General features: G+C 41.4%; 1 protein-coding gene across 2 annotated transcripts; it reads left to right on the top strand.

Annotated features, from left to right (window-relative positions):
• The first annotated feature begins 24478 nt into the window (after positions 1-24478).
• Positions 24479-95321, top strand: LPAR3 (lysophosphatidic acid receptor 3). Of its 2 annotated transcripts, none has more exons than XM_019710190.3 (3): positions 24479-24743; positions 48531-49287; positions 93500-95321. In XM_019710190.3, the coding sequence occupies exons 2-3, from the start codon at positions 48552-48554 to the stop codon at positions 93832-93834; spliced, it is 1071 nt and encodes a 356-aa protein (XP_019565749.1). In that variant the 5' UTR covers positions 24479-24743; positions 48531-48551; the 3' UTR covers positions 93835-95321. The 2 variants fall into 2 exon arrangements, with proteins under 2 accessions (XP_019565749.1, XP_088647382.1); XM_088791256.1 differs by lacking the exon at positions 24479-24743 and adding an exon at positions 24775-24914.
• The last annotated feature ends 27648 nt before the right edge of the window (positions 95322-122969 follow it).

The raw sequence follows: 122969 nt of genomic DNA, 5'->3' as shown, positions 1-122969 counted from the left end.
CCTCCCCTTTGCTGGAACTAGTTGGACTGCAAGTCCATGTCTGCGGACCACAGATGTCAGAACTGCAAATATTCCGTGTTTTTTGTTTTTTTTTTATCTGACACTGCTACTGTTCTGCTTCTAGCACTGGGCAGGTGGGGGCAGGGCGAGCTCCAGGAGGGTAGTGAGGGGGCGGTAGGCTCAGTACCTAAGGCTTCAGTTCTCTGCTCATCAGTGAGGCTTAAACCACTGTTTTCATACTTCTTCCCTCAGTCTTTGCTCTGAGGTCTCTGCTGTGAGTGTTGGGTTCAGCCATGTTCTATGCTGTCCCCTCAGCCCTGTGGGCCAATAGCAGAGCCCTACTTGACTGAGTTCTTCCCTCCTCCACAGCTGCGGTAGTTCCGGGATGCAGCGAGCTTCTTGGAGCACTGAGCTAGGTCTGTGTCCTGCACCCGTGTGGTCCAGTCTCTGTACTTGTCCCTTCCCTCCTCCCCTGCTTGTTCAATTTGCCCCCCTTTAGATCATTTCAGTAGTGTGCCTCTTAGTCTTGCCTTCTACTGTGCAGGGAGTCCTTTGTGGAGTTATAGTTGTTCAATTTGTTGTAAATTCCAGGGGAGATTTCAAGAGGCTCATCTCACGCCACCATTTTTATGACGTCCACTCTTTCTCAATAAATATTTATGATAATGACTTCAGAGATGAAGATCACATCATGCATGGGTTTATTTCATACCTGAGCTATCTCAGGGGGTCAACTGTCTTAAATTTATTGGTAAAGAGTAGAATTTAAACTAAGCAGGACCCTCGTCCCAGGGCTCTCCCCCTTTTGTTCCTGCCTCTCTCTACCAAGCCCCTACCAGATTTTCCATCTTATGCCCCCCTTCCTTTTTCCTTGTTCCCATACTTTCTTTACATTCCTGCACCAAGCCTCAGCTGGGAAGATTATCCAGTTAATACCGTTAAAGTTTATAAGTGAATGACTCATATCTACACTCACAATACTTTTCTAAAATTATCATTTAAGTTAATTTCTTACAAAAAATATCTAGTTATATTTGACTTTTAAACTAATGACCATTTAACTAGTGGTTCTGGAGTCAGTTGCATGACTCCAGAATCAGGTATGCAATTAGATCGCTTATTCACTTTTGAATATACCCCAATACTTAATTTGTCTCTGAACAGAGTTGCTATTAAAGCCTTCTGCAAAATCTGCAGCTGTGACTGCCATTTGAATAGAAGATTAATGAATCTCTTCCGTGCTCCTGTTTTTCTTTTATTGGCTTTCATGTTTCCTTTTATTTCTTTTCCCTCCAGCTGGACAGAACACTTTCAGGAAGAAAAATCTTTTTCAAGGTTACCCTGTATCTGTGGAAACATTGTTTTCTCTCTTTTTAATAATTTTAAACAATTGTCACTTTACCAACTGTATTATCTGTTCAGATTTTATTGAACAATGTTGTTCTCATAACTCTGTTAATAGACACATCTGGGACAAACCATTTTCTCCTTTACCCTAGGTCTCTACTTGGAAAGTTCACTGTGAAAGTTAGGAGACACGTTGCTTCTGCCTACTGGTTTCATTTTAGGATCTCCAACTTTTGTAGAATGTACCTCCTTGGCTGGCAGTGACACCCATAAAGCCAGATATAACATCCTTAAGATTATTGGTTTGGGATGGTAAAAAAGAACATGGGCATGGGAGCCATCTAGACAGACTTGAGTTAAAATCCCATCTTACCCTGCAGCTTTGTGTCCCAGGGCAAGTCACTTTCTGCTTCTAAGTGGTGACTATAAACCTTAGTCAATGGTGGGATTGTCATTTAAGTCAAATAACTCACGCAAAGCCTGGCATTAAATTGAAAGCTGAGCCATTTTTTCCTTTTGGTTTTCTGTGGTGGTTGTAGATTCCACGGGACCAGGGCATAGTGAAGACTTTAAGACATTTAGTTTGCAACCCATCCACCTGGGCTCCTGACTTCCTTCTACTAGCTGAGTCTCCTTGCCCAGGTCACACTGGGCCTCGATTTCCTTGTCTGTAAAATGGGATTGTGAAGATTAAATGTCAAAACATAAAGTTCATAGACTAGGGCATGAGTCATAAGTGTTCAATGAATATTAGATCTTCAGAAAGCTTTTCTCCCATGGCCTACAAATGTACAGATGGATTCACCTGGGCCAGACAGGAACATCTGTATTTTGTAGTGAGCTCACCACACACTTTTGGTGCTCTTTGTTCCGTGTGGGACTTTTAAGTGTGCAAATGTGCCACTTGCACATTTAAAGTCCTTGCAAATGTCCCACCAGACCTGACCTGGAAGCAATAATCAACCGAGAAGCTTGCACTTGGTTGTGGAGGAGCAGCATGGACATGAGTAGCCTAAGTGCCTGTCACCAGGGGCAAAGCCATCAGTCCTGATGGGAAGGTTAAGGGCCCCAGGTCCAAGCTGTCACAAACCCTAGCCCTTCACCCCAGGCAAAACCTTTCATCCTCTACTAGGAGCCCACTGCCTTAACCAAATTTGTCAGAATGTGCTAAATACAGGTCTGTGCGTTGCTGATCTGAGGTATCAAATACAAAGTGTGACAAGTTCTCAAACTTGTGGCAACGATGTTGCTAGCCTTTTTTTGATATCAGAGGGATTATCCATTATGAATTTGTACCAACTGGACAAACAGTTCTCCAAGTTTACTATTTGGAAGTGCTGAAAAGGCTGCATGAAAAAGTTACACGACCTGAACTTTTTGTCAACAATTCAGGGCTCTTGCATTACGACAATGCACCAGCTCACACAGCGCTGTCTGTGAGGGAGTTTATAGCCAGTAAACAAATAACTGTATTGGAACACCCTCCCTACTCACCTGATCTGGCCCCCAGTGACTCTGTTCTTTACCCAAAGATAAAGGAAATATTGAAAGGAAGACATTTGGATGACATTCAGGACATCAAGGGTAATACGACGACAGCTCTGATGGTTATTCCAGAAAGAATTCCAAATTGCTTTGAAGGGTGGACTAGGCCCTGGCATCAGTGTATAGCTTCCCAAGGGGAGCACTTCGAAGGTGACCATAGTGATACTCGGCAATGAGGTATGTAGCACTTTTTCTAGGATGAGTTCATGAACTTAATTTTCAGACCTCGTACAGAAGGGGAAGAGAGGGTATTCAGGACAATCTCTTCATGAGGTTCCAGTCACCGCTCCCCAACCCTCCTGAGCACCAGGGTCATCACAATGGGGGGAGGGGTGCCTGACTCAGTGGAGGTCTAGGCTCAGAATCTCAGGTTTAGGAAAAGCACAGCAGCTCAGTCTTTTGATCTAGGGGCAAATAGCCAGTCACCTTCTAGTGCTGGGGGCCTCCCTGTAAAAGCTCAGCACTGTCATTGGCATTCAGGGGGGAGTAGAGTCATGGGGAATTGTGTTCAATGAACTACCATGGCCTTGGCCACAGATTGCTTCTGTCAATATAAGGAGCTGTGATGCTTAAAGATATGATTCCAAATGTCTGAACAATCCTCTTGTGGCCTCTACTTACTCCAGTCACATTGGATGATTAGACCCCATTTCACTACTAATCCGTTTCACCTTTATTTTCATGTAACTTGAGCCAATTTGATTTTACGACTCCTGACTTGAAGTTTGGACATCTCAACCACAGTATTCCAATGATGCTGTCTTGTCCTACCAAACATCTGGAATTTCATACTAGTAACACATATACATGAAGTAGCGCTTGTGTGGCAGGGTGATTGAGGACCTCACACATGAAACCCTAAGCACAGCACTCAGATTTTAGTCACGATAGGAAGGACAGTGAGTCATGTGCAAGGGGAATAGGAGACTGGTGACTCAACATGTTGGAGCAAGTGCTGAATGCTTCTGCTTCCCCTTACCCCCACCAGCACCCCCACCGCCTTGTCTTTTCATTTGAGATATTTTGGGCTCTCAATATTGATAATACATAGGGCTGGCTCTGTGGCCTGTGCGTTCCCAAAGGACCCGCACTTGGTTTAATGCTCTGCCATTACAGTCTTGCAATTTTTAATAGTTTTTGAACAGGGGGGCCCACGAGTTATGCAGCAAATTCTGATGATAAGATTTTGTCACTCAGTGATTAAAGCCTGGACTTTAGAAAAAGGCCAGGTAATCGCATTGTACTTTCCCTTTAAAACAACTTAAATGTAGTAAAAGAAAAGAGTGAACCTGAGGAGGAACGGCTTTTTAACAGACATTTGGTTACATCATTTTTCTCAGTGTCGGTTCTCACAAATGAATGGCTGTGGAGCTGCTGCTTATCTCACAAAGATGGAGATTAAACAATTCATGGCTCTTACATCACCACAATGCACCAGCTCACAGGGCACTGTCTGTGAGGGAGTTTTGAGCCAGCAAACAAATAACTGTGTTGGACCATCCTCCCTACTCACCTGATCTGGCCCCCAATGACTTCTTTCTTTACCACAAGATAACGGAAATGTTGAAAGGAAGACATTTTGATGACATTCAGGGCATTAAGGGTAATACGACGACAGCTCTGATGGCCATTCCAGAAAAAGAGTTCCAGAATTGCTTGATGGTGTTGGTCAGTGTTGCTGACATGTCGCACGCACGAGCAGGTCAAGTGCTAGCTGCTCACATCCTCCCCTGTGCCCCTGCCCTCCATGGATGAACAGCTTCATTATCTGGCATTGCATGTAATGTATTTCCCTTGACAGAGAATCAGCCAAGGGTGGTTCATGTGCTAAACTCCAGCATGTTTGCCCAGTTGCCATGTGACCTCCAGCCTTGCTTGACAAAGTCTTTTGGGACCCACTCCACACACTGGGCTTCCCAGCTCCCTCTGCAAGCTCCCTGAAGCCATTTGCTTCTAGCACGAAGGGCCTATCTTTAAATGGGGACCTGTAGACTTGTTAAACATGCTGTGTATTGGAGAAGATAACATAGTAACACTGGGAAGACTTCCAGATGAACCAAATCTCAAAATAGACACTCAAGTTGTTAGGGAAAAAAATGCTATTCGTGGCTGTCGTACCATGGGTTCATTTAGAGCAAATGGCTGCTGCAAACCAGTGGGTAAGAATAATGGCAAATGTTTCTCTTGCCATCTGTCTTTGCCAGAGAATCAGGGAGTGAATGAGAAGCTAAATGAGTTACATATGAACATTTGCTCACCTCCTCACATAACAAGGACAGCAAAACTCTGACTTCTTAAAGACCCTTGGGAGCTATTGGTTGTGGTGAATGGGAGAGACAATTTATTAGCGTGATGTATGTTTCTTCATTTCTAATGATACATAAATTATCCCATGAGCCATGATACATATGGTTTAAGGAGAATTTTAAATGAAAGCAATTCTTTTTTCTAGCAACACTAATTGCCTAGCAGCAGTAAATTACTCATCCCCCACTGACTGTGGGCTGTGGTCATTACTCTCTCCTTGAGGTTGAGCGGATGTCCCCCAAGAGGCATGTTTGCTCTGACAATGTGAATTTACATCCTCCCTTGTAAGCCTGCCATGGTAGGTCTATGGAAGGAGAGGGAGGGAGTTTGCTGTGCCTCCCAGATCTAGCACTGTGTGTTCGTGCCATCCTGCATATGTTATACATGATAACAGGACAGTGAGTTGGTAGCTCCTGCCTACCTGAAGTATAAATTAAGGCCTCTTAGGAGAACTAGACAATGCTAGAAGTGAGACTTGAATAATACGCTGTATTTGACCAGGTGGCCAAGGTGTGAGGTGGAGATAGGGCTTTCTGGATAAAGGGGCTAGTACAGCAAAGCCTTGGACATCTGAGAGAAAACCAGTCAGTTAGCAAAACTATGTTTTGGGATGGCCAGAATACAGGTTATATGTTAGGGAAAATGGTAGAACACTAGAGAAGTGACAGGGAGGGCTGACCACAGGGACTGTGAATCCTATAAGAGGGCTGTAAGACCTGGGTGCTGCATGACCAGAAAAGGCAGAACCGGGAAGGATGGAGTGGGGGTAGTGAGGTAAGCAGGGAAATCAGTTACAAAACTGCTGCAATCACTCAGATTAAAAGAGAGAGAGAGCGAGAGCGAGAGCGAGAGCGAGAGCGAGAGAGAGAGAGAGAGAGAGAGAGATATTATAACCCTGTAATGAAACACAGTAACAAACACTGAGAAATTTGCCTGAAACATGTCTCTAAGGAATATACCAGATCTCATATATATGTTTTATCTGTCTGTACATATATATTTTCCTTTCTCAAGATTTCTCCTAAATACACTGTCATTTTCTTGGGAGTTCAGGCTTTTGGCCTATACATTTAGAAATGAGGGTCTCTTTTAAAAACTTTTATTATTGAGAAATAAATGTAAGAGGATGCCTGGGTTGAGTATGTATTTCTATCACATGAATGTTACTCCTTCCACATATTTAAAACAAGCTTATCGCAGACTTTCTGTTTCCGTATCGTCCCTCCCCACCTACCCTACGTGCACACATACTAAAGTACTCTTACCTTGGCCAGCCACAATTTGTGTCTATAACCGTGGCAAGACTTGTGGGTATAACTGCTAACAAAGCCAGCCTGACATCTGAGGCTTGTAGATTCCACAGAGACTTCAGGAAGATTCCATCCTCCCTGCCCCCAACCCATGACCGCCCTCAAGATTTGGGTATGGGATCACAAAGGTTCAGAACTGAGTGTGGCTGCCTGGGAAAGGAGGGCGTTACAAGTAAGTGCATGGGGTACTGTGTCTTTATGTTTCCCTGAGGCTGGGCAGTGTGTGGGGGGTATGTGTGGGGGGAGGTTGGGGGTTAGGGGACAGGGAGGTGAACGTATTGAGGGACTCTGAGAAAGCCTTGATATGGAGGGTGGTAGTGAAAGTGGTCATGTTAGAGGAATATTTCTGGGCCCAAGTAGACTGAGATGGGGGGACGGGGCAGAGAGGGTAACACATGACCCCTGCCTCACAAATGAAGAAAACATGAAGTTGTACAAGTGCCCGAGTGCACGTGAGCTGATCTGCCTATTTCATTCCAGACCCCTGCAGAGAAGGTCAGCAGCTTGTGCCAGAGACCAACCCCAGTGATGCCTTCTTTCAAGCTGTCTGCCTCCACGGAACTCACCCCTTGAGGATTCGAAATGGTAAATCTAAACACTCCCTTAATGCGGGGAACATATGAGGGGGCAGGAGGGCAGGAAATCTCATCAGGGGTCCGGGGAGTCAGTCTGGGTGTCAGTGGTGAGGCAGAACTCTGGAAGCTCTTCAGGCTGACCATGGAGCAGGGCACCGCTCTGCACCCCAAGGAGCACAGCGGGCAGCCGGGCACAGTCCACTGGGGGTTCGTCCTCTCAGTGTACTCAGAGGGCCAAGCCATGGCCTTAGGGCAAGCTACTCTAGCACCATGACCCTGGACCAGGAAGACACAACGTGGGGAAACTGTCATGTCCGCAGTCATTTCTGGACAGTGAGACCGCCCAGCTTAATCTCTTATCTCCTATCTCCCAGAGTCCTATCGCTGGAGAAAATGCAGGCGAGCTTCCAGCCAGACTAACATGGACACTGCTTCCCGTATCTTTTCTGGAGTAGGTCATGCTCTTGGGACAGGTTTTAGGGAACCACAGTTACGGACTGAAGAAGGTGTGAGTGGATCAGTGATGATTCTTGTACTAGACTTTCATCTCCCTCCCTCGCATACATGGCTTCATAGTCCACCTGGGGAAGATGAGCATAAGGCAGGTGAGGAAGGTTTGGGTATGGGCATGGCTGTGGTTAACAGAGTGATGACCCGACGTCACCTCTCTCACACTGTTCTCTAGGCTTAGGGAGGCCCTGACCTTTGGCCCTTATACAAAATATTCTAAGTTTTCACATTTATATGATTGAGACAAAAGAACTGACATTTATTGTTCTGCATTAAAAATGAAGCAACTCAATAGGACAAAGCCCATAGATACATAGTTCTACTCCATTGGCCTTTGTAAAGAACGGCAATTCATGTTCACAGCAGGCAGCTCTGAGAATAAGTTACTGAGACAGAGCTGGGTACAAGCCAAATGAGCTAATATCATCAACCGGTATCATCAAGAAGGTGTCTTAAAAAGATAACTATTCAGCACCTTACAACAATGTGGCCAAGTAAATTCCAGATGGATTAAAAATGTAAATGTGAGAAACTCAGCCTGTAAAAGAACTAGAAAAACATGTAAGTGAATATTGATATGATCCAAGAAGTAGAGAAGGGCTTTCTGAGTTTATAGCTGCAAATAAACCATAAAAGAAAAAAATCAGATTTACTACATAAAAATGAAAATGAAAAATTTCAAAGAATTAAGAATGTAAACACATTTTTAAATGTGCACTGGGAAAAAATAATTATAACATATATGACTGGCTTAATATCCTTACTATGTATATAAAAAAACAACACTACAAGTTCTTGGAGGGTGAGCCAATGGCAAGGCTAAATTTTCTGTGTCTCTGTATTTCATTCATGTACATAGCCAGGTTCCTGGCAAATAGCAAGCACTCAAAAAATAGTATATATTTTTAAAGCTGTATTTGGTTGAATGCCTACTATGTTATGTGTGTTATTGCTACTCATCTCAACAAACTTACAGCTTATGTATCAGGATTTCCATTTTACCAAAGAGGAAACTGAGCACAGAGTAGGTGGCAGAGCCTGGCTTCAAATCCAGAGCTTGTGACCCCAAAGCCCTCTCCCATCTTCCCTTTCTGCTGCCTGCTTTCTAAATAATGCTTACTGCATTGAATTGAAAGGCAGAAAAAAAGTGTTTAACCTACTTAATGAGAAATGTGACTTCTAATTTCAAACAGCACCTTGTAATGCCACATTCCGTGAACTCACACAATGCTGGTGCTAATGGAAAAGAATCCGTATCTTGGTGGGGGAGTTGAAAGCTCCATAGAAGGTCCCAGCTCTAATAATAAATTGCCAAGTGATTTAGACAAGCTGTTAAGCTGCTCCAAGCCTCAGAATCCTTATCTGTATACAGGGCTAATAAAATTGAGAGTACAGAGGTTAAGTAACTTTTACAAGGTCATACAATAGTAACCACCAGAGCTGGGACTCAGACCGAGGCAGCCCATCTTTACAGCTGGATAGTTCACAACGCTGATGTAATGTCTAGGAGATAATGGGTGTACACAAGCTTTGAAAAGGATAAACTGGACATATTGGTGAATGGAGATAAAACTTAACGTTATAAGCCTGTTTTTGTGTGTATGCAAAATTGTGAAAATCAGAGCTTGATAGGGACAGCTCAGATATCTGGGCATGCCATTCTTGACCTAGTATCTATTTTTAATTTCTGTAGCTTATATGATGGCAGACTGATTATCCCCTCCCTTCCATCCCCTTTAGGTAAACCAGCATGGTAATACTGATTAATGGATCAAAGTCAACAATCCCCCAATTAGAATCTATCCAACTAGCTCCTAAAAAAAAGAAAGAAAAGAAAATGAAACTAAAACAGATAATTGCATCAACTGGGGTGGAGTTCCTGGCATGTGCAATAATGAATCACCAAATAATTGTGACTGAAAAGAGATAGCTACCCCTGAAACCTTGACCCAGCATCTCTTTCATCTCACTGGCGGGAAGCCAGGAGAGTGGGTGTTAATAACGTGTTTTAATATTGCTCATGTACTTTCTGTGCCTCAGTGCAGTATTTGATCATTGGCAAAGTCAGCAGTTGTATATGCATCTCAATTAGTGTACCTTTCTGGAAATGCCCTTTAAATTCTGTGTCTCTCTGATTTATATAATTTATTTTTCTGAACCGTTTGAGAGAAGGTTGACTATATTATGCCCCTTAATGCCTTAATACTTCAGTTTGTATTTCTTAGGATTAAGAATAGTCCCATGAAATCAGGGAATTTAACATTGATACAACGCTTTTATTAGATCTGCAGTTCATAGTTCAATTTCATCAATTGTCTCAATAATTCTCTTCATAACATTCTTTCCTCTCTGGTACAGGATCCAATCCAGGGTCACTGCTGAATTTAGTTGTCATACCTCCTTCAGTTCCTTTCATCTGGAATATTTCCTCAGCCTTTCTTTGTCTTTATGACACTGAGATTTTTGAAAACTACTGGTCATTATTTTACATATAGCCCCTTAATTTGAATTTGTTGATCATTCCTTATGATTAGACTAATTCAGGTTATGCATTTTTGGCTGGAATACCACAGAAACGTTGTGGTGTCCTCCTCTGGGTATCATATCCAGAGGCACATGAAATTGGTCTGCCCCTGATGGGTGATCGCCCAGTCAAGACATTGTCTGTTTTCTCCATCACTGTCGTGGCCATAAACATGCACAGCTCAGATCTCCTGAGAGGAGGAACACAGCTGATGGCTGCCCCAGCTGCCGAGCTCAGAATCCTTCTGTGTGGAGACTTCCCACTGGCTGCTCCCAGCCAATGAGTGAATGCAACAGCAATCCTAAAGCAGACCATTCCTGCCAGACACGGGGACCTCTCTGCTGGCCTCCCCATTAGCCTAGCTGAATCCCTGTTAGTGCTGCATCTAAGACAGGGGGTCCTGATCTCCTGCAGAGCAAGAGCAGACAGCCTGAGCAGTAGACTGAAGACTCTGGTTAGTAGACTTTCTTACCCTTTTTTCAGATGAGAAGATGGAGGCTCAGTGCAATAAAGTAACTTGCCTTTATTCATTCAGCTTTTTGATAGGTCTGCCTACCTTCAAAAGCCTTTATTCCTCTTGCAGTTACATTTGTATGGGTCCATGGATTCGACAGAACAAGGCCAGGGCCTTGGGAAGGAACATTGCTGAATCATGTCCACAGCGTATTCCATCTCATCCCCATTTCACTACAATTTTGACTTTTCTTTTTTTTTTTGCCAGATTCATGTTCTCTACCTCAAGATTTCAGGGTTACCTCAATAAGAGTAATGGCTCAAACTGTAGCAAGGCATGGCAAGACACTCTAATCATGCTTACAAGAGCTACAAAACCCATTACTATGAAAACACGTTTCTTTAAATTAAACACTGAAACGAGTTTTCCTTCTCTTTGGATATACACATAGCTCTAGTTGCGTGTCTCTAGTGAGAGAAAGGTGAATGGTAAGAACTGTTACTGGGCTAGGATTTGCTTATATTTGTGTAAATATATAAATGAGAGTAGTTTTACTCTTAAAGATTAGATAAAGTATGGTAACAGATCATTGAGACTTTATTACAGGCCTGTTCAAGAAATGGTGGGAAAAGCTTTTTAATACTCACAATCCATCTTAGGACCATGGATGCATAATAATCCTTTACATTAGTACTAAAAGGTTGGCAAACAATTTTCCGTGCATTCGTTTTATTCTCACAATAACCCTGCACTAGGTAGAGCAAGTTTTAATATCCCTATTTTACATATGGTATTTTATATTCTTTCAAAAACAAACAAAAATTAAATCAAGAAATTGAATTGAAGTGCCCATGCATTATAAGAGATGTATCTGGCATAAGAGGAACTCAGTTTCTGAAACTACCTACCGGTCTGCCTGGAAACTGTCATTTCTTTTATAATATTTAATATTTAATATAATTGCTAATATACTGGCGTCAGTGCTTCCAGCCTGCAGAGAACCCTCACTTAAATCTGTAATTCCTTTTGCTGCTCTTTGCATTCAGGATTTAATAAATAAAATAACACGAGCACTCAACATGAATCCTTTTCCTTTGATATTGCTAACAATTTTGAGCAGCTTTAAACCCTTTAGCTTGCTATGGGGTTAATTAAAAAGGGGAGAGAAAAGAACCAAACTCACTAATTCTAAATCTGATCTATTTGGGAGGTGGGATAGGAAGGTCTTATTATTTTCCAGTAGGAATGCTTCTCTAAAGGTTGCAATTGAAGTTGTGAGAAAATAATTTTATAGACAAAACTGCTTTTTGACAAAGTAGCTTCTTGCAGTGTTACTTCTTTTATATATGTGGTGGTTCTCTTTATCCCAAATAACACTTTTTGCCTTACAGTCTCTTTTCTTTAATATTAATAGAGTTACACAGGCTATCTTTAGGTAAGTATTTGCCTAGTCTATATTTCTTATCATTATGAGTAAATATATCTCATTCGCCTAGCGTATAGCTGGAGATTTTGGTTCAATTTTAGTACAGTATCCCTATTTGAATTGAATCATTTATTTTGTTTACATTGTTGTGATAACAGATATATTTGGACTTCTTTCTACAATCCTAATTTGTGTTCTCCATATATCATGCTCTTTTTTTCTTATTTACCCCCTTCCTTACTTCTGTTGCATTAATGGAGTTTTTCTTTATTCCCTTCTATTTATTTTTCTTCAGTATATATTCTTAACTTTTTACCTGTGGTAGAAAAACCTAAAGTTAATCAAAATCTCTATGCTACTCTTCAATAATATAAGAATCTTAGATCTTTTGCCTCAGGTCACCCTCATTCTCCATTTACTCTGTCTTACATGTTTTTCTTGTCTAGTATTTTAGATCCTTTTTCCACCTTCCTTCCCTCATTAATTTATTTTTACTTATTGTCTGGTACAGGCAATGTTTATTCAAATTTACTCATGTTTTTACCACTTACCTTAGTAAAAGTGCTTTTTTGCAAACCACTTCTTTCTGTGTTCAAGTTCCTTTTTCCTTTCGTAGTTCTTTTGAGTCTCAGTCTTCATTTGAAAAACGACTTTATTTCACCCTCAGTTTTCAATAATTCTTTAGCTGGAAACTAAATCCTAGGATGTACATTATGTTCCTTCAACACTTTGGTAATGATATTCCATTTTCTACTGTTCTCTACTGTTGTTGAGAAGTGTCATCAGTCTAAGTGATCTGTCTGTCATCACTGGTTGCTTTTAAAATGTATTCATCTTTAACACTTCATTGTGTGTATTTTAAAATTTTAATTGTTTGAGGTCATTGTGGTTCTTGAATCAAAATATATATGTCTTTCTCCACTCTGAAAAATACTGAATCATTTGTTTTTCAAAAATATTATTTCCTTCTGCCATTCTCTCTTGTATTGCTTTCTGAAACTCTGATTAGAAATATACAGGTGTATGTTTAAACAGCCAAATAGGTTTTCAAAATTATTATACCATTTTATACTCCTATTCGCAACCAACTCCTACTTGGTTCACTTTTTGCCAACATTTGGTATTATTAGTCTTTTTAATTTTAGTCATTATAGTGTGTGTGAAGTGGTATCTCATGGCAGTTTTAATTTATATTTCCCCCAAAGACTTCTGATCTTTTCACGTGCTTACTAGTCATTCATTTATATACTTTGGTGAAGTATCTGTTCAAGTATTCTAGTCATTTTTAAATTGGGTTTTCTTTTTATTATTGATACGTAGGAGATCTTTGTATATTCCAGACACAAGTCCTTTATCAAATACATGTGGAACAAACATTTTTTTCCCAGTCTACGGATTGCATTTTAATTTTCTTAATGATATATTTTGAGGAGCAGAAGTTTATAATTTTGAAGTCCAATTTATTAATGTTTTTCTTTACTATTAGTGCTCTTTGTTTCCAGTCTAATAAATTTTTTGCCTATATTGTTATTGTCTCCTATATTTTCTTCTAGAAGCTTTATAATTTTAGCTTTTATTCATAGGTCTATGATTCATTTCAAGACAACTTTTGGCATGAGGTTCATTTTTTTAGGTGTGAAAGTACTTTTTTATTAATTTATTTTTAATTATAATTGATATACAGTATTGTATTAGTTTCAAGTGTACAACATAGCGATTCAAAATTTATATACCTTACAAAGTGATCACCACAATAAGTCTAGTAACCAGCTGTCAGTGTACATAGTTATTATGATGTTATTGACTCTCTTCCTTATACTGTTCATGACATCCCCATGATTTATTTTATAACTGTAAGTTTTTACTTCCTAATTCTCTCCCCTTTTCCCATCCCTCCCCGGAGGTTCATTTTTCTTTTCCATAAAAATATCTAGTTTTTCTGGTGCCATTTGTTGAAAGACTATGCTTTCTCCATTGAATTATCTTGGCTCCTTTGTTGAAAACCAATTGACTATGTATATGGAGGCCTATTTCTGGACTCTGTGCCTTTGATCTATTTATCTAATCCTGCATCAATATCACAATAATATAAAATTATTATTGTAGTTTTATAGCCTTAAAATCAAGTAATATAACTCCTCCAACTTTAATCTTTTTAAAAACTGTTTTGGCAATTTTAGGTCCTTTGCTTTCTCATATAAACTTAGAATCAACTTGTCAATTTCTACAAAAAAGCCTGGTAAGATTTTGATTGGGCTAGCTTGATTATAGAGATTGAATTGGGGTGAATTAAAATCTTAACAGTCTATCAACATGATACATATAGCTCTCCATTTATTTCCAATCCAGATAGCGTTTTATTTTGTTTACTTGCCTTTTTGCACAGCTGAAATTTCCTATAGAATGTCGAGTCGAAGTAATGAAAATGAATATCCTTGCTTTGTTCCTGATCTCAGGGGTAAAATGTTCAATATTTTGCCATTAAGTATGATGTTAGCAGTAGGTTTTTCATAGATGCCCATTATAGTTTAAAGAAATTCTTTTTTATTTCTAGTTTGCTGAGAATTTTGTTAAAGTCATAAATGGGTGTTAACTTTTGTCAAGTACATTTCCTGCATTAACTGAAATGATCACATATTTTTCTTATTTTGGTAATATGAATTACTTTGATTGATTTTTCAAATGTTGAACCAACCTTGCATTCAGGAGATAAATCTCAGTTGGTCATGATTTGTTATTGGTATATGCTGCTAGATTTGATTTGCTAATTTTTTTGAGAATTTCTTTTATATGTTAATGAATGATATTGGACTGTAATTTTTCTTTCTTGTAAACTTTTTGTCAGGTTTCACTATTAAAGCTATTTGGGCTTCATAAAATAAGTAAGGAAGTTTTTCTTCCTTCTCTACTTTCTCAAAATTTTCCTTCTTAAATATTTGATAGAATTCACCAGTGAAATCATCTGGACCTGGAGTCCTCTTTGTGAGAAGGTTTTAAATTATGTATTCATTTTCTTTGATAGGGATAGCGCTAGTCAGACTTACTACTGCTTTTCCTGTCAATTTTGGTAAGTCATTTTTTAAAGGAATTTTGTCCTTTATATCTAAGTTGTCAAATTTATTAGCAGTTGTTCTAATATTATTTTATTATCTTTCTGATGTGTGCTGAATTGATAATGATGACCGTTATTTAGTCTTGATATTGCAATTTGTGTTTTTTTCCTCTTTTCTTGACCAATCTACAAAGGGGTTATCGGTTTTATTAATCTTTTCAACAGATCAGCTTTATTTTCCTTGATTTCTACATTGTTTGTTTTCTATGTTATTGCTTTCCATTATTATTATTTCCTTTTCCTACTTACTTTAGGTTTACTTTGCTTTGCTTTTTCTAGTTTCTTAAGTTAGAAATTAAATCATTGCTTTTTAAACGTTATTTCTTTCTAATATAAGCATTTCAAACTATAAACATCCCTCTAAGTACTGCATAAATTTTGATATGTAGTGTTTTCACTATCATTCAGTTAAAATATTTTCTAAATTCTCTTATGATTTTTTCTTAGACCCACAGGTTATTTTTTATGTATGCTCTTTAATTTCCAAATATTTGGGGGTTCTATGGATACCTTTTTGCTCTTGGCTTCTAACTTATTACCATCTGGCCAGAGAATAGTTTCTGTCCTCTTAGATTTATTGAAACTTGTTTTATGATTCATAATATGGTCTATCTTGGTGATTGCTAATGTGCACTTAAAAATGTATGTGTTTGGTAGTTGATGGATATAATGTTTCATAAATGCCAATTAGGTCAAGTTCATTAATAATGTTCAAATAATCTATAACCTAATTTTTTGTCTATCTATCTTATACATTATGAGAAACAGATGTTAAAATCTCCAACTTTGAGTGTGGATTTGTCTATTTCTCCCTTTAGTTCTGTTAAATTTTATTTAATATATTTGGAAGGACTGTTATTTGATGAGTTGACTCTTCTCGTTGCAAAACAGCCTTAATTATTTTTCTGGTAATAAACTCATTTTAAAAATTACTGTCGTATACTATCTCTAATTTTTACTTCATTGGGAGGTAGGTACCTTTATTCCATTTATAGTTGTAGAGACTGAGTAAAACTGGCCCAGTTTGCACAGCTAGTAAGTGTGGCAGAGCATACTAAAGTTTTTGAACTTGACAGCAAATCTTAGAAGTCATCGGTACTTTAATTAATACAATCTTCTATGATACAGTCTATAACATGTCTTAATTGTATCCTTTTTTTTTTTTATAACTTTTTACTTGTATGCTTATTCTTACACACATGGGCCATATTCTTCTTACTAATACTTACACTTTCCTCCTCGTTGTTTGCCTCCACATTATCTGTTCCCATCACAACAGCATAATCAAAGTAAACCACATCCCAGTAATTAAAAGGAAACGAAGATTTGACCCTCCTAGAAAATCTTCTATTATAGCAAGAGAATTTATCATGACATGCTTTTTGCTTGTAAGTAAAATATGCATTAAAGTTTGCAAAACCAAGTATAAAATTATGTGATGTAATTATTATGATGTGCTTCTTTCATAAAATGATAGAATCCTATTTTACTTTATATACTTTTTTGGTTTCAAACTTGAGTATGTTAAAAAGACAACTGAGAACTTCTTAGCTCTTGATCTTCTATTTTAAATGAATCAACCTTCTGTTTTACATGGATTAAAGGTTAGCAGCTCAGATAGTTTGTATACTGCATTTGTGTCTTAGTCTATTGTGTATATTATTCAAAATACAAAAGACATTAAATATTAATCTAGCCAGTATCCATCAAATCCAATTGGAAAAAAATCAATCCTAGAGATGAGAATGTTAGTGTCGGATGACAGCTTTCTTTTGCAAAACAAGGAAAAAAGTTTAGTGCATAGAATGCAGAAAATTCTAACAAGATTTATTTACAACTATTTTCTTTTTCTTTATCAGGTTTACCAGAATAAATATTTGTGCAGCTGAAAGTGTTGCTAGTAGCAGGTTCTTGGTGATTGCCTCAGGCGAGGTAAATATCTAGTTATAGCTGGAGCACCAGTTTTGGGAGAAGTCAGCGTATTATTATATAAGGTGTTATTATCGTCCACACGTGCTTTCAGCTTTGCCTGAGTAGACCCTCAGCACCCCATGCTGTTGACGATATGCAACCTCCATAATACTCTCTTAAAGTATCTTTTTGTAGTATGTACACATTTCTCAGACTGCAAACTTTGCAGGCAAACATATAACCGTTTTTCTAAAAGTGGACCCAAATGCAATTCAATTTTGAACCTCCTATTTCTATCACTGACAGAGAATTTAATTGTGTTCTTTTCCAAGTAAACTCGGGCAAATGTAGCAGTCTTGATCATTTGATATGCATACTTAGGCTTCTGCCCTCACATTTTCTCCCTGTTGTGAGATCTAAGTTCTGAATGGACTTTATAGTGTTCAAGTGTTGGGGTGGGGTGGGTGGGTAATGCCTCCCTGCTTCACTACATCCTCTTGAGAAGTAGCTCCCCCTCCTAATCATGCTGTTCTCTGTTTCTGTGGCATCCACTGCCGGGATTTCCCGTTAGGGACTTTTCCACCAAGAACTGCCTTGAGTGCTGTTCCCATCACTCTGGAGCTCATAGAAAACAGCACTCAGTTCCTCCTATGTCCAGCTATGTCATGTCACCACTTTAATATTGCCGTTCTCATATCCCCGTGTCGTGGAGCACAGATACATGAGTGTTTTCTATCCGAGTCTCCTATGGACAGCTGGGTATAGTACTTATGGATGGAAAAAAAGGGGTTCTGTGGAAAGTAACCTCACAGGGTGATCTGATCATAAATTCCTAACTGGGCAGGTCATGGTGGACAGTCATGCCCCAGGCACATAACCTCTTTAGTAAAAGGTTTATCTTTGCCTTAAGTAAGCCCTGTCCATTGTTTCTGCCCATCTAGGTTAACGCCTTCAAGCTGTAACCATGCTCAGAGAGCACATAATCTTGTTAACTATGCTGTAATCCAATCCACACCTCGCTTTCTCTCCTTGTAATCTTCCTTACGTTCCCTCCTTAATTTCAAGTGCATAAAAGAAATTTGCTAAGCTGTTATTCTCGGGAGCGAGCATTGAAATCCTGCTCACTGGTGTATGCTGTCAGTTTGGCTCAAATAAACTCTTATAAGAACTAGCTACAGGTTTGGACGTTTCTTACATCCACATGCTCTATTTGTGTAAGTCAGGATAAGCTATGTTACTCTGTGGTGACAAATGCTCCCCAAACTTCAGTGGTTTAGGATGGACAAAGGTTTAATTCTCACTTGCACGTCATTCCTTGGTGTTGCTCCATGACCCCTCTTTACTCCTGGATCCAGGCTGAGGGCTGCCGCTGTCTGGGACATTGCTGATAATCAGGGTGGAGGAGAAGAGAACAGAGTGAACTTTGTGCTAGCTAGTACAGCTCACACTTTATTGGCCAAATGAATAAGCAGAGAAGTATAATTCTTCCCAAGGAAGGGTCAGCTTGTGTTTTTAAATAATACAATCTACCACACTGTTCCTGGGTTTTTAGCTTAAGGGAGGGTCCATGTTTCTCTAGGAACTTAGCCTGAGAGTGGTGAAGGGTCAGAAACCTCTTGCTCATGGCCATTGTTGCTTCTTCTCCAGCTCAAATTCTCCTCTCCAGTTAGGAAAACTTAACCTCCTCTTCAGAGAGGGTGGTCTGGTTCTTTACCTGTTTTCTTCTAGTTGATTGTTTGTGGGAAAATAAAGTTTACATTCAGCTTCTTGCAGTGTTTAGCTCAATGAAGCTCATGAGAACCTACCTTTTGCAAATCAAAAACCTTAGTGTTCAGATAATGTTTTGGTTGTTGTTGTTTCTGTTATGAGTTTAAGAAAATCTATTTAGGAACCCAAGAGCTGAAAACTGATTTCTTTTATTCTTTCAGGCTTATTTCTCTTAAAGATTTGTTGTTTGTTTTGTGTCTTCCTTTATTAAATGCTCCCAGAAACAATGAATGCTGAGGGGTCAGAGGGGGAAAATAAGGAAAGGTAGTAAGAGAAAACTTCAATTACCTCCAAATGAAATTTTATCACAGTTGTAAAGGAAGTGAAATGGTTGCTAAAACAGAGTCTTCCCTGGGAGAGGAGAGATTTAGAACATTGTTATCCTGAGTGGATATCTAAAGGATGCTTTCCTTGGTGGTGGTAGGTTACCATTTCCCATTCCATTATCTCCAAGACTCATTGTAAAGGATATTTGTAAAAAATGTACAATTCTGGCTTCCTAGCTTTTGCTTAGGACCTTCCCTTTGAGAAATACAAATGTTTGCCCAGTGGTAGCTCACTAGCCAAGGCAACAGGTGTGAGAAATCAATATTCAAATGAATTTACATGACAATGAGTTAAGCAGAAAATGAGGAAAACTGGAAGCTAATCCTCTAAACTTGGATTCTGGTTTCATTGGACCGTATAAAATTGAACAAACCCTCAAATCTCAATTTAACTGTATGTGTTTTTCTTTATCTGTAATTATTTATATTTGAAAAGTCATGTGATCCACATGACCATTCACAGGAGTTCACCATTTATTACTTTTAGAAAATTTGGGTTATAAATGTTATACATGTTCACTGAAGAAAATTTTGAAAAATATGGAAAAGTATATGCAAAATAAAAATATGCATAATCTCACCGCATAATAGCTACAGTTAACATTTAGGGGTATTTATTTGTGGAATTTTTCTTTCATACAAATAAATAAAGGTTTATAAAAGGAAAACAGATTTAATTATATAATTTTGTATTCTACTTTTTATAAAAATTTAATATGAAATGATGAATATGTTCCTATGTCATTATATATTCTCCAAAAACATGATAGTTAAGGCTGCATAATATTCTTTGCTATGGATGCAGGATAATTTATTTGATCAATTTCCTATTGGATTTTTAGGTTGGACTTATAGGTTGTTTTTAACATTTCAGTTATATAAATTATACTGAAATGTTGATATTTGTATTAAAATCTATATGTGCCTCTCATGGCACCTTATGGATAACTTTCTACATGTAAATTTACTGGGTCAAATAGTATGAACATTTTTAAGGTTTTTGATATATCACAATACATTATACCCCAGATCCCACAAATTGTAAGGTACACCATTATTTTATGTAACACTAACAAAGGATATGATGCCAACTAGACATAATGCTTCCTTCTTAGCAATTATTGAAAGAGCTTTCTGGGCTTATTTTAACATACAATTATCTTATGTTTTATTCTTGTATATTCATAAAGGAGAAACAAAAACTCTGGCTAAGGTATTCACTCCTATTTTTTGGGGTCACTTTTTGACTATGTGGTCCTTGGCCTGGGTGCCACCAGGAGCATTTTGGATGCAGCATTATTAAAAAAAAAAAAGTGCTGTTTTTTTCTCCAGGATTTTCTTCCAACAGCTGACATCCATTTTTCAAAATTAGGCGCATATGGGCAGGCAATGACAACTAAATCACAACTGTTGCCTGGCTGACAGTGATCATAATGCACATCTCAATTTAGAGATATTAACATGTAAAAACAAATTATTTCTGCGAATGCATGAAATATGCTATATCGCAAATTGTCCACCAGAAAAGTTTTACCAGTGTGTATTCCCATCAGCACCCCATGAAGTTACCCATTTCCCTTAAACTGTAGTCACTTTGGGGAATTTCTAGAATCAAAAACTTTGCCAATTTGATAGGTGACAAATAGTATCTCATTTTAATTTACACTTATTTTACTATTAGATCATTTGACATTTATGTTCATATATTGTTGGTCGTTTATATTTCTTCTTTTGCTAATTTTTCATATACTTGATTTAGTTTTCTATTTTGATGTTAACCTCTTAACTATTAAAAGTTCTCTACACGACTCTCAATAAGTAATGTACAAAGGGTGTTCATCTTTTCTGTATAATACATTGCAAATAGTTTTCTCCCTAAGTTCTAGTTTGATATTTTTCTTTTTTTTAATTTCTTTTTTAATTTAATTAAATTTTTAAATTTTTATTTAAATTTACAGGATTATTTTTATTATGTGCAGAAGTATCTAATTTACATGCAGTCAAATTAGTTAATATTTTCTGTGATTTCTTCCATTGCTCTTATGTTTAAAAATGTTCACCCCAGACTTAACATGAAATATTAATCTTTATTTTCTTTTCATTGTTTTATGGTTCTTACTCCCTTTTAACCAATTAACTCTTTAATGCATATGAAAATTACTTTAGTAAGCATCTAACCTTATTTCTTCCCAAAGGTCAGTGAATTGTATCAGGACCACTGACTCAATAAGCCTTCCCCCTTTCCTGCTGATTTAAGATGCCAATTTCTTAAAACATAGACATTTTTTATACTTACTATGATATGTATATAGGATAGCATTCGTGTTCTAATGTTTTGTCTCTCTAGTTTTGCACCAGTGTCATATTGTTTTAATTCTGAATTAAATTCACAATATAATTTATCAACCAAATTAGGATGCTTTTACAAGTGAATTATGCCTGGATGATAGGCACAAATCTGGGTCCTGGGGCACCCTAGTTATTGTGGTTATATAATGCATTTTCATGTCTGGTAGAACAAGATTCTTACCATGACATTTATTTTCAAAATTGGTCACTTTTCTCAAGCACAAAAATATGCAGAATTAAGAAGTGATGGGATGAATATCCAAGAAGTATTTCTGAATGATTCACGCATATCATATGGGATGGTTTGCTCAATTTAAATGAAATTAAGTTGATTTTGATTTATTTGTTTATTTATTGGTATTTGTTGACTCTTTTTTGTGACTTCCTGTTGCCTTCCACTTGAAGTTACATGCAGTTAAGAGACTCTATAGGGCCATCACTTAGCTTATGCCATCTCTCTTTACCTTTGGTTTCTATAGAGTTACTCTTTTGCTCAGTCTTTTCTTAGAACCGGCTAGCTAATTTACTAACTAACGGGTTATTTCAGGTGCCACTTACATTCTTACTTAATAGCTGCCATTCCTCTTTCTCACACTATTCACCTGCTGCAGGCGTCTTCATTGCTAATTAGCACAGATGAACAAAATGTAACAGAGATTCAGTTCAGATATTTCCCAAAGTTAACGCAAAATCTATGTATTCCTGCCTATAGGATTAGAGGTTCAAGTCAAGCCCGGGATGGAGGAACATGGGCGTCTTTCCATAAACCCAGAAAGGAAGAGGTCTGGCCCAAGTTCTACATTTCTTCTCACTGTGGCAGGAGGTGGGCCTGTTTCAATATAATTTGTTTATTTATTTACTTTGCAGCATTTATTCCCTGCAAAGTAAAATGCTGACTGACACAGGTTCTCCAAGGCCATCACAATTTCTTTCCATCAAGCACTGTGGAAAGCCCCTTTTTTCCCTTTACAGAAACAATGGTATAAATCTCTGTGTCTCCAGGAACACAAAACACATGGCTTTGTATACAGGAAGCTGATCTGCAAATGTTTGTTAAAAAAGTTTTGAATGACTTTCCAGCCAATGATCTTTAAGGCAAAGTGTACCCTTGTGCTTTGTGTTTACCATTTTTATGTTAATTTTAACTTGGTTTTACTAATACAAAACATTTCTTAGAGAAGTGAGACATCACAGATCCTAAAACGACTTGAAGAAGGTTCTGGTGTATAATCCTTGAGCTTCTTTCTAAAAACTAGGATTTGGGGCCCCACCTTTATTTGTGCTTGTCCTTTGCCTCTTGTCCCTTTTTTCCAGTCCCGACCTGTAGGTCTATAAGCTGGATGTTCCCCCTGCCCTCTCCCCTCTGCATCTCTTTCCTAGATTACTTCCTTGCCTTCTGCTCAGATCTGACCCACATTTGTTAAAAACCATCTAGCTAGAATATCTTTTTGTTTTTCAACACAGCTCACCATATCCCCTTTTCCTTTCTCCAATCCCCGCCCCCGCTTTTTTAGGGTTCGTATGTTCACGGTAATCACATCTAGCTTTACAGACACCCTGTTCTGCTTTGCAATGCTCAAGTTCAGGAAGTCCCCAAGTTACAACATAATGTGTTTCCAAAGTGCCTTTGCTAATAAGTTGTTTGGAACTTGGAATACATTTTTCCAGCAAAAGTCAGCTCTAACTGGTGTTTATAGTTCTCAGTGCAGCCTACAACTTACTCACTTGACAAAGTACACATTCGTTGAGTCAAGCATTTGCTAAGTGCTGGTGGGTTGAGAATTTTTGTGTTCACCAAGTTGCCCTTTATCAATGTGCTGTTTGAGTTGAGCTGTTCATTCCCCTGACCTCCTTTTCATGTATCATCTGCAAGGTTTTTGCTCGTTCCAGTAAACACGCTCTTTAATCTTTAGCACTAGTTTTGCAAGTTGTAGCCCTTTCTACACAGTTCATCTGTAAGACACCACAGTCACTTTCTGAACACCCAGGTGAGGCAACAATAATTTGTACATGTTGATCAAAATTTAGCCACATTGCTCTAAATGTTTGAGGCACACCAGGCTGTCACGGCCTATGGGATGAGGTCCATTGCATAAGGAATGAAACATTATTAAAACACGATCTTCAGAAAGAGCAGAATTTCTTTGATGCTAGGGGGCAGGTTATTGTTCAGAGTGTTTCCTGGGATATGGTTCCTAGTTGGCATATAGAAGGGTCCAATATTGACGTTTAATGAACGATGAATGAATGAATCAATGGATGGCAAAGGGAAGCTATCTGTGCATGTGCTCTGAGTGTTTCCCAAGGTTTTCAAGCATGAGTAGGAAGGACCTCACATTGAAGTATTTTCCTCCTGTAGGATCACCAGGAAGGCCCGACTTTTAGCATGTCTGTGACCTCTCTTTGCTTTGCAGAGTTCAGCGAGAACAAAGTCTTCATAACATCGTTTTACTTTTCATCTTTCTTCTTTACCAAAGGTGGGTCAGCTTTATATTTCAGCTTTGAAAAAAACAAAATATCCGGGACTGTTTACCACAGGAGGCCAAGAGGCCTCTCACAAGAACTTTATTTTTTGTTTCCTGTTTCAATGAAAAGGTGCCTGCCTAGCAAAGGCCCCAAGACAGATAACCGTGACCATCCTTGGCATCTGGCAGGCTGCCTGCACCCTTGGGTAGCTTTGGGGTTCAAGTTTTGGAACAAGCTTTTGACTTGGAAGTGAGCCGGCTTTCTACGGGGGTTAGGGATGGGTGGGTGTGGGCTGCTCTTCTCTGCTGCCTCTTCAAATAAATCTGTCCCCACTGAGTGAAGAGAGAGGGACAGAAGGACAGTGCTTTAATACACAGCTCTGAGGTATGGCTCTGTAAAGCCCGGGATGATAGCGGTCTTTTAGTGACCTCCGTCTTCTCCAGACACCGTCCTGGGATCAGTCCCAGGCAGCAGGGCATCTGCAGTAGAGCCCGATCCGTGCCTCGCCGGTGGGGGGCGCTCTCCCGTGGGAACGGCCGGACGCCGGGGCAGGGCGGGGCAGAGCAGGGAAGCGGCCCCTCCGCCCCCCTCGGCGCCACCCCTCGCTCCGCCAAACTTTCCTTGGGCTCCGGGCGCGTCGCAGCTGCAGCTCGGAAGGAGGCGCGCCCCGGCCGCCCGCCCGCCGTGCCCTCCGCTGCTTCTCGCGCCCGGCTGTAGCCCGACACTTGGTCGCCCCGTCGCGCACGGCCCGAGGGCATGCGGCAGCCGCAGGGGATCCCGCTCCCGGGCTCGGCGGCGCGGGCGAGCGTGAGCGGTGAGTGGGGTGCCGGGGGCGGGGACGGTTCCCGGAGCCGCGGCCGGACGGGGCGCGCGTGGGGAGGCCAGCGTGCAAGGGCCTCCGCCGGGCCCAGCTTTTCAGGGTTACCTGACGTCGGGCCCGGGTCCCAAACCCACTCCAAGTATCTGGGACAGGACTCTCCGGGAGGTGTGTGGCACATCTCACCCTTTCCCACTTCTTTTCTAGGAGTAAAAACATGCAATCGGAATGTCAAAGCCGCGTTGCGTCCGCCCCAGCTGTGGGCTGTAGGCTGGGCACAGGGCGCGGAGAGCGCGGCGAGGCTCCGTCCGCTCTGCTTTGGCGCAGGTGCTCCTTTGCCAAACTCGATCTTACCGCGGTGCGTAGGGAGCAGAGGTTCTCCCGCGGAGCCTAGGGATATAACATTTTTCAGCCTCCAGTTGCGCCTGGTACGGTGGTGTGTCGGGGAACAGCTCGAACCTTGCAAGGCATCTAAAAATTCGGGAAATAATTATTATTAACTAGTAACACTGTGGAGGGGTTGTGCTTTGTGAGTGACTGTCCCCGCGGCAAACAAAAGTGCTTTGTTCTGTAGCAGTGTTACTTTATTGCTTTCCCTCAGCAAGTTGAGACTACCCAAAATTGCTTCGAAATTTCTCAAGCATGTAATTTGAGGAGTGACTGTGAATATTGGAAACAATTTAGTCTTATTAAGGTAATCATTAAAACGGCCCTCAAAAGCATTTGTAGGTCAATTTTTAAGTCAGTAATTTCCACAAAATGTTTCCCCGGTAATTTGTTGTCATTGTAACACATTTCCCTCCTCACTCCTTGGATTACCTGGTCTTGGAATGTGACTTTAGAAATTAAGGGCTGCTTAGCTTCTCATGGTTCCTACTTGTTTTTTATAATTTGGAGCCACAAATAGCCACAAACAGACGATACCTTTACATGTAGGTTATTATTCTGTGCACTGTAAGGCATGTTATTAATGCATGGACTTTTGTATTGCTAAGGACAGTTGTTGAGCTTTCCAGTGAATTATCAATAGTTGCTAACTCTATTTCCAATGAGACACTGGATCCACTTTTGTGTGGTCTGAATCCAGTGAGTAGAATTTTCCTTTTTTCCCCAACCAGAAGTGATACAGTTAGAAACACACAACCTTGGCTGTTAACACCATGCTTGTCTAAACAAACTGGGCTATTCTAGAAAGACCAGCAAACAAACCCTGCCAGTGAGAGCTTACGTATTTGAGATAAGCTTCCAGAATCTTTTGTGCCTTGAGACTGTATGGACCCAGTATCAGGACCCAGTTTCTGGACATCTAACCATATGGACATATATTGATTGTCACTACCATATAACTAGGAAAATAGATCATTCGGGCAGTTTTCTTCTTTTCTTTTTTCTTTTTGGTCTTTAGAATTCAAAACTTTGTAGCTTTAACTACAAATGGCGCATCCTCTTTTCTAAATCTGACAAATGCATAAATCAACTACCAGGCTTTTTCTATTAGATTAGATCTATTTTAGATATCTGGGTGTTTTACAAGATGTTGGATAGAACCAGATCCTTACATGTTTTCTATGAATGAAGACTGAAATGAAAACAATAAAATATGTGATTATTTTTCACGTATGTTCATCAGAACCTGTTTGAGAGTATACAACATGTTCATTCTCATTTTTCCAAAACACACACACACACACACACACACACACACACACACACACACAGGAACAACTGCACACACAGCATTGTAGCCAGGCTGCAACTAAGGCATACTCTCAAAGTCAAGCACACATGCCTAAGGCTGGCTGCTTCTCTCCCAGGTTTTCCATCTTCTGCTGAAGAGCAGAAATCCACCATAACTTAGGTCCAACCTCTTATTTCTTTGGGTTGGGGCAGGGGGAATCACTGTAACTCAAATGGGAATTACTATAACTCAAATTACCCATTAGCCTCTCTCCTGGGAGTATACATTAGTTCAAAATGTGTACTGGCCTGTGATTATACCCAGCAGAGTGGTTAAGTCTGATTGCAAGCTTCTAAATGGCAGCGCACAGGCCCAGGGCATTATGAACGTGGTATAAGGAGAAGAGCAAGGCTTTGCAGTCAGACCATCCTTTGTTCCAGGCCAGGCTTTGTGACCTCAGATACACTGCTTCGCCTCTCGAAGCCTTCATTTCCTTGTCTGCAAAAATGAAGATTATACCCACCTCCCAAGATTAAAAGAGAAAAGCACTTAGCAGGGTCTTTGATATACAGGAAGTACTACTTAAATGCCAGTTGCCTTCTCTTCCTTCTAGATAAACATTAAAGTATTGACATTTCTGGAAATGGGGGCGCAAATGTACATTGTTCCAGCAAGAGGGCAAAGATAGAGCCCCAACTGTCGGTGACGTTGGGATGTTCTGCACATGTTCCTTACTTGCCTACCCCCTTCCTGGTCATGGCCTTTGGCTCTTGCCTCCATCATCCATCCTGCAGGACCTCAGCCATCTCCTCTCTGGCCTTGCTGATCCTTTGTCCCTCATCCTAGATTCTCTATGTATATGGAGGCTGAGAACGTAGTCCTGCCATGGATGGGAGAGGTGAGGTGCAGGTGAGGGGTGGGGAGGTGTCTCCAGAAGCCCTGAGAGCTTATAGTTTTATAATGCTGGGTTAGAGAGGCAGTAGGAGTACAGGGGTCTGGGTTGTAATCCCAGCCCCATTTTTGTGAGTTCTTGTATCCTTCAATAAAGCACTTGTCATCCTGGAATCAGTTTTCTCATTTACACAACGGGGATAATAATCCTTTTTTTCCTACCAGCATGATTTATTGTTGGGTCCCATTAAGTCGTATATGTGAAATTTAATTCCACGTATAAACATTGGAATTAAAAAGGTGGGGCCTCAGATCTGGGACACCCAGGCAGGCTCTATGGGGGTGCTCAGATCTCCATGTGGGTGTCGGGTGTGCTAAGTGGATGCTACTGTGGTCCCTCCACATACATCTCTCCTGCTCTCTGATGTCAAATGAGACTTCAAGGAGGAAATCCTGCCAAAGGTTGAGAAACTGCTCTGTGAGGAATATGAAAGGAAGATACATTTCAGGACTGAAATTACCTAACACTGCATGATCAAAGGTACAGGGCAAAGTTCCAAGGAAGCTTTAATTCCCCCGTCGAATTACTTGTACTGCCTGCTCATCTCAGGTCTTAGTGGACAAAAACAAAGAGCTAACCAACCAATGTGTCAGAGGACACTGGTGATGGCGGTCACATGGAAGTGGGGTGCCCTATACCCTCCTCACGGCCCTGTGCCTTCTTGTTAACTTGGCTCTTTAAGGTTCACGCTGCAAAGTACTAAACGAACTCAAAGCATCCCCTGACCCCAAACAGTTAAGCTAATTTTTCCATTCATTCTGAAAGATGTGTGTTGCTGTCTGGCTAACCTTCCTGGTGAGCCAGGTGAGTGGTACCCAGTGAGCGCAAGGTCCTGACTTCCTGGGTTGTACCCACCTGCTCCACTCTCCAGGCTGATGTCCTCCTCCTTATTCCTCTCCATCTCCGGGCCTGGCCTCTGCAGCGCCTGGCCCCTTGCTGCTTGTCCTGTCTCCCTACTGCCTTGAACGCCTCCCTTGCCCGTGACTCTGACACCGTTCTGCCCCCATTGACCAGGCCTCTCCTCAGATGTGAATCGTTCATAAAACTCAGACTGGGCTAGACTGGGTGTCACTCTGGAAAACGACCTGCCCAGTACAGCCTGCCCCACCCTTTCCAAAAGATGTTCGTCAACCCTGCTCATTACTCATCGGTTAGTCCCTGTCTTCATTGTTCCCTGGAACTTTAGTCTGTAGGTTTTACTAGCCCTGGCCTTGACTCAGCCATGTGTGAATTCAGTGGTATCATCACGGGTCGGCTTGGCAGGTGGCAGGGTGGGGTGGGGGGCACTTTAACCCCTCCATAAACACTACCAGTTTGCTTAAAGGCCCTCCAAACCAACATGCCATCTAAATAAAAACAGTGTGCTGCTTTGTAAATGCAGCTTTAAGACAAGATCCCTAGGGTCCCCTTTTACCTAGAATGCCCCAAAGCCCTTCCTTACAGAAATTCTGGAGCTGCCCCAAGATAAACTCAGATCAGGTAAGTCAAAGGTGGGCTGTGGCGTCAGAGAGGCATTCATTCCTCAAGGAAGCTAGAAATCCCAAGTTAAGGCTCAGAGTCATTGGGAATAACTAGTTGTTGAAGACCAAAGCAAGGGATCAGGTACAGAATATCATTGTATCAGTTGCCTCCTGCCCTGGTTCATTTTTTAATAGATTGGTCCTTTGAATGGAGTTTTTTTTCCCCGGACTAAATTGTCATGTAGATCTTGCAAGAGAAAATAAGTATGATCTTATTCTATATCCCCATGGCATTTGGATTAGTCAGGGTTCTAGAACAAATAGGATGGATATATCTATATATCTATATCTATAGCTATAGCTATATCTATATGAGGATATTTATTGTAGGAATTGACTCATGGGATCACAGAGGCCAGGAGGACTCACAGTCTGTCATCTGTAAGCTGGAGAACCTGGAAAGCTGGTGCTATAGTTTAGTCTGAGCCTGATGGCCTGAGAACCAGAAGCACTGATGTCCAAGGGAAGGAGAAAATACATGTCCCAGCTCAAGCAACAGCACAAATTCACCCTTCTGCCTTTTTGTTTTATTCAGGCCCTCAGTATATCACACGATGCTCATCCACACTGGTGAGGGTGGTCTTCTTAGTTTACTGATTCAGATGCTAATCTCTTCCAGAAACATCATCACAGACATACCCAGGTGATGTTTTACCAGCTAACTGGGTATCTTTAACTCAGTCAAGTTGATACATAAAATTAGTTATTGCACCACAGGATCAGTAAATTGGCACTGATACAACACTACCATCCAATCCACAAAACCCATTCACATTTCATCATTTGCCTCCCGGATGTCTTTTTCCCCTGTCTGATCTAGGATCCATTTTACATGTATTTGTCATGTCTCTTCTGGAATGGTTCCTCAGACGTTCCCTGTTCCCTTGCAGTTGTACAGATCTTACATCCTGCAGGATGACTCAACCTGAGTCCAGCGGGCATTTCTTCAGAACCAGACTCAGGTTATGTGTGCTTGGCAGGAATACATACTCTGCTCTTCTTAGCTCATTACTTTAGACTACAAGATGTCAAGCTGTCCCACCACTGGAATGTTGGCCTTGGTCACCTGGCTATGTTGGTATCCATGAGAACGTCCCATCTTGAATTTATCATTTTTCCCTTTGAAATTTATTGCTGTTTGTGGGGAAGTATTCTCAGGTTATGCTAATAGCCTCTTCCTATATTAAACCTCCACCTACAGCCTTATTATTTATCGATGACTTCTGCCTGAATCAGCCACCTCTATGAATGCTGCCAAATGGTGATTCTTTATTTCTATCACTCCTACATTTATTGGTTGGCATTCTATAAGGAAGAACTTTTACTCTCCCTCAAGTATTTGTTAATTTATATTAGGAAGTATTCATGGAGTTCTTTTCTATACAGTATGTTGAAATCTGTTACTATCACTATTTATTTTGATGCTTAAATTGTCCTTGTTTGGCCAGTGGTAATCCCTTTGAGGTGGTTCCTGTGTCCTTTTGACATCATTTCTGGCTCCACATGATATTATTCCAGTCTCTTCTTGTAGTTTCCCTGACTTAGTCCTCCCTGTTGGTAGAGAAAGACATTTAGAAACCAAGATATGGAAGGTTGATGTGCTAATTGTTACAGGGTGTCATTTGCTCTATATCTCTGAGAGTACAGAGCTAGGAAATACATGTATATAAACATATACATTTATAAATTTTTCTACATTAAGCCATGTATTATAAAATCATGCATTCATGCTAATACCTTCAATTCCAATCCAATACCCAGGGATCAGTCTATTCTTTTCCCTTGATTTCTTTGTACATACCGTCTCTTGTAGTTAGAAACTTGACTCCCATTATCTTTAATGTTTTTACTTATTAGCTCAAAATAGCGCAACCCCCTACCACAAAGGCCATCCTCTGTCTTCTGTGCCAACCTCCCGTCCCACTGCCTCCTGTCCTTGGCTGCCTAGCTCCTGTGTCTTTGCAGCTTCATTATTAGCCTCCAGTCCCTTCAACTCACTCCTCTGTGTGGCTTCCCAACCCCAGCCCAAGCCTCTATGCAACACCCAAAACTCTGTTTCATGCGACATTCTCAGCCCAGTGCTTACCCCTTAGTCCTGGGGAGGGAAGAAAAAAAGAAGGCAAAGGAAGAGAGAAGATGGGGATGGAAAGAAAGCAAAGACAGACATAGTATATATACATTTTTAAAGTTTTTTCTGCATATTGCCAAATTGCTTTCCCAAAAAGTTGTACTAATTCATATTCTCACCAGCATGTTGTGAGGGTGCCATTTTCCCTATACTCTTGCCAACACTCAATTTTATCCTTGTGTTTAAATGTTGTCAATCTGATAGCACTCCACTTTTGTCTCTATTACAGCTCATGCCACACTCAACTCTGTTTAGGTCAGGGTTTCCCAACCTTGGCACCGCTGACATTTGGGCTGGATAATTATTTGTTGTGGGGCCGTCCTGTGCATTGTAGCATGTGTAGCAGCGTCCCTGGCCTCTACCCACGACATGCCAGTAGCAGCCCCCTGCTATGTCTACCACAAATACCTCCAGATATTGGGAGATGTCTCCAGGGGAAGTGGAGGACTGGTCCTGGCTAAGCACTTGTCATTCTAGATTATGAGCTTCCTGAGTGCATTTCACATCTTTGCACATGTTTTTGTACATCTGTCTTTCTCCCGAATATGGTGAACAGTGGGGAAATGTTACCTGAACAGGCATGAGAGGATTCAGTGGTTGGGTAGAATCCACTATAAGGGGACCAGTGCAACTTGCCCATGACATGTGTGCAACTTTCCACATATGCAAATTCCATGAACAGCCAACAGAGGAGAAGGAAAAGGAATGTCAGCAAGGTTAAATGTCCATGGATTGCTGCCAGGTCATTACTAGTGTTTCTCAGTTAATCTCCAGTCTGATTCCTTATAGGTACATAATTGAAGTCTGTGGCCTTCTTCAACTGGTTGACTCTTATTTGGTTGATGGAGAAAATAAAATGCTTTAGGAGAAGGTGTTTCTTCAGTTCCATTGTTCATTGTGTTAGAAGTAAACTGGGTTGCTTGCTCTTCTGAGCTTTCTCCGAAATAGGCAAACTGACTAATCATTGCTATTTTCTATCCTGTATTTAGAGTTTTATTTTGTCGTTTTCATTTGATTATATGGACTTTTCTCCCATAAACTCTTGTCCAAAAATTCTAAGTAGTGATGCACTTACAAATTTTTATTGACATTTACCATAATCAAATTATATTTCTTCTAGAATCAGTAAATGTTTGTAAGAGGCATTAATGTCATTATAGAGGACAAATCTGCATATTTCATCTCTCATGGAGAACGACACTTTATCCATTGAAAAAAGGCTCCAATACTCAGTCTGGTGAAAAGAGACCTGGGCCAGAATGACGAGAGCTGATCAGAGTGAATCAGTCTCTCCCAGTTCTAGTTTTCTCCTCTGTAAAATGGAAAATGTTACCCTGCCCATTCATCATGAGAGCAAATGGGGAAAGAGATGTGAACTCACTTTGAAAACTGTTTGGTGGTATATCAGTGAGTATATTTTGATGGATTACTCTAAGATCCAGATAGAGTGAGTGGTCTAGAGGAAGTACGATAATAGAATTAGAAGGTTTTCAACCCAGCTGGCTAAACTTCTTTTACACATATTCATCTGGTACTAAATGTTTCCGGTGGTAGTGAGAAACACCACTGGAGAGGGTGGTAGAGGAGAGAAGGTCTTGGCTTTGGGGTTGTTATGCCAGGACCCCCCCAACCTGAGGCAGGCGTCTCCCCCTGTGGTCTCCTGGTAATCTCTGTTGGGACCCCTTCTCTCCCACCTCGTGGGAACAGGCCTGCCCTGTTGTTTACTGGACTTGTCTGACTCCTCTGGACCTAGAAGTAGGTGGAGCGCTTTACACTGGCTGTGTCATTCACTTTGTCTGAATAACCCAACAAGTTAGAGTTGGTCTCCCTTTTACAACAGAGGTAACTGAATCTCAAAAAGGTTAAGTAACTTTCCTCAGGCCCAACTGATAATAGTCAGAATGAAAGTAACACTGTGCCAGAGGCTATTCTAAGCACCTTATTTAAATCTCCCAACAGATTTAGGGAGAAGGTACTGTTATTCTCCCATTTTATAGATGAGGACGTTAAGGCACAGAGACATTAACTAACTTGATGGCAAGCAAGGCTTCAAACGCAGGCTAGCTATCTCCAGAGGCCATGCTTTTTCACGTGTAAATATCCAGTTTCCCCAACACCATTTGTTGAAGAAACTTTCTTTTCTCTATTGTATATTCTTGGCACCCTTGCTAATGGTCAGTTGACTGTATATGCATGGGTTTTCTTCTGGGCTCGCTATTTTGTTCCATTTGTCTATGTGTCTGTCTTTACGCCTCTACCATACTGTTTTTATTACTGTGGATTTGTAATATGTTTTGAAATCAGGAAGTATGAGACCTCCAAATTTTTGCTCCTTTCTCAAATTTATTTTGGTTATTTGGGATCCTTTGTAGTTCTATATGAATTTTAGATTTTTTTTTTTCCATTTCTGTAAAACAAAAATGCCATTGGGATTTTGATAGGGATGGCTCTGAACGTGTAAATCACTTTGGGGAGTATGGACATTTTAACAATATTAAGTCTTCCAATCTATGAACACAGTATGTCTTTCCATTTATTTGTGTTGCTTAAAATTTCTTTCATCAGTGTTTTGGAGTTTTCAGTGTACAGTTCACCTTCTTGGTTAAGTTTATTCATAGGTTTGTTTGTTTGTTTGTTTTTGATACTGTTGTATATAGGGCTTTCTTAATTTCCTTTTTGAATTGTTTTTGTTCGTATATAGAAATGCAACTAATTTGGGTATGTTAATTTTGTATCCTGAAACTTTTGTATACCGAATTCATTTATTAGTTCTAACAGGGGTTTTTTTTTTTGTTGTTGTTGTTCAGTCTTCAGGGTTTTCTGCATATAAGAGCATGTCATCCGTGAACAGATGTAGTTTTACTTTTTCCTTTCTGATTTGGATGCCTTTGGTATCTTTGTCTTGCCTAATGGTTCTGGCTAGGAGTTCCAGTATTGTGTTGAATAGAAGTAGCCAGACTGTGTATCCTGGCCTTGCTCCCGGTCTTAGAGGAAAAGCTTCCAGTGTTGAGTATGATTTAGTCGTGGGGGGGCATGTTCTTTCACCACTCTGCTCACCTGCTTATCTGCTAATATTTGAACGCAGAACCTGAAGCCTGTGGTCTGCCGCTCCACGTGCCCGTCCTCTCTCTCCTCACTCCTTTCTCCGCTCCTGCCTCCCTGCTCTGTTTCAAGCAGCAGAAGAGGGAAGTGGTGGTACCTTAGCTTAGTCACTGTGGCACTGGGCCCAAACTCAGGCAGGGGGCAATTCATTCCTGGACTGTGGTTATTTTAGTGTAGATATAGGAGGACTTTGTCATTGAGGCGTTAGAACATGAGCCGTGAAACTTCCTGAATGGCAGCTGCATATTCCATTGACTTTTTAAAAAGAAATTTTGAGTTATTTAACTTTCTTGGGAAATACTATCTACCATTTATTGAGTACTTCCTGGGTCCTATGCATCTTGCTAAGTTCTATAAACATAAATTGAGTGTAATCCTTGCAACCATCCTATGTGGTAGTCATAGTTACTGCGCCATTTTTTTGAGAGGAAGGAAAAGGCTCTGGCTGGGTCAGCAATGCGCCAGGTGAGAGCCATTGCTGAAGGCGATGAACTGCCATCTGGCTCAGGTGACTCAGGTGGCTCCTTTCCCTTCACTGTCATGCCCTTCCTGTGCGTCACAGCCCTCCATGCTTTCCTTGAAAGGGTTAGTTTACCAGAACTCCACAGGTCTGGCCTTCCCTTCTCTAACCTCTGTTGGAAATACCCATGCTAAAATGTTCATTTATTTTTTTGTTCTGACCGAGAAACATTCATTATACAAGACAGGAGTACAAACATGAAACACACACGCACGCGCACACACACACACACACACACACACACGCACACACACATTCAGAAGAATGGTAGCTGTGTAGCAGCAGCAGGTCCCTAAAGATGATGAAGCCCCACTGAGTAGGAATGATTCCGACCTCCCTGCCCTGGTGTGGAGTCAGGTCTGTGGTTGGTCCCTGCTTCTGCTCATAGGGGGAGGCCTCCCAGGGGCCCTGACTTTGACTCTCTCCTCCTTGTCTGTTACCCTCTGGGGTCATATCTGAAATGGGTGTTGGAACGTGAGGGCTCTTTGGAGGAAGAATGAACATGGGCCTTTCAGGCTAAGGTGTGGGCGGCTTCCATGGCAATGTAATTCCTTAAAAAGTTCATAGGTTTCTTTCTGGTCTGTTTGCTTCTAGTCCCTTCCACTTGCCAATTACCACATCCAAATGCTGCTCTGGACCAAGTTCCTGAGCCTTATTTCCCAGCTGCTGTGCTTGGCCCACTTCTGTCCCCGTCTTTAGTAGTCTCTGCCTTCAGGTCCTCCAAAGTATGGATTTGGGTGGGAAGTGACACCCTTCCTCTCATCTCGACTATAGGCCGGTCTTTGTTCCACTGCAGCTTCTCACTGAGAGGCCTTTGAGAGGCTGTGAGCCTCTATTTTCTGCTCTCTGTAGTTACAAAAGCACTTAACTTTTCTAATCTTCCAAGGCCCCCAGTTTCTGGTTGCTGTCTGTTCTTTTCCACCCTTGCTTACAGACTTACAAACAATTCTCGCCCGAGCCCATCTCTTTCTTATAAAAGCTGCATGGAGCAACCAGTACACACGCGTATTCTGTTTCTTCCCAGCACCTGCACCTAGAGCTACAGGCTTCTTAGGCAAAGAGGTCTCCAAACACGACTTGAAGAAAACAGAAGTTTATTTTTCTCTTGTTAACAGTCCTGAGATGAGTGCTTCAGGTTTGAAGGGTTTCTTACCTCTTGTTTCTGCACCACCCACAAGGGCAGTGCTTCTCAAACTTTCATTGTTTAAAGACTGGTTTTCTTCATTTCCGGTGTGCCAAAGACCCACGCTTCTGGTTTATACTCTATGGATCAGACACTTGTATTTCACACAATGTCAAATTACCGTAAGCATTTCTAAGTGCTTATTTGCATTTTCTGTACTTATCTCCTCATTGATGGAAACTAGTTTGTGCACTATTTTGACTCATGCTTCTAGGGCTTTGCCTGGTCTGAATGATCAACGCTGGATCACAGGCCTGTTTGTGTTCCAACTTGCAGGAAGACGAAAGAGCACGGAGCAGCACATTCAGTGTTTTAGAGCTAACCCGAAAGTCACAAGCTTCATGTGTGTTCCCATTCCATTGGCAAGGACTCAGTCACGTGGCCACCCTAGCTACAAGGAGGCTGGGCAAAGGAGTTTATTACTCTACAGGAAAAGGAAAACACAATTTAGCAGTCGGTGCCATAGAACAGAAAGCTAAATAATGATACAAACAGTAATCAGAGGAGAAGTCGCAGGACGATGTACCATTTTTAATGCATTACAAGAATGGCTGTGTGTTCAGTGCCACACCACACAGAACAGGACTTTTTCGAAAATGGAGTCTGGGGTCCTGCTGGACCTTTTATTCAATCTGAGATTCAGAGGCTGGTTGTGTGGTGATGTTAACAAGGGGAAGTTCCCATGAATAGAGGCCGAGAACCCTTCTCAAGAGGAAGTCCAGGTACACAAATACCCAGGTTTGGAGCCGAGTTAGAATCCAAAAGGCTATATCCAGAGTACTGGGGCAGCAGCATCTGCAAACGCCCAGGTCTCTGCAGTAGTCAGGACCCAGCGGGGCACCGGGAAAGGGGGCCCCAGTAGTCTACCCTGAGCCCAAGCAAAGCACCAGAGAGAGGGGGAACTAAAGGTCCTGGCCATGTGAGTGGCACACAGCCTCTCCAATTCTAAACCTCTCTGCCAGCTGGTGAATGCTGCGCTACAAACAACTGGGGAGGCCTGAGGCCAGCGTCATCTCAGTCCCCTGCTTTAAAAACCTGATGTTTAAAATTGAAACTTCATTCCTTACTGTGGCCTCTTCATCTCCAACAGCTGACCTGAGGGAGACTGAGAGTTCCAACCTGCATGCATGCTTCCCTCTTGGAGACTTTTTTCTTATTTGTCTTGACTGCAGCTTGGGAGCTTCGCATGAGGGAGAGAGGACGTGAGAGGTGTCAGGGCTTGAGATAATTGTTAGGGAGTCATCCACATAGAGGAAACAATTTTAGCAATAGTAGTGCTAGTGGAAGAGAGTTTAAAGGGAGAAAAAGAGAGGGCTGAGAACTGAGTATGGGAGTGTGTACCTCTCAAGACTGATGGAAGAACAGGGAACAGAAATACTGGGCACCCGCGGGATGAGAACCAGGAGAGGGTAGAGTCACAGAGGCTTGGGAGGGGAGTTTCAAGAAAGGTATAACTATTTGTCAACTTCCACAGTGAAACCAACAAAAAAGAGGACTGGAAACAGGATTGGGAATTATTCAATCAAATTGGGCACATTTTTATAGTGTGCCAATTACAAGTAAGGTTTTGTGTTTATGCTTTAAAGAACAGGGAAGCAGAGGGATACCAGCTCTGCTCTCAACAGGTTTGGAAGTGAGCTTGTGACAAATAAATGTTTAATAAAGTATGTTGAATACCATAGGAGAGGTCCCAAGAGTTTGTCAGCCAAATTTCTTGAAAGAGTAGCCTATACTTTCTTTCTACTTCCATATCACCCAAACATTGTTCAATCCAGTGTGATCAGGTTTCTGTCTCATATTTCCAACCAGCTAACTTCTAACAAGCCAACCAACCCAGGAACCAAATATTGGTTGTACATGGACTACATACATGCCCCTATATTGGGCACCAGGTATATGAACATGAGTAAGAAAGTCTTCTAGCCCTAAGGAAGTTCACGGTCTGGTGGTAAAGGCAGACACTGAGGCAGAGAATGTTTTACCGTGCACAATCAGGGGACCCCCCCATCCTCCAGTGGCTGAAAGAGAGTCTGAATCTAGTAAAGAAAAAGGCACTTTAGGAGAATCCATGTATGCATGTGTGAAAGTTCTAATTGTATAGATTTGTACATAATAGGTGCCAGATCAAGGATTGCTTCTGATCTCCCCAAGCAGGTTTGTACTCGAGTTGGAAGGAGCAGGTGGAAGAGCAGAGGTGAAGAAAGCTAGAATAAAAATTTAAAAAGCTATTGGTGGACTAAGGACGCGCTTATTCCTGAGCCCTCCTCTCAGTGTTCTGAGCCTCCGAGCTTCTTTGTCTACTCAGGGACTTTGTCTACTTAGGGACTATGTCTGGCTTGTGTCCCCATTGTCTAAAGATCGTCTGTGTTTATAATATCTCTACCAGGGCTGCAGGCTACAGAGCTTCTGGGAGAGCAGCACTTATACAGCGTCATCCCCAACAGCTGTCCCTGCCCCTGGAAGTGCCACCGAGGGGGATGGACCAGTGATGCCCACTGAAATGCAGCCCTTGTAGCTCTGTTGGTATTGCTTTTGCCTCACATCAGGCTGCAGTGTCCCCTTGAGTCAGGCTATCAGTTTACCCTTCCCCTCGCCCTCCTCACAGGCATCATAAAGAAAAATCTGCTTCCTTTTCTGCAGTGTCTTGTTTCAAGCCTGGCTAATCCTTGGGCCCAAAGTAACACTTAAATCCATGTCATTTGCTTCCATGGTGCATGAGACTAGGAACACAGAGAGAGTTGGAACTAACTGATCCTGGGTTACACTGGACATCTGAGGTAGACTGTCTGTGCAGGGACCTGCTGGAATCCAGTGCCGTCATCTTTGTTTTGTACAACCATGTCACTGTGGGTAGAGTAATTTCTTAGGGTTCTGGTACGTGTAAGGGGACATTGAGGGCATCAAAAGAATTGTGCTACTGGCCCATGCCCTTGGGAATATGATTTATTCAATTTATTCCTCTTTCCTTCTCTGAGAGTTGTTTTATATATATATAATGTGTTTTCCCCTACCCCCTTCCTGACCCCCACCCCACTCCAAGTCAAGCCATTGTTGTTCTCAGTCTAGTTGTGGAGGGCACAGCTCACAGGCCCCTGTGGGAATAGAACTGGCGACCTTGGTGTTAGGAGCACAGCACTCCAACCACCTGAGCCACCCGGCCACCCCAAGTTGTTATATTTATAACTAGAAAATGTTACGTGTACTAGATCTTAGTAAAAGATTTAAGAAAATCCACAACACAGTAAAACTTTGCAAATAACACTTTTTACTGTATTACAATACATTTTAAATGACATCTGGATTACTCTGAGTTCCATAGGAAGCAGAGAATCCAGTCAAACTGGTAATTGGAGGGAAGATGGTACCTTGGTGACTGGGGAAGGGCAGAGTTCATGGAAACCAACAGCGACTTGGAGTGCCCAGTGCTAGAGACAGCAGAACAGTTAACACCCTTCACTCAACTTGAAAGCTGAGGGGAGGGAGAGGCAAGGCTGCAGTATGGAAATACTGCTTGACAGGAGCTAACCCAGCCAACCCACAGCAATCTGGCAGGGAGGGAGCAGGGGAAATCATTATCTCAGCCTCCTCCCGCCACCAGATCTCCTGCTGCCCCTCCCATTGGCAGGTGTTAGACGGCAAGGAAACCTCCTGATGCCGCCCACAGAGCATGTGGAGAAGGTTGGAGAGGGGAGCTGGTGGGGCCAGCGGATGGGATCGGGCACAGCACTGAAGTGCCTGTTACGTGCACTTCCATGAGTTGACTGTCTTTACACGGATGTGCTATTTTACTACCAGACTGTCCAGGGGTGTGAGAGCGAGGCAGGATGGGGAGGCCTATATGAGCCTCCTGCTTTAGTGATGCACCTGCTTCGTGACCAAAGTGTAGAATCCCTGCCAGGGATCCCTCTGACTTGTTCTTCGTTTAGCCATAGCAGCACTCTCCTTTCAAACTTCTGAAGCCTTAATTAAAACAACTGTTTCCCACTCCAGCTACATGCTTTGAAAATATGATTTTCCTTGCTATGTAGAGTTTCAGGAGTCAGTCAGGCACTAACCTGGGCTGGTGTGGTCTCCAGAAGCATGGCGGAGTCTCTGAAGATCACTACTGACCTTTTGCTGGTAACAGTGGGGGATTATTTGGAACAAACCATGTAGAGCAAGACACTCTTGAATACCGTTCTCAGGACTGGAGGCAGGAGACGGGCTCCTGCAATGGAGTAAACAAGGGAATGCAGTATCATGGTTAAGTCAGGACAAATAGTTTGGACCAAAACTTTGTCTATTGGGAATTTTACAACATAAAGAAATCTAATTTTCTTCTCATGAGAAGTTATTTGCTGTGAGCAGGCACTTTGAAATTTCCCAGGATACGTTTTCACAGAGTGACAATGTCCTTTGTACGAGAATATCTCTTTCAGCTAGGAAGAGCCACACTTTATATTTTAGCATTCTCTTCTGCAAAGCTACTGACATGTGATTACACAATGGTCTCAGGATTATTTGCTATATAATAGAACATGTGGCGTTGCATTATCTATAGATATTATTAATTTTGAGCGTTTTGATTGGCATCTTTACTTGTAAGAGGGTCAAAGGACAAAATGTATCTGTCATCGTTCTAGCCCAATGAATTACATGAGACCAAAACTGTATAACAGAGAAATGAAACACGGTGAAAGATTTACATTTGGATAAACTAAGCCAGGCAATTTCTGATCCACATAAAATCTGTGCGTCACCTCTTTGGTTAGTTCTGTATGTTTTCAAGTTTGCTTTCCTGTTTAACCAATAGGTTTAAGATAGTCTTCAGTCATCATTGACATCTAGGGAACAATAAATTTGATTATAGTTGTTTATTAAACAAGTCCTAGGGTAGAAGCTGCGTGTGTATTCCATGCCTCCTGTAAATCCGCCCACTCAGTGGAAAGAGAAAAAGCACTAGTTGAAGCCGCTGACATACAGCAGACGGTCCTCCCTACCTAACGGGCTCGTTAACGTCCACTGGCACAGTAACCTGTTTATTTTGCTAAGCACAGACTGCATTATTCCTCTGTGTGCCACCAAATCTCTGCTGAAGCTGACGCGAGGCACAAAGTTTCTCATTTCCCAGTCGCCCCCAGTGTGTGCCTGCCCCTCCTCTTTGTGGCTGCTGTCTTGTGACCTTTGCTACCAAGTCGAGGCACTCGATGTATTGTGGAGACCGGCTCCTATGTAGAGAACAGAGGATCTAAATCCTCTGTTTCATGTGCCTGAATCTACGATTTGTTCTTAAAAAACAGAGTAACAAAACTCGAGCAAAGTTGAGTTTAGCTTTCTCTAGAGAAATGCTCTAGTGTATTAAGATAGGGTAGCAGATTTGTAACAGCCTCACACTTAACAGGCACCTCTAAAGTGAACACGTTCGCTTTCCCCAAGATCATCAGAGGCTTCCAATACTCTATTACAGACAATATCCGTTTAAATTGAATCTCAAATTGCTACTCCTCTGTGTGTTTTCCCATAGCAAAGAGTAAAGTAACCACATATGAAACATACAAGCTTTATTTTTTTTTGAAACTACTGCAGTACAGAGTTGGTAACATCTTCTCCCCCCATATTTTTAAAATGAAAAAAAAAAAAAAAGATTTATAGAACAATGTTATAGTTACAGAAAAACTGAGCAAATGGTATAGAGAGTTCCCACAGTGTGCCCCTATCCTTGCACACAATTTTCCCTATTATTAACATTTTACATTAATATGGTACATTCGTTACAATTAATGAACCAATATAGACATGTTGTTATTAACTAACACCCATACTTTATTCAGATTTCCTTAGTTTTTACCTAATGTCCTTTTTTCTGTTCCAAGATCTAGGATGCACATTATATTTAGATGTTATATCTCTTTAGCTTCCTCTTAGCTGTGACATTGCCTCAGATTTTCCTTGTTTTTGATGATCTTGACAATTTTTGAGGAGTCCTGGTCAGGAATTTTGTAGAATATCTCCCAGTTGGGATTTGTTTGAGGTTTTTCTCGTGATCAGATTGGGGTTATGGGTTTTGGGAGGAAGATAGCAGAGTAAAGTACCATTCTTAACATATCCTATTAAGATTACAAACTAGCAACATGACCTATCCCTTTTGTACGGACCTTGAGCACCTTGCTGAAGTCGTGTTTGTCAAGTCTCTCCATTGAAAAATGACTCACCCTTCCCCCACCTTTTCATACTGTCCTCTTTGGGAAGAAGTCACTGCATAGCCCGTACGTAAGGAGTGAGAGTTATATTCCCCTCCTTTAGGGTGCAATAGCTACATAATTTATTTGGAATTCTTCTGCAGGGGAGATTTGCCTCTTCTTTCTTATTTATTGTTTTATTCAGTCACTTATATTAGTATGGACTCATGGATGTTTATTTTATACTTTGGGCGATAATTTGATACTACTATATTTTGTTGCTTGAAATGTTCTAGCTCTGGCCATTGAGTTCCCCTCTCTTTTGAAGTTATGTTCCAAAGAGGAGCCATAGTTTCTGATGTCCACACTGGCAAGAGCGAGGTCTCCGTGTGCCACTGCCCTTCGGACCACCCTGTCTTGACTGCTCTGGTGAAGCCACCCTTCAAACACCGTTCCTCATGCCTCTCAGCCAGCGGGGCTTTGAGCCAAGCAAGACTGTAGAGGGAAATGAAAGAGTTGCGAGACCCAAATTAGAAAATATGCAGAAGAAGACACTAATAATGCTCAGTGTGGGTAAAAGGTTAGGGTGCATGAGGGCATATGTACACAAAGATACACTGCATTTAATTCTCCATTTAACAAGCGTTTACCAAGTGCCTGCTACGTGTTGAGCAGCGTTCCAGGTACAGGGATGCACCATAGCAACGCAAAGTCCCTGATGTCTCAGCCCATGGGGAGATGAACCGTCACCCCGAGGAGATAGCATCAGGCAGTGAGAGATGCTGTGAGGAAAAATAAAACACTAAAGGGCAAAAGTGCAGCAGGGTGGGGCGAGGTGCTCTTTTAAAGAGTGGCAGGGAAGGGCTATCTGATGAAGTGACATTTGAGCAGGAACAAGGTGTAGAAATGAGTCCTGTGGGTGTCTGGGGGAATAGGCTTCTGGGAAGAGGGGACAACAAAGCCAAAGGCCTTGAAACTAATGGCTCAAATAAACCGCAGGGGTCATATGTGGATTTAAATCTCCCATACTATCCTGATTTTTCCATTAACATGAATTATTAAAAAGGAATTTAGTGAGCAAATGTGATTGCTTTTATGCAGGAGTATTCTCTTTTCTGGCTGTTAGCGTATCCACTAACCATAGCTTCCATCTCCCATCTGGCTGGGGTTTCTAGAGGGGAAGAGGACTGTTCCGCATTTGTGGACCACAGGAAAAGAAAATATGCACAGCACCCAGTGATCCTGTTTTGGCTACACCCTGCCTCTCGCTAGGAGGGAGACGACAGTGTTACTGAAAGCCCAGCAGCAGCTTGTCTTCTTGTCGCTAGAAATAAAAGCTGCTTGAGTGGTTTTCAGATGTCTTAATTTTCATAATTGTTTCCACATTATGGTCTGGCTGGGCAGTTTTTTTAGAGACTCAAGTTTGGGAGAGTCTAAATGAAAGCTTTGCTCATAAAGTTTTCATTTGGGTTCCACATATAGACTTTCTAAACCAATATTTTATGAAGTCTTAAATTACTCAAGTTTGAAGTTGTGGTAATAGCTCCAAAGTTTAGCATCCTTTGTTGCTGGCTCAGAACTATTCGAGCCCTCTATACTTTTAGTATAAAAGAAAAAGAAAAGGGAAGAAAAGAAAAGAGGAAAACAGCTTGGGATTTGGCAGAATTAAAGTTTAGCAATGTTAAAGTAGTCTTGAAATTGAGCATATTGTGTGGCCAAGTACTATAAAATTTGAAAACATTAAAGTGCCTTTTCTATGCTTTTCAGGGCTTCAGGGCTATTAAAACAAAAGAAACAATAAAAACCCCCAAAGTCTATTTAGAATGCAACCATCCCTCCGCCCCCCCCCCCCCCGTTTTTGGTTTTCTTAAAATTTTTATTGGGGGGCATTGGGGAACAGTGTGTGTCTCCAGGGCCCATCAGCTCCAAGTCATTGTCCTTCAATCTAGTTGTGGAGGGCGCAGCTCAGCTCCAAGTCCAGTTGCCATTCTCAATCTTTAGTTGCAGGGGGCACAGCCCACCATCACATGCAGGAATTGAATCGGCAACCTTGTTGTTGAGAGCTCACGCTCTAACCAACTGAGCCATCTGGCCGCTCAACCCAACATTTTTTAATGCAAGACAGTCTTTGAGTGTGATTTGATTGGGTCATTCTAAGTTGGTCATTTTCTAATTATTGTAAGCATGCCTCTTGGTCTGTCTGAGGTTTTGTTTGTCTGTAGACAGGTAGTGTAGAGTTGTAGATAAGCATGCGGCCTGTGCGCACAGCTGCCTCAGTGGAACCCAAGGTCACACTCACTAGTGTGTGACCTTGGGCAAGGGAGCTTCAGTGTCCTCATCTGCAAAATGGCGATGGTAATAGCATCCACGTCATTGCTGGGAGGATTCAGTGAAATGACTCACACAAAATGCTTAGTCAAGCACTAAGCACAAAGTCATCACTCAAATATTAGCAATTAAAAATACAGTATTACTACTGTAATAATGAAGTGGAGATAGTAAGTGACTAACTAACCCAAGAACACATCATAGTAAGTGAAGGAGTTCTCTAATTGGCATATTTAGTGGTGATGCCTCAGTCAGCACAGGTATTTAACTGAACCTTTTCATTTTACTGGGGGAAGAGAGAGTGTAGGACAGAAATTCGTTCATTCATTCATTCCATAAATGTGGATTCTAAGATGGGGCATGAAAGGCAAGGTGTCTCCTCATCAGCTGGCGCAGACTGGTCTAGTGGTAGGGGATGGACTACAAATGTGTAAAAACGAAAGAAAATACGTAGCAGGTGACAGGTGCTCTGGTGCAGGTAACACAGGGATCTCTGAATGTGAGAGCTGTGGGATTCCTTTTTTCTTTCTTTTTTTATTCTCATCCTTCCACCCCTTTCCCCTTTGGCCACTATGAGCTTGTTCTTCATATCAGTGGATCTGTTTCTGTTTTGTTTTGTTTATTCATTTGTTTTGCTTTTTTTAGATTCCACATATAAGTGCAATCATATGAAATTAGTCTTTCTCTGTCTGACTTATTTCACTTAGCGCTGTACCCTGTAGGTCCATTCATGTTGTACTGGGGACTGTCAACAAGCTTGGCAGCATATGGCAAAGAAGAGAAAAATCAAAAGTACTAATTCACAAAAACTTCCAGTTATTCATTTTTGGAATTCTGGGGTGATTGCATTAGGAAATGTTTTATAGGAGAGCTGGGGAAAATGGTGTCCTGATTTGGTTAGTTGTCAGCATATAAAATTTTATGGTTACATGAAGTTTTAAGTAGAAAACCATTTCATTTTCATTATCACTGAAAAACTCTAAAGTGTGCATTGCTGGTGAGTGTAGTAACAATGAACATAAGCAAAGCCTTGAGGCTTTTCCTTTGAACACTAATTTTGATTTTTCAGAGCTTTAGATATCAAAGAAAGGTAGAATACATTAAAAGGAATGTGTGCTCCAAATTCCATTTGCATACAAAATTTGTAAACAAAGACAGAATTTGTAAACTAGCATTTAAAAGTCTATTTATTTATTACAGAAAATGTAGAAATAGAAAAAGACTGGAATTTTTAAAAATGACCCATAATTCCACTATTCTTAATTTTACACTTTGAGATTTTTTTCCTTTTTCTTTATCTTTTAAAAATTGTCAAGACATATACATACTTACATGTGTTTGTATATGTATATAAATCTATGTATATGTATACACGCATATAATTGTTTTTAATTAAAATAATGGCATATGCTTTTTCTCATATTACCACAGCTTCATGGTAAATATGATTTTCAATGGGTGCATAATATTCTACCCTGTGGGAATCTCTTTCACCAATTCTCTATATGAACTTTCTTTGCTCTTATTGTCTGTTTCTCTGAAAAAAGAGGATTCAAGACCGAGAGGTAGGGAGCTGCCTGGTGGCTGTTCTGGTTAATCATGGTTTTTCTGTGGTTTCTCAACTTTGTAAGACAAAACTACTTCTCAATCTGAGGACAGTTTTTGTTTAAATATGTCTAAAAATGTGCCATTTTGATTTTGATGGGGGAAAGCTGAGTTTGAAGATTTTTGAAGGAAAGTTCATTGAGGTTTTAGGGTATCATACAATTATAAATTCAACCAAATTGATGAACCAAGACTAAAATGTTAAGAACTCTTCAAAAGGAAATTAGGAAAATTAAAATATTTTTGGTAGTATAATGATTCCAACATCTTTCTGACATATTATCTTGATATTGCTGATGAGTTAATCAAGGATAATATTTTAAATTAGAAATGTGTTTCTCTTAGCTATCTAGAACATATAGCAAAATAAAATACATTATTTTTCATTAGTTAAAGGACACATAATAATTGCATTATTAAAATTTCTCATGTGGTTCTTGGATTGTTTGTCTTGAATTTCTATATACTTTCAACACTATTGAAAGCTGAATTTTCTTCTTAGATATTTAAATTAAATTTCACTAGATTAGTATCTTCTATTCAACTCTCATATGCTACTAGTAGTATTAGAACTACAGTCTGTCCCAAGGGCAGTTTGATAATATGTATCAGAAACCTTTAAGTAAATTTATGTCCTTTACTTCATCAAATTAAAATCTATGGGTTAATCTTAAGGCAATAATTGGCCAAGTATGTAAAGATTAATGTATAAGAATGTAGCCTCTTTATAAAAGCAAAATATTGGAAACAACCTAAATGTCCAGCATTTAGGGATTAATTAAGTAAAGTGGTCCATTTATTCTTATGCTGGAATATTATGGAGATATTAAAATGATTACATATATCTATATGTTTAATTTGGGAAAATTATCATGGTATAGTATAGATATATTGGCCTATTGCATGGAGCTATCTGATATTAGTAATTCAATATTGGTGAATGTCTTCGAAAGATAGTAGTTTTTATTTTGTCATTATTAAAATTGAGTCCCTCTTCCTTGTAATTGAAAGGCACTAGAACCATTTGTCTCTTGAGACCACTCCCTGTTTATTTGTTTTAAGCATGTAGAGTGATATTCTTATGCTTCTATTTGCTATGGCAGAGAAGCATGTGTCTAATGCATTTAAAAGTATTATCATACCATTAAAATATGAATTAAAAAGAGGACTCTCTGAGATATATTTCTCTTTTGTACTACTTCAAATTGATATCTGATCTGTTTAATCTGATTCTGGATGTGGTATTGGATTGCAGAATTTATAACAACCTCAAACCTGGGGATTTCCTTTAAGCTTTCACTGTTAGAACCACCTCATTTCCACCAGTGGACTGCTCAGTGACGGCCTACTGGATCTCCAGCAGATAAATTGCAGCCTTGTGAGGGAGCCCATGGTTATCCTCCCTAGAAGCCTGATTTCCTCGCCTTCAACCACAGTCTCCTTTGATTGGACCTTTCCTGGCTGTGGCCAGACCTGTGAGGCAGAACCCCTTACCTTCCCACCAAGCATATATGGATGGGCACTGTTAGAGCCCCTGCATAGCCCCTCCTTGGCCAGAATCCCTCATCTCTTGGATCTTTTGGGGGTCCAAGAGATCTTGTCCTGAGATTAGTGTCTTCTCTGTCTGCTTGATTCCCCACTTTGGGGTTTACTTTCAGACATGTGTGGTGAGGACTTGCCCTCACTTGGCAGGTATGTTCCCATATCCTTGGCCATCTGCCCAAACTCCAGCTCTCAGTCTTGACCATGGAGGCCTACCCTTCCAACACCTGCCATGTTGAAGAGAGCCCAGGAAAGGACACTGACATGAAATGATAGAGTTGGAAAGTCCAGTAAACACATTCACATTGGTACAACTTGGATTAGGAGAATAAGGAAGCAGTGAGCAGAAAGGTAAGGAAGGAGTATGGAGACCAGTCTCCAGCCCTGCATCACATGCTTAACAAGTGAGTGTCGTCACTGTAGCTTGAAACCAAAAGATGGCCAAAGGAGCATCGGGAGTAGAATCACAGTGTGGAAAAATGATCTCTTGGGTAAATCATTTGGTCATGTGAAAAGAAATTCAACACCCATTATCTTGACAAGAATGTGCCTGGCATTACCAACCTGTTTTGATTAATGAGCAGGACCCATAAATAAGAAATGAGCTGGAAACCACCAGGAGAAAACGTTCATGTGCTGTACTGTAATCGTTGCCAACGCAGAGTGGATATTTCAGGGCTCCAAATATTTAACTATTGTTGCCTCCATGACCATTCATTCACTCATTCACTCATTCATTCATTCAGCCAACATTCAGCAAATACCTGTCATGAGGCAGCCAGGGCAAATGGGTCCTGGGGTTATAATGGTGAACAAAATAGACACATACCCTCCCTCCGTGAGCTTGTAGATAGCCTGGGAAACAGACATCAATTATTGATATGAGATAAGTGCTGTGATAGGAGGTCAGGGGCTAGGGTCCTGGAGTAAGGGACATTTACTAAGATCTGAAGAATCGACAGGAGTTGGCCGACAAGGGGTTTAGCAGTGGAGGTGCGGGTAGTGTGGTGGTTTAGTGATTGATTTTGCAAAGAGTGATATTTGTTTCTTCTTCAAATTTCTTTCTAGGATGTTCAGTTCTTCTCCACAATGAATGAGTGTCATTATGATAAGCAGATGGACTTTTTCTATAATAGGAGCAACACTGATACTGCCGATGACTGGACAGGAACGACGCTTGTGATTGTTTTGTGTGTTGGAACATTTTTCTGCCTGTTTATATTTTTTTCTAATTCTCTGGTCATCGCAGCAGTGATCAAAAACAGAAAGTTTCATTTCCCCTTCTACTACCTGTTGGCTAACCTAGCTGCTGCAGATTTCTTTGCTGGAATTGCCTATGTATACCTGATGTTTAACACTGGCCCTGTTTCAAAAACTTTGACTGTCAACCGCTGGTTTCTCCGCCAGGGGCTTCTGGACACTAGTTTGACTGCCTCCCTGACCAATTTGCTGGTTATTGCTGTGGAGAGGCACATGTCAATCATGAAGATGCGGGTCCATAGCAACCTGACCAAAAAGAGGGTGATACTCCTCATTTTGCTCGTCTGGGCCATTGCCATCTTTATGGGGGCAGTCCCCACGCTGGGCTGGAATTGCCTCTGTGACATCTCTGCCTGCTCTTCCCTGGCCCCCATTTATAGCAGGAGTTACCTCATTTTCTGGACTGTATCCAACCTCGTGGCCTTCTTCATCATGGTGGTGGTGTACCTGCGGATCTACATGTACGTCAAGAGGAAAACCAACGTCTTGTCTCCACATACAAGTGGGTCCATCAGCCGCCGAAAGACACCCATGAAGCTAATGAAGACGGTGATGACTGTCTTAGGTAAGAGGAACCGGGTGAGCCATTATTCCCATTCATTCAGCGAATACTTATTGAGTACCTACTGTATACAAGGCACTTACTAGGTCGAAGGAATGCGCCAGTGAACAAAAACAGACATAAATCCCCACCTGCCTGGAGTTTATGCTCTAATAGGGAAAGACAGAATAAGTATTCTAATGGGGAGAAACAAAATAATTTTATAATACATTTTATTACTGTAAGATTTATAAACTAAGAGGTTGGTGAGTCTTATTGGGAAAAATAAAGCAGGGAAGGGAGAGAAGGAGTGCTAAACAGATATAGTTTGCAATTTCAAAAGTGTTGTGACACCTTCCTTTAGAAGACGACTTTTGAGCAGAGATGTGAAGGTGGTGAGGGAGTGAAGCAAGTGTCTGGGGAAGCGTGTTCCAGGCTGAAGACGCAGTAAGCATAGGGGCTCTGAACAGAAGGAGGCCCATGTGGCTGGGATGGAGGGAGCAAGGGGAGCGGAGGGGGAGATGAGGCCAGAGAACTAAGGGGGTAGGATGGGGCGACCCGATTATATAGGGCTGTGCGGTTATCGTAAGGACTTTGGCTTTTCTGGGTGAGATGAGAAGCCATTGGAAGGTTCTGAATAAGGGAGTGACATGATCTGACTTCCATTTTAGTGACATCTCTCTGGCTGCTGTTTGGAGAAAATACTGCAGTGGGGCAAGGGCAAAAGCAAGAGAATTGGTTACGAGAATATTTTAGTACTCAGGAGAGATGATAGTGACGAGGACCAGAGGGCCGTTTGATGAGGTGTGACTGGATTCTGGACCTTTTTTAAAGGATTTGCTTACTGGTAAGGAGGAGGAGAAGGTGGGGAGTGTCATTTACAGAGATGGGGAAGCCAGAAGAGGAGGAGATTCAGGGGGAAGGTCAGGGCTTCAGTTTTGGACAAGCTAAGTTTAGGGTCCTATTAGATATCCCAGTAGAGTTACTGAGACGGGAGTTGTATGTATGAATCAGGAGATCAGGATTTAGGTCCAGGCTGGAGATCTATATTTGAGCGTCACTGGGGTAAGAAATGGTATTTTAAACCACACTAGTGGATGAGCTCGCCATGGAGGAGAGAAGACGACCACGGAATGAGCCTGCAGCACTCCAGTGTGAGGAGGGGGGAAGGCAGGGAGTAACAAGTAAAGGATCCCCAGGAGTAGCCAGGACCCCCGGATATGGTGGCCTACAAGCCAAGAGAGGGAAGCCGTTGAAGGAAAGTGAGTATCAGCTTTGGTAATCCTCCTGAGAGGTGGAGTCAGGCAACCTTACTGGGTTTAGCAGAGTGGTGGTTTTTTGGTGACTTTGAGAAGACCAAATTTAGTGTGGCCAACAGCGTCATCAGAATAAAGTGAAGAAAGAAAAGGGAAAGAGGACAGCGAGTCTGAGCAGCTCTGAGGAGTTGGCTTTGACCTGTGAGCCGTGTACCAAGAAGACACATTTGGTGTGAAGAATTTTCCCTGAGTTCTGTTTTCACTATTGTAGGTATCCTGTTGTCCCCCAATTCCAGTTCTGGGTCACAGGTAGAATTTGTGATGAGTGGGCAGATAAGAACTTTTGTGGTTTCACAGGCCTTGTCTTTTCCATTGCAGACCTTCCCTTACCCTGAGTGGTGGCTACAGCAATGGGGACTGTTATTGAGAGATATAGGGGTAGTTTCCTGTCAAGTCCCAGGGAAGGAATTATAAAACGAATTCTTGGGGAACAATTCATATTAAAAGATGCAGGGTATATATGATATGGTATGGGAACCATCGTCATGTCTCTAGGTCCTGAAATTGCTGGTAAGATTTAGAGGTCAGCAGACACACAGCATGATTGTTAAAATAATTTCAAACTCAAGGTTTATTTTAGTTAACAAATATGTATATTGTATTTAGTATGTGTCAAGCATTGTCCAGAGTAATATATATATATATATATATTAGCTTATTTAATCCCCATGGCAACCCTGTGAGGTTAGTGCTACTATTACCCTATTTACCAGAGGAAGAAACTGAGCAGAGAGTTTAAGCCGTATGCTCAGGTCACTCAGCTGCTACTGGTGGAACCAAGACTGACCAGTTGGCCTTGGGTGTCCACGTGTTGAACCCCACACTCTGCAGCTAGTTTTGATTTGTTTGGACTTTTTACTGGTCTCCTCTTTGTTCTATGTTCTGCTTTGACCACCTCCTTCCTCTTTGCCTTGACAAAAACATAGACAAGAATAAGGAAAGGAAAGGGTCACACTAATCAGTTTTTTCCACTCTTGATCTAGAGAGGATACTTTTGGTAGAAAATAAAGTATGGTATTTATTGGTAGTGTCAATGAATTCGACTACTCTCCTTGTTTAACTTGCAAACATAATTGTTTGCTTGGCTGTGTGTCTTGAGAAATTACCTGCCCGATTAAGGAGAAAACTTTTTTTTTTTTAGCATATTATATAACATATGCAGCGTGAGATAAAGAAGGCTTCTGTAATCCTAGGTGGAGAGAATAGGCCTCTTTGTGAGGTAGTCATGGTCCCTCGCTTCAGTTTCGTATGTAACTTTGTCTGGAACATACGGAAGGGTTTAAAACAAAGGAGCTGTGTGGTTTTGGTCAGTGTGGTATTGGATAACGGAAAAACTGGAATAAACAGTGAAATTGCCAAGTAGGATAAGAGAAGTCGTGGCCTTGAGATGGAACAACATCAGGGAGTTGGTTAATGACAGGAAGACAGTTTGGTGTTGAGGATTTGGGGAAGTTCCTCCGTGGTGAGACAGAGGGATCTGGTGGAAGACAGGAAGTTTGGGGACAGGGGAAATGAAACTGAAGAGCGAGGTGGTCTGAGGTTGTTAGACTTCTAGTTTCCGATTTCTTTGGATTACAGAAGGTTTGGGTTTTAGCCCGAACTCTATCATTTTCTACAAGGGTGACCTGAAACACATTATTAGCTCACCTTTTCTTGGTTAAACTTTCTCTTCTGAAGTGGACTAAATAGTCTTTAAATTCTTTCAAAGTTACAAAATTCAGTGGTTCTATTATAACAATAAGTAACCAAAGCCAACACAGAGTTCTGTGGATTGATTGGTATGAAAGCAGAGCGTCTCCTTCCATGAAAGCATCTACCACACTATCTCCTTAGGGAGGAAGCCCCTCCGTTGCTCTGATGCACATCCGAATGCAGTCGCCTAAGACAAGTGTCTCCTATATGTGATAGTATATCAGAAAAATCAACAGTGCTGGCATCTACCATCACTGTTGTCACTGGTTCTGAGTATATGGAAATAAATAGCTTAATACCTATTTCTGTAATGATTTCCTGATTTAAATATCTTCATGATAAAATGCTAAACCTTTCTGTTTATTCCTTGATATGTATGTTGTTGGAAACGTTCATTTAAGATTAAAGGTTCTTGTAAACACACCTTCTTTTAAATGTTAGAAAGTCAATCAATAAATATATATTAACTGTCGGTTAAACAGACTCTAAGAGATGAAAAGTTGCGTGAATTCAGTGAGCTTAATCACATTTCAGGGAAGGAAGAAAGGATGGACTGAGGCTAGAGTTTGGGGAAAGCTTTTTAGAGAGCTTGAGATATGATCTGAAAAGATGGGTGGGATTTGCATGGCTAGGAGGGGAAAACATTCTAAGTAGGAGAAATAGTATAATCAAAAGTGTGATGGTAAAAACATCTGAAGTTTTTGCAGTGCCACAAGGAAGGTCCTGCAGAGCACAGATGCATTGGTAGTACAAAGGGAAATGTGAACCAGAAAAGTTTAGTTGGCCATCGTCTTTGGAAGAGAGGTAGACCAGATGACCCTTTCCAGCTTTAGGATTTTGGTTGAACACAAAAGCATGTGGAGCTGGATGGGGAGCAGAATCTTTCCTTGCTGAGGGAGGTGGTGGTAGTGATGGTGGTGGTGTGAATTTTAAATCTGTGCATGATTGGAAAGGCATCTAGTCATTGTGTTCCCATTTCAGTAACCCTGAGGCAGAATACTTGCTCACTTCTGGGTTATGATGTGTGATGAGCCTTTTACGTGAAAGAAGTTGTTTATTGAATGTTCTCATCGAAAAGACATTGGAGACATATAATCCTACTTTCCACAGGGCACCAAGTTCCTGCTTAAGAGAGAGCCCTGTATTTTGAAAGTGTACTTGTCAACATGTCTAATCAAGTGCAACCACCAAACACACAAGAAACTCCACATGGAAACCTCTCATTTATTGTCCAACAACACACCATGTAAACTGTGCACCCTCGGATGGATGTTTTGTTTCCTAGGAAATGGGCTGGACTTCCTTCTATTTTGCAATGGTTTGAAATGCAAAAGAAAAGAAAGGTTGAAGGGATTTGTGAACCACGCTTTTGAAATCTTCTGTGAACCTTCCTGACTCGTAGGGTGTTTTTCAAGCTGCAGGTTGTGACCCACTAGCAAGCAATGAAATCAATTATGAGATCGTAACTTGACACTTGTTTTAATGACAAAATAGAAAAGAAGAAAAAATATCTGAGAGCACTGAATGTAGTAGGTATAAGCACTGTTTTAAGCATTGTTTTATAGTGTGTGTGTGTGTGTGTGTGTACTAAATTATGGTATAAAATTTATTTCTTACTGTGGATTGTGGTCAACAACATTTGAAAAGCCATGGTCTTAGGGTCAAAGTTTCTTTTTTGGCCAGTAAGAACTGAACTCTTTTCAAATACGAAAAACATTATAATTAACGGACTTTGAAAAGGTTTGTGGTAATTGAAACAAGGAGCTGAATGCTCCCGTTTCTTTCCCCCACCTCTCCACTTAGATCAATGCTAAATCTTCCTGGCCTTCTCCAGGGAGAGAGGAAGGAAGCAGGGTGGTTGTGGTAAGAGGAGAAATAATACCTTGAGTTCTCATGCTAGGAAATAGGTGAAAATTAAGTACTCTAATGAGCCTTGCTAGAATACTACTAATAGTCATACCTGTAATTTCTGCAACACTATGTCTTTTTTATTGTTTTAATATATTGTTTTCATTCAGTCTCATAGAACGCCTGCAAGGTAAGTGCGGAAGATACTATCCTATTTTCCTGCCACTCCCCTAGATGTACCCTGTACTCAGCTATAATTAATTATTTACAGTTCTTCGTTTTGCATCCCTAAACCTTTGCACTTGCTGGAATACCTTTCCTCTCGTTCTGCCTGGGAAACTCCCATTCATCTTGTAAGTCTCAACTCAAGGGCCTATCGTCTTGCCCTACGTAGGTAAACCCCATACTACCTCCTTTGGGTCACCTCTACCTTGTCTATACCTCAGTCAACACTTAATTGTTCTCATGACTTGATTTCGAACTAGAATGTGTACTCTTTGAGATTAGGGACTGTACCTTATCTTTCTTTGCACATCTAATGTGTAGCACACTGTCTGGAACACACTTGTTGATATTATAATAAATGAGGAAATCAAGGTTTAGGGAAGTTAAATGACTTTTCAAAAGGTGGAACTACAAGTAGGACCCAAGTTCCCTCACATCCAGCCTGGCCTTTGGCAGCCATTGGCTGTGACATGCCTGTGAGGTCACAATGGCTGGGGAATGAGTGGGTGTCCCATTTTATAATATGGGAGGCTGAGGTCTCAGAAGGGTAAGAGACAGTGCTATCTTGAGAAAAGGAAAACAAATGAACAGTTTTTGAGTGCCTGTGAGAGGAGGTCCATGTGTTACATGCTCTTAGGATTATATTTCACTTCGCCCTCATAACAACTCTCTGAAGATCTGTTTTACAGATGGGGAAACTCAGGTTGACTTAAGCATCTTGCGCATAGACCCATGCTGGTAAAAATAATAAGTGCTAACATTCATTGTGTGCTATACGTGGTTCTGAGCACTTTACATGTTTCGTGTCAACCTTCATGACAACCCTGTGAGGGAGGTGCTGATACTATTATCAGATGAAGGACCTGAGGCCCAGAGGGCTTTAGTGTCTTGCCCATGATTAGAAGCAGAGCTGAGATGAGAGTCCCAGCAGATTGGCTCCAGGATCCTACTTTTCAAGGTTAATAGCAGCATCTTGTAAGCGATGGGGCAGAACAGCATCGACTCTAATAATGAGGTTTATAACCTATATCTCTCTTGATTTCTAGTTAAGTTCATTTCTGTAAAGTCACTGGGTCCCCCAATGATTAGCTCACCTTTGACTGATTTTAAAGATTTTGCAGCGTAGTAGTAACAGTCATGACGACATCTCCTGGGAAAGGACAGCTTCACACTCTTCAAACTTTATGGTCATTAAAGTAAATGGCAGGAATAGAGGCTTTGGAATAGGGAGAGAACCAGATTTAAATGCTGGCCTTGCTGCTTCTAAGTTGTGTGACCCTGAGCAATTTACCTAACCTCTCTGTGACTTAGTTTCTCCATCTGTAAGATGTACCTCTGGCATGGCAAGGTTTTGAGGATGCAATGAGATAATGCACATAAAGTTCCTAGCTCAGTGCTCGGCACATAGAAAGTGCTAAGCAACGTACATAGTGAGTACTAAGGAGAGTAGCGGCTCTTGTTAGGCCTTAGTTTGACTTTGAGAGCCTTGCTCTGTATTCAAGAAGAGGGCCCATTTTCCCCCAGTAATGTCATAGGTATCGTAGAGACAGGGACTAGAGGCTGCCATTGATGCCATCGTGGTGGCAGGTTTTGTCGTGTGGACAGGTAGCCAGCAGGAAGCTAACTGAGTGTTTCGCAGAGGCTGTCTCAAAGCTGGCAGATGGCACCAGCTTGGTTCCTGGGGACCCAGGCCAATCTGACCACGAGGTCACCACAGAACCGAAAAGCTCTGTGCTTGCATTGCTGGTCCCTATAAACTGCCACCTCCCCAGCCCCAGCGAAATTCTGTTAATGATTCTTGTGTCTGACAGATGAGCTTTGCATTAATAATTCATTTCACTTTTATAACTCTTATGAATAAAACATTATACACGCGATCCTGACCATCAAGTGTGAGCTTAAGAAGAAACCTGTAATACAGCACCAACATTTTGTGTGTGGATCTGTAAGACAGTGCTCAGAAAAACCTGTTCCCATCTTACTAATGATCCTGCCAGGAGGCCTAGTTAGTCAAGTACTACCATGTTTCCAGAGAATAAGGTCTTATGTTAAGGTTTGCTCCAAAAGACACACTAGGGCTTATGTTCGGGGATGTCCTCCTGAAAAATCATGCTAGGGATATTTTCCGGTTAGGTCTTATTTTCGGGGAAACACAGTATTACCACCTTTACTAGGATTGGGAAATGTGCCCTTTGTCTGAAAAGAATTGGGATCAGAACCCAGGACTTTTGATATTATTTCTGTTAATGGGTTTCATCCATAAAGTGTCTTTGCTCCATTTAAAAAAGGGGGGGGGAGGGTTACACACACACACACACACACACACACACACACACACACACCAGGAGTTCAGAGAAGCTTACCAGAGTCCCTGGGAATTCTAAAACATTTGTTTTCAGCTTTTGTGGCCTTATAGTGGCTTCTGCATCACAGAAGCTTGCTTTCAATGTTTGCTGCCTTGCATGCCTTAGTAATCGAATATCTGTTCAGAAAAAAGAAAAAAGTTAAAGCTTTGCCTTAAGAAATGCTGAGTGAAATGATCAGATTGTTGGCACGTAAGAGCTCTCTTGTTGCGGTGCAGTCGTATCAGAATGGCCAATTCTTTTCAGAGTCAAGCCTCCCAGGCACCAATACTTAGTACATTGAGTCCAGGGGTGTTCGTACTTTTGTCTTGGAAACAGCTAATCAAAGGAATGGCTTTGTGCAGATGCTTTTCCTATGCACTTCAGGACTTTGCAACAGGGGCCTTTGGGGAGAGAGGCATTTATTCCAGGTCAAACTGTAAATGATTGAGAGCAAAAAAATAATTGCATCCTAGTTGTTGCCCCCCACCCCCACACCTCCACAATACTGTTTGACAGACCCTTCCATTCTGAGAGGGATGGTGGCAATGGAGAAAACCTCATTGTCTGATGTTAGAAACAAACTTCAAATTAAAAAAAAAAAGTCCCGTCATTGCATCCCCCTCCATCCCACCTTTTTCCATTGTCTCCACTTCTTGACACCTCTTCCACCATGACAGTTTTAGGAGGTCTGTCCCTCCCCTTCTGCCTCTGCTGTATGTAGCCCTTTGTTATCTCAAGTCTTGTTCTTTATTTGTTTTTCTTTTCTTTTCTGCTTCGCTATTGCAGATGCCTTCCTTTGCAGTCAGAACAAAAGTCATTTTTCCAAATCATTGCCCTTACGTTTAGTATAATCACTGCTCTGCCTTTCTTCTTCCATTTCCTTCACATACCCCTTCAGTTCTGTTCATGTCAGCTCCTTTTACCCCCGTGTCACACTTCCTCCTTCAGAACTTTTTTTCTTTTTAGAAATCTGAAACCCTCCTCTTCAGCTGAAACAAACAATTATTGAATACGTCCTGAGTGCAGGGTACAGAGACACTTCTCAACTTCTACCTTGTTTTCCCTTTAACGTTATTGAGAAATAATTGACAAATATAATTGTATATATTTAAAGTGTACAACATGATGATTTGATATACCGTGTTTCCCTGAAAATAAGATCTAGCTGGACCATCAGCTTTAATGCGTCTTTTGGAGCAAAAATTTATGTAAGACCCGGTCTTATTTTAATATAATATAAGACCTGGTCTTAATATTATCTTATATTAAAATAAGACCGGGTCTTATATGTAATATAAGACTGGGTATAATATAATATAATATAATATAATATAATATAATATAATATAATATAATACCGAGTCTTATACTAATTTTTGCTCTAAAAGACGCATTAGAGCTGATGGGCTGGCTAGGTCTTATTTTCGGGGAAACACGGTACATTGTTGAATCATTACCAAGATCAAGATAATTAACACATCCATCACCTCACATAGTTCATTCTTTTTTTTTTTTCTTTTTTTGTGGTGAGAATTCTTAGGATGTACTCTCAGCCAAACTTTCAAGTAAGCAATACCATATTAACTATGTTCATCATGTTGTACATTAGATCCTCAGAACTTATAACTGAAAATTTGTACCCTTTGACCTACATCTCCCTATTTCCCCTCCCCCCACCCCTGACAATCACCATTCTGTTTCTTTGAAATCTTTTTTTTTTTTCTTTCTTACTCCACATGTAAGTGATAGTATATATTTGTCTTTCTCTGGCTTGGTTCAATTAGCAGAGAAGTTCCATTACCCAGCTACATCCAACATCCGGGAAGATTTAGAGTTCCAGAACTCAGTGAGCCCTCTCTTAGGGCCTTGATTTCTGACAAAGGAGAATGTGGTTATTACCTGTCACACCTCCAAGCTAACACCTGAAATAGCAATGGTGTGCTGACCCATAGTAGAATTTTATCAAATCCGTGTTAACATTGTTTGTATTTTTAAAATTTAAGCTGGGGACTGCTGCATTTAGTGTGTAGCTAAAGCAAACAAGTTGGGTAGGAATAAGGAGTAAAGGGTGTTTGCTGGAATCACAGCCCGTCACAGACCTACAGATCAACACAGAAGCTGGGATAAAGGGCACGTGAACCGGTAGTATTGGCTGGGGGGCCGCTGGTGAGCAGCCCTTCCTCCTGCCCTGACAGTTGTCCTCCAGTCCAGCCACCTGCTTTCCCTGCTCACCAGATTGTCATTACAGCTCTGCAGAGTGTGAGAAGAAAAGATCCCGTTACCCTGAAGAATCAATATCTGTTGAGAGATTTGTCCAAGGTCACCTTGTAAATCGTTGCTAATATTGAGGCCAGACTGCTGCTCTTCCTAGCTCCTGCCGCTTCTAGTGGGTCTCCCTTCTTGCCTTGGTGAAATATACATGTCCTTGGACCCCTGAGGGACAGTGATACACAACAAGGGTTATTTGTTTCCATCAAGTCGCAGAGTTTGCTACCCAGCAGTGGGCCTGTTTTGTCCTTTATGTTTTCAGAACAAGAAGCAATTGCTGCTTTTTATACTTACTCATCATAAACATTTCCTGAGTACCTACTAGGTTTTAGGCAGTATACTAACAAGAAGCTGTGGCCTCTGCCCTGCAGCACTATGAATCTGTGCTCGCTCTAAAGTGCTGTGGTTGTCAGGAGACGACCATGGTTTATGAGTTAAGTGGTTGGCTCATGTGCAGGATGGATTACCCAGAGGCAGATCTGCTCTGTGGGGCTTTATGAATGTACAACTTATAAGGAACCCTTTTTGTAGGTTTAGCTGAGGAAATAGGAAACTTACAAAAAAAAAAAAAAGATAGCAAAGAAATATACACAGGGCCACATGAGGGGATCCAGGCAAAAATGCTGTGGATGGTTTTTAGAGGCCTCCTTGAAGAGGTAGGATTTGAGCCAGATCTCAGTATGACAAGTGGAGAGGAGAGGGCGAGGCATTGCAGATAGGAGGAAAGGTGGGGTGGGAGACAGGCATACGCATATCTAGGGAGACCAGACCAGGGCTGGAAGTGGGAAGGCGTGAAAGGGCAGACCGATTTTTGCAATAAGGGGTTTGCATAGTAATGATAATCTGGTTTGAAAGGCACCCTGAAGCCAGAGAATGGAAGGCCTTGCATCCTAAGATTGGACTTTATTGTCAAACACCTACAGAGAGCAGGTAAATATCATCGGTGTGTGATTTGGACCTGGGGTGAGTATGATGCAATAGGGAGTGGGGGACACCTGCTAACTGGACAGATTCAACTTTTATCAAAACACTAAGCAGGCCAAATTAAATAGGCCTGTGTCCAATCCTCAGCCTACAGCTAATGGCCTCATCTAGCCATGGAGAGCCCTGTAAGATCTGGAGGGTACTGATGGGTTGAGAGAAGGCGGGAGTTACTAAGTGCAGAGCAGACTTTTAGAAAGATGGGAGGTGGGTTGGAGAGGAAGAGATCATGGAAGAAACTGCTGGGATTGGCCCAGGGCTCTGTGGGATGTAGGTGGCTCACATGCCAGAGAGAGACAGAGCTGGCCTGTCATAGTAGGCACTGCCGAAGCGACATCTGTCAGCAGCAGGCTGAGTCTACGTGGGGTGGGAGGGGCAGCCAGAGAGGCCCAGCTCGGGCTGCAGGGGAGCAGAAGGGGAGCAGACTGGTGGAGCATGAGCTGACAGAAATCTGGCAGGAGGCAGAGATGGAATAAGCAAGTGGCCAAGGTCAGAGAAACCTGAAAGCTGGAATCAGGGATCCATCCTAAAACTAAGATTCCTTAAGCCTTTGAGTTCTGCCCTTTCTCATCTCCCAGCTGACCTCACCTTCCTTGTTTCCTCCTAAGAGAAGGTATGTCATCTGGCATGAGCACCCCTAATTCTCCTCCCTTCACTGGCTTAGCCAACCTGCAAAGGCCCCCATCCTTCCCTACCTTCTACTTTCTAGTAGAACCTACTTCTCCCAGCCTCGCCGGGAGCCTACGCTCTTACTTATTTTTACTCTCCCCTATATTTGACCATTAAAAAATACAGACCCTGACCTTACCTCCCCTTTCTAATGACTGCTTTGTCTCTCTCCTTCCTGTTGTTATCCTATTTTCTTAATATTGCAAATGGTGGAGGGCTAGCTCTGCCCCTACCATGCTGATGAAACTGCCATGGCCCTCCCAGGTGCCGATTTTAGTGATCTGGCTTGACCTGCCTGTTGCATGGCTGTCTGCTTCATGCTACAGTTTGATGGTTTCTTCCCCCTTCTATTCCTTCTCTACCTCTTGTCCAGTCTCTCCCATTTCTGGACATCACTGAAATGCCATTTGCTCCTGTCTCCTTTGCTCCCCAAGTTCTCTTGAAATGATCGTACTCATTCCTGTGGAGTGGACCCACGCCTCTATATGAATGCCTCCCCAAAACAGTGTCTCCTTCCTCAGCCTCTCTCATGAGATCCAAATCTCTGTTTCCAGTAGCCTGTTGCACACACAGCTGCATATCCTGCAGGCACCACAGCTTTCATCTTTCCCTGTAAACTTGCTCCACGTACTGTACTGGATGTCTGCAGTGGAGGTCCCATCTGCCTTGCCTTCCAAACTGGAAAGCTTGGGATGGTCACCACCTGTATCCAGTTCGTCACCAGATCTATTTGAGTGGTGTCTCGGATCCTACCACATCCCTTAGACAAAGCCTTGCCATTCTGTTGCTTACCATTGTCTCTGTCAGTCTTCCCTCCTCCCACTTTGTGCTGTTCCAGGCCCTCCTCCGTACCACCAGCTGAGTCATCTTCCTAAAAAGCACAATTATCTGTCTAATCTTTTCTTGGCTCCTCTTGCATATAGATAAAGCCCGGATTCCTTAGCTCGGATCGCAAGGCCCTTCTCAGAGTTCTATTCCCAACCTTCTTTTCCACACACTTCCCGTCCCACGCAGCCCATGCTTCTGTCGTGCCAACTCCTCACCATTCTGCAGGTGAGCAGAAAGTGCCTGATGCCCCTCTCAGTTGTTCTTAGTATGGCAAACTGCTGTCCATCTTTTAGGATTCTTCTCTGGGATATTTTCTGACTCGCTCAGGCAGCATTAATTATCCAGTGCTTCCATAGCACACTATTTACATGCATAAAAGTATTTAGCCACTTAATTATAATTTATCCAGTAAATGCCTGTATCTCTTGCTAGACTGTGAGCTTTTCAGGGACAGGACCGCGTCTATCTTCATCTCTGCAGTGCCCTGTCCAGTAGGAACTCAACAGATGTTTGTATAATGAAATGGCAAACACATTCACTGGGTGGGTCCTCGGACAGGAGCTGAGCAGCTGCCCCAGCCTCTATCCTGCCCTGAATAAACCACAGGGATGGTCCCATGGCCACTCAGGACCCTTCTTACTAACCTGTGGTGTCATGACATGATTTGCTGCCTGGAATGCGCTATGTCCTGGTTCTCGCCAGTGAGTCTGAGTCGGGCAGTTTGAACAGGAGACCAAGTAATCCTGGGACTGGAGTTGACTTGGTGAGTGACTCTAAGGCATAAACGATGTTTTTGGTCTTGGGACTAAAGGTTGACGAATTTCCAGAGAATACCTGATGATTATTATGTCTTAATTCCCTTCTTCATAGGTTAGCTGGTTACTTGGTTGGCAATTATACATCAGGGCTGCTGACAGGACTGGCTACATAATTTGTGGGCCCCTTGTATAAAAGGTGGGGGAAAAAGTGCCACTCAAGGTACTAAGGTATAAAGCTTTTTCCTGTCTTCTGAATATCTCATTTGCACTCACCCATGCTCCATCATCCCATCAGACTTCACTTACAAAAATCAAGTTCAAAGATAAAATTGTTGAGGATGTCAAGATGGCCACAGCAGAGCATTAAGCGAAGCGCAGGCCCCTGTGAGTGCCGGCCCTGTGTGAGGGCATAGGGCACACACATGCCCACGAGGCCAGCCCTGGCTGCTGACTATTCCCTTGGCCTTAAAGCTACTATATCCAGTGCACTTTGGGAGACTTAGGTCTCATTGAATTTGCTCCCTCAGGATTACAAGGGCCAGCCAGGTGCGTTGTCTCATGATCAGTCTCCATGATTGCAAGAGGCCTCTCATCTTCTCCGGGGCAGGTGCCTGCTTCCAGGGTGAGGCTCCTTATCGCCAGCTCAAGCACTGACAGGAGGTAGACTGAGGCTGTGTGGCTGAGACAGTCCCAGGGCTCCCACTTACAGCTCATACAAACGGGACTCACCAGCGAGTCAGGGAACAGTCTGTCCCTGCTCTGTGTCTGTCTGCGTGTGCCTGGCTGGTCCAGGACAAGGCTCATGCCATACGTGGTGTCTGCAGAACAGCCCTTCTCCTGACTGGGCTCACGTCGAGAACCCCACATATGGACCTTGTATGGAAGGTCAGGACTTTTCGTGCAACTTGAACAATTCCTCCCTTGTTTTCCTCCCCATGGTATGCTCCAAGCTCCTCATAGTTGGACCGGATGTTCTGTCGAAGGCTCTGGGCTCCAGGGGCATTCTTCTGAGTTTATTTCTGAGGGTTCAGACACTGGAAACGTAGCAAAATTCGTAGGATCTGTATGGTCACTTGATTGTCCTGCTATCACTCCAGAGACACGTGGCAAACTCCTGAACTCTGTTTCAGAGTGACCTTCAGTGCACTCTGCTTGGGCTGGGGAACAACTGAGGACGCCGAGGTGGCCTGGCAGACCGGAGTCCTTCTGGGTGTGCTAACTGTATCTCCGTCCAGCTTAGGAGCTAATACCGTGTCTCTTCAGTAGCGTGGAATGGATCCCCAGAAGGCCGTAGAGGCAGTCCTATAAGAGGTTGATGCTAATTTATGGGGTAATAACTGGACTCTCCTCAATTTGTTCCAACTTGGAGGAAAAATATTGTTCTTCTGCTTTAAGGCAACTGGCAGTTCAGGGAGAGTAGGATTGGTGTGAGCCTGGAGAATCTTGAGGCTTCCTGATTCTTCTTTGCTAGTTTCTGTGTAATAGACCCTCATGTAGACCCTCCTGACTCAGGGAGTCTCTCTGAATGTGGACCCCAGTATTCAATGCCAAGAACCAGCCACTGGATTCTGGACATCTGTCATTTGGGAGGGATCGTGGCCAGCCTGGGAGCCCCGCATGGACAGTCCAGTTCTTAAGTTGAGGGCTTTCTTGAATTTCTTTAAGCTCAGGAATAAGGTGACATAGGAGAGTTCTCTGCTGGAGGCGAGAGTCAGGCCTACGCCTGCCCCAGATGGAAAAGCAATGGTTGGGCTCAGCCTCAGGGGTCTCGGGGGTTGTGGAGTGCAGGGGTTATGGCTTTCAGGATCTGGTGAGGACGGATGGGGATCTCTAAACTGAGGAGTTCTCTGGGCCTGACTCTGCAGGCCCTCTGAAGCCCCTAGGGGTAGGCTCTGGGGACCCGGGGATTTAAGGGCTGCCTCAAGAGGCTTCAGGGCCTCAGGACAAAGCAGGCTTCTTGGGTCAGTTAGAGACTGGCTTAGCTAGGCACTGGACGTTCAGAGAACACAGCTGAGCCAGGGCACATGGGGCCCATCAGCCAGATGCAGCCTTGGACGAGGGAAAAGAGAGTGGACTAGGGTCCGAGGGTTCTGTAAAAGGGCGTCATTCTCTTAAGATCCCTTAAAGATTTAGTTGAAGACACTGATGCATGTCCCCTGTTTATCAGTCAGGGGCAGTAGCGGAGACAACGTGTCATATGGTGAGTGTGAAAGGTTAGATGCAAAGCTCACAGCACTCGTGTCTCTGCAAGAGATACCGTGTTTTCCCGAAAATAAGACCTAGAAAGACAATCAGCTCTATTGCGTCTTTTGGAGCAAAAATTAATATAAGACCCGGTCTTATTTTACTATAAGACTGGGTCTTTATAATATAATAATATAATACAATACAATACAATACAATACAATACAATACAATACAATACAATACAGTACAATAATATAATATAATATAATATAATATAATATAGTATAGTATAGTATAATATAATATAATATAATATAATATAATATAATATAATATAATACTGGGTTTTATATTAACTTTTGCTCCAAAAGACTCATTTAGAGCTGATTGTCTGGCTGGGTCTTATTTTTGGGGAAATACAGTACGTTTTCTAGCATCTCTGGGCTCCTCTTGAGTTTCTTAGAGAGCTCTCTGAGCATTCCCTTGCTGTGGGGAGAAAATGGCCCCCTGGGGTCCTGTGAGCTTCCTGGGTAAGCTTCTCCAACACATCTAGACAATGAAGTGGCACGAAGTGATGGCAGGACCAGCATTTCGGATCAGGAGCTAGTAGAGGTGGGGGCTGGCCACATTCAGATGGAAGGCACTTGTTCCCTTCAAGCTGCCACTGTCTGAGCTTGGTAGCAGGTGACAGGCTAGGGCGGCTGGCAGGCTGGGGCCCAGGTTATTGGAGAACACGCTGCGGGGAAGGAACTGGCTGGATGTGGACAGGCTCACAAAGGCCTGTGCCCTGTGTAAGGCAGTGCTGAGAGGGTGCCACAGACATCAGTGTACAGTGGTAGATCCCAGGTGACAGCACAGCAGCATGAGCCCTAGAATAGTGCCACCAAGGAAGGGTTGGGATCTAGGCAGGAGATCTGGAGACTACAGATGTCATTTCCTCCAACAACCAGATGTAGAAAGCCACCTTGGGATCCGCACGAAGTCAGGGTCAGGGAGGCCTGGCTGCAGGTAATGGGAACCTGGTTACTGACCTGGGTCAGGCTGGGATCAGCATGGGTGGATGAATTCTCTGGTGGGCCGGAAGGTCCCTGAAGGACTGACAGGAGTTGGAGAGAGTCCCAGCCTCAGCAGACCGGGAGTGCCAGGCGGGTTACCATGGAGACCTAATTAGCCAGGTGAAGATCAAACAGAAGCCAGTATTAGAGCTAAACTGAGGCTTGGGGCTCTTCAGATTCCTCCTGACCAGAGATGGACTCTAACTGGTTCCAAGTGCTTGGTTTGGAAGGCTGCGGAAAGGAGGGCCCTGACAATTCATTATAGAAACATGTTTTCTGGAGGTAGTGTGGTGCTTTGTATCAAGATCCCCTGGGCAACACTTTCAACATATGCACGAGTTCTCCCTCCCCTCTTATACACACTGACCAGTTTCTAATTCAGTGTCTGCTGGTAGAGCCCTAACATGCATATTTTGAAGAAACTACCGAGGTATTCTGAATGCCCTCATCCTATGCACAGTCCCTTAAGAGGCAAGGTTTACTGTGATAACAGTGAGAAAAGAAAAGGAGAAAACAGATTTAAAAGACATTGAAACGATAGACACCTCAGCAAATGGAGACACATTTTGGGTATCAGGGGAGTAGCAAAACGATGAATCCAGCTTCAGAGTTTTAAATTTGGGTGACTGAAAGAACAAAGGAAAATGGTGGTTTAGAAATGGAAGAAGTGCAATGAGATAGAGGCCCAAAGCAGAGTCTCTAATTCCTAGAGAACATAAGATATCATTTCCTTTACAACCTTTGGAAAATACTTTCCCCAACCCCAATCTATAGGAGAATAAACCACAGGGTAGCCCCTCAAAAACTCTCAGCACATTGAAACTGTATACATGCTCTACTTGGACTCTATTTATAATACATTTCTTCTCTTCTGCCTGTGTATCATAGAGAGACAACACTTTTTTTTTTTTTTTTTGTCATTGTCTTGTTCTTTTAGTTATTAGGAATAAACTGTATTTTGTTAGGTTGAAATTAGCCAGTTTGAATTTGTTTCACATCTCATTTGCTCTGACACAAGTAATCCCATCGAGGGTAATGAAAACAATGTAATGGTGTGGTCTGAAGGAGAAAACAATATTACTCAAGCGATTAACACCAGGGGACTTCTTGCTGACCTCTCCCAATGACCTACCAACTGTGCTTCCAGTATGATTGCACTCTTGAGGAAGCAGGGAATGAAATCTTGCCCAAAAAATATTTTAGAGAATGTTTCATGTGAAAAAGTCATAAGGGGGCGGGGAGGGGAAGGCAGAAAAATATAAGTAGCTATAGACGAGAGGGGAGAAGGGACTTCTAAAATTAACCGGATGACAAGGTTTACTAGTTTGGAGCAGCGTGTCTTCAATACCAGTATATCTGAATTGAGCACAGGAGCCTGTTGTTCTAGCATCTTGAAAAAAAACATTGCATGGGTTTCTGCAATATTGTGTTTTAAGAGTCTTGGGCGGGGGGTGGGGGGTGGGAGATGAGGGTAAGGGGGATCGAATATATGGTGATGGAAGGAGAACTGACTCTGGGTGATAAACACACAATGGGATTTATAGATGATGTAATACAGAATTGTACACCTGAAATCTATGTAATTTTACTAACAATTGTCACCCCAATAAATTTAATTAAAAAAAAAAAAAGAGTCTTTACTAGGACTGGGGTTTTCAAACAAGTGTCAACTAGGCATAGCATTTTTAACCCTGATTCTCTGCGTTTGGTGAACTTTATATTGCACGATGTGCTGTACGTGGTTCAGCTCAAGAAATGTTTGTTGAATTGAATTATCTAAGTAAAGAATTCTTTAAGAAGAGTCTTTTACTGCCACGAAACATCTCTGGATGACACCTGCAAGGAAGAGAGAATAATAATTATTATTAAAGAAATAATGCCTAGGGGCAGTATAATTGGTAGTTGCCTACTGTTTCAATTATATAACTAAAACATCTTTAAAATGGCTTTTTTTTTAATATTTACAAAAATTTATGTGGGGAGCCTTGCTGACACTCTTTTATGATCGACAAACTTAGTATCTTGAATTTGTTTATTATCTTTCTCAACCCCTGGGGCTGGAAATTTGATGGAACTTTGTAATATTGGACTAAACGTTGCTTGCTTAAAGCTGAGGGAATTGGAGCCCACCTGCCTTATGTAGAAATGAGCCCTCTTATTCGACGCCTTGGTAAGAGCAATAACTTTTAGGATTCTGGCTGCATGGAACTGGTAGAACATGTCGTCCTGCCCACTTGTTTGTACACCTTGTTTGTATATAACGGTAGCATTGCCACAACAAGCAAACGTTTAGAAATTTCCTAATGGGTAGTCTCCCTTCCCGCAATTTGGTGGAATCACTACCTTTGCTTTCTATAAGTCTCATATTTCCTTCAAGTAAAGACATATTTGTTTTATCAAAGCCTGTATTTTTTCATCTTTTTTTTTTTAAACATCTTGAATATTTATTTTAAAGAGGTTTTCCTAAATGATTCTAGTTTCTGGCTTTGGATGCATAAAAGCATTTAGTGGAGCATAAGTAAAACATTAACTGGCCTTGGTGATGATGGACCAACATACTCTGCAGGGTGAGAAACATACAAGTGTTTCACTGCAGTTTTATTTTGTAGTTCCGGGGGTGCGTGTGACTGCTCCTGACTCTACCCCGTCACTTTCATCTTGGAAGGATTCATAGTTCACAGAGCCTTGTCACCTACCTTCGCTCTGGGTGATGCATGGAATGGCACGAGGGCTGGAAGTCCGAGCATTTGATTCCAACTCTGCTATCGGAGGGAGAAATTTAATTTCTCTCCTCCCCAGTTTCCTCACTTATAAAAGTCATAACAGAAATGCCTGCTAGGGTGTGTTCTTAGGAGTAAATGAAACACGATACTAACAAGAAGCTTAAACAATAACATAATGGCTTTCTTGGAATTTGCTTAGTGATTTTTAAATGTTTTCAAAACTCGTCCCATGAGTTTGATTTAGCCACCCAAGAACCCTGAGCAGTAGACAGGCCAAGAATGCCGATCCTCATTTTTATGGATCAGGAATAAAGCCTAGACAGGTGACAGCATTTGTTAATCTGAACATCAAGACCAGAGCTCAATCGTAATGTAAATGGTTTTATGAATATTAAAATGCTTTGGCTCCAGAATTGAAATGCTGTTTAAAACCTTTATTAATTTTGTTGTTATGAATGTAATACCTGCTTGCTACTAAAATTTGCACATTACAGAAACGTATGATTTAGAAAATGGAAGTCCCCTTTAATCCCTCTCTTTATAGAAATCAGAACTGCGGTTAATAGTTTGATGCTCCGTTTAGCAGGTGTTTTCCATGCAGATCATGAAAGTGTGTGTGTACTACTTAGACACACATAGTAATGATTTTTGTACAGAAATGTGTTCTTAATTGTCATAGTAGTTCTCCAGCTTGCTTTTTTCATTTGACAATACATCCTAGATATTTTTTTCCTATGTGTCTAATTCTGTTCAGTGACTGTATAAGAATACATTCTATTCCACACTGAATTATTGATCTTTTATAGGCTACTTCTAATTTTTTGCCATTGCAAATAATGCTGCAGTGAGCATCCATATCTATATTTATTTATTGGGACAATTTTTATGGACTATATTATTTGAGAATTAGTAGGTCAAGAAAATGCCTGTTTAAAATTTTTGCTAGATATGTCTAAATTGTCCTCCAACAGATTATATCAGTCCACACTTCCACAAACAATGCAGTACCCTTCCTCTTTATGCTTCCCATCAATGCCAAGTTTTTATAATTCACATACCTTTAAATGAAGTATTTCTGCTTTAGCACAAGACATTTGAAAGAGTGAGAGCTATCCATCTATCAACCCCTGTCAACAAACCAAGGGCAGAAAGCATAGAGGAGTAAATTAAAGCTGGCAGGGATATGAGTACATGTTAAGCTGGAAATTGCGATATGTGGCTTCCATTCATGCAAATGGGATTTACTGCAGGCCAGGCCCTGTGTAGGCCCTGGGAATAGAGTGATAAACAAAACAAAATGTCTGCCTTCCGAAGCTTATATTCTAGTGTGGGTGAACCGTAAACAAATAATTTAAAATATAATGTCAAGTAGCGTTAAGATCTCTGATGAAAAATAAAGCAGAGAAAGGGATAAGGTGTGACGGGGCAGAGCTGGTGGGAGAGGAAGCTACCTAGATTGGATGGTATTGGGTATTTTCTCTGCAATAAGGGCTGAGCTCAGTGATGATCTGGAGGGAAAGTTCCACCTAGACAGAGCTGGCAACAGCAAGAGCAAAAGCCCTGAAAAAGAAGCAATTTGGGGTTCCAGAAATAGCCCCAAAGCTTCACTGAAGGCCATGTCAGGTGAATGAATTTGTGAAATGTTTAGGTCTTTTTGGAAGAGCAATGCTATTAGAGTAGGCCAGGATTTTAACCACTAAAACCCATCAGTGCGTCTCTGCCAATGTCCAGGAAATGTGGAGTTCACACAGCCTCTCTCCCTAGCAAAACGACTGCCTGTATTGAAACTTACAACAGTGCAAAACAGACCCACTGCACCTCAGCATGGAGAAGGTGAGGCCAACACCCTTTTATAATGGACGGGCCCTTCTTCCTGCTTCTTGGCTTCATAAGAACCCACTTCACTACTAAATGTGTTTTAATACAACTGGAGAGAAGAAATCACAATTTAAAACGAAGTTTGTTGGAAGCTGCCACTCACCAGGCCTGGGACTAAGAAGGAGTCTTACACCTGTGTCTAAGAAGAGGTCACTACCCACCCTCCTGCTGACTCAGGGACTCCAACATAGGCCAAGAGCAGCAGCCAGAGATTGAGGGATAGCTGTGTGAAGGGGAAAAGTAGACATGGTGAAGAAAAAAGGCAGGATGAGGACAGGAGCTAGAATTTTCTGCAGGGCATTGCCTCCACAGGCACTGGGCTTTTGGCTAAGCCCCGTCACTCACCCAGGCTTGGCTTACTTTGAGCAGTGTGAAGACCAAGACAGGAGTTTGCTTTTTCTTCAGCCCTTGGTCCCTCCTTTTAACCTTATCTTTTAAGGCAAGGATGAAATTGACTTGATATAAAACTTACAGAGGCTAACACACTGCTTACTTACTGGGCGGTTTATGTTTCCTGCACACTGATTCCTCCATGTCTCAACATGTAGCGAATCTTTTTTCTGTGCTCTCCTCCAAGAGTCTTGTGCAAGAGGGCTCAAACAAGAAAAACCTCCTTGTGAACAAAACAGCACCCCTGGAAGACTTTGATATCCTGCCAAGTGTGATATTGAACTTGAAATTCTAACATAGAACTGTTATTATTATCTTCTGCTTCTAAGTGGAACTCCCAATGCTACTCTCACTTACCTACATAAAGAAAAAATGTGCTTACTCATAAGTACTTTTCACAGATAGTTTCTTTAAATGACAATTTTTAAAGAGTGCTATGAATAAATAGACTGATGAGTTTATGCTCTGCATAAATATTCCTCGTTTTATCAAAATGAAAGCTAATCTACTTAAGTGCATTTCTTTAATACATCTCTTCAAAGCTCTAATTTATGAAGCTAATGGAAATATAAGGAAAATAATTTCTGCTAGTTCATTTACATCATTAAAATCACTTGCATAGCCATATATTATGTTTAGTGTTTTTTTTTTCCTTCCCCAAACTCTCTGGGAACTTTTTGGCTGTTGACCAGTGACTGAACTTTTGTCTGAGACTCTAAAAGTATAGTAAGTGATTGACCCGATAGTGTTGATTATATCATATCTGAAAGAAGCTATATGTTTCAGTTTTTGGTCCTATACTTAAATTTCGAGTTCTAGTCATGTATTAACTATTCTTTTGACTGCAAAAACAGGAACTAATTCATGCTGCCTAAATGAAAAAGAAGAGGAACAGGAGTGTCAAAGAACCCAAGGGTGTGTAGATCACCATGCCTAAATAATAGCCTGGAACCAGGGATTGGAAAGTCCTGTGATACCCAGAAAATTTTAGTCACTTTTCATCTGAGTTTCCCCAATGTCCTTGTTTTATTCTTGTCTCCATCTACAAACTGTTTTTCTTCCCCCTCTGCTACTTCTGCTTATGTGGCACAAATATGGCAGCCTGTAGTTCTGAAGTGTGTATATCAAGGTCTCTCTCTTTCTCCCATTTACAGGTTCTCTGAGAAGGGACTCACCTGGCCCAGCCTGGAGGTAGATACCAACCCTTAGACCATTCATATCTGGCCAAAAGTTGGGATCTAGGGAGAGGATTATGATTGGTCCATTCTGGGTCAGGGGCTTTGAAGGAACTAATTTTGATCAGGAGTGGAAATGGGTGTGCTAGGAGCCTCACCTGTGTAACCATGTGGCTGGAGGGTGTGTGTGTGCGTGTGTGTGTGTGTGTGTGTGTGTGCATATGCACATGCGAGAGAGACAGAGGCAGAAACAGACAGACAAGGAGAGACTGAGAGACAGAGTCAGAGTTAGAGACAAAGGATGTGATGCTTAATTACTTCAAATCTGTCACAGAAACAGTGATTGAGAGGGGTGCAGGTAGAAGCAGTCACCAGAGAAAAAGGAATCTCTGACTTGTAGGTATCCATCATGCTGTACACACTGAATGACCTGAAAGTGTAGAGGTGGAAGCTTGGAGAATGATAGAGGAGTGAGCCATTGAGAATTTTCTAGAATGCCATGGGGGCTTCATCCATTATTCTTTTCCACTAAAGGGCAAACTCCAGTGAAATCTAAGGGCTCTCCAGCTTTTTAACTGTAATGAGGTTTTGTTGTTTCAATTTTTTAAATTAAATTAATGAGTAAACATACATTTGTCATAAGGCACCATTTTATTAAATTAATGAATAAAACATTATTTGTCATAAGGTACCATTGTCTTTGCGAACCTCTCAGACATATAAAGATTTTCATGATTATGCTTTATTTTTAGTAGGATTTCATTTCTATCACAAAAATGGGAAATGGAGCTTCAGGCATTCATTAGTGACCTGTAATCTAGAAAGAAAAGGCATGAACCTCAATGAATGCTATTTTCATCACCAAGTATTGCTAAAGGATGGATCACTGTTGAGAACTGAGGGATAACATTTTTAATAAAAATTTGGGTTGTTTCTTCACAAAGAAGTCCCTGCGGGTATTGAAATGGGTCGCAGACATGAGGACAGAAGCTTTTGGTTGCTCAGCAGAGGGTCAGCTCTGAATAAAACTTTTCTATATTTCTGTGGCTGTAGCCACTGTTTTCAGCAAATGGGGTCTCCATTCCAGTAATCCCTGAGCAAAGAGAATGTTCCTCACAAGGCATGCAATACTTAACTACGCCACAAAATCCTGGCAAGGTGCTTACTCCTTTGGTTGTGCCTTAAACAAAATTGTTTTCATAAGACATCTGCTTTGCTTTTAAGAGCATACAACTAAATCCCCTTTCAAGGTTGGAAGACACCAGTTTTATCACTCTCAGTGAGTAAACTGTACAGGAAATTTTCCCCATAAAATGGAACTTTTTTGGTCCTAACGATTCTCACAAATCTGATATCGTTCTGTTAGTCTTAGGATACATTTTTTGGGGGGAACTTTCTTATAGGAATTTATCCTTTATATAAGTAAATGGTATGTTTTGACTCTTCTGGATCATTTCCTCTTTAGATTTGGTTAGCGTTCATCTGCTGTGTTTGTTTGTTTGTTAAAAAGTCTACTGCTAGGATATTTTGTAAGCAACCATTAAGCTGTTTCTCCAATGCTTTGTAACAAATTTTGGGGCGATGATGTTTAATTGCAGGAGCAGCATGTATTTGAGGTTATCATTTTCCCTTAGTCAGGTCCTCTTGCCTGTAAAGTTGAGCTAATGATAATCTTTCCATTTCACAAGTGCTTTTAGTTTCTTCATTATCACTAATGCTGATTAAAGTTCACTTAACCCTTCTGTGTCTCACTTTCTTCCTCTATAAAAATGAGATGATTAGAAACCACAGAAATGGCTATTCATTTGAGACCTGTAGTTTTAAGTTTTGTTCTAATTTTCTAAATTAAGTCCTAAATAAGCTATTGTCATTGGTTGAAAATGAAATGCTCTTATTATTCCCTAGGAGACAATGAATAAGTAAAAAAAGAAAAAAAAAAAGGAATGTAATAGTTTTGAACTTTAGAACTTTACATTTCATTTTCTGACTACCTTTAGAAAAGTTTTGAATATTTTATAAATATGAGTGGTTTTGTATGAAGTCAGAAAATAAGTCGTGAATTTATATTGCTTAATTATTTTAATGTTTGATGAAGAATCTTATGCTCAGCAAAATTGTAGAATGGATTTTTAAGTAAAAAAAAATAAGAAGTGGTGTTCATAAGACACCACAAAAATTAAATAGCAAAGTAACCACCCGATTTACGTTTTGTGATCAGGTTGTTAGGCAAGTAGATAAAGAGAATGCTATAGACAGTACATACGTGGATGCCAAGCAGGCCTTTGATAGTTGGACATAATATCCTGGTAATCAAGAAGAACTGTGGGCAGGGTGATAGGACAGTCAGGAAATTCACCAGAAACAGGACAGTTACACCTGAAGGCTGGTGATTTGGGGTAGGATTGGTGTCAACTTGGCAAGAATCTCAAGGACTGCCTGAGAACTCTGTACTCGGTCTGTATTTCCTCAGCAAAATGACAATGACTTGGAGAGGATGTAAAAAACGTTGGTTGTAGGTGGCAAAATATGTAGGGGGCAAAAAGAGGGAAGAAGAGCCAATATGTTAGATAGGAGGTGCCAGATTCCACCAGCTGTCAGCAGAGTAGAATGATATGACAAAACAAGCAAGAATAGTACTTTATAAGAATAGGGACAGTCATTAGGTTTAGGTAAAACACATGCGCATGCACACACACGCACACAGCAACTACACAACCACAAAGATAAGGAAGACCTCCTTAGAAACAGTGCATATCTGGGGGGGAGGGAAAAAGACCTAATGGTTTTTACGAACCAGAAGTACTCTAGAGTAGAGGACATCATGCTGTGTGATTGTCGGAAAGGAGACGCAACCAGAGGCATATTGATCAGATGTGAAGAATCCAGGGTTAGAGAAGAAATTGTCCCACTTTCTCTAGACACAATTCCCCAGTGGCACCGTAAGGCTAGCTCTGAACATCACTGTACCTACAGGAAAGTGACTGGGGTTTGAAGGATGCAGAGCAGACGAAGGAATTAGGGAAGTGTCACCAACGGTTACCTTAAAACAGTTTAAGAATTGTTACCTGGGAAAGGAATTATAGTTTCGAGGTTTACAAATTAGAGCTAAGATCAAGGTGTGGAAATTACAGAAAGGATATTTTAACTCATTATCAGAAGAATTTTCTAGAAATTAGAGCTATTTTCCAGTGGAGCTGGCTGTCTCCTGCAGTGGGGAGCCTCTTGTTGCAGGTGTTAGATAGATGTTAGATAACCCTCACGTGCAGTGTTAGTTAGGGATTCCTTCACCCGGTGGGAGGATAGATGGACCAACTGTAAGAGTGCTTGCAAGCCTCAGAGTCTGTGTGAGTCTACAAAAAAAAATGTGTTACTAGATTTATCGATAAGATTTTTTTTATAAGCATGGGAAGATGACTTGATCTCATTTGAACGGGCACAAGCATTAAATATTTTAATTTCATGGGTGTGTATCATCTACATAAAGCAAAACCATCCTGCCAAGGGCCTCATGCGATACATTAGCGCTGGCTGGGCTAATTAGAATTGCCAAACAAACAGGATGAGTCAGAATAAAAGCTCTGTAGGGTAAAAAGTAGGAACTGTGAAACTGAGGTTCCAGGTTATGGGAACATAATTACGGTTCATCTGTCTTCTCGTTTGCTATTGGCTTCTACCTGGTAGAAGAGTCAATTTCTGTTCTGTCAAAGGTCTCGCCCTTGGACAGATATCTGCACTTTCCTTTAGAACATACATTTATTCACTCATTTGATCATTCACGCATGAATATGTATTGATTAGGTGCCTGGGAATGCAAAAGTAAATCAGCTCTGCATACTCCTAGTCCTTGAGGTACATATGGTCTAGTAGAAAAAAACAGGCATGAAAATAAAAAACACTTGCAGCATTACTAGTGCTGTTGTAGAGGTGTGCTGAACGGAGAAGGCTCATGCTGCTTCGGCCACTTGGGTCTTTTTCACCTAGTTCCATCTGTACCGCTATGTCCTAAAAGACTACATTTACTTTAAAAATCATCATCCCTCTGAGATTCCTTAGAAAACAACAGCTAGTTTCTGCATCTCAAATAACTGGTTTCTTAGTATTTTCCCACCCCTTCTCAGACTCTTGACTTTGATTCTGACCATCTTTAAGGCTGGAGGGCAGGGTCGACAGCAAGAATGGCTAACATGCCAAGTCGTACTGTGCCAAGCGCTGCTCTGAGTACTTAATGCATCATCAGTCACGAACCCCAGGAGGTGGGTATTCTTATTATTTCCATGTTACAGACGAGGTAACTGAGGTACAGGTGAGCTCAGTAGGTTAAATAAAAAGTGCCCCAGGCTACCCAAAAGCAAGTGGCAGATCTGGGATTTGAACCCAGGCCAGTGGCCTTAGAGGCCACGCTGTTAAAACACTCTGTCATATCGCCTCTCTGAGTAGTGTCGTTGTGGGTTTTCCGAACATCAAATCGCAAAAGGCCTTTCCTGGAGTAATCGTAAGACGACATGGTCCCGTACTAAATGCTGCACCAAATGGCCTTAGATCTGTTCTCTCACTCAGGCCGCACCAACCCCAGGAGCGGGATTTTACTGTCTGTCCTACAGATGGGAAACAAGGAGATGCTCTAAGGAGTTTCAGTAAATTACCTAAGTTTACCTAACTAGTAAATTCTTCAGTCTATGTATATCATTAGGTAAAAATACCAAAGTGGTCATTGTACACAGTAATAAACAAATCCATTTGCTTCGGGAAAATAAAAATGGATATGTTGAAAGACGAAGTGTTTTTCGTATGGGCGAGGGGCTAAGGGCTTAGATGAGTTTTTTGTTATTTGAGTATCATGATATGTTTAGTTCCACAGTTTGAGTGAGACAATATCCCAGTCTCCGTGTATTCCTCCTTTATTAAGTTTAGGGTGTTTGATTTATCCAGTATCCTGGACTAAGGTAAATAGATGGTCTCTAATTCAAAAACGGACTCCTTTAAACTTTGAATGATCATTCTTAGCATCTGTGTATGTATGATTTAGATGTCTCTTCTTCACTGATTAACAACGTACAATTTATTGTTGTTGACACATGTTAACTTACTAATCTCATTTGATTACTAGAATAATAAAAGTAACTTTTTAAACAGTGGCTTCTTTCAAACTATGACATAGTTTGGTTTAAATGTGTTTGATTAACCCAAATGTGGAAGCACACGGACTGTAAGAAAAGCCTCAGACTCTTCTGTTTTAGATGATAATAAACCATCCCCAATCAGAAGAGGAATCCTTGGCTTCCCAGGGACCACTGCTAACATGGTTTTACAGTCCCTTGGGTGAATGTGTGCTGGGCGTTGTCCCCGCTTGCTGTTATTCTAGCACCACGTATGCTGCCTGATCTCAAAAGCATTTGGTATATTTATATATGAAGTGATTGGCCAGCAGGTGGGGGACAAACAGAGAGTTTTCTTCCTCCATAATAATTCCATTTTTGCATTTCCTTCATGACCCCCTCAAATCCTATCTTCTCCATCAAGTTTTGTTCACTCCCCACAACCTGCAGAGATTTCTTCTCTGAGTTCCTTTATCATTTGCCTAGTCCATTCATTTGATATATGTCATTTACTACCTTACAATAATTATTTTTATTTGTATGCACAGTTTGAGGGCAGGAATTGTTTCTTAAACCATTTGTTTTCCCAACACTACCATGTTTCCCTGAAAATAAGACCTAGCTAGAGCATCAACTCTAATGCGTCTTTTGGAGCAAAAAATAATATAAGACCCGGTATTATATTATATTATACCTGGTATTATATTATATTATATTATATTATATTATATTATATTATATTATATTATATTATATTATATTATACCCGGTCTTATTTTATATTAAAATAAGACTGGGTCTCATATTAATTTTTGCTCCAAAAGATGCATTAGAGTTGATGGTCCGGCTAACTCTTATTTTCGGGGAAACACGGTAGCATTTTGTACTGGTTCTAAGATGAGGAGGGGACCTACTTATGATTGGCAACAGAGATTGGAACCATGATTGTCCTCGCTCATAGGACAATGTGATGTTAGGCAATACGGCAGTTAGCATAGGCCTTCTTCATATTTAAACTTGCTGCTTTCCTGAATAAAGTGGTGGAAACTAAGTTCAATCTAATTTTCAGTAGAAACAATGTCTTAAAAGGGAACTGTGTTCCCACCCAAGGGGCTGCGATGTTCAGTCTTTCTCTAAAGGAAATTTTTACCAATATTGTATTTTATCAACTCTGAATTAAATATTTGTACATAACATAAAACACGGGTATGTATTTAAAGCATGCCTGTATGTGTGTATATATGTATATGTATTATCCAGGGTAAATAGAGTAAGCAATTGTATGTTTTAAGATTTTATTTAGTTTGTTTTCAAATACAGAGGGATAGGAGGTATATGGAGTTCTGGGAAAGGACTAAAGTGTCTTGAAAAAATAACCAGGAGAAACAGAGACTTACCTCTAACACCCTTTACAGGAACTGGTGGGGGGCTTAGGCAAGATAAGGCTCAGTGTGGAAGGAGACCGTTGGAAGATATCTCATGTATTAGCTAGGGTAACAAGGGTGTAACTGGCCGAGAATAAATCAATGAAAAATCACGGCAAATCAAATTGCTGTGAATCCATAATTGCCCATAAAGTAATCATCTATATGTGGGTGAACAGGCTTTTATGAGTGACCTGGAGCCATATGTATCAGTTATGCTCATGATGAAGTGTGTTTTGAATTCCAACCAACCACCTTGGAAAGTTTGGAAGTAGAATTGGCTGTTAAATAAGTTCCTAAGGTCGGTCTCCTGTGGGACCATAGCCTTGAACTTACCTTGATGGCACAGAGAGGGGCCATCTACTAATGGTGTCTGATTTGACAGTAAGCCTGTGAAGAGCGCCATGGAAATGTGGAATGGGGAGTATCTGAGTCAACCTGAGGGCAGTGACTGGGAAAAGCTTCGCAGAGAAGGTAACAAATGAGCTGGGCTTCAAAGAATGAGGAAGAGGTCAGCAGGCAGTAAAGGTGGCGGAGGGAAGAAAGTGAAGGAAGTGTGGGTGTCAGAACTAATTTGCCTTCTTCCTTCCTCCCTTTGGCCTGCCCTCTCTCTGGATGGGGTGTGTGTGTGTGTGTGTGTGTGTGTGTGTGTGTGTGTGAGTGTGTGATGAACTATTAGGTTGGTGCAAAGTAATTGAAGTTTAAAAGGTTAAAGATAATTGAAAAAAACTACAATTACTTTTGCACCAACCTAATAGAATGCCAATGTATTTATTTGAACTGAGGAAATGTAATTTCTAAGGGATTCGATACTCAGTACCTGCCAAGTCCAGTTACAGTCTGAGGTTGTCTTTTGAACAGAATCAGAACAGTAGAGAGACAACCCAGCCATGCGGATGGGGACAATGGGGACAAACCCCTTGACCAAGACTTTTCTCCCTGGCAATTGCATAGGGTTGTTCTAGACGTCCTGGCTCTGATGACATTCTTTTCCTAGGATATTTTTGCCTTCAGTCAGATTTCAGTAAAGGTGTTGTAGGTCTAGGGACTAGGATAAGATCCCTTTAAGGTGACTTTGGTTTAGGGTTTCACTCAAAGAGCAACCTTTTTTTTCCCCTTCTTTCCAGGTTCCTGTGCAATACCTTAATGGCTTCTCCTTGTACTGCTTGCAATGTCTGTCTTCCCTTTCATTATCTTTTACACATATTCTATTTTCACGTCCTCCAAGCTTCCTTTGCTTTCTTCTGTTTTCATCCTTACTATATACTTAAGGCACTCATTCCCTCATATCAAATTTTGAAAATTTGCTCAATGCAAACTAAAATTATGTTTCCAAATAATGTTGTTTTTTTTCTGTTTTCTGATTGCATAGCATGTCCATTATAGTAAATTATTAATCAGGTCATGTTTTACCAATAGTTTTATTTTTCTTAAATATGAACCTGACTGATAACATTCAGATTCTTGGGCCCTACTCCAGGCTCCTAGGATCAGAACTTCCAGAAGGGGATCTAGAAAGCACTGTATACGTGGAAGGTGTCTGTAGGTGAATTAAATGGTGAAGTTCCCATTTTTATGCTGACTTTCCAATTGGGGTGATGGACAATCAGTAAATTAATCAGTCAGCCAATCAACCAATAAACGAAGTAAGTGCGGACAGTGACGTGAGGAAATCAAGCAGAATTATGTCCTATGGCACAATGGAAGCCCTCTCCCAATGGCACACCTGGGGCTGCGACCTGAACTTTGAAAAAAGGAGCTGGTGAAGTCAGGAACTGGAAAAGAGCTTGTGTCTAACTTGTTTACCTCTGTGTCCTGGCTAATGAGCAGTATCATTGACTCCTCACAGGGGCTCAATAAATATTTGTTGGATGATTCATGAAATCCTGGGATAGCAGTGTTTATACCCAGGATGTGTACAATGGAATTAAAATGAGCGCTGTTTAAATTGGAAGGGTTCACGAAGTTAGGTGGGGTTATCCTCACAAAGAGGACACAAGCAGAATTCCTGAAGAACAAGAGAAAATGAAGAAAACAGGAGCACGAAGAGCATCTGACAATCATAGAACGTGGTGGGGGGGAGGGTGGCAGCTAAGGGGTTGAGGAATAAAGAGACTAAGAAGATAAGTCCGCGTTTGCATCTCAAGCATCACTGTATTGCTGGTTAAAGGTTAATCAGTAATTATTGCCATATTGTTGGGATTTGAGCACTGTCTCTTACTAGCGTTGCTTTGTATATTACAAAGTAAACCAAAAAAAAAAGGTCTTTAGGAAACAAAGCTAGTGTCACGTTACTTTCCTTTAAAGAGAATTATGATAAATACCAATTCTAACTAGTTTAGGGAAAAGTTAGATACGATCACAAGTAACAAGTGGAAGCTATTTCAACAGAATTTTAATGGTGCTCTGATTCATACTCCTGCCAAGTTAAAATTATAGATGTTTGTCATTTGGATTGTTTTCCCTTCTTGGCAGGAGAAAGCATCAACAATGCAAAGTGAGTTATTGGAGAAGCTGGCTGTTTAATAATTAGCAGGGTGTACTCACAACAGAGTATCTCCGCATCTGTGTGTATGCGTCCAATGCGTGCTTACGCTGCTTTCATGTGAGGGCTTGAAATGGGGGGGTGGGGGAAGAGGTGAACCTGTTTTCCTGTGTCCTTGTACCAGTTTTCAGATCTCAGATGAAACTTTGAAACTGAGCTATAAACAACTCGCTTAATAACCATTTTGTTTGTTTGCTTGCTTATTATTTATTTAATTGTAATAAATATGGTGGTGAGCTAGTTTTCATGTTTCATGGCAGAGAATGAATTCTTTAAAGTCGCCCATGCAGATATGAATTGTGTTTTCTTGGTGTCCCTTAATTTATTTAATCTATAAAGCAATCTCTGGCACTTACCCCCATAGTGGAAAATGTCCTCTGAGCCCTCAAAGCCTTTTAATATGTTTCCCTCCCTCCCCCCATGTCATTCTTCAGAGCTTTATTGACTTTATTTGGCTGCCGTTCTTACTAAACTTTCTGAGCACACAGTACCTAAGAATCAGCTAACTGAAGGGCAGGAGGGCTTGTCAGAGCCACAGGGACCTCTGGCTGTGGATAACTGATGGGCTCCATCATGAGGGCATAAGGGAAGGGCAGCTGTCCAGTGATGTCACTCACTGTAGGGGTAACGGATGCTCATGGTAAGTGACACAGTTATCAAGAAAAGGCAGAGGTGTGATTAGTAAGCTCCCATTCATGAGGAAAGGCTTCGGTTGAAAAGGTTTTTAACCTTCTGTTATCTGGAAGATAGACTTATATGGACCCTCATTCTATGATAATAGATAAATGAAGGAATCCAGCGAGCCTCACTCCCATAATTTGTAATCTCTGGTGGCTTCCACCTCCCCTAGCCCTTGTTTTTAAATGGAGACCAGTCATAAGTATGCTCTGTGGGTAGGGAGAAGTGATCTTTTGGAACCTTTTGTCTCAGTGGACGGCACAGTATATTTCTCTTTCTTTACCTTTGTGCTTTTGTGATAAATGTACAACTAATGGGGAAAAATTTAAATTAATACTGCAATAACAAATCTCACATTTTACACAATTGGTTTTTATTGATTCCACTTCAAGGGTTATGCCATGGCCTTACCATTGAATGACGTTCTCAGACTCTTGCTGTGCATTTCCCTGTTTAGTAAACGACCTCTAGGTAAAATGGAGGGAAATTGCCATTAAGAGATTTGTTGGGAAAGAGAGTTTGACCTTCTCATTTCTCAACTACGTAGGATCAATCTTGTGGTACTTCTTGCAGTGGAAATCTAGTGCATGCAAATATATCTGTTCCCAAAATGGAAACAGAAATAGCTTTAGAGAGAGCACATTGTTTTAAAAAAAAAAAAAAAAATATATATATATATATATATATATATATATATATATATATATATATATTCTCATGGCAAAAAATTAAGACAACAATAAAAGATGTAAGGAAGAAGGAAACAGTCAGTTGAATCATATGGCCTGGAGATTATATCTGCTAGGATATTTGGATATTTTGGGATCTTTTCCAAGTGCACACATGTACACACATAAATGCATGCTTAATTTGTATTTTTCAATGAGAATGGAATCACATTATTCACAGTCTTTTGTAACCTTTTTTGTCAGCTGAGCAATGTATTATGAACATCTTTTATACATGTTATTGTTTTCAATAGCTGTTTTAATAATCACTATTATGATTGTTTTCAGTAATATTATTTCCAATCAATATTATTGTTGATTTCAACATTATTATCATTTTCAATTATTTCAATATTATTTCAACAATATTGTGACCAACAACCGGTGACCCGACTTCCTCAGCTGGGGGAGCGCAAGGCTCACAATACCAGCATGGGTCCAGGGAGCTGTGTCCTACACAACTAGACTGAGAAACAACGGCTTGAACCAGAGTGGGGGGGGGGGGGCAGAAGAAAGGGGAAAAAAAGATATAAAAGGGCACTTCTCTGAGGATGTCAATCTAACAGAGATCCAAATGCCTACACAAATAAGATATAGTGTAATAAATTGTGTGTGTGTGTGAGAGAGAGAGAGAGAGAGAGAGAGAGAGAGAGAGCATGCGGGCTTGTGTGGGCATACAACAGCAACTGCAGCCCCCTCCCAGATGTGTTCATACATTGCCTAAGGAAGTACAACAGGGGAAGTAACCACTGGGCAGTCAGAACTAACATGTTCTGAGTGTTCTCTGTTTTGGGCACTCTCTACACATTCTCACAAAAACCCTGTTGGGTTGGTATCAACATGCTCATTCTATCACTAACTAAATGGTGGGAGAACCAGGAAGATGAACTGATTTGCCCACAGTCATTAACCAGGATTTCAACTCAGGGTCTGCTTGAGCTCAAGCCTACACGCTTTTTACTATACAGGGATGGGAAGTGGATTTCGTGTGCAGGGCAAATTCCAACTGATTGCTAGAGGCCACTTGGAGCATTGTGCTGTGAAGGATTTTAGGCCATATCGGGTTCAGAAGCAAGTAGTGTGGTGGATTAATGATGGTGGCCATGGGTGTAGGAGGGAAAGTGGTAACCGTTATGTCAGGACTTTGTAGTTCCCGAGCTACACCCTGTTGTCACTCTTCCAGGCCCAACTCTCTCTCACTCAAGTCCTCCAGCTCCTACTACTTCCTGTTTCCTTCTTCTGAGCTCAGAATGGTGATTTGTGCCATCTGGGTGTCCAGAATTTTGTGTCCTGCTCAGGTCAGCATGCAGCGTTCCATGCTGTAACCCTTTAGAAAAGTTTCAAAACCACCAAAGGTATCCCCTTTACATTGCCCCAGGACCCTACTCTGTGCTAATGGTAGTTTCTGTGATAAGATATTACATGTCTACAGCTTAATATGTTAATGTTTCAAGTAAGGGGTAACGCAGGCCTCCCTAATTTAAAGGAGTGACTCCAGCAGGAAGAATTTCAGATCCTTGGGCAGGTTAGTTGGGATCTGTCAGTAAGATTATACCAGGCAAGTAGTTGCTACTCTGCCAATACACACAGCTGACCTCACACCTTTTCTTAGACACTACAGAGCCCTCGATGTAGTAGTTAGTGAGGTACTGAGGTGTTGTTGGTCCAAACCTACGATGCTTAAAGAAGAATCTGGAAGAGGAGATGGTGTTTTCTTACATATGCACTTTATGATCGCCAGCTGCTGCCCAGAGTTAAACACTAGAATTAAGGCTAGGCTGTGGTTCTAGCTGGTATGCCTCAGCTTTAAATTTTATCTCGTAACCCCTTGGCACCAAGATTTTTAATTTTCCAGAGCTGGCCATAAATTTAAAGCAAGTGTTTCTAAAACCAGTTGTCAGAGTAAAAAGATCCAACAGTGGTAACAATAGTGTTAAATGAATCATTTGTGGAATGTTTAAGTGCTCACCATCTATTTGAAATGTCTTAGTGTTTTCTTGTTTTCTGCAGTAAAAATAAGTCAGGTTTACTAAAGGTATAAATTTTCATTCCTTTCACATATGTGACAATCTATTTTCTGAATTATTGCACTTCTAAAACACTGTGGGTAAATGACTATGAATTTGAATGCAAACCACATCTGGAAGTGTTATTTTTAAATTATTTAGTGTGGTAAGAACATTTTCACTTGAATATTCTATTAATGTGTAACTTACTCTTTATAATGCTCCTAACCAAGAATAGCCATTTACTTTTAAATTTTAGTTTTAAAATTCTTTTCAAATAGAAGACAGCTTCCCTGAGATGAGTTTCACAACCTGATTTTTATGTAGAGTTGCAATTTACTATTTCAGTAAATCAGACAGCTCTGTGGCTTACTAGGTTAGCATTATTGCTTGTGCCCTGCCACTTTTTCCTGGACTAAAAACAAAGAATAACAGAGTGAACATATTTAAAATATATCTTCCTCTTTGATGAAATGAGTAGTCTGTGTGCCAAAGTGAAACTATTCTGTGGGAGTGATTGCTTTTGTTATGGATGCCTCATTTGTGTGCCACTCACATGACAAGATTTCTTTTTAATTGCATGTGTGAATTTTTGAACAGATGAAAATAAGACTAACTTGTTGGAATAGAAAAGTATGAGTCTTGAAGAACAGGCTTCATGCAACCTGAGGTCTCAATCTTTTACACATCCTGTCACTAAAATCCCAAGAATGCTGAATTATCTTACATACATTCCAGTGAGGGGCCCTTTTTCCAGATAGACTGATATTCTTTCTTATTTCCTATAATGTGGGGCTGAGGTATTCACCAGAGTATTGTTTGAGATATTTTCAAAACTTCCAAATAAAGGAGGGAGGGTGTCAGTTATATATTGACTAGGGACTTTTGAAAGACCTTTTATTTCACTTGTCACCATATTTTCATTTGTAATTGTAGCTTCCAAAGTGTTAGACATTCCTTAATTTGATGTTTCTGACTATCTTAAATTACAGTTATTTCATTAAATTACAGTCATATCATTTCACTACTTAATTGAATATTCTAGTATATGATTCACTATACTTTAAAAATTAACACTGAACCCATGATATTGGTTTTCGACTATAGCACTAAAACTAGTTTATTTAATTAGAGAAAAGTTCATTGGTAGCCTATTTGGACTATTAGTGAGTCTCTTAAACAGATACTGAAAGAACATACAACATCATTAAAATAAAAAATAATTGCTTCTTATCAATATAACTGAACTGTCACTAGGCACTAGAAGGAAATGAGAACTATTATCCAAATGTAATCATGAAGACATTCATGTTTAGTAGCTGGCACGTGGTAAATATTTATTAATGGAGGGACATATGGCTTCAGTGCCCACCTATGGCCGATGTCTCCCAAGTCAATATTAGCATTTGGAGCTCTCAGAGCTCTAACCCACATCTCTCCGCCTGGAGGAGCCACAGATCCTCTAAATGCCCAATGCCTAAAACAGAACCACTCTCTCCTTCTAAACGGGTTCCTTGTCTGTCTCTCCCACTTAATTATCAGAACCACATGCTACGCAGTCACCCCGGATTCTTTCCTCTCCCTCATTTCCTGGGTCCAGTTCTCATATCAAGTGTTACCATTTTCCCTCCTTACTGACTATCTAACGCCTCTATGTCTCTCCAGCTCCACCACCACTACTTTTTCCAATCCTTGTAATTTCACCTAACTTTTAGCCCGTCTTCAGATGAGTCTCCCTGCTTGGACCAGTGGCTCTCCCCAGGGAGCTGGTTAAAACTGGAGATGCCCAGGTCAGACCTTCATCAATTTCTCATTTGGTAGGTCTGGGTGGGGCCCAGAAATCAGAATTTTAAGCCGGCATCTAGGTGATTCTAGTGCAGGTGGGAGCAGACTTCAAGCTTCACTTACCTCCACTCCATCCTGAGTCCTCAGACAAAACTTGCTCTAAATGTCAGACATCCATGTCCTGATTAAAAGTCTTCAAAGAATGATCATTCTATAGCAGTAGTTTTCAAACTCTGCCGAGTGGGATTCGCAGGGGTTCTCCAGAGGTGCCTCAGTGTGTGTGTGGGGATGAGGGGCAGTGGTTGTGGTGCAATGAGAAGAGTGAGTTCTGCTACAAAAGACTTGAGTCAATTCCCCCACCCCTCACCCCATTTCTTTCTTTAGTCAGAGCAGATCTGATTTTGAAGATTAACAACAGATTTCCTTTGGGAAGTGTTCTTCTACTTCCTTTGAGAATGACTTGAAAAAAAACCACTGATATGTAGAAGTGGATTTCAAACTTAAAAACAAACAAATGTGGGACCGCCATAAGAAATAGTGTACGTTCTATATCGTGGCCCACTGCACACACATATTTTTGTATGTAACCAAAACAATTTTCATGAAACATACCCTGACGATAGCTGATGTTTTCTGATGCACTCTGATGTTTCCTGTTCTGTTTTATTTTTTAGAAAATTGCTGGTTGGAATTTTGCAAACATTGCAAATTTGCAAAATTGATTCCATGACCTGCTAATGAGTTGCAACTGAGTCCGAAAAACCTCTGGTCTAGCCTTTCTCTGTGGCATTCCTTTATGAACCTGGAACATGGAAATATTTTCTTAATCCTCCTATGGATGGTATATGACTCATACCATTCTAGGTACTTGGGAGAGAGGTTAATTCATTACTTACAGTGGAACCCTGTGGGCATTCAGGCTTAATGCTCCTGATAAACTCCTGGTAGAAAAAGGCTTTGGGGTCTAACCTAAACAACAAATCCACACTCCTGAGTATGCCCACAGGATCCTTCCAGATCTGACTCAGGTCTAGCTCTGAGACGTCATCTTACTTCCTCAATCACCTATACAGGTTAAGAACATCCCAAACTATCTGGAATTCCCCAAATGCATGCTATTTCTTACCTCTGCACAGTCATTCTTGACCTTTAACACTCAGCTTCACTGAGTGTCATTTCACTTGAAACCCTCCTTACCAGTAGTCAGAAGCATCACAGCCAGGTTCCGTACCTGTCAGTGCCTGAGGTGAAGGACTGTACCCTGTTTGCATTAGCTGGTGCTGCAGCTAGTACAGTACCTGGTCCCATGTGGGTGCTTCATAAACTTCAATCAAGTTCAACTGACTCATCTCCACTCCATACTTAGTTCTAAGGATACAGACAGGTATAAGGCACAGCCTGCATGCTTAGGGAGCTTAGCATATGAGAGATATATGTATTTAACACTACAGCCAATATAGCACAATGCTCAAGAGGTTGCATGAGGGAGTCAGGCCTGGGTTTAAATTATGACTCTTCTATTTACTGGCTTCTGGGCCTAAGACAAACGCTTGAGCCACTCTAAACTTCAAATCCGTCGTAGGTAAGACTGGAATAACAAGAGTAGCAACCTCATAGGCCTGTGAGTTTTAAATGATGGATGCATATAAAGCCCTGAGCACACTGCCTAGCCCAGGGCTCTTGGGAAATATTAGAGTAAAATCAAGCAGGTAATGTGCCCCATGCCACATGGATAGTGTAGGAAAGTGCCACAGGAGTTGAGAGGACAGACTGGTCGCTGTAGGTTGGGCATATGGGAGAGGTCCGAGGGTAGGTGGACCATGAGCTAAGCTTAGAAAGAAAAGTAGATCTTAGATCAGGAATTCGAGGCAGTGCGAACCAGAGAAACAACACAGGCCAGAGGAAGACTGTGGGCGCCTTGTCTGTAGATGAGTTTCACTGCTAGTGTGTGTGCATTTATTTATCCGTATCATGTGCTCAAACATCTGTCCAAATGGGAGCTGAAGGTATTGATCTCTAGTGATGCTTGTTTTCTTATCTTAAAGAATTTTGCCTCCTCTCTCTTTTCCATGACTCTTTGCTAAGTCTGTACAGAGTCTACAGTTTTGCCGATAGGGTTAGCTTGATGAAACCATTTAGGGTCAGCTTAGAGAAATGGTTTATAAAACTGGCTGCATAGCATCATCACCAAGGGAACTTTCTAGTCCTACACATTTCCATGTCCCACCCCAGAGATTCTGACTATTGGGTCTGATGTGGGACGAGGGAATCTGCATTTTTTTAAACAAGTCTGGGAAACAAACAAGTCAAATGTGTTTGAATTTTATGGGGAGTTGAAACATAGTTTTATAGAACTTAGCCATTTTTTACTTGGAAAAGAGTTCAGAAGCCACTTAACACTACCTCTCATTTAGGAAAAGTCCTGTCCACATCTCCAGAAGATCCAGGCAAAGGAAATACCCTGCTCAAGGGAGGCTCTCTACCTGCTGAACAATCAATTCCTCTTCTAAAAAGCTTCATTCCTTAAAAAAAAAACACCTCTTACATCCAAATTCTGCCTCTTTGTGCTTTTCCATTTGTTTCAGGTGGCCTTCTGCAGTGGCCCAGGATAAGCCTGTGCCTCTTTCTAGGTGATGGCCTTTCAGGTTTGGGAGACAGTGGACAACACATCATGTCTTTCCTTAGCCTTTTCTTCTCTAAGAGAAACATACCTGATTTCTTCCATTGGTACCCAGATAGACACCTCGGATCTACTCCTATCTGTTAATTTCTGATTTAAAAAAAAAAAGTGATTCGGGGTTGGCTGAGCTCTTTTTGAAAACTCTGCTTGTTCCCAGCTGTCATGGTCTAAGCGTTGAGTCTAAATACTAAAAAAACACTAGTATTAGTTTTTTCTTCCAAAATTATTGGAAATTGGTAGGGGACTGACTGATATATATTTCCCAGGAGCCATCATCTGCTGTTCTTTTAAGAAATAGGCCAGTTGCCCATTTGTATGTTTCTGACATTGCACACATTCTCCAAGAATTCTCCAAGATTACCGTTTCCCAAGGCCATACCATTCCTGACATATTTTTCTTTTAAATTTTTTGGGGAGGCCTCATATGTAGCTGCTGACATACAGTAAAATCCCCAAAAGAATGAACTGTTAGCTAAACTGTGCAGCTACTCCAAGGTGTGTTTGGAGGGCAGCTTTGTTGCCAGGTGGAGGAGTCGTGGATCTGCGTGTGGTGTTTCCCAGGGTTACTGCCCAACTGTAATCATCATCTCAGACAACACCGCTGAAGCACCCTTTCTTTACTTCAGCAGTTACTGTGTTTGGGCTGTTCTGTTAAAGGAGACTTGCCTTTTGTTATTCTTGGAAACAGTAGAAAGGAAAGGTCAGCAAATTTGTGTTTCTCTTCTTACTCCCATAACCAGCACATATTTTTGTTGGAATTCTTTCTCCCTTTCTTCCTCCCCTTCCTTCCTTCCTTCCTTCCTTCCTTCCTTCCTTCCTTCCTTCCTTCCTTCCTTCCTCCCTCCCTCCCTCCCTCCCTCCCTCCCTCCCTCCCTCCCTCCCTTCCTTCCCCAGAAAATCTTTCTGTTAGCAAACCAAAGAATGACTTAATTGTGACATATGCCGCTTCACAGTGAGATATGACATACTATGATTGGGATTTTAAGCCTGTCCTCCCATCTCCCACCTCTTCTATCACTTACTTTGTAATAAGATCCTTTATGGCCCTCTGCTGAGAAGTCTAGCATGTGGACAGAAGCATAGGCTTTGATGCCAGGTTTCTGGGTTCAAATCCGGCTCTTACACTTATCAGCTGTGTGACTTTTAGCACATTACCTAACTTCTCTGCGCTTCAGTTTCCTCAGGTTTAAAATGAGGGTAGTATTAGTACCTATTTCCAAGGGTCTCCATGAAGATTAAATGGTTAATTCATGTAAAATGCTTAAAACAGTGCCTGGCATGTAATCATTGCTCAATGAAAAGTTTGTCAGATGTTGATTGAGTGAATTATGTAATTCGATACAAAGGGAAAATATATGAATCACCACCACATATGACAAACAGAACATCGATTTGAAGATTTAGAGTGTTTCAGTCCCCTTACTAATCCAAACCAGAGGAGTTTCATCCTGGGGGAAACAAAGTTTTCATGGTTTAAAAACAAAAAATCCCATTTATAAAAAACAATTTTTAGGAAAACATATTGTCAACTTACTCTTATCTTTTTTTTTTTTTTTGATGTGTATACTGTGTTTCCCCAAAAATGAGACCTAGCCGGACAATCGGCTCTAATTCATCTTTTGGAGCAAAAATTAATATAAGACCTGGCATTATATTATATTATATTATATTATATTATATTATATTATATTATATTATACCGGTCTTATACTATAGTAAAATAAGACTGGGTCTTATATTAATTTTTGCTCCAAAAGACGCATTAGAGCTGATTGTCCGGCTGGGTCTTTTTTTCGGGAAAACAGGGTATGTGTGTATGTGTGAAATACATAAAAAAATGATATAAGATATATGTACAGATTAAAGAATAACATTTAAATAACACTTTATAAAAAAACACCTATGTACTTGCCACCCAACGTAATAGAACATTACCAGTGTCTTTAAAACCTCCTACATGCCCCATCCCAGTGGCCTTCTCACCTACAAAAATAACCATATCATAAATTTTGTGTTAATCACCTTGCTTTTCTTTATGGTTTTACCACTTTTGGATGCAATGTTAGACATAAAATTGCTTGGATTCACCTGCTTTTTAAAAAACTATACCACAATTAATGCTGAGTTTGGTTATCAAGATATTTGGACTCATTTCCAGCATCTTATTTTGTTATTTATTTGTCCCACTTTTGTATGTTTCACTCCTCCCTCCTTTCTTTGGATTTGAGATCTTTTTATCTTTTCTTTATAGTTCCGTTCTTCCCTTCCCATTGGTTTGAATTTACATACTCTGTTAAATTTTGGTGTATGTATTTAACAATATATAAAGTTAATCAATATTTTTCTCTCCTTCTCATTAACACAAGGACCTTGATCAGAATTTCTTTGGAATTATGCAATTTCACACCGAAAAAAATCTTCACATCAAAGTTGGTAGCTACGGCTTTTGATGTCTGGTTCATTTAGTTCTTCCCTCTTGACAACATAGTACCCTCTCTTGGGAGTAGCAGATGGAACAAAAGTGTTACTGTCATGGGAAATACAAACCCTGAGAGCTGGCTGGGGCCTCAAAGATGATCTAAACTAGTGTTTTTCAAACTTTTTGACTTAGCCCAACAGTGAGAAATAATGTTTTATTTCATAACCAATACACACATAAATATGGTATGTAAAAATAAAACAGAAGTTTTATGAAATAGTGTTTCCCTTAGTCTATGTGGGACAGTCTGAGCCTTTCCATTCCATTCTTTTATCAAAGGGGAGGCAGCGGGTGGGGAGTGGGGGGAACTAGGGTCTAAACCCATTGATTGTACATCCACTAAAGGGTCCAGACCCGCAATTTCAAAACCCTAGAGCTAGCCTAAGTCCCCAGTTGACAGCTTAGGAAGCTGAAGCCCAGGTTAATGATATGGGTCTCCCATAGTTGTACAGTAAGTGAAGACTTAAGACGCAAATCTCGGAATTCTTGTCTCCAAGTTCACTTCTTCATTCACATATGTCAACCAGACCAAAAATAATACAGGGTAGAGAAAAAAAGGTGCCATGGGTGAGCTGTAATTATGAAATGGGAAATGAAATTCTCCTGCTACCTCCTAGACGTCTAGTTTTGGCAGATGTCTTTGACAAAGCATCTCAACATAACCAATTCAGTGTGGGACACCACTTCCCATTACCTGTGGCTTTCACAACCAGCCCTCACCGTCCCCATTATCCTCATTTTAGAAATGAGGGAAAGAAGGCTCAGAGAAGTGATTTGCCTCCTTCATGTAGCTCATAAGGTGAGGAGCTGGGCATACCTGTCTAAACAAAGCTTATGGCATTTCATAGCGTCACACTGCCTCTGTATAATTCTTGACTTGACTTGCTTATTACTATACCTCACAGAAAGAAGATAAAACAGCAAGAGGACTACTGTTCTGGACTAATTCTCACCAGTAAGAGTAACTACCATGTTTCCCGAAAATAAGACTGGGTCTTATACCATATTTCCCCAAAAATAAGACCAGGTCTGACATTAATTTTTGCTCCAAAAGACACATTAGGGCGTATTTTCAGGGGATGTCTTATTTTTCATGTACAACAATCTACATTTTATTCAAATACAGCCATGTTATCTTCTTCTGGAACATCGTTATAACATACTAAATGCGATCTTAACTGGGGCTTATTTTCAGGGTAGGTCTTATTTTTGGGGAAACATGGCACTGGTGATGTGGTTTGCAGAGTAACATGTTTATTCTGTCTCCTGAATTAGCACTTTAGGTCCTGGGGTGCATGCTCTTCATTCACTGTCTAGTACAGCTCCTGGCACATTGTAAGCTCACAGGGAATATTTATTGAATGGATAAACCAAGGTGTTTAGAAATGAGAAGGACTTTGGAAGAAAGAAACCACATCACAGTATGGAGGCAGGTCACACTGTAACCCAAAGCACAACCTATAGTGAAAGATGGCCTGGGTTCAAAATTAGATGTCCCTTACAAGCTATTTGATCATGAGCAAGTTACTTAACTTCTCCTGTGCCTCAGTTTCCTGGGGATGCTAACGATGCCTCCCTCATTGTCTGGTCCCATGAGTTAATAAAGGGAAGCGTTTACATCAGTGCCTGGCTAATAGTAAGTATTGTATAATCACTGTTATCTGAGGTTATGAGGACGAAGTGGGGGAATTTTGAACCTATACCTCATATTTTAGGCAGAACATGTCAAAGTTTAGAGGTAAGGTAAGTGTGATCAGATGGCTAGAGACTCAGACTACCTTTCATGTGCAGTTGGTGCTAAAATTGTGCTAAGTAAATGGGCTAAAAAGCACATCTCTATCTCATTATGAAAGAGATTTATTTATGACGAAAAAATCTCAGTCCAGAGCAGATTCTTAAGCATATGGCCTGTGCCAAATATGTCAAAAAGAACCTAGTGCTTGCTAAGCACCAACATGGATTTAGAAAGACTAAAATGTTTGAGCAGGTGACTTAGTTAAAAGACATGGAGAATGCCATAGATGAAATGTGTCTCATTTTCAGAAAGCATTTAGAAAATCTGATGAGAGTGTGTGGTTAAGTGTGTGAGGCCTCCCCACAAATGCCTCTGGGCCTCATTTTTCTCATCTGCAAAATGTGGACAGTGACCCGAGCAGCCTCCTACTGTGGTTCCGAGAACTAACCGAGATGAGGTGTGCGTAGTGCTTAGTAAGCAGGCGGTAAATGTAAGCCCCTAATTACGAGACCCGATAAGAAGATGAAATAGAATGTGGCTAGTAGTCAAAGGGTTCTTAGCTGTTTGCCTCTAACATGCCCAGGTCTCAAAATGCTCAGGTGAAAGGTGGGAGTGTGCTTTGCAGTTGTCAAAACAAATTCTAAAGGTCTCTTGATGCCGCTGACTGAGTGCTGGGTCAGAAGAAACCTGAATGAGCAGCCTGAGGTCTGAGCACCTGTTGCTTGCTTTTCTCTCCCTCCAGGGGCCTTCGTCGTGTGCTGGACCCCGGGCCTGGTGGTTCTGCTGCTTGACGGCCTGAATTGCACGCAGTGCAGCCTGCAGCACGTGAAAAGGTGGTTCCTGCTTCTGGCACTGCTCAACTCCCTCATGAACCCTGTCATCTACTCTTACAAGGATGAGGACATGTACAGCACCATGAAGAAGATGATCTGCTGCTTCTCTCCGGAGAAGAACCCAAACAGGCGCCCCTCCCGCATCCTCTCCACGGTCCTCAGCAGGAGCGAAACGGGCAGCCAGTACATGGAAGATAGTATCAGCCAAAGCACGGTCACGGTCGGCAACAAGAGCAGTTCCTAAGCCGTGGATGCCCTGCGCCCACCCCAGCCTCCACTGGGAAAACAGCTGTAGAGAATGATTACTTGTCTCTAATAAAGCCCTCACACATTGTTATTTGAGGTCTAAATTAATCATTGCTAGATTAAATAAAAAAGAATTGTTTTACATAATTGAAAAGCATGGGCCGTAAAGAGAGGACACAATGCATTTAGAGAAAATGCACAGAAAGAGGGAAGAAAGCACAGTGGATTCCTTCCTGCTTGCTGTCCTGTGAACCGCTTGGAGCACCGCCGGCCTGGCCATGCATTCAGGGCTCTGCTGCCATCTTGTAGCCATTCTCTCTGTGTTTTAAAAGATATTGGTAAAGGGCGAAGGCCAAAATAAATAATAATGTTACTTGAACCACTTTGTGTAGCTGCTTGGAAAGCCTATGTAGTTCTTTCTGCATGCAATGAAAATTGTGTAAAATGTTTCAGCAATGGTATTTTTTTTCCTCAAAGAAACCATGGCCAGTAGTTCGGTGTTCAGTAGGAATATCAGAATAACAAATCAGTAAGGGCTCCAGATAAAACTTGATTTTTAACTGAAAGACCATCTGAGGAAAAAGATTTAAAGTAAGAACAAAAAAGGTAAATGTTAAAAATCTTCTCTTAAAGCAAAAAAAAAAAAAAAGGAAAAAAGTCGAATGTGGTCCTCTAAGCATGCATGTGTGTATAAACGCGCCTGTATATTTTTATACATTTCAAATTTGTATTTAAATACATCAAGGATAGTGATAGTGAAGTAAATTCACTGGCCACCTAGACTTTCCATTCTAGGATTATAGCTGTAGAAATGACCTGTTGTACTCTAAAAAAGAGAAAGAGGTGATTCATTTGAAAACAGACATACAGCAAAGCAAAAGGTATAGTGACAAGCAGCCTGGATTCTTTCCATATAAGATCAAATACGACCTCGACTCGAGTCCTTATTTTCAGTTACCTCCATACCACTGGTGGCTTGTCAGAGTTAGTATGTGGAATAATTTTCACGTCTCATATTTTGCCCACAGTTATTGACATGCTTCTGGTACTTGTCTTACTTGTGGACTGAATTTTGATGTGGGTCCTATTTAAAATATTTCTCCTTCAAAGACCTAAGTAGGCAACCTGAAAGGCAAGTCAGTAAGAAAAAAATGTTTCATATACATAGGCTACTGACCAAAGTTTTCTATGTAAAGCATTTACAGTATATTCTGATTTTAAAGTAAGAATAACTTCAAGGCAGATATTATAGTATTTATGTAGTTTGCAAAAGAAGTTTACATTTTGTTTTGCTATTGTGATATAACATTTATGTGCAAGAACTACTTATAATAAGAGGATTTGTAAAGTCATGCTTTTAGATATAATGGCCTAAAATAGAGAGTATTATGATTTGAAGGTATAGATTTCACAAACTCTGTGTAGTAAGTGGGTCTATTTGAAGCTTGTATCAAAGCTACCTATAAAATAAAATTTTGAAAACAATCTCTTCTCTCCTGTTGAAGTGCATTACTGCTTTGTGTATTTTCTAAGTAAAAATATAGTTTGTAGTAAGTATAGCACACATTTTTATTGCAAAAGAAAAATCACATTTGCCACGAAGTACGTACTCTCTCTTTTATGTAAGCATCTTGAAGCTGCAGCTGGCCAAAGGGTGGGGAGTTGAAATTGAATTCTCATCCCTGAATAGCTACTAAGGGGTCTTTGAAGGTTTTATTTTGAGGAAAGGACTGTTTTTAGTACCCTGCAGTAGAGTGTCATGTTCAGAATGGTGTCTGGAGGGGATCCAAGCACGTGAAAGCTTGTGGTGGAAATATATAAAGCTTTTGTTTTTATGCACACACATATCTCAGCATTGGTGCAAGAGTAGAGAAGTCACATATATTTGGAAATGATAAGGGGCGGCAGCAGCCACAAGTCTCACTGAGAACATGGCAAACCCCTCTCTCAGTTGGAAAAAAAAAATGAAGAAAGAAGGTTTCTCCTCGAATTCTAGGACCCCAAGCTTATCTACAAGTCATTGAGCTGCTGGTTCTAAAAATTTGATCTGGACCTTTTCAGACCAGTCCTTGACTCAAAATATGGGCTTCTCTGTGGCCAAACAGGATTTGATTTTCTTCGATTTTTAGCACCATCCAAGGTGTTCTGATAAGTCTGTGTTGGTGCGAGAATTTAGTCTTAATGAAAACTGCCTGCTTGAAAAGAAAGATGTTGTTGGAAATAAATTGTTGAAATTTCTTGGTGAAATTCTTTTAAAAGTTGGTGGTCGGCCTGGGGCCATAATATGATCTCTAGAAGCCCAAGCACTGAAATGATTATGGCACCACCTGCCCCCAATTTGTGTCATTCCAAATTAGAACAATACTAAACCATAGAATAAGTGTAAACCTCCATCAAAACTCTAATTTCCCTCACAATCCACACTTGGATACTTTTTTATAAATACTAAAAATCAAAATTTAGAAATTTCAATGTCCCTGCTTCATTGGTACCCAGAGTGTGGGCATAATCCATAGTTGGATGGATATCCAGGATTGGAGAAAGTCAGCTACATCAACCTCAAGTGGTGGGGGTGGGGGGCTAGGAGGTACAGCTCTGTTGATGGCCCCCACCACATACAGGGCATGTCCTGCCCCATGTTTGTAGGCTAATTTCCTCAGGAGGGTAAAAGGATTTTGTGCTTATTAGCTCGTTAATCCTCTAATCATTCAGGGAGGGGGCAATAAGCATGCTTGGCCCTCTTTTTTAACTGATTGAGTAAACATGATAAAAGTAGGCCCTATTGTAGACGCCCATGAAGGTGACTTAGCAACAAACCTAAGCCCTGTTAGTGCCTGGAGTAAAAATAACCAAAGCGTTATTCTACACAATGACACCTCTCATTGTGTGCTAAAAAGAACTAAAAACACGCAAAACCAGATCTGACTTCTGGGATGCTTACCAGAGAATTATATCCCCTTGTGGGGGCGGAGCCCCAGAGAGTAGTTTCCAGGCTCTCGGCCTCACATAGACAGGTGCTGGCTCACGTAGTAAATGGCCAACTGTGATTGCATGGCCATCAGCTGTGGCTAGTTGGCCGTCAGCTGTAACCAGTGAGCCATTGGCCACTAATATAACTGCTGTGGCTACGCTAGGAGAGGAGAAGGAAGAGAAAGGAGAGAGGAGAGGAGGAAGAATGGGGGCTAGCAAGAAGATGGCAGCTGAGCTGGCAAGTGTGGATGGCGGTTTGCGGACAGTGTGGATCCAGCCTCCAGTGAGAGTATAGTGCCGCCAGAGAGAATATAGTGGTATGACTCCCCTACCTATGGCTCCGTGGGTGTTCCTTTTTGGCCTCACCATGTCCTGCGTTCTTGTATGGGGAGCGGGAGCAGAGACCCCGCAGGCCTTCCTGCATGACAAATGGCGCAGCGAGCAGGGTCTCCCGCACGACAAATGGCGCAGCGAGCAGGGTATGGTGCCGGCCAAAGCTCCCCGAAGGACAGTGGAGCAGTTTGTGTGTATGAACACTCAGTCTCTGGAAGACCAGGAGGAGCAGCTGCCGGAGAGCTGGACCCCCGTGGAGGGGTGGGAGGACGTGGACGGTTCTCCCACCAGCACAGGAAAAGCCATGCAGCTGCTGGAGAGATGGAGCCCCGTGGAGATGTGGAAAGATGTGGACGGTTCCCCAACCAGCACAAGCCGGAGAAAGCGAAGGTCGTTGCAGCCCTATGGGCCGGGGAAGTTCCTGCTCAGGCAGCCCGGATGCAGGACTTATAGTCCCAGGAGGTAACGCTTGCTGAGTCCTCCGTGGGAGATGAGGGTGAGGTCAAGGTCGTCCCTCACCCCCAGGACAGCCCTGGTGAATGACTATGGACTATGGGGAATTGCCTTCCATCCCTAATTTAATGGACCGCTTGACTGTTTGGGAACTGTTGTTAGTGGAACTGGGGGATATTTGCTTTTGTCTCTTGATTGGCCACCATTGAGAATATGTAAGCACCTTGATTGTGAGTCGCTGTTGTTCCAGCAGGGTACCCTGAGAGGCACAGAGAGAGTGGCAGTGCGCTGAGAGGTCTGGCTGTGTCCAGGAAGTCTGGCTGAGCCCTGAAGATACCCTGGCTGTGCCCAGGAAGTCGGGCTGTTCCCAGAGAGAGTGGCAGTGCCCTGAGAGCCCTGGCTGTGTCCAGGAAGTTTGGCTGAGCCCTGAAGATACCCTGGCTGTGCCCAGGAAGTCGGGCTGTTCCCAGAGAGAGTGGCAGTGCCCTGAGAGCCCTGGCTGAGTCCAGGAAGTCTGGCTGAGCCCTGAAGGTACCCTGGCTGTGCCCAGGAAGTCGGGCTGTTCCCAGAGAGAGTGGCAGTGCCCTGAGAGCCCTGGCTGTGTCCAGGAAGTGTGGCTGTGCCCACAGAGAGTGGCAGTGCCCTGAAAGCCCTGGCTGTGTCCAGGAAATGTGGCTGTTCCTAGAGAGAGTGGCAGTGCCCTGAGAAATCCTAGCTGTGCCCGGGGAAACTAGTGGTACCCTAAGAAGTCCAGGAAGTCTGGCTGTGCCCAGGAGAACTGGTGTTGCCCTGAGAAACCCTGGCTGTGTCCGGGAAGACAGGTGGTACCCTAAGAAGTCCAGGAAGTCTGGCCGTGCCCAGAAGCACTGGTGGTGCCCTGAGAAACCCTGGCTGTGCCCAGAGAGCCTGGCTGTGTCCAGGATATTGCATTCACCCCCAGGCTCCTCGCACAGGTCCCCTCGCGGAAGACGCTTGTCGCGTAGATTGTGAGGCGAGAGCCTGTAGGGGTGGAGTGTGGGGGCGGAGCCCCAGAGAGTAGTTTCCAGGCTCTCGGCCTCACATAGACAGGTGCTGGCTCACGTAGTAAATGGCCAACTGTGATTGCATGGCCATCAGCTGTGGCTAGTTGGCCGTCAGCTGTAACCAGTGAGCCATTGGCCACTAATATAACTGCTGTGGCTACGCTAGGAGAGGAGAAGGAAGAGAAAGGAGAGAGGAGAGGAGGAAGAATGGGGGCTAGCAAGAAGATGGCAGCTGAGCTGGCAAGTGTGGATGGCGGTTTGCGGACAGTGTGGATCCAGCCTCCAGTGAGAGTATAGTGCCGCCAGAGAGAATATAGTGGTATGACTCCCCTACCTATGGCTCCGTGGGTGTTCCTTTTTGGCCTCACCATGTCCTGCGTTCTTGTATGGGGAGCGGGAGCAGAGACCCCGCAGGCCTTCCTGCATGACACCCCTTTATGGACCACTAAATACGATATTAAATTGTAAACCCTTAGGGCTCCTTCCACTTTTACATTGTCTTTCAGGCATACAAGTTGGTGTTAGAATCACTTAAAGACATGAAGCATTTTTAAAGGGAAAATGCATTTTGTGTGAGGGTTGCTCTCCTGAACACATGACATAATTTAAAATACTTATAATTTAAGACTAGTTTTCACAGAGGAATCATGTTAGGATGGGAGATTCTGTTGTTGTGGGTTAATTTTTGGAGGGTGGCTAAGGTTATATTTTATCTTTGCAGCATCCTCTCCCGTGCTTTCTAGAGTGTTTTCTCTCCTAAATTAGCAGATGGCAAACTGTTAATGGTAGTGGTTAGGGGTGCCGAGTGCTTTATCATAACTTCAGAGCTGAGGGCTTACAGCGCAAACAATAGCACATCGGTTACTAAAGTCAATGTGGAGGTTCCGTGGGTATCAGTACGTGTGTAGGTCACATCACACTATATAATGCGGCACCTCACCTCTGTGTGCTGGTCCGTGAACCAGTTTGCAATTCACTGGGTCAGCCAGTTTTGGAATTTGCAGTTCTTGCCAGCTTTTTAGAGAGTTGCAATTTTACGCAGCAAAACTTTATAAATTTATTCTATGTCAGCAACTTCAAGTTTGCGTAACTTAAATTTCCATAATCAGCATCTGTATTGTATTTGTTATTGAGATTAGTGCCTGCACATTCTATATGAATCATAAAGTTATATTGAAGAAAAGGGGGGCTGCCTGTCATAAGCCCATGTTACACCCTTGTGCATATTAGAAAACAATATCCCTTCCTCAAGACAGTTTATTTACATCTATTGGGAAATCATTGAATACACTAATTTTGTTAAAACTTGACTGCTACATTTCATAAAACTGTACTAATACATATGCACGTCCTCTCAGTGTGACTGGCCCACGTGGAGTCGCTCAGTTCACCACTCAAGCAAATGCATATGACAACCATCTTAAAGATAGCACAAGACTAAAAGTCAGAAAACTTAGGTTCTGGTTCTTGTTCTGCCCTAAACTGCCTATGAAACTCTAGATATGATTGCTGACTTTATTAATGAGGGTCTCACATTAAATGATCTGTAAGGACAATTCCAGCTCCAAAATTCTGTGATTCTATACATCACCGCCCAGATGTGGATCCCAAAAAGAACCCTAAGTCTTTAAATTCTTTGAATTTCACTTCTTGCATAGGGGTTCCAAAGAGAAGGAGCTCAGTTTTCATTGACTGCAGTGGTTCTCAAGCCTTAGTGCGTAAGAATCACTGTGGGGACAGAGTCCCGGAGAGCAGTTTCCAGGCTCTTGGCCTCATGTGGAAAGGTGCTAGCTCAGGTAGTAGATGGCCATCAGCTGTGACTAGTTGGCCATCAGCTGTAACCAGTTAGCCATTAGCCACTAATATAACTGCCATGGCTAAGCTAGCAAGCGCGGATTGCGGAGTGTGGATTGTGGATTGCAGAGAGGCGGATTGCAGTTAGCAAGTGAGGTTGGTTGGCAGAGAAGCGAACGGCGGGTTGCCGATCCTGTGGCTCCTGCTCCCTGTGTCTCCAACCTAGCCGCCAGCGAGACTATAGTGGTATGACTCCCCTATCTATGGCTCCGTGGGTGTTCCTTTTTTGGCCTCACCATGTCCTGCATTCTTATGTGGGAAGCGGGACCAGAGACCCCACATGACACCCTGCATGACAGTCACCTAAGGAGACCATCCAAAATCTATGAGATTAAGGCAGTTGTGAAATGTATAATCGTAAACCCATCATCACCACGGGGTGGGTGCAATGGGGGGAAAGATTTCTGGAATAAAATGAAACTGCTAATCAAAATGGAGAACCTAAGAGGCTTGATGATCTGCTTATATTTGCTAAAATGAACTTAAATTCAAAATGTGTAAGCTGCTGTTTACACCATCAAGGCAAATAGCAAACCACACATTTATTTTTACATTTAATTTAATCAACATGTTTGAACATTTCCTAGGTGCTAGGGAACAAACAAAAAGTCCCTGCCCTTAAAAGATTAGCAAAATCATAAATCAAACATATATACAAATAATTGACAGGAAATAAAGTGAAAAGGAGCTGAAAATACTAGCAATAAATGTGTGGATATAGCCATCCTCAAGGCAGCACCTTGGAACATTGGTGATATTGTGTAGAATTTCCAAGACCCCGGGGGAAGAAAAGAAGTCACATAAATGTATTACCTTTTGGGTTAGAATCAGCTTACAATTTATGGGTCGGGGATCTGCTACTGATCATCTAAATTAGAATTGTGTTTTTCTCAGGTGCATGCCTGACCACAGGTTTATATAAATTAGGAGATGGGACATATCAGTCTGTCTTCAGTTAGAAAAACAGAAATGAAGTACTTGAAGCAGGAAGTTATTTAAAATCAGCAATTAGGTGCTTATAAAATAGTTAGAAAGGCCAGAAGCACCAAAGTAAGGGAAGCTCAGAGCTCTCATATTTGCAGCTAACTTTCAGGGAATTATTGCCACACAGGTCAAGAATTTCTGGAAACTGCCGCCCGAAGCAGGTGAGTTGTGGAGAGACACCCACAGGCCACTGTATAATAAATCTCCAATCTGCTGCGATGGGAAGAGTATGTATGGCTTCCACTTCCCTTCTGCCTTCTTCATCTCTCTCTCTCATAATTGACTGCCATTGGCAAAATCTAAGCAGGGATATTGGTTGGCTTTGTATTCTAGAAAATATGGTGCCCAGGCTTCCAAATTTTAAGATTCAGGAGAGAGCATAGAAATATCGCTGACTGCCAACAGATAGTCCAGCATATGGAGAAAGGAAGGTGAGGGGTCTTCTTGACTTCTGAGACTTTTCCCTTCCTTAGATGATACAGGTCCTATTAGTCGTGTGTGTGTGTGTGTGTCTTTTTTTTTTTGAAAATTCTCTACAAAATAAAGTGTTGGGTCATATAATTTACAGATGCCACATGATACACAGATCTTCTGAAGGCTGAATGGGAATAAGACGTAAAAACATAAGTGCGTAGGTTGCTTATTATAGGCTATTCATTATTCAAACCTATGATAGTAAGTTTAAGAGTAGGACATGATAAATAAAATATTTGTGCTCACAGTTGATATACAACCATGGTAAATAAAGCTCTACTTAATCTTTCCTTTAGATCCAGACCGCGAGTAGAAGAGGACCTTGAAACAATAATGAGTGAGACAAGGTAGGTGTCAAATTCAGATGTGTGAAGTTATTTAAAAGCAAGAATAGAGTGTTTCGTGGTCTTGAAAGATGCAATGGATCAACCTTTTGTATTCTCTATTCAGAAAGTTTCCTAATAACTGTACGTAACTTCAGACTTCAAAGAGCTAATGTTCACTAATAATACGTTAGCCATTTTAGAGATTAAGAATATTTATGCTCTTTGAACAGTTCAACTTCTAAGAATAGATGATAAAGAAATAATTGTAAAATAGGAAAAGGCTTTGCACACAAAGGTGGTCAAACAACATGATTTCTCACACTAGGAACTTCTAATCAATGTAAATATTCAAACACATGATAAATGTAAAGCATTGTTGTCAAACACATGACTCTGCAATCAAACTGCCTAGACTTATATCTCAGCTCCTTCACTTACCAGCTGCGTGATTTGGGGCCAGTTCCTGTGTGCCTTAGTTTTGCACCTATAAAACGGGGTTAGACGTCTACCTATCTTGTAGGGTTGTTGTATGTCAAGCACTTAGAACAGTGCTGGGCTCTGTGTATGTGTAGTTATTGGCAGAATGCTACTTAGCAATTTAAAATTATGGGTATGGATAAGGTAATCATATTGAAAAATGTGTAGGATGTAGAAATCGATTTGCTAGTGGTTTGGACATGGTAGCAAGAGAGGTGTCTTAAGGTGAGTTCCAGGGTTTTGGACCGAATTACTGCAAAAGTGACATTTCTTTTTACTGAGCTAGAGAAGGCAGTAGGAATAGCAGATGTGGGGGTGGGTGGGCATCAGGAATTCTGTTTCAGTGCGACATTTGATGTTACAGACACAGAACCAGGTGGAGATGTCGAGAAGGCAGCTGGGTAAATAAATCCATGGCTCAGGGGAGAGGTCCAGGCAGGAGATAATTAATCTTGGAGTCACCAGTACAGGAATGATATTACAGCCACCAGGCTAGACTAAGTCACATGGACAGTAAGTATAGACAGAGATAATAACATGTCCGAGAACTGACCCCGGGGCGTTTGTAATGAGTGAGGTCCGAGAAATGAGGAGTCAGTTGAGGAGACTATGAGAACCGAGGCTTAGGGGAGACCAGAGCTGCGTCAAATGCCACAACTTGAGGCTTGAGAATTAACTGTTGATTTGGCCTTGGAGGTTTTTGCTGACTTTGATAAAGCTGTTTCAGTGCAGTTGTGAAGATGAAAGCCCAATTGGAGGGCATTCAAGTGAGATTGGCAGGAGAGAATTGGAGACAGTAAGGACAAGCTATTTTTAAACTGCTATTTTCTTTTCTTAAAAAGGGACCTGAATAAAATAAGGATCATAAACTCTGCTTTATAGCAAATAAGCTGAGACTCAGACTGGTGATGTGAGTTGCCCTCAGCTCCATCACTAACAAGTAGTAAAACCATGATTTAGATCCAGAACCAATTTATTCTAAAGTTTCTGCTTAAGATTTTATGAACAATGCATTAAAAGAGGGTTTTGATTTTGGAGATTCAAGAGGGCGTCTCAGCTGGCGGGATACTCTGAGAAGAAAAAGAATGGAGGCAAAGAAAGAACATAATGAATACAAAAAATATTCGGGGAGAAGGATGCTTTTCATGGCTAGGTGGGTTGAATATATGAAGGAACAAATGATTCAACCAACCAGCCAACTGAATGAATCGGGGAGTGTGTGTTTTCAATGTCCAGATAGCAGTGCTGCCTGCCAATGTACTTGGGGCCTGAGGAAGCTGCATTGCAGAACTACTAAGCAAGCAAATGTCCCCTGCATTGTTTGTACAATTCATTATTTTTTAAAAATGATAGCTCTTGAGCTCTATTGAGATAAAAGATGGCCTCTGAGTATAATCTCGTTATCATCTGTCACTATGGCGGGGGAGCTTTATATGTCCACAGAATCTTAGAATCTATATTTCTCTAGCTTTAATCTCAGGGTTGATATCCCAACACAGCCCTGCTCATAATAAATAGCTGGTAGTAAATGATAAAGTTGGCTACTGTGCTTTATTTTATTTGGCTTTCAAGCCAATCAGTTTTATAGCTGTCTGTCTGAGTACTGAAAAAAAAAAAAATTCTGGAGACAGCAAAGAATCATATGAAAAATTAGAACAAGCTGACAAAATAAATCTTTATCTCCCCAGCTTCCCTGACAAAAAGAGTCCCTACATAAGTAGGCTGTTGATTATGCATCTAGTAAGGTGACCGCTCATGAAATGGTCCTTTTGATTGGTTTCAAGTAACTCTATTTTATGTCTCTTTGGCCCGTGATGCAGTCTTTCATATGCACCTGTGTGGGATACTCAGTGATAGTATCGGTTTGCTTGCCTTCTCTTTTTTTTTTTTACTTTGAGAATATGGAAAATCATAATTCCTGATATGGTAGCAAAGAAAAAAAGAGATATGAAAAATGAAAAATCATCTGTCCTCAACAGTAGTGCTGGATCTCCCCAATCTCTGCATAGTTATTACTTTTCGAAATGTATGTGGTCCAAATAAGGTGGAAAGTATCTTGCCTGTCCTGGGATAGAAAGCCTACCCTTTTAAGTTTTTGTTATAGAAAAAAGAAAAGTATAAGTGATCCAATCAAAAAGTATGCAATAAATTTAACATAAAAGATAACTTCTAAGTATAATTATTATGTTTGTTTGAATTTGTTTCTGACCGAGAAAGTCTTTTTCGTTCAAGTCATTCATTAATATAGCATGCACTATTCATTCACTCATTTATTCATTCATTGAGCAAATTTTATAGAGTATCTATCATCAACCAGACAATGTGCTGCACACTGAAAAGATACTGAGGAAAATAGGATGCAAAATAGGATGAGCTCAAAAAGAGCTTCCACTAGTGACTAAGGCTCTTCCAATAGATATTCATGGGTATGAAAGGGTCTAATACTCAGTGGTTGCCCACACTGTCCAAAATGCATGACCAGATTTATGACTATCCAAAAGTGTCATTTGGATCGCCTTTGCATAACTTGCAGGGTATGGTGTAAAATTTACTATTGCTATGGGACCAACTGGAATTTTCCTAAGAACAAATGACTGCAAGGGCATTTGTATGTGATGTGCTCATTTTATGTGGATTATGTAAATTAGTTACAAGCATACTTAAAAAAAATTTTTATTGCTATCCTGAGGTGTATTTCTTGATTTTTATTTCCTTTATTATTTTTTAATTATTAAAATCCATTTGATTTCCCTACCAAAGTCTATGCAGAAAGACAAAAGATATTTAGCTACAGAGGAAGAGCTACAGGAAACTGGGAGGGCTATGACAGTGTCACCTAGACTGCTCAGGAGCTCACTTTCATCCCATGGAGGACAATCCCAGAATTAAATACAGACGCTAAAACCGTGGAGGATAGAGCTGCTGGGCTTACAGGGTACTACATTCTCTTGGTTTCCCCTTCTCAGTCTCTTTTGCTGGTTTTATTCTTCTCCCTGGCTTCTTAATGCTGGAGGGCTCTGCCACTGGTCCAGTTATCTCTTCTATCTACTGTCACTCTCTTAGTCATCTCCTCAAGTCACATGGCTCTAAATACCATCTATATGCTGACAACTCCCAAATTTATGTCTATAGCTAAGACCCCGCTGTCTCACTCTCAAACTCTAGAGGCAAAGAAATATAGAAAATTCTCCTTCAATATTTCGTATTCATTCCTTCCCACTCCAATCCTGCTCGACTCACAGCCCTGCCCATCTCAGCTGATAGTAACACAATCCTTCCGGTTGCTCAGGTACAAAATGCTAGTGCTTTCCTTCACTTCTCTTTTCCTCACACCCCACATCCAATATGTCGACAAATTGCCTTAGATCTTTTCAACATAAAAGTAGAATGAGACCAGTTGTCATCTGCTCCAGTGCTTCATCCCGGTCTGAGCTAGCTTCATCTCTTGCCTGGATGCCTACATACTCTCTCATGGGTCTTGCTGCTTCCACGCGTCCCCTTCTACAGTCTGTTCTCCACACTGTAGCCAGAGTAAGCCTTTGAAAAGTCAAGTCAAATCATGCCAACCTTCTGCTCTTAACCTGGCAATGGCCTTCCATCTGATTAAAGTGATCTCAATGACCTTCATGATCTACGCTGTCACCTCTCTACCTCTTGCCCTTCTATCTCTCCTCACTCACCCCACTCCAGCTACATCATCCTCTTGCTCATCCTTGAACATGTCAGGGTGCTTCAATCTTAGGGCCTTTGCCTGAAATGCTGTCTCCCCTTATATCTGCTTGTAGCTCACTCCCTCACCTCCTTCAAGTTTTTACTCAAATGCCTCCTCTCCATTTGATCTGCCCAGACCATCCCATCTAAATTGCGATGCACCCCACTCCTAGCACTGTGCAATGGATCGAATGGTGGCCCCCCAAAAGATATATCCATCTCCAATTCCCTGGAACCTGTGCATATTACCTTATTTGGAGAAAGGGTCTTTGCAGATGTAATAAAATGAAGGACCTTAAAATAAAATCATCTTGGCTGGATTACCCAAGTGGTCCCTGAATTCAATGACAAGTGTCCTTGTAAGAGACAGTAGAGGAGACACACAGAGAAGGAGATGTGAGGATGGGGACAGAGATTGGAGCAATGTGGCCACAAGCCAAGGAAGCCAAAGAAAGCCAACAGCCACTAAAGCTGGAAGAAGAGAGGGAGCAAGGCCCTGCTGACACCTTGATATCAGACTTCCAGCCACCAGAACTGTGACAGAACAAACTTCTATTGTTTTAAGCCACCTAGTTTATAGTACTTTGTTATGGCAGCCCTAAGAAACCAATACAGTAGTTAAGCATCACTCAACCCCAGGCTGGTTTAGATTTAAGTATTAATGTGTTTAAGGAAATTAACCTGTTGTATATTAATATTTTGTGTGAGGGAGAAGCAAATCTTAGGTATTTCATGTACCCGTAATATTAAAGATAATTTGGCCTAATATTAAAATTAACAGGTTTTTAAACTCAGGTTTATAATGTGTGAATAATTGCTTTAGATTTTTAAGTTATATTATAATTTTACTAAGTTTCTATACAGTATAGAAATATTTACAAAAAGCTAAGGCTAGTCCTATTTATAAATTTGATTTTTTAGTATTCTGTGTTATTTGAGTACTCAGAAAGTTATGTTAGTTCAATCAAAACACTGAAGTAAATATAAAAAAGAAATAGAATACATTGTTTTATAAATGCAACTTAAAGTCCTGGAAGGTATTAACTTAGCTAAGCTTAGAAATAGGCCTTTAACACACTTTAAAAACTATAACAAGCTATATATAATATACAAAGCACAATGCGATTTGATGTAGAATTTAAAAGCTTCAGTAAAAATTAGTTTTCTTTTAATCTGTAACTTTAATAGATTGAATATTAATTTTTAAAAGCAACATTAACCTCTGAATAGTTTTTACTGCCACTCAAAACCACTCGAGGGCACCAAAAAGCTCACACTTAACAGAAGCAACATAAAGGAGACTTTCTAACTGTGCCATCCTCAGGAACAGTGTCAAGGGAGGCAGCCAGCAGAAGCGAATTAGTGTCCAAGCAGTGTGAACGTGGTCTGTGCTGTGGTGGAAACAACAGCAGGCCATGAACTTCGCTGGTGGGTGCCTTTGTTCTGAGTCAAAGCGTTCCTTGGCACACCGAGGAACTTAAGTCCAAAAGCCTCCAGTCACTGAACAGATAACGTTTTCAGTTCCATCAAAGCCTGGCTCCACTCACCCCTGCCTCTCCTCGCCAAGACAGTGGGGTAAGTGTGGCATTCGGGCAAGCATTTGATTTTCTGTTTCTTTATTAGTTTAATGTGAGGAACTAACTTTGTCCCCACAGAGAAAACCACAGAACAGTCATTTTGAAGTGGTAGCCATTTCTCATTTTAGTATTTTACTTCCCATTCATTGCTGTAGGTACCAATTGTTCAGGGGTGGTTGCTGGTCTTGAAATGTCCATTTGCTTCCAAGTGGGCCATTGGTCAGGTCTGAATGAGACAGCCCTGGGCAGCTGCTCTCCTGACGTGGCATCTACAGTGTTGATCTCAGCTTTACCATTATCAGTCTTCAGAAGAATTACAGCAAATGACTTAAGGCCTATAACGTGGAAAGTATAAAGAAACTAAAGAAACAGTCATGATTGTCATACGAAGAAAAACCTAAAAGGAAACTTGATAATGATCTTAAAATGGATAACCAGTTTTAATACTGTCCTTACTTCTGTCTACGTCCATCTTATATTCACTCCCGAGCTCTCAGGGCACTCCAGGGGCTAGTAGTAGGGCAGGAGCGACGTTGTGGGAGGGGCATGTGGCTGGCACTGTGAGATGGCATCCCTCAGCAAGCCGTGCAAAGAGGAGCCCTGGAGCTGAATGCTCTTCCAACTTGGACTGCAGGGACCTTAGCTCCCTTTCTCGGTTCTGGGCCCTAGTTGCCTGTTCCAGAAAAATAGGAAACATCCCACTTACCACCCCCCTCTATCATATTAAGAGAACAAGGAGACTAGTTTTTACTGGATTGGATCAACAGGGTATTTTTGTTATCTCCACGGGGATTATTCAGTAGGAAACCAAAGCACAATAAACCACGATTTGTATTATATCTCATTGGAAATTGTTTCTGAAGTCTCTTTAAGGAATTCAGCTATAGCTGAGTGACAAGGAAGAGCATACATGTGCCTTCTCTGTGAAGTTGTCCCCATGCCTACTCCGGGCTACCCCAAGTGAGCTGGTTGTGCTACCATCTTTCTTCCACGTATTTGACAAACACTCTTTGGCATCTGCTATACTGGGGATATAAAAATAAATGTTTCAGCCTCTTATTTCAAGGAGCTTTTGGTAAGTGAAGAAAGAGAGAGTAAACAGATCATCACAATGTGTTGTGTTGAACTCTATGATGGACATGGCAGGACTGCTGTGTATGGTTACGAAAGTGGTGGACTACGCACCTCTAGGTGGGGGCAGAGCGCCTTTCACGTAGCCGTCAGGCGAGTGCACACCCACATGTGGCATCTTGGTGGCTCTGGAAGCAGAGGAAGAAGAGCAAAGGGTGTTGGGTGCACATACTCCAAGCAGTTCCTGTACTTTCCATCTCCTGTATTCACATCTTCTGTAACCCCTGCCCCTTGGAGTGTGTGGCCAGACCTGTGACTTCATTTGAATGAATAGAATATGGCAAAGGTGATAGGATGTCCCTTCTAGATTGCGTCACATCAGACTGCTGTGCCCCTCTTGCTAGGAGACCCTCTTCATTGCAGGCTTTGAAGAAGCAGACTGCCATGTTGTGAACTTCCCTATGGAGAGGGCAACATGGCAAGGAATTGAGGGCACCTAGCAGCTGACAGCCAGCAAGAAACTGAGGCACTCAGTCTGACAGCCCACAAGGAACTGAATGCTATGGACAACTATAGGAGCTTGGAAGTATAGCCTTCCCCAGTCAAGCCTTTGGATGAGAACCCAGCCCTCACCAAATACCTTCAAGAGACCTTGAAGCAAAGCTTCCAGCTAAACCATGTCTGGGATCCTGATTCCACAGATATCGCGAGAAAATAAATGTGTGTTGTTTTAAGATGGTAATTGGGCGGCAATATTCTTATGCAACAATAGATAACTAATACAGATGGTTAGGGACACATATACAGGTCACATATTCACATATATACTGTGTTCCCACTGTGCTTTGGAAAACCTCAGAACTCTGTATTGCAAATGTGTGTCTTCCCTCTTGAAGTCATTAACCATGTCTTACCCACCTCTGAGTTTCCTCATCTGTAAAATAGGATAATAATAGTATTTACTGCTTTAGGCTGCAAATGAGAATTTAAGCAATGTGCTTAACACTGTGCCTGACTTAGTAAGTGCTCATTAAATACTACTTCTAAATCTCCAGGGCTTAGCACATGTTTTGTAAGTGTTTATTGAATGAATGGTTAAATGCAAGAATTGATGGAGAAGGCCAGTGTATCAGTATTTTATGGAAAAAGGAAAAGTGTCAGAACTTTGGCCATCATCTCGCAAGGTCTGCCAGAAGGAACCAAAGATGTATAAAACAGTGGTGCCAGCGTGACTAAGCAAACCGAGGCAGAAGCAGTTCTAATTAAGCTGGTACCTGTTAGGAATACTGTTAGGAATATCTGTTAGGAACAGCTGCCCACTCTGGACATGTAGAAGAGAATAGCAAATTCCAATGTGACTTTTTAAGGATCTGATAATAACTTTTAATACTCCCTTTACTACTCTTTCATTCATTATGCATTCATGCATTCCACCCACGAAGGACAAGTCTATGCCAGCTACTGGATTAAGCACTGGGAATACAACATGAGCAAAACAGATGTGTCCTGGGGCTCGTTGATGGCATATCTGGTTGGAATCTGTTCTGTGTGTCCTGAGCCCCCTAGCCCCACCCCCTTGCTGGTTGTACTACACTGGAATCTCCTCCTCTTGTTTTGGTGTCCTTAGTATTCTTTGCAAAGTGTTTACCCTCTGTTTGCGCTTTGTTTCAAGAAGAGTCTTTAGACATTGAGTGTTCATCAATTAAATTTTATGGAAGGCTTCTCTCCCTCTGGTGAGCTCCTTCTCGTGGGACGAGGTGAGTGATTTTGCAACTAATAGCCTCTTTAATCTGGATGTTCTTTGTGATCGCTTTTTAATGTTTTCTCTGAGGAGCTGGGGAGATAGGAGGGCCCTTTGGTGGTTAAAAAATCTGCTATGGCTTGGCAGAATAGCTTAAAGTGGATCCTACGTTGCATAACACCCCACACTTCCAGACACCGTGAAAGGAAAATGGTGAGATAGCCCACCTAACTGATTCCAACTGCTGCTATTTAGCTGGGGGACAGGTGAAGTAATCACCAACAGGAGCAACAAGGAGAAAGCCCCACCACCAGCGATTTGACACATCCCCAGGTGGCCAGGGGGGCTGACACCCCAGCCCAGCTTACAGCTACTGCTGATGTTTTAGCAAAAGCTTGGCATCCACCAAGTAGAATTATAAACAATGACAGAGTTGCTTTCAAGTTTGTTCGTTTTAAAAACAATAATAAAAAAATAAAATGAGTGATCATGCACCTACCACCCAACTTAACAGAACATTATAAATATCATTGAAGCTTCCTGTGAGCAGGATTGCCAGATTGAGCCAAAAACGAACAGCAACAATGAAAAAGGATATTGAATTAACTTTAAATTTCACAGAAATAATAAAGTTTTAGTATAAGTATGTCCCATGTACTATCTGTGATATACTCATACTAAAACTTTATTCATTGTTTAAATTCAAAGTACTCTGGACCCGCTGCATTTTATCTGGCAACGTGGCCCCCTGACAGATAACCATTGCCTTGACATTTAGTGTTATCATCCTTTTGCTGTTGTTTATAGTTTACCACATGTATGTGTATTGTTAAACAGAATACTGCTTTCTTTGCTTGTTTTCTAAGTTTATAAAAATGTCGTGTTTCATGTATTCTTTTCCTGCCAACATTCTATTTCTGAGATGCAGTTATGTAGTTGATTGATTTACATTGTTACAGCCATTTTATGACTATACCACAATTGATTTGTCTATTCTCCTGTTGGTGAACACTTGAGTTGTGTTCAGTTTTTTTAATACAAACAGCCTCAAACATATCCCCTGGTGCTCACATGCAAGAGTTTTTCTAAGGCACATGCGTAGGAGGCATAGGAGCTGTGCAGTCTCAGCTGTACTAGAGCGTGTCAAATTATTTTCCAAAGTGATCGTATCACCCGTTACTAGTATTCAGGAGACCCCGTGGTACCCACAGCCTTGTCAACACTTAACATGGTTGGACTGTAAATATGTACCAATCTGGTAGGTGTGAAAATATCTCTCATTATGATTTCCTTTTTCTTTTCCTTGATTACTAATGAAATTAAGCTACATTTTGTATATTGATTGGCCATTCATGTTTCCTCTCCATTCCTGTTGCTTATTTTCTATTTTGTGTGTGTGTGTTTCTTACTGATTTTTAGGAGTTGTTCATGAAGTCTGTATACTGATCTTTTGTTAATTATATGCATGGCAAATAAGACTTCTCAATTTTTGGCTTGTCTCTTTATGGTGTCTTTTGCTAAAAATAAATTAATAATTTAAATTTCTCTAATTTATCAATCTTTTTCTTTATGGTTCATGTTTTCTAGGTCTTGTTTAGAAAATACTTTCTTACCTAAAGTAATAAAATATTCTTCTTTGTTGACATATAAAAAATTTTAAGTGTTTACTTTCATGTTTAATTCTTTATTCCACCCCTACTTTATGTTATTTTATTTTTTTGAGAATTATTATAAAAGTTCATTTGAGCCAAACTGAGGACCTATGCTGGGAGCAAAATTTCAAATGCCCCCTGACTTTATTTTATATATGCAGTGAGGAAGGAATCTAATATCATTTTTCCCAATATAGAGAAACTCTTATTCATACGCTATTTATTGAACAGTTCATTCTCTGTCTCTGTCTCTGTCTCTGTCTCTGTCTCTGTCTCTGTCTCTGTCTCTGTCTCTCTCTCTCTCTCTCTCTCTCTCTCTCTCTCTCTCTCTCACACACACACACACACACACACACACACACATTGCTCTACCATGTCAGTGGTTCAGTCTTCATATTTTTATGGATCCATTTCTGAGTTCACTATTATTTCTTTGGTCTATTTGTCTCTCCCTGTTTTTCAATACTACATTGTCTTATTCATAGATTTATCAATCTTGCTATTTGTCAGGGTAACCCCTCTCCTCCCCATCACAGACACACACACACACACACACACACACACACACACACACACGCCTTGTTTTTATTCCTGAAAATATCTTGAGTATTCCTGGGTTTTTGCACACCCATGTAAATTTTGGCATCAAATTATTAAGGTCTATGATAAACTATTCAGATATTGGTTGAAATTACACTGAATTTGGGGAGAGTTGACATATTTATGATATTGAGTTTTTCTACCTATGAACATGGTACATCTCTATGTTTAAGTCTTTAACATTTTTCAATAAAATCTTTCTTCATTAAAAATCTTGCCCTTATTATAGTTTTGTTTCTATTGTAATGGTATCTTTTAAAAATTATATTAGTATAATTTTTATGGCTGATGTATGGAAAAGCAATTGGTTTTTGTTACTCAGCCACTTTGCTAAATTCTCTTCTTAATTCTAATAATTTGACTATAGATTCTTTTGGATATTCTTTGTAGGCAATCATATCATCTGCTAATGACGATTATTTTATTCATTCCTTTCCAATTTATTTACCTTTTATTTATTTTTTTTTTTTAATTTACCAATGAGAATAATGTTGAATAGAATGATGATTTGGGCATCCTCAACTTGTTCCTGATCTGAAAGGGAACACTTGTAAGTTTTACCATTAATAATGGTATCTGTCATAAGTTTTTGTTTTTATCCTATTAAAGAAGTTATTGCCTTCTTAATTATTATTTTCAGAGTTTCTATCACAAATTAGTTTGCTTTTCTCAAATGTTTTTGTCTGAATTTATTGAGATGACCAAATGTTTGTCTTCTGTAATCTCTTGATGTAATGAATTACATTCATTATTTTTAAAATGTTAACCCATCTTTGCATTCCTGGGATAAACCCAATTTAGTATGATGGATTATCTTTTTCATATTCTGCTGGATTTGGTTGATAATAGTTTATTTTGAATAGTTTGTTTTTGTAACTTTGGTTATGAATAAGATTGACCTATAATTTTCCTTTCTAGTCCTATTTTATTTGATTTTAGGATCAATGTTATACTAATCTCATGGGTTGAATTGGAAGAATTTAAGATTGGTGCAAGATGTTCAATTAAGTTTGATTTGAAGCATTAAGATTCAAAAGATAAACTTCCGAGGTGAGATGAAAGGTCAAGATAGCCTTTCTGAAGGAAATATCCAGAAATTAGTTCCTTGATATTATCAACTCCTCATGTAATGTAATGGCTTGAGAAAATGGAGTTTAATGGAGATTTTTCAAGAAAATTTTTTTGGAAAGTATTACTGGTATGAACTGAACCAATTGCAGTGGGATTCAGTAGCTCCTCTTGGAAAACTCCACATGTGTCCTCTGCAGCTAGGCGGGTCCAGTGGACTCGTCTGTGGCTCCCATCTAGAACACAGAAGGCAAGAACAGAGCTGGCTCGCTGCTTTGGTGAGGGAGTGAAAGAAAGGTGCTCCTGGGCTTGAATCATTCCCCAAATTTGCCTGGGCAAAGAATATATGAGTGTTTCCTTGGCTCATATACAGCCAGATATGCACAAAAGAGTTGGCATGGGGTCATCTTAGATTGTCTCAAATAAAGTCAGGTTAGTTGGAGAGGTGAATAGGTTTCATTACAGGGCAAGCTGGAGGTGAATGCTGCTTTTTTGGCATTAAATGGGGATTAATGAGCAACTTCCAGAGTGTAGTGCATTCATTCAGATCAAAGGAAATCAGCAGTGATGGGCAGGAAAATAGGTTCACATGAAAGCACTCCCTGAAAAAAAGCAGCTTTAACTATCTAGCAGGTCCAGAGAGAGCAAAGCATTCTAATAATACCAGCACCAGTTAACTAAGGACTTTCTGTTCCCCTTTATTTCCCATCTCCCAAACCTGGAGAGGATCAGAAACAACAGTGAGTATGTGGGGGGGTGTCAGTTATTGATTTACTGTCTTTCAGCTCCAAACCCATCCTTTTACTCTCTGCTTTGTGTTGCTAGAGCCACAACCCTGCAAACCACATTTCTGCTTTGCCAGCCGTTAGCTGCTGCCAATCCGGGTGCTGGAGAGACACTCCTCCCTGCTTCCCTCCTGTGGACTTCTTGTCTGCTGGTGGTCCCAACGCCTGTTACTCCAGCACCACTTCTTCACTCTATCAGTGGCCGTTTCTTCCAGAGCAGCTGGCAATCCAATTTGCAGTTTCTAAAAAACTTGCAAGACTAGACTCATCCTGAAACATGACTACATGCTGGCCAGCACCTCCTTTTCAGAGTCTGGGTCCCGACCTCCCAGGCTCCTTTCTCTCAGTTCAGAGACACCAGCATCCAACGAGCATCGCTTGCTTTTCAGTGTCAGGATCCCTTGTCTAAGCTCTGAAGTTTTAAGAATGGAAACCTCTTCCTTGTATTCCCTCAGCCCTGGGGATGGTAGCTGCTTCTTGAAATTGCTACACTTATGACACCTTAGAATTCTCTTCTTGTCTTCACAGTTCCATGGTTAGTACTTTTACATTTAGTTAAAATTCTTTATATTAAATTCTTCCTCAAATAACTGGTGTGTTTTCTGTCTCCTGACTGGCCTCTGACTGATAGAGGGGAAGGAAGGGTGATTAGAAGGTGGGAGAGAAAAAGAGAAGACACTGACTCCATTTCTTTCCCCCAAAATAGGTGGTCAGCCTACCACAGCCACTCACTGGGGGAAGAGAAGGTGGAGTGGAGAGAAGTCTCAACAATTAAATGGAAAGCCTAGCTTTTTCTGATAGCCATTTTAGGTTACTAATTTGAGTCTGAGTTTATGTCTAAAAGTAAGTATAGGCATTTCTATTACTCAATAATGGCCATAAAAATCAAGGGGCTGACTGAGTTTTCATCCAGTGGCAGGGGAGGGATGACCTTTACTGGGAAGATTCAAAGGGACAGTAGGAGACCAAAATGTAGTAACTTTCTTGATCATATCTCATGATTCCTGCTTATTTAACAGACTGGTTATAATCTGAGGCTGCAACTGAAATGTCTCATAGAAGTCACAAATAAAACTCTCAAAGTCCAGGATTTCTTTTGTGCAAAGAGTTTTACTGCTAATTATGTTGGCTTTCTATTCCTTTTTTAGTCAATTTTGGTAAGTTATATTTTTCTAGGAATTTTTCCATTTACAATGCACATTCTCAAACTTATTGGCATAGGTTTTTCATTTAGTATTTCTATTATCTTTTTGACCTTTGTATTTTCCTTTCTTATTCTCATTATTTGTGCCTCCTCTCTCTCTAAGATATATTTATATATCTTATTTTCTTATTCAATCTTTCCAGGGGTTAGTCTTTTTTTTTTTTTTTTTGGTTAGTCTTTTCAAAGAACTAATTTTTTACTTTCTTGGTCATCTTTATTGTATCTATTATGTTTCTTTGGGATGATTTCCTCCTTGTTACTTGGGGACTGTTGTTTTATTTCTATTCTGTTGTTTTATTTCTACCTCCCTGTGTTTGAGGCTTAGCTCATTAACTTTAAGACTTTCTCCTTTTGCTACATAAGCATTTAAAGCTGTACACTTTCTTTTGTGTGTACCTTGGAGAACATCATCCTCTATAGTGACTGACCACCCTCAATGCGAGTGAATTCACTGCATACCGTAAATTTTGACTATAGTGTCATGCAGTTCTTGTTTTTTATACTTTACGATGCTTTTCTTTTGACCTGTCAGTTATTTAGTAATGTGTTTTTAAATTTTAAACTTTTTATTGAAACATAATATAGAAAATGTAATACATACAATACAGAAAAGTGCCCATGTTATAAATGTATAGCTTGAAAAAGTTTCGCAAACTGCACACCCATGTATCCACAGATTAGGATTTAAAGACAAAAATATGAGCACTTCATTTTATTGAGGTGAAGTTCACATAACATGAAGTTAACCATATTGAAGTGTACAATTTAGTACACTCACAATGTCATGCAGCCACCACCTCTATCTAGTTCCAACACATTTTTCACTGTCCCAAAAGAAAACCCCATATCCGTTAAGAAGTCACTTTACATCTCTCTCTCCTCTCAGTCTCTGGCAACCACAGTCTGCTTTCTGTCTCTGAATTTTTAAGTAACGTGCTTTTACATTTCTAAATGTATGGAGGGCTTAAGTTATATTTTTTACTGACTTCTAACTTAATTGTGATACTACTTCTTTGCAATTTATTGAGATTTGATATTTGCTTTATGCCCTAATGCATCATCAGTTTTCATAAATATAACTTGTGATTTGGGAATGTGTATTCACCAATGGTTGTGTGAAGTGCTCTATATAAGTCCTGTACATCACACTTGTTGATCATATTGTTAAAAATCTTTATCATTTTACTGAATAGTTTTGGCTGTTTGATCTATCAATTACTAAGAAAAATTGTGCTGAATCTCCCACTCTGATCACAGATTTGTCAATTACTCCTTGAAGTAGTGTCAGTTTTTGCTTTAGTGATAGACTTTTCAAATAACACAGAGAGGCACTAATCAAAGCAGAAACTTCAAATGTGCTACGTGTGCAAAAAGACTGTCAGCTGCCTGTCTTTTGTGCCATGTTAACCCAGTTTGATCAAAGTCTTCCACAAACAAGGTGGTCCTTGCTCTCATTCTATTTCCCGTCCTCTCTTATCCTTCCTCCCATTCCAGAAATGCATATTTTTAAAATCAAAAGATTAGTCTAAGAAGATGTTAAATAAAAATATTCTAGATCCTTGGGATTTCTTTATTTCATTTTAGCAATAGAGGCAAAAGTATCTCTAAATTATTGTTTCACTAACTACCATCAACATGGTAGTTTTTCGTTTTCTACAAGGGTCACTGTGCCTCAAGGGCAGCGTTGGCCCAAGGGCGGCCCGGGCCCTGTTGGCATCTCATATTTGTGTGGCCTCCAGGGTTGTGCTGCCTTCTCATCAGGGGACGCATGATGAACTGTAATTCTGTCCACGTCGGGGAGAAAAGCCTATCACTCCACAGCAAATTCACTCTGTTCATTTGCTACCTTAGCTAGAACAGGAAAGAGAAGCCTGTGTAGTATATCATTGGTCTGGGTCCAGCATCTTTACTCCTCATTACCTTCTACATCTAATACAATTGCTAATTGAAATAATTACTATCTTTCCCTGAGAGTAACATTCTATTTTGCTTAGAAGACAGGCTGACTGATGTGCTTTGAACGGCAACAAAACATCTTTCGCTGAGCTTGGGTTCATTTCCCTTAGCAGATGATTTCCATAACTTCACACCATTTTTCATCTGGCAAATCAAGGGGAGCCAAGTTGTGAGGAAAATAGAGCTTGTTCTTTGGAATGGAACAATGCCACAGAAGGTGAAACAACTTCATTTTCCACACAGACATGTGTGCCCTTCTAGTTTTTGCAGGGAGAGGTGCCTGGATTTGTTCAAATCAATTTGTGGTCCTCATACTAATTGACTGTTTGAAATGGGCTGCCCAGCTGGCAGCCGTCTGGGCTGCTGGAATGGCCCTGGGGTTGCTGACTCATTTCTCTCCCCAAGAATGAATGGCCTATTATCTGAAAGGGAGGACAGGAGCCAACCCAGTTTGCCCCAACTTGCTGTGGACAACCTGGGAAGGGGGCCGCCTCTCCAGTGCTTCACGGAACCTTGAAGAAGTCGTTTGCACTTCAGCACAATATACAGCCTGGGGAGCTGGTGTTGTTGCATCCGGTTCCTTGAGCCTGGAAGTCAGAGAAGATCACGAAGATTAGAATAAGCTGGGGTATGCCAGTCGGTGGCATAATTTGCAGTGCTTTGGGTTCATTACCCAAGACCCTCATCCTGCTCATTTTCCTGAGGCCAGAAACAGTGACAGAGGAAAGGACTACGGAGTAGATAATCACTTGCCAAGTACTGTGGTGTTTAAAACTTTAATATTTATTTATAGAGCCCTGTATGCAGCTAGTCAATCTAGATATGTTTATTGAGCATCTATTACTAATAGATTGAGCATCTATTACTAACCTCTAACCCCAGCAAAGGCATGTCCCACTCTAGGGGGGTGGGGGACAGGGAGAGTGTAGACCTAGGCCTGGCACTCCCCCCACATTGGTTAACAATAACAATCACAGCCAAAATAATAAGCTCTTATACAGGCTTACTAGAAGTGAGGCATTGTTCCAAACACTTTACATATGAATAGCTAGGGGGAAGGGTCGATCCAGGTCTATGCAAGGGGTCCTATAAAACATGCTGAATTTGCAGAGAAAAGGGAATTGGCAGAGTTTCAAGCACCTCCTCAGGGGAGGTCAAGATAAGAGCAAAGGAGAGAATGTGTAACCCTGAGGTTGGCCTTGAAGAATTACAGAAGCCATCGGTCTGTGCCCCTAACCAGGCCCAGCAGTCAAGCCTCTGTTAGGGGATTTTGGGGGATCTCACTTCCTCTCTGCGGCCTTTTCTGCTGCATATCCTGATGAGCTCAGGGTAACCCCCTATGGAATGGCCCTGCCAAGCCCTGGTCCCTGGGATCTGCCCTTTGTCAAGATTCCACTCCCTGCTGGGAGAAATATAAATATGCATGGAGCTTGGCATCTTTGAACAGTGTACAAGAGCAGAGGGACAACCAGATCTAAATGATAATATTTTGAAAAACCACAGGGAGCCTCTGCTGCTGTTGAGTTAGAAGTGTTCCTTTTTCATGTGATTAAAGAGGCCCCCCTGGGTTCTTTCTTTTCCTTAGAGACACCAGAGTTTCTCCCCTCCTGCTATAGCACTGAATGATTTTTAAGGTTTCTAAGTGCACTGCATTTACATTTACTACTCATTCTCTAAATGAGAGGCAGGATGAACCACATTAATGAGCCTCCTGATTACTGCAGCCCTTAAGAAATTAATTAACGACAATGCAGCGTGCACTTAACATGCCTCCCACTCTCTGTGACTGGAGAGGCAAGGAGCTGTGCTTTCATCCGCACCCAACCAAGAGCCACCCGTGTGTCTTCAGCCAAGGAGCATGCTGGGCATGCTTTGGATTGCTTTTCCTAGAGAATGTCAATCCTGGATATTTAAGTGAGAGCATCTTGCTCATGGCCTGGAATTGTTTTCCCCTAAACTAGTTGGTTTTAGCTAGAAGGTCCTTGATTTTGTTTCTTCTCCTTCTTCTCCTTCTCCTTTTTCTTGTTTGTGTCTGTTTTTAGACACCATTATCAAGTACCAGCACTTAGCTGGTCCTTTCCTTAATAATAGTAGCCGACACAACTGTTGCTTAATTTGTCAGGGTCTCTCTCTCTCTCTCTCTCTCTCTCTCTCTCTCTCTCTCTCTCTCTGTGTGTGTGTACATTTATTTATTAAATCTCACAATGACCCTGAGGTAGGTGCTATTATTATCCAGTTTACCAAGGGTGAACTAAAGGTACAGAGATGTCAATTAAATCACTTAAGGTCACAGCTAGTAAGTGAGAGAGCCATGATTTGAACTCAAAAGGATTGGCTCAGAATCCATACCTTAACCAGTAATCACATCTACAGCCACCCACACAAAGAAAGTGATTTGCAACCATAAGCAAAGCACCTTCCAGGCAGCACTACAGCCTCCAAAGTATTTTTTCCTCCACACAAACCATGTGGACCTGGGGTGCTCTCTAATAAGGCAGCACAGAGCACTTTATCTTAGACGACAGGGACATGGAGTTTGTAGGCTGAAGCCTCAGCTGTGTGTCATGTCCTAACTATGGGATCTGAGGCAAACTAGGTCATCCTTCAGCCTCTGTTTCACCGTCTGTAACATGGGAGAATAATTGTACCCGTCTCACAGGACTCTTGTGACAACTAAAGGAGATGACGTAAGTCAGGAGCGTACAATGTGTATAAAGTGTAGATACATACGTAGTAAATACTTAATAATAATAGCTGTTTTTAATGTCCATAGTGCTTTTTGCCAGTTTCTTCCATCTATTAAGCCCCTGCTCGTCTCTCTGAAGTGCTGTCCCATCGGGACTCTGCTCAAAGGGCAGCCCATCCGCAGACCTTCCCATCCAGAGCAGCTCATATCCTGCTCATATCCTCCCACCTTGCGTTATGCCTTTCATGCCACAGATCACTAGCAGAGGCTATGCTATATATTACTGTGCTCATTTGTTTATTGTCTGCCTCCTTCGCAAGAACATTAGCCCCATGATGACAGCCACTGTGTTGGGTTCACTACTGTAGTTTTGGTGCCTGGAGCAGTGTCTGCCATATGGGGGGGTGGGTACCAAGTATGGAAGGTATGTGAATACCTTCAGAATAGGCTATAGATACAGTGGCATGGCCTAAAATTGGCCATCGGGCACAGGCGCTATTATGTGTCTGGGACAAGTGTTGGGTTTCAGAGCTGCCAGCAGAGTGCCTGAGCAGGCCTGCCCCACTGAGGCTCTCGCTGCGCTGTGCCCCCATGAAACCTACAGCCCTGAAGTGCAAAGCAACCATTGTGCCAGCCTGGAGGACATCCACCCGCTCCCCATTTTCTTTGATCAGAAAGTTAGAGCCTGAAGTGACCACGCGGGGGCGCCGCTCGTTGGTGTGCTTCCTACACTCTCCCTCCCGCTCTCTCTCCGGGATTCCTTACTGGGTAGGACAACTTTCTCAAGGACTGAAAGTATGTCTTAAAAGTAACCCGTGGGAATGGGCAGTTTATTGCTTTTGAACGCAGGATCTATTTTTTAATGGCAACACGTAGCTCAGATCATGATTTTCAATAAGTAAAAGCAAAAGTGGGTTTTGCTCATGGCTCTACCTGGCTGCCACTGAGGTGCAGCTACTTGTGTTCCTCATGTCACGCTCCGTGGATGGCACCCGGTACGGAGCAGATGGGGGCGGCGCCGTGTGGACGAAGAGCTGCCTCCTGGGGGAGGCCAGAGGAATGGAGGCTCAGTGAGCGGTTAACCACCTGGCTGCCTTGCCAGGGCTCCTGGTGGCACGCACCCCATTAGGATCCAGACAGCAAACTATACACAGTACTGCACCTCAGAGCCACCAGTGCAGACTGATTGCGAGGCCCCTCGGAAGGGCATGGCGTTCCTCCAGGGTGCAAGGCTTGGAAAGTCTAAGTACTCTGAGAGGTTGTATGTGATAAGCAGACGTGTGGCTTCCCATCGCTTGCAGAGAGCAGAGAAATCCAGCAGAAGGAAAAAAAAAGTAAATGAAATAACAAATAGCAAAAAGGAGAGCATGCTCCTTGAACTCCAGCAATTCCAATAATTCGTGTTAGAATTTAATTTCTCAGTATCCACGCTGAGCAGTGAGATTGACTAGGCTCAAGACAGGCGCTCCCTTTGGTCCTTAGCTGTGAATTAGTGTCTGGGATGGAGACAATGTTTCCACGTTAACATACGTGCTGTCACATAACTAGGAGAGCAGCTCTGCTGCATAGGGTGCATGAACAGATGCAATCATTAAGAGCTATAATACCTCAAGTCATGGATTTGGGTGCTGGGAGAACCCAGACTGTCATGGTAACGGGGTGGGGTAGGCCCTGGAAGTGTGCCGCGAAAGTGTTTTTCCTTAGCCATTCCACTTAAAATCACAAGTCCATGGCTCATTAGCTGTATTTCCTGGGCAATGTTCAGGTCTCTGGCCATGGGTGGGTTGTTTCTTCTCTTTCTTTTACTTACTTATTCTCTCCCCAACTTAGTGTTTCTTAGACAAACATCGCTCTTGTTGAAGAAAACCACTATTTGAAACCTCCTGAGAAAAGTGTTGCCAAGGAAGAGTGGCATCTCTCTGACGGCTATATTCTCTACGGACAAATAGAGCTCCCGCTGTGGAAAATCAGGATGCTGACAGCCTATTGTCCTAACCCTTTCCTGGGAGCTTGGAGAACTTGACCCAGGCCCCAGATGCTTGTCCCCACCAGATGGGGCAGACAGACAGCCAGTGACCATCAGGACTGAAGCCTGGCAAGCAGATCTAAGAGCATATGGTAGAGCTCCATGTTGTAACTTTCATTTCCCAAACAACTCCAGGTGGTAGGAAGCTCCCCCACCCTCCCTC

This window comes from Rhinolophus sinicus, chromosome 14, assembly GCF_057876585.1.
Source record: "Rhinolophus sinicus isolate RSI-liver-muscle chromosome 14, RSI-T2T, whole genome shotgun sequence".
Classification (NCBI taxonomy): Eukaryota; Metazoa; Chordata; class Mammalia; order Chiroptera; family Rhinolophidae; genus Rhinolophus; species Rhinolophus sinicus.
This window is presented reverse-complemented; position numbering and strand designations above follow the sequence as displayed.

Excerpts from the sequence above, each read along its gene's own strand:
- LPAR3 (XM_019710190.3), top strand. The coding sequence starts at position 48,552 with ATGAATGAGTGTCATTATGATAAGCAGATGGACTTTTTCTATAATAGG. Across the intron at positions 49,288-93,499 it reads GACGGTGATGACTGTCTTAG|GGGCCTTCGTCGTGTGCTGG; the intron begins GTAAGAGGAACC and ends CTCTCCCTCCAG.